The sequence below is a fragment of the Microchirus variegatus genome (assembly GCF_963457635.1).
Source record: "Microchirus variegatus genome assembly, chromosome: 10".
Taxonomy (NCBI): Eukaryota; Metazoa; Chordata; class Actinopteri; order Pleuronectiformes; family Soleidae; genus Microchirus; species Microchirus variegatus.
In genome coordinates this window covers 25,618,913-25,763,091 of record NC_139811.1, presented here as the reverse complement: position 1 = coordinate 25,763,091, position 144,179 = coordinate 25,618,913, and the positions used below count along the sequence as shown (strand labels likewise).

At 40.6% G+C, this 144,179-nt stretch overlaps 8 protein-coding genes across 13 annotated transcripts in view; 3 read left to right on the top strand and 5 right to left on the bottom strand.

The window, feature by feature from the left end:
- trip10a (thyroid hormone receptor interactor 10a) overlaps window positions 1–29,283 on the bottom strand; it is a 60,920-nt gene extending 31,637 nt beyond the window's left edge. For 2 of the 4 annotated variants that reach the window (XM_083896631.1, XM_083896632.1), the window contains exons 1-9: window positions 28,973–29,283; window positions 17,240–17,355; window positions 16,649–16,705; window positions 14,825–14,972; window positions 12,906–12,968; window positions 12,472–12,576; window positions 10,859–10,987; window positions 10,041–10,187; window positions 9,727–9,915 (exon numbers count right to left, since the gene is read on the bottom strand). In XM_083896631.1, coding sequence (XP_083752757.1) covers window positions 9,727–9,915; window positions 10,041–10,187; window positions 10,859–10,987; window positions 12,472–12,576; window positions 12,906–12,968; window positions 14,825–14,972; window positions 16,649–16,705; window positions 17,240–17,355; window positions 28,973–28,996 — 978 coding nt within the window. In that variant the 5' untranslated portion in view covers window positions 28,997–29,283. Of the gene's footprint in view, window positions 1–9,726; window positions 9,916–10,040; window positions 10,188–10,858; window positions 10,988–12,471; window positions 12,577–12,905; window positions 12,969–13,081; window positions 13,239–14,824; window positions 14,973–16,648; window positions 16,706–17,239; window positions 17,356–18,489; window positions 18,549–28,972 lie in introns of those variants that run through there. The other 2 variants (XM_083896633.1, XM_083896634.1) reach the window with 2 other exon arrangements.
- Window positions 29,284–33,194: 3,911 nt separating this feature from the next.
- Window positions 33,195–46,236, bottom strand: LOC310932572 (vascular cell adhesion protein 1; the record flags this gene model as incomplete). Its single annotated transcript, XM_083895898.1, has 10 exons — window positions 33,195–33,466; window positions 33,894–34,121; window positions 35,709–35,945; window positions 36,433–36,750; window positions 38,929–39,180; window positions 39,267–39,566; window positions 43,038–43,286; window positions 44,889–45,167; window positions 45,899–46,069; window positions 46,185–46,236. 10 exons carry the CDS (start codon window positions 46,234–46,236, stop codon window positions 33,195–33,197), a joined length of 2,358 nt encoding a protein of 785 aa, XP_083752024.1.
- A 246-nt stretch (window positions 46,237–46,482) lies between these two features.
- On the bottom strand, window positions 46,483–54,613 carry angptl6 (angiopoietin-like 6; the record flags this gene model as incomplete). Its single annotated transcript, XM_083896827.1, has 6 exons — window positions 46,483–46,667; window positions 48,397–48,667; window positions 48,851–49,044; window positions 52,092–52,302; window positions 52,396–52,536; window positions 54,134–54,613. The coding sequence occupies 6 exons, from the start codon at window positions 54,611–54,613 to the stop codon at window positions 46,483–46,485; spliced, it is 1,482 nt and encodes a 493-aa protein (XP_083752953.1).
- A 5,777-nt stretch (window positions 54,614–60,390) lies between these two features.
- Window positions 60,391–66,212, top strand: ppan (peter pan homolog). The gene is made up of 12 exons (XM_083895966.1): window positions 60,391–60,566; window positions 60,750–60,920; window positions 61,284–61,385; window positions 62,423–62,473; window positions 62,658–62,828; window positions 63,051–63,127; window positions 64,004–64,111; window positions 64,207–64,330; window positions 64,417–64,495; window positions 64,686–64,815; window positions 65,409–65,560; window positions 65,638–66,212. The coding sequence occupies exons 1-12, from the start codon at window positions 60,552–60,554 to the stop codon at window positions 66,051–66,053; spliced, it is 1,596 nt and encodes a 531-aa protein (XP_083752092.1). The 5' UTR covers window positions 60,391–60,551; the 3' UTR covers window positions 66,054–66,212.
- A 4,117-nt stretch (window positions 66,213–70,329) lies between these two features.
- p2ry11 (purinergic receptor P2Y11) lies at window positions 70,330–71,265 on the top strand (the record flags this gene model as incomplete). Its single annotated transcript, XM_083895967.1, has 1 exon — window positions 70,330–71,265. The coding sequence occupies one exon, from the start codon at window positions 70,330–70,332 to the stop codon at window positions 71,263–71,265; it is 936 nt and encodes a 311-aa protein (XP_083752093.1).
- Window positions 71,266–72,448: 1,183 nt separating this feature from the next.
- eif3g (eukaryotic translation initiation factor 3, subunit G) lies at window positions 72,449–79,341 on the top strand (the record flags this gene model as incomplete). Of its 3 annotated transcripts, none has more annotated exons than XM_083896821.1 (10): window positions 72,449–72,530; window positions 72,625–72,671; window positions 73,391–73,482; window positions 74,671–74,730; window positions 74,822–74,926; window positions 75,033–75,228; window positions 76,532–76,639; window positions 78,738–78,874; window positions 79,059–79,165; window positions 79,255–79,341. In XM_083896821.1, exons 1-10 carry the CDS (start codon window positions 72,508–72,510, stop codon window positions 79,268–79,270), a joined length of 891 nt encoding a protein of 296 aa, XP_083752947.1. In that variant the 5' UTR covers window positions 72,449–72,507. The 3 variants fall into 3 exon arrangements, with proteins under 3 accessions (XP_083752947.1, XP_083752946.1, XP_083752948.1); XM_083896820.1 differs by having other exon boundaries at window positions 76,532–76,645; XM_083896822.1 differs by lacking the exon at window positions 79,255–79,341 and having other exon boundaries at window positions 79,059–79,169.
- A 2,148-nt stretch (window positions 79,342–81,489) lies between these two features.
- dnmt1 (DNA (cytosine-5-)-methyltransferase 1) lies at window positions 81,490–100,986 on the bottom strand (the record flags this gene model as incomplete). Its single annotated transcript, XM_083896348.1, has 34 exons — window positions 100,903–100,986; window positions 100,452–100,488; window positions 99,307–99,414; window positions 98,971–99,211; window positions 98,783–98,855; window positions 98,354–98,441; window positions 98,229–98,269; window positions 98,086–98,140; window positions 96,788–96,871; window positions 96,587–96,696; window positions 96,378–96,496; window positions 92,981–93,073; window positions 92,731–92,882; window positions 90,566–90,753; window positions 88,193–88,373; window positions 87,988–88,085; window positions 87,465–87,612; window positions 87,256–87,371; window positions 86,973–87,174; window positions 86,306–86,439; window positions 86,036–86,215; window positions 85,727–85,951; window positions 85,454–85,646; window positions 85,245–85,335; window positions 84,541–84,681; window positions 84,163–84,445; window positions 83,926–84,067; window positions 83,038–83,204; window positions 82,780–82,957; window positions 82,326–82,521; window positions 82,078–82,241; window positions 81,881–81,997; window positions 81,609–81,699; window positions 81,490–81,527 (listed from the first exon to the last, which is right to left on the bottom strand). Exons 1-34 carry the CDS (start codon window positions 100,947–100,949, stop codon window positions 81,490–81,492), a joined length of 4,521 nt encoding a protein of 1,506 aa, XP_083752474.1. The 5' UTR covers window positions 100,950–100,986.
- Window positions 100,987–111,135: 10,149 nt separating this feature from the next.
- s1pr2 (sphingosine-1-phosphate receptor 2) lies at window positions 111,136–112,251 on the bottom strand (the record flags this gene model as incomplete). The annotated part of the gene is made up of 1 exon (XM_083895982.1): window positions 111,136–112,251. The coding sequence occupies one exon, from the start codon at window positions 112,249–112,251 to the stop codon at window positions 111,136–111,138; it is 1,116 nt and encodes a 371-aa protein (XP_083752108.1).
- Between the last annotated feature and the right edge of the window lie 31,928 nt (window positions 112,252–144,179).

Below are 144,179 nucleotides of genomic sequence, written 5' to 3'. Positions count from 1 at the left end.
AAGCTAAACTCCAAACAGGAAGTGGAACGCCAAAACAGGAAGTAGAATTTAACTTTGCCGTACGTTGCCCTATCTCCACGAAACATTATATGTGTGTCAAGGGAACTTCCCTGAACATGTTAATAGACACGCTCTGACCCAACAGGAAGTCAGCCATTTTAACAGGAAGTGCCCTCTAACTTTACTGTACATTGACCGCTCTGCATGGAACTTGGTATGTGAGGCCAGGGACCTATCCTGAACACGCAAACAATGTCCTCCCGACAGAAAGTGTAACGCACTTAACAGGAAATAATATATGACTTTACTCCACAGCCCAACATCCGCACGGACGGCGCCAATTAGAACTACGACAGCAAGCAGCGAATGAACGAGAGACGAGATCAGGGCGCAAGAGACGAGGTGGGCGCGGGTCGCGACGTAGCGTCAAGCTCGAACCCGTTACCACCGCTTGCGGTGCTAGTTATTATTGTAATCGTTAACACATTTCATCAACACACACACATACACACACACACACACACACAACACACAATTTTTTTGATATCTTATGCATATCAATATGCATTACAGAGACCCTTGTCCCACCTTAACCCTCACAGCTAATGCTGCTTTCCCCTACATGGTCCCAGAACAGCTCGACTCGCCTCGGCACGGCGCGACTCTACAAGGTTTGGTTGGTTTTGCATAACTATAGTACCTCCTCAAAGTGGGCGTGGTCATCAGCACGGCTGCATGAAACTGCTGTGAAAACAAACACTAGCGCCTTGTAAATCAGTTGTTCTTTTTGGTGTGACTGAATCATTAGAATCAGTTCATTAAAACGATTTGTTCACAGAATCATTTGTGGCCGAACGGGTTGGGATTCCGTGTCATGATCACTGGCTTTTGGCAGTGCTGTCGCTAAATACACCAGACGCCTCTGTTAAATATAGACATTTTAGACATTTCCTTTGCTAAATGTTGGAGATCAGCGCACGTTTTCAGAATATTTAAAGCTCCCATAGAACGGAAGACGAGAGAGCTTCAGTGAGGAGAGATTTCTATTGGCTCGTTTCCAGCAACTAGGAGGTTTTTGACCGTAAAAACAAGTTAAGGCCACATTATACTTCTCCGACTGCGTAATGCGTTACTCGACTGCGTAACCACGGAGACACCTCGAGCCTTCATACTTCTCTGTCGTGTGATGGATACGCACTGCAATTTCCCGCCCGATCAGTAGGGGTCGCAAGGTTGTTGTGCTTTTGGCTACAGTGAGCAATGGCATCCGAGAGAGAAAGACTGTTGTTGTTGACGTGACTGTGTCACGGAACGCAGTTTTAAGATGATGGTGATCAGCTCCACCTCTGTGGACACTCGGTGCGCACTGTGAGCCGGCACAGAGCAGCTTAGCTCGGCCTGTCCTGAGGACCAATCGCAGCTCTTGCCGTCTCCGTTGTCCCTTGACGGAGTGACGGACACTTAAAACATATTTCATGCAGTCGGAGGCAGAGGGCTCTGCGTAACCTACTTAGAGCACTTTACGCAGGAGTGTAAATTGGGCTTTATTGTATATAAATAGACCTCCATAACTCATATATGTGCGATAGGACCACTCTATGGGAGCTTTAAATCTTTTTATCTTTTTTTTCTTTTTACCAGGTACTACCACTAATGGAAAAGCCAAAAAAGCCAATGCGTTTTGAGTGGTGCTGGGACCATGTAGTGGAAAAGTAAATGCACAACCTTAACCAAGTCTTTTAACATTAACAGTTCTTTAAGGGTGTGACAGAATGTGACGAGCAGCCAAAACTGTCCTCACTTTCACTGGAGTTTTTTTGGTCCTCAATAAGACGCGTGTACACATACACAAACACACAAACACATAAAGTAAACAAACAAAAAAAACACATCACATAAACCAAGGTGAAAGAAACTGACCACGACTTCCAAACATCAGCCCAACATCTGCACTCGTCTTTTGTTTTTAAATCTTTTATATCACAAAACTTTAACGCTTTCGTATTTTTTACAAATTTCATTTATATTCTCCTCTAATACTACTTTTTTCACATTTTGTTGTATCTTTTTAGACATTTAATGTCCTTTACACTCTTTTTATGAACAATTATTACTGTCTGTTGTGTTGTGTTTATTACTGTTGATTTGTTACAGTTCTACAGTGTTTGTGTCTAAATGTCACCGGGGCTGAACAGAGTCACAGGAAGGGAGGATTTAACACAACGTCTGCTCTGAAGCAAGAAGAGTTAACACTTTTACATTACAGTACAGGAACAACCGCCTCATTTATTTTGGTAATACCAACTCATTTTTGGTGGAAAAATATCTGGTATTTATTTCTGTATAAATATCTGTATTGTATCACACCACTCGTTTTTATATATTTTATTTTTGCGTATGTATGCATGTAGTATTTATTTATTTATCCATTTATTATTATTATTATAATAATACTACATTTGCTTCTTTTACCGTTTGGCTTTTTATTCCTTTGTCCTCCTTTTTGACACTTTAATCTTCTTAATTTAATTCACACCATCTCTATTTTATTAACAATTTGTTATTGTTCGCTTCTGTATTGATTTTTCTTACTGTTTGGACGCTGTGATGTTGTTTTTCATTTGTTGTTTTGAATGTTTAATACATAAAACTGTCTTTATGTGACTTTTTTAAATAAATCTCAATGTGGCAATTTAATCTGGCTAATTTATGAATTACGATTTAATCAATCACTACTTTAACTTGCTTGTGTTTAAAAGTTTAAGAGGAATAAAATGTGGGCAAGCCAACAAATGCAATGATTTCTTAAAAAAAAAAATCATCATCAGCAATAAAGAAAAAACAAATATATATATATATATATATATATATATATATATATATATATATATATATATATATATATATATATATACACATATATATATATATATATATATATATATATATACACATATATACACATATATATATATACACATATATATATATATATATATATACACATATATATGTATATATATACACAAATATATATGTATATATATACATATACATATATGTATATGTATATATATATATATATATATATATATGTATATATGTATATATATATATATATATATATATATGTATATATGTATATATATATATATATATGTATATATGTATATATATATATATATATATATATATATATAAACTTTTTTTTTTTATTGTTTAATTTCCTTATTTTGCTTTATTATATTTTTTTCTTGTCCATCTCCTAATCTCTCTTTAAACAAAGTCTTATGGATTGTATTGTATTTATTGATTTCTTTCAGCTTAATCTAAATGTAATTTAATTTACATCCCTTAGTTTCATAGATTATATTACATTTTAGCATATAAGATAAGAAGATAAGGCAACTCAGTGTAAAGAACATCACTAAGTGGAAAACTTAAATGTCACATGTGTACTGTAAACATCACAATATTTAAGGTCAGGATTCACGTCACGCTTAGTTTTGAATAGCAACCGACTACAATAAACAGAGTCTGCATACAGGTACAGTGCCCTGTGCATTCACTGTGTAAAAAAACACAATAAATTATTTTTTAAAAAATTAAAAGTGACAACAACGGTGTAAGAAACAATATTTCAAAGTGTTTAATTTATTTATTAAGTGCCATAAATGGATTTTGCATTTGAAAAAATAATAATTATTGTGATTGGGATATTATATGTGATATTATTATTATACATTTTTTATGGTCATTATAAAAGAACACCTGTTTTATCAAGTTGAACAGGTGATTGACCTCGGCCTATTAGTGTAAATGTGTGTTTTGCATTAAAAATCAATACATATTTGACTCTATATTAAAGTGCACGGCCAACATGGTGTATTATGTTAATGTTAAGAACATAGTAAGAAAAAACACTTGAATAAATCGACAAATGAATGAATGGTTTATATCATTTTTAGTCAGAGCCTTGTTGACCATCAGAGCAGTTGTTATTAAACTGGCCCGTCTAATTAACAGAGCGGAACAGTGTGTATAGTTTCTTTTGCAGCTTAACTATGGCCCAGTGTGACCTTTTTGGAAAGAGGTTAAGTTGAAAACATGCTGGGAGTGAAGTAATGAGCTGTATGTCAGTGTGAAAAGTCTATTAGTTAAATTACAGAGGAAGCCGATACCTCCATGTCTGCTCTAGTCCGCTGTGAGTGTCTAAAACACACACACACACCCCGTGTAAATACAGCCAGTTGTAAGTGGAGCACTATTATTATGTGAACATCTACTGGGGTAGGTGCTAGTTTTCTGGAGAGTTACGAGGAGCTAAATACAGGAATGCGGCCGAGAGTGGAAATGTTTAAGGGCCAGACATAAACCAAAAAAAAAAAGCTAAAGTGGAGCCAATGTAGTCAGCAGCCTCCTATTCATACGACGAATACAGGCCTAACTGGGAGAGCATGACTGATGACACACACAGCAGTGTGTGCGTGTATGTGTTCAGTGTGTGTGCGTGCCACACACACACTGAACCAGGAAGAGAGCAAATCAGAGCAGCCAGAACGACATGCAGAGACGAGAACAAGCAAACACTGCGAGAAGGAGGAGAGGAGGAGGAACCATGAGCGGGTTAGTGGTCAGACTCACGTATAACCAGTGGTCATCTCTCTCCCTGGGTATTGAGGGCTGGGTATTGATTAATAGTGTTCTTTTTTTTATTTATTTATTTATTTATTTTTTTTAAATACCATTTTTATCAAATCCGTTTGAACAAAGGTACAAGTGGAGGTCAACCAATAAAGTTTTTTCTACAGTTGATGACGATTTGGACATTAAATAAATTTTTTAAAATGGCTTAACTACAGTATCCAGTTTTTGTCTCTCCAATGTACATTTTATATATGCACTGCAGTCTGTTTGCAATATATACAGTACTTTCATATATTCATACATTAATTAATTAATTAATTAATTAATTAATTAATTAATTAATTATCCATTCATTCATTCATTCATTCATACATTCATTCCTCTGCTACCACTTGAGGGTTGGGGGGGCGGGCACAGGGCCACACAGAGACAAACAACTGGCCACGTATTTTTCAATATAACAATAATATAATATATAATATAAACTAAATATAAAAAACATGAAACAACAAGGTCAACAAAAAAAAGGTTGTTTTTTTAAGTTTTAGTGACATTTCAAATTCCAACCTGGTTCTGTGATTATTGGTTGATTAATAAACAATAATAAACAAATGCTGTTAAGAAAAAAATAAAAAATAAAAAACTCTAGCTGGCCTAGTCGTCTTCTTGCAGTCAAAAAAAACAAAAATCTTCAGTCATTAAACTTGGACCAGCCTCCATCTCTCACACTCTCAATATGTACTACAGTAAAGACTTTAAATTCTGTCACTGTAAATTCACCAAATACATTTTAATTTGCGGGTTTCAAATTGTGTTAATGTTTTGTCTGGTGTGTTTGATATTTTGCTCTTCCCACCACCAGCACACACCCAAAAACCAGGCTCATAGCATTTTAAAAGTGGAAATACTGGACTATACTAAATCTAAAAAAAAGAATTGGTACCCCTCTCAAAAATGTCTCGAGAAGAGGAAACATGGTACTGTGACATTTTACTCTGGTACCCCACGGTTACAGCTGGTACGATACCTAATGGAAATGCAACAGAAATACCAGTATATACTAGGGATGTGAATCTTTGGGTGACTCACGATTCGATTCATACGATTCTGGATTCAAAAATTGAAACCATTCATAGTGTGTTAAGGCAAATTATTGTATCAAAACAATACGGTTTGTAAGATCATGTGATAATGTGATCACACAAAGGCAAACTTAAGAAAAAATTTAACACTTATTCATTCAAAACAAATAAAAACTTACTTACTGTACAAAAAATAACTTGCATAAATAAAAGCTTAGGCTGCTGCCTTTTTTTTCTCCCAGAAGTTACAACAATAAACTGTACACAAATAACACAAACTAGTGTTTTGTGTGGTTTTTCAAAATAGAAACTTAAAAAAAATAAAATATATATATACATATATATATACATATATATATACACATATATATACACATATATATATACATATATATATACACATATATATACACATATATATATACACATATATATACACATATATATATACACATATATATACACATATATATATACACATATATATACACATATATATATACATATATATATACATATATATACATATATATATACATATATATATACATATATATATACATATATATATACATATATATATACATATATATATACATACATATTGTTTTTTGGTTGTTTTTTTTAAATCAATTTTTGAAGTTTATGAATCGATTCAGAATCGTGGATGATTAGAATCGCGATTCCCATGTGAAGATTTCTCTCTAATAATACTGTTAAAAAATACAAAGTAATGATCAATCAGACTGGGATTTGTTCCCAAAGCATGCTGGGAAGTGTAGTTCTTCATGAGAAAAAGTTTTGTTCCAGTGGAAGGTAAGACAAGATTTTCGCTTGTATTTCTTGAAAGTTAGTTGTTGTTTTGCTCTTATTTTGGGGCTGTATCTGTGAATCTTGTGCTTAGAGTGATAAAAATGGTACCGGTAGAATCTGTGAATTCTCCGATGTTTACATAATCACGCTGATGCTCCAGTGCTGCTTTTCAATGTGTGCGCTGTAACGGGTTTTTTCCGCCCCTGGGGGTTTTAATCTATCGGTGTTTTAACTGTGTTTGGATTGAATGGTTAAGAATGCTCATATAAAGAATGGTTTATATGAGCTTTTAGCTGAGTTTCTGAGCTTTCTATGGGTATGCAGCATGTCTGTGTTTGTTAAAGTTAGACATGATTTAATGACGATTTTGTCGCTGCGTCTGACGCAGCCCCTGTAGCGGTGACATCGGTGAAGAAGAGATTAACGTGATTAAAAAACATAACGCGTTAATGATGACTGTAATTAATTAATCACAATTAAAGCGATAGTTTGACACCCCTAATAAAAATAAGTTTGGTAGCACTAACAGCTCATATCATGTGACTGACATGAAAAATAACTGGGAGTTAGAAAGGGCGTGTCACGATTCTGTTTTCTCACAAATCGCGACACAGGTTCGTGGCTCTGAGTATCGCGATTTCAATTTCGATACGCACATCGTTACAGCCCTAATACCGTACCAAACCATTCCACTCCACACATGTGGTCATGATTGACTCCTTAGGTCCTGAATATTGAGAACAAATGACAAATGACAACAGTCACAAAATGATATAAGCCCAGCCCTACCCTTAACTCAGGATGAAGAAAACAAAAAAAGTGTGGCCCTGTGTGTGTGTGGTACAGACATTTTATTGTTACGATGCTTGGTATAATGGAAGCCGTGTGTTTGTGATTTTCAGTGTTGTTTGGACACGCATGTGCTAATGGAAGCACAAGCACAGCAGAATGCCGACTGCCTGTTCGGAAACCACTTTGGACAGAGAGAGAGAGAGAGAGAGAGAGAGAGAGAGAGAGAGAGAGAGAGAGAGAGAGAGAGAGAGAGAGAGAGAGAGAGAGAGAGAGAGGAGGAGGAGGGAGGGGGGAGGGGGGAGGGGGGAGGGGGGAGGAGGGATATGAGGGGGGAGGGGCAGGTTTATTCACTCACAGCCAGGAACAGAGTGTCATGCAAAAGACCTTCTCTAGAAGTGCCCATGCTCTGGTGTGAACCAGTGTGACACACTGACAGAGCTTCATGCATTATTATACCAAGTTTTTGGAAGCGAGAGGAGTGTGTGTGTGTGAGTGTGTGTGAGTGTGTGTGTGTGTGTGTGTGTGTGTGTGTGTGTGTGTGTGTGTGTGTGTGTGTGTGTGTGTGTGTGTGTGTGTGTGTGTGTGTGTGTGTGTGTGTGTGTGTGTGTGTGTGTGTGTGTGTGTGTGTGTCCAGAACCACAGGTCCGTCATGAGTTCTCTGTGTGAAGGGGGTTTTCCTGAATCCGTGGCAGAAACAGTGACGCTGCCATGAAAGAAAGTCACCCACTAATCTGACTCGTCGTCTTGCAGACGTTGATCGTTGATCACCAAAGTCCTATACCTGATATAGATAGACCTGATATTCAAGATCAGATACAGACTATCTATACTATAGTAACAGTGGTTCTCTTGGAAATGTATTTCAGGATTCAACACTGCAGCATGTCAGAGGATGTCAGTGGAGGAGTCTTTAATGCAGTCACAGGACAGATGTAAGGCTACCTTCACATCTCCAGGCTCGTAAAGAGACTTGGAACCCGATTTTTTTTTCCATTCATCTGACTCAGATTTGACTTTTTCAGGTTTGTGGAGACAGAGAAATCTGATTCTCAATTCCAAGTTTCAAGAGAACGGCCACATTCATGCCTCTTTTTGTACTTTTAGTGTTGTCCAAAAAAGTCGCCCACAAATTTGCTGCCACAGCTACCATTTCTGAATATCCCACGTAAGAGCTAAATAGAAGTACATCTTATCGTTTCCATCTCCCACTTCTTACAAGACCCTCGCTGTGAGAGGGTGGTCGCCCTTTTCCTTCTCCTTCAAAAGGCGCTGCCTTTTGTAAGGCAGCAGTTGCAAGTTAGAATTTGTTCTTAATCTAGCCTGCTTGGTTACATAAAGGTAAAAGGCTTTTGTAGTTATGAATGTGAATCATCAAATCTGATCTGTAATTATTACGATTTGACTCGGTTTTGAACAAAACAGCTGTTAGTCTGAATGGAACCTAAACTACTGCGACCACATGTGTCCCTGAGAGACCACCTCTGATTGTGGTTTTGAGTGATTCACACCTGAATTCCATTTTCAGATGTTAATATCAGGTCTGAACAGCGTCTTAAGCAGGGGTGTCAAACATACAGCCCACGGGCCGTATCCGGCCCACCAGTGGCTCCAGTCCGGCCCGCCGAACCCCCAGGCCGGACTGGGTCGGTACTAGCGAGTATTTGCATGAAATCAAACGGTACCCAGAATCCATACTTGAACGCATCCTTGCGACATTATCTGAGTGGAAGCGATTTCCTAAGCTGACTTGAACGCAGCACTGCTCGCAAAGAGCGTGATGACGTAGTTTGTTAACGTCCGTCATTCATTGGCTGTGACGTTCGAGCGTCATGACGTCAATGTGCTGCGTTGCCGGCAGTTAGCTCCGTAGTGGCTAACAACAGCGCTAAGCAGTTTCAGTTCGTCTGACGTTCTCTGTGCGTTGCTGTTATTTTATCGGCATTGTTGTCCGGTCCATCATAGTTATATTAACTGTTGGTGTGTCTTCGCCGTTATTCATTTCCGTGCCCCGAAAAGAATGACGCCGTTAAACGGAACGTTAGATGGGCACACGGACACTTTTGAGCGAGAACTCAGTGATAGTGTTGTTGAAATTGCACACACTTTTCTTATAAATACTTAGGCTGTTCGTAATATATTTTGTAAAAGAATAATTAATTTAATACATAGAATTTTATAAAGCTTCTACTTTGCAGAAATTAATACAAAGAAAAAAGTGGACTTATTATTACTTCAATGTCATTTTGCGATGAGTTTACTGGTCCGGCCCCCTTGAGGTTGGATTAAACTGTATGCGGCCCCCGGACCAAAATGAGTTTGACACCCCTGGTCTAAAGCAAACTCGCACACTTCACACATGTGACGGCCGTGTCATCAGGATAAACTGTCCTACCTTACTCCTTTTGCTGAAGAGCCAAAAGTTCTTGCTCCTGTTCTTTCCCAGGAGGTCCATGGGACCTTTAGGTGTCCCCAGGCTACTGTCCGACGACGCGCGGTTGATGCCCTGACTGTAGTCCTCAAACTCCACATCTCCTGGACGCTCAAAGCCCGACTTGTTCTGCTCTATTACGACCATTGAGTCCTGAATAAAGGTGCATTTATGGGGACAAAACGATTAAAATTAAAAAAAAGGGTTATTTTCAAACACATAAAACCAAACGGGATGCGTAAAATTAATGTTCCACATTCTTTTGAGACCCGACTCACATTCTTCTCATTAACGTTAGTGCCGGCTTTAGTCATGCCTTCCAGGCACTTGCCAATGATGGGCATCACATGCTTCTCAATGTCGGAAAACAAAATGTAGCCTTGGGCCAACTTTCGTACTCGCCGCTCATCCAGCTCCTGCAGTTTCTAAGGGAGACACAGTGACAACAGATTAACACACAGCACATAAGACACTGTATTCTCCAATGTTAAGTTCATGATATGATCAGGTACAAGAACCCATTTCAGGCATACAAGGCAACATACAGTATACTGTAAAAATGTACCAATGATTATATTTTACTGTCTATTTTACAGCTGCAACAATTCATTGGTTTGTTTCTTTTAAGCAGTTTTGAAGGTTTGTCCTGTCATTTCAGCTTCTTCAATATTAATATTTTTGGTTTAATTGGCACTTTAACTAAACATCTTTGGCTTGTGGACATTTAAGAATGTCATCATTTTGGAAAATACTAATTATTTTTTATTGTAGCAACTGATCAGTGATTGGAGAAACCAACTGATGGAATAACCAATGAAAATGTTCAGATGGAAATCTAGTCAAAGCACATTCATGTCAAGATGGGGCATAAAATTAACCAAGGAGTTAATCAATCAGTGCTGCTTTTATTACTGTACAAAATTAATTTAGAACTTTATCTAAATTCAAACACAAATGTTAGTAACTTGCCAAGACATTCATCAAATAAGGATTTTGTATTAAAAACAATACCATTCATATCAATTAAAGAGAAACAAACTCCAGGAGGCAGGAGTATACAGTATATAGTGTAGTTTTAATATTCAGTTTTACTTACATTGAAAATAATTGGCATGTCATTAAAATAGAACTGGTTCTGCTCCTTGTTGTACTTCTGGAGCTGAGAGGCATAGTCGTTCTTACACTCCTCCGCGACGTGAGCTCTCATGTGGGCCTGTTGTTTGGCCTGTAACCACACAAACAGCACACAGACATCAATCAGCAGCCTGTGATTCCAATTTTTATACATTGATTTTAATGAAGTTACTGAACAGTGCCACCAAACTATTTCCCTATGTAAAGTACAGTGCAGATTTGTGCGAGGTTAACACACTGCTTTTATCAAAACACCTGTGTTAAAGTGGTTTGTTTGGGTCTACAGTTCCACACCTGTGGTGTGGCTGCTCTGCTGCGGTTTCACTCGCAGCATATTGTTTATGACGCGGTCTGTTTTACGTGATTGAAAATATTTTGATGTCAGACGTGTGAAACTTGTTTGCAAATAACTGTTGTTTGTGTCTAGTTTTCTGGGGAAACGCCAAAATATGTTCCATGTAGTTCTTTTTAGGGACCAACTCCTCCGTTTTGTTTTGATTGCTGGCCATGGCTTCACCTGCTACACTTTGAATCATCTAAAGCCTTTAGTTCACTATGACTGCGTCATCACCGTTTGTCTGGAGCGAGCATGAAGCGGACGAGCAAAACGTGTGATTTGGCTGAGCAAAACAAACGGATGCATCTGCACAAAAGCATCAATCAGGGTTCCCACGCCTTGGTTGACACAAATTCAAGGACTGAATGTGCTGAGTCAGCTTAAGATGGGAGGGTAACTTGTAAGAGCCGATTCTCAACATGGTGTCCACTTTTTATTGATTTGCAGCACGCTCTGCATCTGGACAAGTGATTGTGATCATAAAGGCCATATGACCTGTGTACTGTGTTTTATTTTGAAAGGGGGGCGGAAGTATCTGTGGAAGTGGGATTTCCACTGGGCGCGTTACAGCAGCGGAACGCCTGCAGTGTGGTAGCTGTTGCTGAATGCTTCCATTTTAATTAATGTGAGCATTTCCCCCGGACGTGATGCGACACGTCTCAGCAACGTCCCAGAAGCGGTTCGCAGCACAACGATAGGTAGCAGTTCTATTTTTGCCGTTGCCGTCCCTGAGTCGCGCAAAGCTCAACAGAGCAGATCGCACCAGACAGCAAGTCCGACACAGAATAAATGTAAAACACTTCCACACCCCTTTCAACATAAAACACAATACGCAGGTCATATACTATATATATATATATATACATACAACAGTTCTTCCACGTCGGAGAATGAAAGAAGCTGTGTTGTTGTTATAGTTTCCTATATATACACACAGTCCATCGCAGGATCTCGTGAACTCGCATCCGTTCAGGATTATCGCGTGATCTTCCGTGAATAACGCACCCGGTGGGGATTGACGCAAAACTGCGCCGCTGACGTTCCGCTGCTGTAAAGCGCCCGGTGGAAATCCGCCTTTACGAACCCCGAGTAATGTATTTAATCTCTGATCTCTCTGCCTTCAGATAATCAACACATTCCAATCCTTCATGATCTAAAACCATCACAACGCCCCGATGTAAAATGGTTCTTTTTGTAACTTCATCTTCCTCCAGTGTTCTTTTTTGTTTTTGTTTTACCTTTTCAACGTCGGCTTTGGTGGCATTGATGTCTTGATCGGTCTTCTCTGCGTACTGCGCCGCACGCTCCGCTTCCCTCCACTCTCTCTCAAAGCGCTTTTTACTCTGGTGTACAGAGAGACAAAAAAAAAAATGTAGGAAAATCCTGCGACAAGTGCAACCACATTGAAATGAAAAATATGTTGTATTTCTAAAAATAAAAAGATAGGATATCAGGCAGTGAGGTTTCCCAGTAATGACAAACTAGGTCTACTGATGATATAGAAGTAGAAAATGGGAGAAGTTTTCAAGATTATAGGCAAATGTTCTCAGTATATATAGTAAAGTCTGTAACAATTATGATGGCCGAAGATGACATACTGTAAAGCTCACCTTCTGATCCAGTCTCTGTGATTGACTGCAGTTGCAGTATAAAGTTGTTTTAATCTACTTACACTGTCAAGTTGTTTGTAGGTGCTTTCCAAACTCTGCTGGGACTTTTTGGCTTCCATCAGATACTGGAGACATTGGTAAAAATAGACAGGAGTGTGAGGAGGGTCAGATGACACAGAGGGAGAGTAAGAGAGATGGAGGGACACACACATAGGGCAGACACAGAGTAATAAACAACCTCCTAAATGCACGACATAACAAGTCAAGAAAAACAAATAACAGTGTGTCAGCTCAAAACAACACGTCTGCAGCGATGTGGATACAATGTTCTGCAAATCCGGCGACACAAAGAAAAAAGCATAACTCAAACAGAAATAGGAACACTGTCGCCCCGGTCCCCGCCTCCCCCTCGGGAGACACCGCGCAAAAGCTTCCTTCCTGCCACAACAGTGACATCACTCCTCCTTTAAACCTCCCTCTCCGTTACACTCCTCCACCTCTGCGGCACGAGCTGTACGCTCCAAATTAAAATCCCATCTGGCATCTGGTCGTCAGGCTGCTGTTGAACATGGTGCAGCAGGCGCATACCAGCAAGCTTGTGTGGATTAAATCTAGGGGTTACTGTTTTATTAACTGGTGAAGTTGCACGTTTTTTGTTAAAGAACCTATGAAGCATTCCGTCTGTCCAAAGTGGGCGACTGTAAATATACGTCATAAAGCTGACACTGCTCCTTATATCAATATTAAATATTACAAACCAATCCAACTTCATTTAAGAAGCAGCTGAAACAAGGCACTGTGTACATCAGGGATAAATATAATATATCAAACACAAGACCTAGAAACAAACAATAAAATAACTCGAGAAAAATACTAAAACAACAGACATTGTACAATAAAAACAAGGAGAAAAAGTGGGTTTTAAGATGGAAAACAATTCAAACGACTGGGATTGTACACATTAAAAAATTAAGTAAAAATGTATTATTTTAAATTTGTACGGGGGTGAAAGAAGACTAAGATTAAAATTGTACAAAAGTGGTTGGCAGGTTAAAGATGAGGAGGTTTAAAGGGTAACAGAATCCACTCTTCTGAGGCTAATTGATTTTGATGAAAATGCCAAATAGGTGGGCTGAGAGTGAGAGGCAGTGCAGGGGTGTGGTCTGGAAGTGAAAACTTTTTTTAATTCTTTTATGCCATAGATTAGTAGCAGCAGTGTTGTTCCTAGTTAATTTGGTTATATTCAGTTTTCATTAAGTGTTGTCTTGGTTTTATTTGGCGAGCAAAGAAATACTTGGACATGGTCGGCCGCTAAGGATCCACAAGACCTATCCCATGAAGCCAAGCTATCGCCGACCACATTCAAAAGTGTTGCCGAAGACTTGAAAATTGAAATGGGACAGCCTACGTTGCTACACTGACACTTTTTGACGACATCCTGTCACTAATCCACACTTTGTAGGATCCAGCCCCTTAAATGGGACAGAACAACAGAGTTGCAGCTGTGTGAGGGGCCAAAACTATAGCTCCAGCGTTTATAAAAAAAAGGGGGAGGAGCCTCGCACTGGTTGGACAAGAGGGTGTTGAAAGCGTGGACTAAAAAAAGGCAGTGGCAAATCAGCAGATGTATGGTGTAATTTCAATTCTTTACACCAGGGGTTTTCAAAGTTTTGATACCTCAGGGCCAATTTAGAAACCCAACATTGGACTGAGGGCCACTAAAGGAAAAAAAAGGAAAGAAATCCCATTTGTAATCATTTTAATGACCAGATTGCAGTTCTACAGTTTAGTGTTAAGTAATATAAGCGTTAATATAATGTAATTTAAGCATTAATATAATAACGCTTTATAATTTACTGGGTAATTACCCAGCATTTTGGCCATTGTTCTTACCTTCTAATTACAGGTTAATACCAAGTAACTTTAGGGGTTTATTTGCAATTGAAGGAGATCACATTTATGTGTATAATCACACACTCACCATCTTCCGTTCCTGCTTCAGCTCTTGTAAGTACTTGGTGAGATCGATGCAAATGTTCATCATCATATTCTCTGCAATTAGTTCCCGCTGCCCAGCGAAGTCGTTCATTTCATTCAGGATGTCCAAAAACGACTGGTAGCTGGACAATCTACCATTAAGCCGACGGGGAGAGGAAAGGGTGGAGACGTGAGGACACAGAGATGGAGGCAATAATATGATGATAAACACACACGTTTAAAGAGAAGTCATGATAAGAAGCTTTTACAGGCATTTAAACGGCTCCAGCACAGCATGTTCTTCACAAGAGAAACTAAATCTAAGGGTTTATCATGAGTACAGCTGTCAAATAATGCTGAAGCCAATATTACGTCACCCTCTTCATCCTCTCTGCAGGATATTTACGATCGTTTCCGTCATTGCACAACAACATGGCAATTAGCTCACACAGTCCGACGCACTTCTAGGCTGTATATCTCGAAGTCAAGCAGGTTCTTAAAGCGGACCTAGACCGGAAGTTCCAATTAATGCTGTTTTTATTGTGTATCTGCGTCATTACCTTGTTTACAAAGCCCTAAAGGTTCTAAACAAACAGTTCAGCCACTGCTGAGAACACTGTGTTTTATTGTAATCTCGGGCTCAGTGAGATCTCTGAAAAAACCGGTCCTCCTGAACAGTATATCCGGGCACTAGTCCGGGCACATCCGGTTGCATACATTGAACCGCAGAAGAAGAATAACGTCCGTTGTGGAGGTGTTTCACGAGCGACAGTGTCTTCTGACTCTGGGTCTGACTCTGGGTCAAAGTCATAAAAGGGACTGCGGCGGGGAGTCGTGACGAAGCTATTTTTAAACACTGTTAAAACAATGTTTTGATAATGAGTAGCAGTACATCCACCGTTCCAAAGGGGGGAGCTGCGCCTCTGAGAGCGGGTGTGCTGATTATGTCACTTCCAGGTATTGGCCAATCACAAGACAGTTGGGAAGGCTCTACGCTGGCTGGCCAATGACAACACATCCTGTCTTCTAGGGGTGAGATTTATGTCTGAAATATCACGGTTCAGCACAGCGTCAGAAAAGACAGATTTCAATCGGCTCGTTTACAGCAACTAGGAGGTTTTTGACCATAAAAACAAGTTAATGTATGCAAGTAGACCTCCATAATTAACATATATGTGCAACAGGACCACTCTATGTGAGCTTTAAGGATTTAGTTTCAACTTTTCGACTACAGTTTGAATTTTGGATAAAAACTAAATAGGCAGTGATACAAATGGATCAACAAGTTCTACCAGTTTTGGAGACGAAAAAGTGTTTTTTCTATGAGGAACGTAACGTAAAACTGCTTACTTTAACACAATCACCTAAACAGACAATCACATGCAAACAGCAAGGCATAAAATGCAAGAGGTGTATGAGCTTCAGTTCATTTTCATATGAAAGACAAAGCAGAGTAACCATATTGTATATCTACAATTATTCCAGATGCAATACAATGTCTAGTTTCCTTAGAATGATACAAAAAACATTAGAATGAATTAATCATTTTTCAAATTATCAATCAGTCAAGTTGTGAGAAATAATCAAACTAACATCTTTTTTTTATTAGTGGTACAGAATAGTTATTCATTTCTTCTCATCTTTGGCCAAAAATATCTGAACAAAGAGGCGATGCTTGCTATAAAGCCAAACCACAGCGTTGTGGTAATCTGTAATCTGAAGATTCATCACTTTATCACCACTATTGGTTCCATATTCATAAAGAAGTAGAAGTGATGAATTTAAGAAATAGAATAATAGAACATTTTTGCAGAGGACGACGTCTCACCTGCACTCGGGTTCATCTTTGCTGCTTCGTTTCAGGTTATATTTCTTCGAAAGGTTCCTGCATGAAAATAATGGGTCAACACTGAACAATAGTTTTGTTCTCACTGGGAACAGGCTGGAAAGATGAGATGAGAAAAGCTCACTTAACTATTATTATAAACCCAGCTGCTCCTTTCTTTTTTTAAAATGGAGGATTAAAAAAACTGTTTATAAACATATCAAAATAGCTTTTTCTTCCTTCTTTCACTCTCTCCCTCTGACCACATCCTGTCTATCATGTGCCAGTCTGCTCCCACTTCCTCTCCTCTCGTCTCCAGCAAAGCTCAGCACTGCAGCAGATGTGGGCCTGTGGACTGGGAGACAACTGGGAGAGCGAGTGAGCACAGCGGATGAGGAGAGAGAGCCGGGCGAGAGCGAGCAGCTGCAGAATGAGGCCAGTGTTTCAAAGACAAGTTGGATTCTGTCCCTGGACGTGATCATAAGACCCCACAGACATTTCATAAACATGCACCAACGCAAACACACACACACTCACACACACACACACACACACACAGTGACAGGAGAGAAGGACATGAAGGTTGACGCCTACCTCAGTTGTTTGGCATAGTTCTGCTCGATCTCCGTCCTCTCCTTCACAAACTTCACATACTTCTCCACCAGCTCCAGGCCCGACTGTGTGTGCTTCTCAATGATGTCATACTGGTCCTGGGGAACACAGCCGGAGAGACAAATAAGGAAAAGATATCAAGGCATCCCTCTGTGGGACACAAAACACGTGTTCACTTCTGGAGGAAATAACCGGGATGTTCCTCTGGTTGAGATTGAGGTCATGTTGAGGAATTGTGAACGGAAGACAATAAACTAAACACATCAAGGTTTTTTTTCTTCTTCTTTTGCTCCTGCCTGCTGGATTCCACGAATGCTCGGCACATGTGCGCCCAGCGCCCTCGACATCGGTCTCTTCACTTCCGCTCAGCTTTAAATCATGGGGCGACCATGTTGTTAGAGAGAGCGGGATCACAGCAAGGCAGGAGACAGACCGAGTCACATTTTTGTTCTAATTTTAATGTCTGTTTTCCATAAATTGATGGACTAAAAGTATGATTTAAAATGTTCATTAGAGAGTTAAGTAAGAAGTAATAAGTACATTTTCTGCCACATTTTCACTAGAAACAGAAAAATTGATGTACTTTGTGTTCAACCAATCATATCTGAATATTATATTTTCTTCACTAAGCAAGATAAATTAACGTAAATACTGTAAAATAATAGCTGTGGAGGGCGTCAGGAGGTAGATATTCAGCCCACTTTTGTATTCATTATTCATATTGGCAGACCTTGGTGTGTTTGGCAATATCCCATTTGGGCTCGCCGATAATACCATGAGGATATATCGCGATATAAGACGCACTCGACAGAACTTCAATAGCACTCCATGTTTTGACAGAGAAGAATGTGCATACCTACCGTTAACCGATTAGTACCACGTGAGATACCATAGAAATATTACAACATTTGTAAATGCTATACAGAGCTATATTTGGGACTTATCTACATCTGCTGCAACATGAATATGAAAAACATACGTTACCATACCACAGTATTGACACTGGCTCCCAGCCCAGCATGGCTACTACACATTAGACCTTATAAATCCATTACACAGTGAATACGAACCTGAAGATCGACAAAAATCTGCCCAAATCTCTCAGCCTTAACTGTTTAATAGAGAACAACTACATTAGGAAGTGTATTTGCTCCTTATTTGGTTAAAGAACTTTATGACAGCTACAAGCTTCGACAAGTCTGCTAATAGTGTGAGATGATATCTCCGTTTACCTTCCCTCGGAACAATTCCCTCAAGCTTTCTGCAACTGGGGGGTGTTCCTAACAAGTTGGGCCATGTCCTGCTTCTGTCCCCTTCCAGCGGTCCAGGCAAAACAAAAGAGACGAGGCCCAACTCAATGAGAGAATGCTTGGACTAATTATAGAACACGGTTTAAACGGCGGCCTGCAATCCATCACCATGATAACACCTAACCAATAGCCTGCGATTCAAAGTCATTAATTACAGTACAGATATATAACGATTGTCCGTAAAGCCAACTTACACCTATGGATTTTCCAATTTTCAAAGCTGCTCATGTTAAAAACAGTTTTCTTCCTCGTCGTCATCATCATGACAAATTATTTATTTAGGAATTCTTTCAACCCCAGCGGCTGAATCCAATTCAATCTCACCACAAGAACAGAACAGAAGACTGTGGCTGCAGTTGTCTATGCTGCCGACCGTGAAACACACTGGATTCATTACTGCACGGAGAGAAGTTGATGTGCTGCCACTCAAAAAAAACGTACTCAGCAATGTAAAAACACATAATAATAAGGCAGCACTGAAGACTGTGTGAAAGAAATTTCATTGGAGTCATCGGTGTTGGTTAAATCGTGTCTTTACTTCATGCATGAAGGAGAGAATCTGTCACCAAAGCTGGTCTAAATGTTCTCTGAAGTTGCTTCAGAGAGCTCAAACATATATACAGTCACATCAAAGCAAGTTACAACAAGACAACCCACTTTCTTTATGACCCACACGTCATCCTGTGCCCCTCATGCCGACCCCTGCTTTTACAATCCATTATTTGTTCACAGCTTGACTTTTGGTTAATTGTTATCTTTAACAACATGGAGAAAGCCTTACACTAAAACCATCCACGAGAACAGGAACACAATTTATTTCCCACAACTGCAGGAATCAAAATATAGTCGAGGAACAGACTGTGTGAGCAAGACAAACTCCTGGTTACACGTTGTCAAATGTATGACTAATACAAATGTGTGCATTGGATTATGGGAAGGCTGTGAGACCTGGCATGGAAAGTTACATATTTTCAAAGCTCTTTTGCAAATAAAAGTTTATGTTTGCATACTCGGCCTCTGAACTGCCTGCCAGCCTGTGGCCGTGTGCCAGGTCAGTTGCTGTGGGGAATGGAGATGGATGGCAAGGTCAGAAATGGCTGTCCGGGATGTGCTGTGTGTGTAGGCTGCTGTACAGCAGGTCAACAAAGCAGCACTGCTTTAAAGTATTTTACAACTAGTTTGTTTCAAAAGTTTGCACTTTAGTTTTGGCAGAAATCACTAGATTCAGGTGAGATATGATGAATAATAATAATATATAATAATAAATATATATATATATATAATAAACAATACCACGAGAATGAGCCCAGGACATCATATGACCACCATGTTATGTTGGCAGGAAAACCTGTATGAAAAAAGTTTCTGGCCGTCAGAGTTCAGTGCACACTTTAAATCTGCAGCGATCAGAACCTGACCTATGTCTGACCCCAACTTCCTGATAAACCTTCCCTCAAACCACTCCAGAGAACACCTACGCATTGCAATAAAAGTGAGTAAAATAAAAAGTTTTCAGGTAACTGGCATTGAATTCTGTACCCTATAATGAAGCGATTGCTACAAAAAAAGAATAAGGCTGGCTTTACACGGCAACGCTCCCGGGTGAAACCGACAAAATATTTTATCAGATGTGCCTTTCGTTTAGACGGCGACGGCGTTTTTGGGGCTTAAAAACGCAAAGAAATGAACCCACCCTCCAGAGTGGAAATCTTAAAAACGCTCCATTGTCAAGTTCCCGCATGCACGCGCCCCTGGTGTTGTTGTATGACAGTGCTTCACAGTGCCACCTAGCCACCTGGCATGCATACTACATCAAATTTCACACACTTTTGTGTCACCGTGTGCACGCAGATTTCCACACAAAGACGCTCGTCTAAACGCAAAATAAAAAATGGGAACGCAACGTCACTTTTGCGGTGTGTGTTCAGATCGTTGTCGTGTAAAGCCAGCCTAAGTTGCCTGTGGGTTCCCATCGCTCCCTCTTCATGAGATCTCATTCCAGCTTTTTAGATTTAGTGGTGGATACCAGTTCAGTATGCAGCCAGTTGTTAGCATGATGAGCACCAATCTGAGTCTTCCTACCATCCATTTATTTATTAAATATATTCTATAAGCTGACAGGGGATAAACTCCTGTCTGCTTGTCAGTCCAAAAAATGTACCAGTCAGAAGTTTTTGTCGTATTCTTCTGTATCCCCGAAGTGTATTAGCTGCGGTGAGAATTATGGAACGGTTCTGTTTGGTACACTATGGCACATGTTCTTTTGCCTTTCAATTCAGAATAGTACCAAAATAACCAGCCCCTACCGAGGAAAATGATACGGTATGGTCAGACTGAAGCTCGACTGGCTCCACTAACAAGAGTCAGCTGATTGGGCGAAAAAACATCACTCCCTTGTGATCGGTGTTTCTTCAACACCTGTAGTCTATTCTCAGTCTAAAAACGTGAAGTCTTGTTGACACAAATAGCCACAAAGTGAGCGATGGCCTCCATTGATGTCTGTTGGGTTGCGTTCAATGTCGTTGTTCGATGACGCTGCACCGCTATTACACCGCGCTACACATCTAGCTGCTACGAAGTATTGTTCTCAGTTGAAATGCAGGCCTGACCCAGGACTTTACCGTTCCAAACCATACCATACTGTACCAAACTGAACCATACCATGATGGAAACACAGCACAAGACCAGCATGAGTCCACCTCTGGTCTGACCGAATGTTTTTGTTTTTTTTAAGTCTGGTTTTAAAGGGGAAGTAAGTAGTTTATAGTGACATCTAGAGGAGAGGTTGAAATTTACAACAAAGACCTGCTGCTCTGCTCACCCCCTCCCTTCCCTGAGCGCTACGGTATCCTCAGCTGGTCAAATGTCGTCCTCGTCGTCTTTCTCTGTGTCAGCAGATGAGGTTCGTGAGGTGAGGGAGAGGGCGAGCTACCGCGGCCGTAGCAGACGAAGCGGAGAGAGTGGAGGCGGGACTTCTGCTACAAGTAAAGAGACGCTTGATTTGTTCTCTCGCGTTTGTCCTTACAGGCTCCGGCAGAAACATGGCGTCTCGCTGCTAACAGTGGCTATGCAACCGCGGCCCGCGACCATGTTATTTTAAATGACTTTTTGAAACACTACGAAAATGAAACAAAGAATATTATACAGCGACTAGACAATGCAGGAGCACATAATATGTATACAAAAGTGGATTTTGGGTTATATAAACCCATAAATACTACATATTGTCCCTTTAAACACAATAACTTGTTGTTATTGTTTTGTCATGTAAATGTAGAGTAATAGCTAATAACTGTCACACAGTACATTCAACGTAGTCTACTAACTAGACTAGACTACTAACTAACCTAATCCCGGAAAATATTCACATTGAAAAATGAGTGAACTTGTAAAGCTTTAAACACTCAAACTATATAATAATAATATTAATAATAATTAAAAGAGTTGACAATTTATTTCCTTAATCGTTGCAGCCTTAAGGAAGATTTCCACTGGTGCGTTACAGCCGCGCGGTTCTGCTTCGTCCTCTCCCCAGCGTCAATCCCCACCGGGCGCGTTAAAGCAGCAGCGCGGTGCCTTGGGAGCCAGCGGTATTCACGGAAGATCGCACGATAATCTTGAACGGACGCGAGTTCGCGAGATCCCACGATAGACTGTGTGTATAAAGGAAACAACAACAACAGCTTCTTTCATTCTCCGACGTGGAAGAACTGTTGATCTGGTGTCATAAATGATTTTATGTTTCTCCACTTCAACAATCAGTCTCTCGTACATTATGACTCTCTGAGACGCTCTGATTAATTGACTGTTGACCTGGTAGCACCGGTCACGACGTAATGTTGATGTGAAGTTGTGACAGGCTATATGACCTGCATATTGTGGTTTATTTTGAAAGGGGAGCGGCAACGGCAAAAATGGAACTGCTACCGATCGAGCCGCTTCTGGGACGCTGCTGAGACGTTGATTAGAATGGAAGCCATTTGCACTGACGTGCCACGGCTGTAACACGTCCAGTGGAAATCCGCCTTTACAGCTTATGCTCTTATATATATTATAAGAAGTTTATTAAGATGATCTGGCCACAGTATATAAAGTAAATATTCCCTTCAATAATAACAATGAATCAGATTAACCCATTAAGGCCTGAAGCGCCTGGAAAAAATGTCTCTAAAACCTGAGCTTCAATGTCTACTAAATGACTGATTTCTCAGCCTCTGTAGCAGATATAGGAACACAATTCAAAAAGTATTTGAGAGCTCACACCTGTGGCTTTCCTGTGAAATTTAGTTTATTTAGATACAAAAATGTAAAATTAAAGTGAATAACTATTATTAATTAAAAAACAGTAAGAAAATAAAGTAATATCAACTTGTGTCAGTGCCTTGATTTAGTCCTGATGGAGTGAAGAACAAGAACAGCATGTAATGACTGTAACAGTCTGCTTCGTCATCGAAGACGAAACTCCTCCTTCAGAAATCTCTCCGCTGTCAAAGTCCTCCATGTTCGCTCGAAGTTGAATTACAGTCAGCTTGGTCTAACAGTTGTGGACACTCTGGTATCGTACAAGATACTGTCAATCAGAAATGCATTTTTCCGGTTTTGGTGCAAAAAAAAGGCCAAAATCTGCAAACATAGTCAACGTCTCGTCAAATACAGTGTATGTCAGTCTGCTGCCATTTATCACCTTAAGAGTCCCTATAGACTGGGTTTATGCTGAACACTCGCACATGAACCTGCTGCACTTTTTGTTTCCAACAATGAATTCCATTATAAACTTCAGCCATGGAAATGAAGGAGCTTTAGCAGCATCACGAGCATCTTTCTCTCCTCCACAAATGTTGCAAGTGTTTTTGCTTTTATGGGCACAATAAAAATTTTACTTTTTCTGTGTAAACGATGCAACTTCTAACTAGCACAGCCATTACTTACTTTTTATGGCACACATTTAGGCAACGGGCTGCAATTAAAGGACTGGTGGGCTGCATTATGCCTCAAATACGGGGATTCAAAAGGTTGTGACTAAATCTAGACAGGAACATCAGATAAGGTGGTTGTTTTTATTCTGGAATAAGCGATTTTCTTATTTAACCCATTAAAGGTACAATATGTAGTATTTATGGGTTTATATAAGCCAAAATCCACTTTTTTATACATATTATGTGCTCCTGCATTGTCTAGTCGCTGTATAATAGTTTTTGTTTCATTTTCGTAGTGTTTCAAAAAGTCATGTTAAATAACATGACCGCGGACCGCGGTTGCATAGCCACTGTTAGCAGCGAGACGCCATGTTTCTGCCGGAGCCTGTAAGGACAAACGCGAGAGAACAAAACAAGTGTCTCTTTACTTGTAGCAGAAGTCCCGCCTCCTCTCTCTCCGCTTCGTCTGCTACTGCCGCGGTAGCTCGCCCTCTCCCTCGCCTCACGAACCTCATCTGCTGACACGGAGAAAGACGACGAGGACGACATTTGACCAGCTGCGGATACCGTAGCGCTCAGGGAAGGGAGGGGGTGAGCAGAGCAGCAGGTCTTTGTTGTAAATTTCAGCCTCTCCTCTAGATGGCACTATAAACTACTTATTTCCCCTTTAAGGCCTGAAGCGCCTGAAAAAAATGTCTCTAAAACCTGAGCTTCAATGTCTACTAAATGACTGATTTCTCAGCCTCTGTAGCAGATATAGGAACACAATTCAAAAAGTATTTGAGAGCTCACACCTGTTGCTTTCCTGTGAAATTTAGTTTATTTAGATACAAAAATTTAAAATTAAAGTGAATAACTATTTTCACACAAAGAACAGCATGTAATGACTGTAACAGTCTGCTTCACATGTGACGGTGATGATGTTTACAGCGCTGTGGCATCTGCAGGTAAATCCACTGTCAGCCCTGGTGCACGGTTGTAAACACTCCGTCGATTACGGTGGTATTTATCGTCATTATCGCCGACCTCGTCGTCTTCAAACATAATTATGTCTTAACCATTAATCCCGGTCGATTTGTTCAGCGCGTTCGAAGTTTGAAGCAAATCAGTCGAAACAGAAATTGAATACACAGTCCAACGAATAAAGTATGAATTCATCTTTCAATCCAGCTCAAAACACCAAAGAGAAAACTGGCACCACGAAAGAACCACCACCACATAACATTATGAGGAGTCATCCAGAAAGTCACCGACCTCTGAGGCTGAGGTGGATGTTTGTGCTCTGACTGAGCCTGAGCCTTATGACAATTAGGGGCCTGTCCTGCCAGAACTGCCAGATCTGCCACAGACAGTCACTCTTCTCAGGAGTGGCCTCACTATCACACAGCTAATGCCGGGACACTGATCTTCCACGCGGCAAACCTTAAAATAGCCTTTGGATTAACAACAATCAGGGGACAGATGCCATGGAGCTGAGTTGGCCCACGGGATGAAACATTAACTCAAGCACTTACGCCTGCAGGCCTTTGTTTAAGCCAACAGGTGAGGCTGCGACACATTCAGAACTATATTCCTACACAGAGAGCGTCATCTTTTGTGTGGAGAGATTCCTCTAAAAACCAGTGACGCAAAAAAACGCTGGGATAAACAGGAAAGACTTGTGTACAGAGAGACTGAGCCTCTGATTAATGCTGTGATGTTTCTCTGACTCAATCAAAGTAGGGCAAAACTAATTAGGCTGTTGCAAACCAACATGTGCGATGAAAAAAAAAAAAGGGACAGGGGAAGAGGCCTAGGGGGAGCACAGACTGTAATGAGGTCACAACCTCCCCGTCCTCATCCTCCCAGTGCTCCATTTTACATATTCAAGTTCCTCGAAAACGAGAATGTGTTTGCAAATGTGTGGCTTTGCCGTCAGGGTACAGTGCACCGGCACATAAACTGTGGCAGTCACCAAGGTAGCATGTTAACACAGTCAACAGGATTAGTTTAGATTCTAGACAGGGAACTGGGAAATGAAACCGTATCAGTGTCACATATTGCTTCAAGTGTTTGATACTGCAAGGGCTGGGTTTAGAGCTTCAACTAACTAACTTTCGTAATCGATGAATCTGTCGATTATTTTCTCGATTAATCGATGAATCGTTTAGTCCAGAAAATGTCAGAAAATGTTAAAAAACGTTGATCAGTGTTTGTCAAAGCTGGAAATGACGATGTTCTCGAACGTCTTGTTTTGTTTACAAACCAAAATGATTCAGTTTTAATGATTTCTTTGTTATGTGGAGCAAAGAAACCAAGAAAATATTCACATTTAAGAAGGTAAAACGATCAGAAATCTGGTTTTAATCATGAAAAAAGCTTCAAACTGATTATCGATTATCAAAATAGTTGGCGATTAATTTAGTAATCGATTAATAATCGATTCATCGTTTCAGCTCTAGCTGGGTTAAAAGAAAATGGATTCTCCAATTTGTATTGATTTTTATTTGGACGATCCAATAAAATCCTGAGACCAATCTTGAAATATATGCCATTTCCTGTATATTCTGGACAAATCTCGCAGAGCCTGCAGAGTTCTTCATCACTTTACCAGAAATACTTTGAATATTTTTGTTATTTAAGCCTCCAACCACTAGGTGGCCAGTTGGCAGCAGACTTTCAGGCATTATGCATGAAATATTGTGCATTTTACAAGAGTTTTTCCCTAAATGTGGCGATCTCGGAAGGGAAAGTGCAATATATCACTTTGCTTATAGTATCAAAATATAACGTGATATGTTGTACTGTTACATATCATATCACCCGATTATTGCTGATACACAGCCTGTAATTGTGTTAAATATAGCAAATTTAATGGGCTCAAACAACAACCAAATGAATTGCCATCAAAACAAAGATTTTCGATTATCTTATTTTACCTTCTAGAAAAAAACAATATATCTATGTACAAAACCATCAACAAATGAATTGATAATGGCAAGCATTAGTTAAGGACCTTCTGTTTTTGCATTGCACACATATATAATTGCTTTGAATGGTTTACCTCCCAATTTGTGAAACGTTTTAAAACACACAACCTATATATGTAACTGTTACTAAGGAGCAAAAATCCGTCATATAACCTGATCAATTTAGCAATATTGACCAATTTGATCACCAAATAAACATATTCTATTTAGCAGTGTTTCCCAAACTTTCAATACGGGAAGTACCACTATTTAACAATAAACTATTTACAGACTTTCTATTTTGAAAAAAACAACACAAAACACCAGTTTGTGTTATTTGTGTACGGTTTATTTTTGTAACTTCTAGGAGAAAAAGGCAGCTCGCCTAAGCTTTTATTTATGCAAATTTTTTTGTACAGGAAGTAAGTTTTTATTTGTTTTGAATGAATGAATGTTAACTTTTGTCTTAAGTTTGCCTTTGTGTGATCACATCATTGAAATCAGCTTATTTAAAAATCTCATTATCTCATACAAACTGTATTGTTTTGATGCCATAATTTGCCTTAACACACTATTTCATTGTTTCAATTTTTGAATCGAGAAGCGATTTTGAATCGAATCTTGACCCTTAGAATCGGAATCGAATCGAATTGTGAGACACTCAAAGATTCACATCCCTATTTAAAATAATATAACCCATCCCAGTGTTTGGGAATCACAGCTATATACTATTATTCTTCTTAACAACACTATTTGTTTAAATATCCCAGCAGGGACAGTTATATTATAACATACATCAGCCAAGTCTAATAAAAACATATCACTTTGACTCAGTCACACCTTATTGTAAAAATTAATTAGCCATGACATCTGAGCACTCTTTGAAGAGTAAACAATCATGATACAGCATCTGATGTTATCTCTATGGGAGCAATGTAAACAGTGAAGCATCCACACAACACAACAAAAGCTAAAAACATTAGTGTAGTGTATTTATATTTTGTGGAACTTTTCCTCGATTTTTTGGATTTCTTGCTCGGGTTTGGTTTTGTTTTGAGATATTTGTTTAGTTTTGTTTTGATGTTTCTTCCACAGGGTTGGTTGTTGCTGGTATGTGTTCCCTGCGAGATCCTGTATTTCAAGTATTTAAAATACATTTGCTAATTTGTTTCATTGTCAAATATCCAATCCAAATATGGATTAATTAGTCTGACATGTCACTTGTGACTTCCATAAGTGACTCATGTCTCAGGAGAACAGAGTCACTTTTACTTCATTAATTTTTGACTTTTTTGGTAATTCTCCAGGTTTGCCATCATTGGACACTGATGTTATCCAAATGTATAATGTTGTATCTTTGCTTTAAAAGTAAAGTGAACAAACAAAAGTGAAATGTCCCACAACTCTCTCCATCTTCTTGGAACCACTTGTTTCACATTGATTTTTTTTTTTCCTGACGGATATTGATATTAAAATCGGACTTTGATAGTATTTTTTTTTAAATAATGCATTAGTTTAATACATACAAAATATGAACTACTGCGTAAAGTGCTATGCGTAGGTTACGCAGAGACTCTGCGTCGACGCAGAGTCTGTCGAAGAGCGTCTGCGTCGTCTCCGACTGCACAAAATATTTTTTAAGTGTCCGTCACTCCGTCAAGGGACAACGGAGATGGCAAGAGCTGTGATTGGTCCTCAGGACAGGCCGAGCTACACGGCTCTGTGCCGGCTCACAGTGAGCACCGAGCGTCCACAGACGCGGAGCTGATCCCCGCCGATATAATGTGGCCTTTAGTCCGTTCGTTTGTGCTTCCGCACTTGCACTTGCCACTATGACCAGCAGAGGGCGTGAGAGGCTTGTTGTGTGAATGGAGTGAAGTCTGCAATCTCTTATTGCCTTAGTTGAATTTGCCATTGACACATTGGTGGATGACAAAGCGGTAGATAATGGATGGATGGATGGACATTGAATTGATTCGGATTTTGGTTTAAACCAAGGGAAAATAGCACATTTGTGTCTGTCCGAATGGAATGGAACATCCCTGAACGCACCGTCCTGCACAGCAGCTACTGAGAAGAACGCTTGCTTTTTTACAACCTACAACCCCTCCAGACATAATATTCCTCACATTCCACGATCACCATATTCAGCTATCAAACAACTACCTCAGTACAAGCTGTCCGAAAATGGAACCACGTCCCTGAACGATTGAACGATTGAACGATTTAACGATTGAACGCTTGAACGCTTGAACGCTTGAACGCTTGATGAGGGGTGGGGGGGGTCGGTCCGTGACATTTATTCCTCACATTACGTGACTTAAATTAAAAATACAGTTTTCTGCTTCCAAAACTACCAACCCAGTAAACTGTCCGAAAGTTGAACCACGTCCTTGAACGCATCGTTCTGCACAGTGGGGAGAAAGAAGAGGACATTTATTCCTCACTTCAGCACTTTCCAAAAAAAAAAAAAAAAAAACTATTCAGCGAACAGTGTTTGATGATGATTCCTGACAGAATGCTAAGAGAAGCAGGACTCACCCACAGCTCCGTGCCCCAGTCCATGTTCAGCTTGTCGGCCAACACAAGCTGTGCGACTGTGTCGAATACAAAAGAACTTCTCCAAAGTTTGTCCCAGCAGCAGCAGCAGCAGCAGCAGCAGCAGCGGCGGCAGCACCGAGGTGGAGGCGGCGGCGGAGGAGGAGGAGAAGGAAGGCGGCCCAGGCGAGTTTAATCCCCGGCCTGATAGGTCACTCACAACCGCTACACATTCCGGTTCTACTCCATTCAAAAGAATATGTAAACCCGCGTCATAGTTCGCTGATTAACGGACGCTGGCAGTGGCTGCTTGAGTTAGTCCAAATATTATTATTTTTTCATAACGAAGCACAGAGGGATAAAGTGACTCTCGTGTACGCGTCACTCCCAAATCCTCAACCTTAAAGGGGCAGAGCACTGAACTGAGCCACACATCAAACTGCACTGGACGTGGCCCACCTACGCCAGGTTTTCAAAATAAAGCACAAAAGGTGTACACTAGAGCTGCAACTAAGGATTATTTTCGTAATCGATTAATCTGTCGATTCTTTTCTCGATTAATCGTTTGGTCCATAATGTCAGAAAATGTGTTTGTCAAAGCTGAATTATGATGTTCTCGAAAGTCCTGTTTTGTCAACAAACAGCAAAAATGATTCAGTTTTAATGATTTCTTTGTTTATGTGGAGCAAAAAAATAACAAGAAAAAATTCACATTTAAGAATTAAACAATCAGGAATCTTGTTTTAATAATGAAAAAAGCTTCAAACCGATTATCGATTATCAAAATAGTTGACGATTAATTTAGTTATCGATGAATAATCGATTCATCGATTAATCGTTTCAGCTCTAGTGTACACATGTTGAATTGTTTCATTTTATCTGTGTCTGTGTGCATCCTGGTTTATAATTGTGTTGTACCTCCGGTAGGTGGAGTATAAGCCCCGCTCACCAATCAGAAAAAAATATTTCAGCAACAGAGGTTGTCCCCAAAGCTAGTCATCTGGCAACCATGGAACTGGCTGACACCCCGACTCCCCTGCCCAACAGACCTTTAAAATGATGAGCAGCTCGAACCCATCGTTTTCGACGGTGCTGTAACAGAACCTTCACCTGTGAGTCTGTGATATGCAACATGTGCGGAAGTATGCCAGTGCCAGTCTACAAACACCAAACCTTTTTAATTTTACAGCAATTATACACTTAAAATCAAGAAATGAGGGGAAACACATTCAGGAAATTAGTACTTTAGTATCAATGTTTACAAATTCCCATTTAAATTCCCAAGTTCCTGACCTTGCTAAGGCTGGCTTTACATGACAACGATCTGAACACAATACGCAAAAGTGGCGTTGCGTTCCAACTTTTTATTTCGCGTTTAGACGAGCGTCTTTGGGTGGAAATCTGCATGCAAACGGTGACGCAAAAGTGTGTGAAATTTGATGTAGTATGCATGCCAGGTGGCTAGGTGGCATACAACAACACCAGGAGCGTGCGCATGCGCTGAAACGTCCTTCTACTTCTCTCTAGTAGCGCTGAGTCGCCCACAGTCGAAAACCAAAACATTAACTCAGCGTAATTACTGAAATGACTCCTGGATAGGTATCAGAGCAGCTAAGGCAACTTGAATGTCCGACTGATGGATAATAATCCGACATGTTTGTTGTTGTTTGTCTGTACTGCACATGGATCTGACGTCAACGCGTACAGGAGGATAGCCAGCGTGAGCAGCTCAGAGAACACTTTTGAGTTTTCAACCCTGTAGACGGGAACGCGACGGCGGAGCGTTTTTAAGATTTCCACTCTGGAGGGTGGGTTCATTTTTTTGCGTTTTTAAGCCCCAAAAACGCAGTTGCCATCTAAACGAAAGGCACATCTGATAAAATATTTTGTCGGTTTCACCCGGGAGCGTTGCCGTGTGAAGCCAGCCTAAGTTCAACAGGGCAATCAGAGATGGCAGACTTCACTCCATTCACGCAACGAGCCTCTGGCGGCCTCTGCTGGTCATAATGGCAAGTGCAATTGTGGAAGCACAAACAGACAGACATGCAGAGCCACTAAAAACACTTCACTAAAAATACTTCACTCCCAAAGTGAGCTCAGGTCAACTCAGATTAAGAACCGCTCTAAATCTATTGAGTGCGTTTTGGTTCTACATTAAAACAACAACATTTTAAATTATATTTGAGACATTAAATCATTTCTTGTAGTGACAAAAACACAAACCTTTTCAACTGACTTGAATGTGGGATAAAGAAAATGTAATGCATAATTTGTGTATGAGCCTGATATTTTTCTTCTAACATGACATATGACCTACTTTTTTGCATAGTTTTTTTTTATGTATTTCAATACACCATATTTCCCCCGGGGTATTAATACACTGTTATCAGCCAGGAGGGGCTGTCTGCCTGCGAGCTGTGAGCATGAAGAGGTCCCCCGTCTCGACGTCATAAAGTGGTACAAAAGTGTTAATTATGTTTTTAAACATGTTTCACAGTGTCACCTTCCTGCTGAGGTACCCGCAAGCGAGATATTGAGCTGTGATCAGCTGTGACAGAGCGTCTGAAAACTCCCCAGCATGGAGTGGAGTGATGCTGCCAGATTTACCAGTTCACACTGAGTAATTCATTTCTCCAGTGACTCAGAATTAAGATGTGAAGCCTGTTTTGTTTCTGTGGCAAATCTCACGTTAACTGCCTTCAATGTGGAATTAAGATAACTTTTAAAGTGATGTTTATTTATTGTTATTGGTTTTTTTTGATGATTGTTTTGTCACATCCAATCAAGAGGAGATAGTCACGTCAGTATTGTGAAATCATACTGATGATAAACGTAGTCACACAGTCAGAGATGAAGAGATTCCCAATTTCAAGACATGGGTCTTAAAGTCAAATGACCTGGGGGCCACTGAGTAGTCTGGTCAATAACATAAATATTTATGTTGATATTTCACATAATTTCAAAATAAAAGTGTTTGTTTTGAAATGGAGCGATAACTAGTTTACAATATTAATGTATTTGTCCGATTAACAATGGGAACCTTGCTCGGGGTTTCTCTTTGTTTTTTTACTGTGCTCTGTGTTGTTTTTAAATGTTTTATGTTTTTTATCCCTTCCATTTTTTTATTCATATCATCCTGTACGGCACTTTGGTCAACCTCAGTTGTTTTTAGTACTAACTAAAAAAATGTGTTAAAGATGGACTAACACACCCATATCATGTGATTTGGAGTCAAAATACTGCAGAGTGTGTTCAGTGGAACTCACTGTTTACGAAACACCAAATACTAGCAAAAAGGTACACATTTCACTCAATAAATCTATCCCATGCTAGTGCGTGGATACTGGGAAAAGGACATGTTGAATGGAGAAGTGGAGTTTGACGTAAATCGAAACTTACTGAGTGACCGAGGCTGTAGTAAAACGTCAATGACATTTTCAAAAAGATGCTAATCTCACAAGTAAAACACAACAACAACAAAAAATGTATACAGTGACACGATAAACATGACTTGTACTTGGAAAATATTTTTGGTAATCTCCCAGAAGGCATTTCTACATCTATAGAGCAGGAACACTGAAACAGATTAGGTTAAGTAAGGCCCCAAACTGATATGAGGCCACCCGAGATTAGATAATTTATAGCAATGACAATTTTGTAAGATGCATCTTCAGCTATGTACAGAAAACTGCAGTGACACCATGGATGGAAACCCTGATGCCACAAGCTTGCTTTAGTTGGGTTTAATACAGGCCCCCCGTTTGGATTCCTTTTTCTAGGGGGGTGGCAAAGTTTCTTGAAACACCCCTGTAACACTGGAACAGTACCATTTAAAAAGAAAGAAATTAAAATACAGAAAATGCGTGTCGTTTTTTTTTTTTTTGTCCCAGTGCTGATTTAATCTTACCATAATCAGCAGATAGTAAATAATCCTAAACTTTGCTCCCTTCACACTGTGTCAAGGGAATATCTTTGTCGGAAATAAAGCTGTACTGTCCGTGTTTTTTCCAACATCTGCAGAGCATGAACAGGACAATGAAGAACAAGATGATGAAAAAGACGAGCAGTGGCCAGAGGATGAAAGACAATCTGCCTCCAGCCTGGCCTGTAAGACAAAGAAATAAGAAAATAAATAAAGTAAAACATCAAGTAAAAGTCTTTTAACTTCTGGAATATTTCTTATGTTGTATTTCAACATCTGCATTGCAACATGACGGAATCAATATCAGTGACCTTTCAGCAGCAGTGTGACCGATCTTGTCACAGTCCCAACTTCATTCGTGGCAACACAGATGTAAACACCAGCATTGGTAGACGTGGCTACTGTCACTCTAATGCTCCCGTGGCGCCCTCTAGTGGTCTGCATCACATTCGCAGCAGAGGTGTAATTCCACAGGACCTTAGGGTCAGGTTTTCCCTCAGCGTGGCAGTCAAAAGTCACATTCTCACCCGGGGTCAACTCCATACTGATGTTTGCCTCCTTAATCTCAGGAGCAACTGTGGATTTTAAGGGGTCAGATTTGAGAGAACAAAACAAGGCATAGAAAGAAAACATACACAAATGATGGATTTTGATTCATGCAAACAAAAATAAATAAAGAGCTGTGTACAGATGACCAATAAATCCACTCTTTATATTCAAAGATACTGACTTTTTAAGTCATTATGTTTAAAACACATGAGGGGACAGTCAATGTTATGGAAAATGAAAGATAAATGTAAAAATCATTGTCTGTTTAAAAATCTTGAAATATTCCAATACTAATATAATCTTTTCTCACTCAATATTCAGAAATGTCAGAATTTTGAGATTGAAATCAGAATTCTGTGGAAAAACAAATGTGGTCCTATATTTCCTCTAATAAATCACATCATCAAATCTTCTCAGAAAGTTACATTATTATCGCAGAGAATTCAAACTTACACAAAACATCCACAGACAGCGTGTGGTTGGCCGTTCCGTGCTGGTTCTCTGCTTTGAGGACGTAGCGTCCACTGTCGTGCTTCGTCCATTGCTGAGGTGGAACCGTCTCATTTCCGTCTTTAAACCACCTGATGGTGGGTGTGGGCACCCCGTCTGGGTCACACATCCCCTGGACTTTATCATTCTCTTTAACCTCATAGTGAGAGTCACAGGTGAACAAGGGACCCCCTGTGGACACAGTGTGAAAATAAAGACGCCATGAATAAACTACAACATTTCTTAGAAGATATTTTGAACATGTTCTTATTCATTTCCCGTAGGAAATGTTTGTGTTTGTTGTGATTTTTTTCACCATTAGTTACATAGAATGGTTAATAAAGACATATGGTTCGTTCCAGTTGTTAGAAATCGAAATTTCCATTAACAGTAAGTTACATCCCCTCAAGTCCCATTTCCAACTCAAAGTCGCTAAAAACCTCACTAACCCTGACATAGGATTCCAATTCGTACAAACACCTTTCCGTTTACAGTTAATTCCTCTTTTGTCTTCACTTCCAGTTCCGACTGTAAATGGAACGCATCAATAGCACTTAAGGCCACATTATATTTCTCCGACTGCGTAATGCGTTATCCGACTGCGTAACCACGGAGACCACTCGAGTCTTCATACTTCTGCGTCGTGGTGACGGATACGCACTGCAATTTCCCGCCCGATCAGTAGGGGTCGCTACGCAAGGTTGTTGTGCTTCTGGCTACAGTGAGCAATGGCATCCGAGAGAGAAATAGAGAGAAAGACTGTTGTTGAAACAGTGGCAGTTTCTCACTTTTCTGTGTCATGGAACGCAGTTTTAAGATAATTTGAGGCGAGAAATTGGCCTAAACATGTGGTTTCTGTATTAAGATATGACGTATCTGCTTTTTGGAACCTATGCTGTCTGTGTGTGTTGTGACTGTGATGGTGATTAAAACCTAGCATTGAATGCTAGGTGACTGCAATGACTGTCAACTTTTCTATGGACTTACTCGTGGACCTTACTGTACCATCAAAAGTTTTATCTGTGACGAAATGTATGACTGCAAATCCGGAGCATGAGAACATTTTTTTTTTTGAAATCTCGAGTTTCAAAGTCGAGATCTCGAGTTTCAAAGTCGAGATCTCGAGTTTCAAAGTCGAGATCTCGAGTTTCAAAGTCGAGATCTCGAGTTTCAAAGTCGAGATCTCGAGTTTCAAAGTCAAGATCCCGAGTTTCCCAAAACAATCTGAAAAAAAAAAAAAAATTTAATTTTTTTTTGTACTGCAAATGTTAAATGTTGAAGTTCTAAAAAAAAAAAAGATACGACGTATTTATAGTTTGGCAGCGACGTTGTTGGCGGTGATCAGCTCCGCCTCTGTGGACGCTCGGTGCTCACTGTGAGCCGGCACAGAGCAGCTTAGCTCGGCCTGTCCTGAGGACCAATCGCAGCTCTTGCCGTCTCCGTTGTCCCTTGACGGAGTGACGGACACTTTAATATATTTTAATATATTAAAATATTTTGTGCAGTCGGAGACGACGCAGAGGCTCCCCGACAGGCTCTCCGTCGAGGCAGAGGGCTCTGCGTAACCTACGCAGAGCACTTTACGCAGGAGTATAAATTGGGCTTTATGGTTTTCCACAAAGCTGTGGAATTAGTTTTGTATTGCATCAAGATTCTGGCGAAAAAGGGAACATGTAGAAGATTGAACATTGTTGACCAATCCGGGCAAAATCCAGTCAATGCTGGGCTAAAGTGATGCAGATGTGCAAATCTAGACCCAACCAGGAGTGATGTACTCACATTCAACTGTGATATCCACCAACGTGTTGCTCCTGAAGATGCTGTTGATAAGCTCTGCTGTGTATGTTCCCGAGTGACTCCTGGTGAGTGGCTCAGACGTATTGACCCGTTTTCCCCGATAGTACCAGTGAACGGTTGGCGGAGGATTGCCTTTAGCTTTGCACTGCAACGTGTCCAAGCTGAAGTTGCGCTCCAGACCAGAGAAACGGGCTGGACAGTGATGCATCGTTGGCTTATCTGCAGGTAAACAACAGCATAGGAAAACAGACCGACTGACATGTCTGTTCTGATGATTTAGATGGTGAAGAGAAGGAGGAGGAGGAGTTATGACCGATGTGTGCAAAGGAAGTGAAGGTTAATGTTTCAGGAGGCAGTAATGAAACATTACTGAAAACACATGACAGGATAGAACATAATGTATTAATCAGATGGACATTGAACGGTACAGAGAGACATGGATGGATGGAAGGAAGGAGGGAGGAAGGATGGATGATACAGAGAGCAAGAGTGGATAGATGGATGGATGAAAGGAAGGAAGGGGGATGGATGGTGGAGACATTGATAGATGAATGGTATAGAGAGAAATGAATGGATGGATGGAGATATAGAAGTATAGATCATTGAACTCCCACATACATAAAACAACTATAGAGGATAACATAAATAGAATAAGAAATGTGATTTTAAGAAAACTGAATACAAATGTTCAGTGCGTTAAACTCACAGTGAACCACAGCCGTGTACGGTTCTGAGTATGTCGGGGGAACAGTTTCTTGTCCGAGGTGCAGCTCAGCGCTGCATCTGTACTGCGCTCCATCGTCGTCTCTCACAGGAGTCACTCTCAGGTGGGAGGACTCGTTGACTGGAGTCGTCTGGTTGTATCTGAAAATCTCTGTGCTCACTGTTGTGTTTCCTCGGTACCAGGTCACTGTGAGATTGTGCAAAGGAGCCACGTTGATGACGTCACATGTGAGCAGGTGCTCTGTGTCCTCCACCATCGTACCATCGCCGGGCACAGACACTGACACGGTGTCTGGAGTCTCTGTGGATAAAGCAAAGGAACAGGAAGGTTATAATATTACTAATGTTGCATAGGAAGTACAAATACATTCACAACTATGAAGATGAAGAAGTATTAAAGTACTTTGCCAGAATAATCAATGAAGCCAATGCACAATAAGGGGAAGAAGAAGAACAGCAAATGCATTTCTCAACTGCAGGGGAAAGGCAACCCTACATGTCCTATAAAGAGTTTTGTCAAATATTTTCCATGATAATCCTGGTGAGCATTGTTGCCTCACAGCGAGGTTGCCACTTCAGATCCTGGTTTAACTACGTGCTTTCCTAGGGTGTGCACAGGTTTTCTGCGGGTTCTCCAGTTTCCTCCCACAGTCCCGAAACATTTAAGAAACAATCATCATTAAACCCATCTTTATTTGCAACATGCATATAATGTTGTAAATACTGTAGAATAATGACCTCATTAATACGTTTCCTTTTCTTAACTTTTTTTTTATAGCGCTCCACACAGATCTTGAGCATTGTCTCTTCATGTCAACATCAGTCCTTGAAACAACTTCTTGTGAAAAAATATTTAGATGCACACTCTTGGTTGAAAAACTTTTCTGTTTTTCATCTTAGCTGCAAATATTAAAATTATTATATTGTTATAAAATTTAGGACGATGTTGCAGGCCGGACAAAACTGGTTTGTGGGCCCAATCCGGCCCTAGGGCACATGTGTGTTCTACAGCCGTGTCCAGTTCAGTTCGGCACAGTATGGTTCTTATTTTTTTACGTTTCCATTGGGAATAGATTATAGTATTATAGAGTGTCCTCCAACGAAACTTAACTATGGGTCGCATGCAGGAATTACGACCCATAGGTAATATGGGTAATATTTTTAAAATAGGTGCCCCCTAGTGGAAGTATAAATAACAGCAATCTGGTACCTTGGCTGTGTCGTCATCAGTTAGCTTCAATGAGGTTTCAACTGGCAGTTTGCTTAATGGTTAAAGCGTGATCGGCACAGGTTTGTCTTTTACACACACTGTTGTTTTTTAGTTATTTTTTAGTTGTTTTGTAACCTTTTTTTTTAGCCCTTACCCTAACCTCACTACTTGTTCGTAGTTAAAGTAGACATATTATACCCAATTTACCAAAAAGTTAAACTAGTTCCCTGGTGTCCTAATGAACATGTCTGTGACATGCTTTGGTCAAAATACCATAAGGATGAAGCACCACAGCAGTTCAATCACCCTGCCAAAACAGCCTTGTTCAGAACGGTCATTTGCCATTGGCACATTGCCGTCATATAGAAAATGTATCCACTGGACACGTAAATCCTAAACAAACTTCCAGCCTCAGAGGATTTATCTGTCCAGTGGATACATGACGGCAATGTTCCTGCTAGAGCCTGCAAATGATCACTTTTCCGAATGCTAACTGCCGTTAGCTAGCCTCTATGGCTGATGTCATTTCCTGTCCCTTAAGTTTCGTTTTACTTATACTTTTTTTAAAGAGACACTACTAAACAGAACTGAACAGGGCTGTTTTGGCAGGGTGCTTGAACTGCTGTGGTGCTTCATCTTTTTGGTATTTTTACCAAATCGTGTCACAGACATGTTCATTAGAACACCAGGGAGCTCGTGTAACCTGGAGAAAAAGGGTTTAATATGGGACTTTTAAGTTGAAAAATACCAGTGCACTAAAAACATACCTATGGGTCATATTCAAGGGTTGACCAAAATGACCCATAGTTACGTTTCAGTTAGAAGTAAGTATAAAAATGGTAAGGTGCGGTCAGCAGATTGGGCAACAGAAAATTGTCACTCCCTTCGTGATCGCTGTGGATACATGTGGAGGTGGAGATAAAAACCCACAGTCTACTCTCATGCTGAGACAAACCGAGCAGGAAACAAAAGAGCAGCTGGATGTCCTCCACTGCTGTCTGTTGTGTCGCGTTAGATATGTTCATTTTATCTCCACCGGGCACGTCCCTCATCCTGCCTACCAAACGCAAGCCTGACCCAGGACTTCACCAATCCATGATAGAAACATGGCGTCATGGCAATGCAACAGCGGCCCGCGACCATGTTATTTTACATGGCTTTTTGTTATATGAACATTATTCCTGAGTCTCTGTGACATATTAGGAGGATTTTATAACCAGTTGCTTTAGATTAATTTCATAATGCACCTTTAAATCCCCTTGTACTCACTATAGACCGTGATGGCCGGCATTGCAGAACACCTGTAGTGATTCGTTAGAGTAACGTTGCATTGAGGTTTTATGTTCCAGTCCTCCACTTTCTTCAACTTCCAGGTGGCAGTTGGGGGTGTGTGAAACCTCAAGTGTCCATACTGATCCGACCAGGACATCTGATACACCCTTGCGGACGTGGTGCAGTCAATTGAAAGTGGGTCTCCAAACCTCACCACCACTTTATCAGGGGTCACTGTCAGGGGGCAAACTATAAAAAAAACACACAAAAAATGTCATCAGCATAAGTAAATATAAGATTTTTTTTTTTTTTCTATTCATGAAGAACAGAAATACCAATTCGGGGCACAGGTGGGGTCGTTGCAACAGCAGGCACTTCCATGACATCCTCTCTCACATACACATGTATGCGCTTGGTGGTTGTTCCCACATGGTTGGTAGCGGTGCACACGTAAGTCACGTTGGTGTTCACTTGACGAACGTTGACGTGGCTTTTGTTTTCCGTTATATTGACTCCGTCGCGCGTCCAGCGAAAATAAGGAGGAGGGTTTCCCTTAGCGTCACAGGCCAGAGTGACGTCATCACCCTCGACCACGTGGACATCTTCATCGGCCGTGCCATTGAGCTCAGGAGCATCTGAGGAGGAAAACAAAAAAAAAAGTCCAGACTTGCAGTTATAAATATTAAAATAGAAAATTCGGTCAAAGAAAATGTGCTAATTGAATTTATTCTTTAAAAACAGTATCAAGGATGTTTTTATTGCACCACGTGTTTTTAAGTTTCCACATCTCCAGTCATTTTATAAAAAGTGATTTCAAGCCACAGTCTGCATTTGGCACCACAGCAAGGCTGCTTCTTGACCTGCACCATTTTCAATACCAATATGAAATGAGCCTTAAACTGAAATGTATTAATTCTGAGAAAGCAAAGACTAGACGAGCCAGTCAAGACACAAGACCACGTGTTTACCAATTTCAGGGAGGAGATTCAAGGGATTTGGGATCTCACAGAAACACACATGATTAAACGTGCCTTCAGAATATATACTCAACAAAAATATACACGCACAAACTTGAATTGGTGAACAAAAATAGAATGTCATGACATTTGCTCAGATTCTTGATGCATTTGTTTATGGAAGGATTTGTTTTGCTCAAACCCAGTAGTCCAGTGTCACTTGGCCACTCCTATTGACTACAATCTCAGATTGAGTATTTCCACTCACCAGAGTCATGGAACATGGCAGAGTGGTGGTCAATATGCGTGACCAGTACACAGACCTTCCTTATGGTCTGGTCAATAAAAGGGCACACCAAAATGTGGACTTTTGTCACTTGTCAATATGCCACAGATGTGACAAATCATGAGGGAGTGTGCCATTGGCATGCTGAGTGCTGGGTTGAGCGTTACAGCTGTGGCAACACAACTGAATGTGCATCATTCCACTGTCAGCCGCCTGTGGACGGAGACTGGAACTTCAGTGAACTGGGTTCCAGTTCCCCAGAATGGCCGCCAACTTCAAGTGGCTCTGCAGGAGGAATGGGACAATATCCCCCAGGCCACGATTGACAACCTGGTGATGTCCATGCGTCGCCGGTGTACTGCTCTGCGTGAGGCTAATGGTGGACACACACGTTATTGAAGTTTGTGAACTTGGATCATCGATCCCTGTTCGGTTCAATACGCAACAGCAAACAATGGTATTTCGGTACCTTTCAGTCCATTCAAAATGTATTAAAATACACAATGTGGCGTGATTAGATCCTCTCAGGAGCAGAGATATGAGCGCAGCGCTGCTGCGTCAATCAGCGTGTGAACGAGACTCTGGAAAAAGGAAGTTTGAAGCGGCACCGTCTTCGTATAAGTCCGCTGTGTGAGATCATTTAGGATTCAGCGTAGACTACCATGAGAATGAGAAAATTAATGTCAACAAACAAACCATTGGACAGACACTCGCTCTACAGCGCCACCCAGAGCAAGCGTCATCACCCTTCTCTTTCACTTGGAGCATGGTGTATTTGTAGTTGTAGTTGCTGTGAGTGGGATAAAATATTGTTTATTTTTGTTGGATAGCACTAATCTTTATTTATTTTTAATTTGTGTGGTTTAATGTTTGCTGTTTCATTTGATCTGATAGTGCACTATTGTTTAAATAAAGTTTGTGGTGTGATTATATATGTGCTTTTAATTGTTTTTACAATGCAATATTGCCTTTGCTAGTCTTAGTAGTTTTATATTAAGATATCGAAACCGTACAGATACCATGGCCCCAAAACCGTGATACATACTGAACCGTGGGGAAACTGTACCGTTGCATCCCTAGTGAATAGACATGTAAGCGGACTGTCTGTGTCAAAAAAAACTTTGGATGAAGTCATGGCTCAGAAGACAGAATCATCTTCTTGGCTGGTACAATTACAGTTCTAAACAAACGCATTGCTCAAGCCTCTCTGATTGGATATTGCGGGGTAATCTTCTCATGGCCGCAATTGCTGTCCAGTAAATCGGGGGAAGACTCTGATCATTTGGCCGAATAATCCCTTTAAACCAGCCTCAAATTCGGAAGGTACATACGGTTGTCGGATCGGGACCGAAATATGGCAGATTATCCTCTACTGTGGGGTGGGGCTTTAAAGCTGACCTAGACCGGAAGTTCCAATTAACGCTGTTTTCGTCATTACCTTGTTTACGGAGCCCTGAAGGTTCAAAACAAACAGTTCAGCCTCTGCTGAGAACGCTGTGTTTTATTGTAATCTCGAGCTCAGCGAGATCTCCCTTCCGGTTACGTAAACAGCGGTTCTCCTGAACAGCAGATCCTCCTGCTCCAGGCACTAGTCCGGGCACATCCGGTTGCGTACATTGAACCACAGAAGAAGAATAACGTTCGTTGTGGAGGTGTTTCACGAGCGACAGTGTCTTCTGACTCTGGGTCTGACTCTGGGTCAAAGTCATAAAAGGGACTGTGGCGGGGAGTCGTGAAGAAGCTATTTTTAAACACTGTTAAAACAATGTTTTGATAATGAGTAGCAGTGCATCCACCGTTCCAGAGGGGGGAGCTGCGCTTCTGAGAGCAGGTGTACTGATTATGTCAGTTCCGGATATTGGCCAATCACAAGACAGTTGGGAAGGCTCTACGCTGGCTGGACAATCACAACACACTCTGTCTTCTGGGGGTGAGAGTTGAGTCTGAAATATCGCGGCTGAGGAACAGCATTAGAAAAGACAGATTTCTATCGGCTCGTTTACAGCAACTAGGAGGTTTTTGACCATAAAAACAAGTTAATATATGTAAGTAGACCTCAATAACTAACATATATGTGCAACAGGACCACTCTATGTGAGCTTTAACAGATCACGGTGAATTGTGTCATGTTTATGTACAATGGTAATCGGATTAAGCTCTATACAGATCCAGAAAGTAAAATTCGGTGTGGAAATATAAAATGCAGGTGACAAATGGTTTAAGCCTTGGTGGACTTCTCTTATGTTTGAATGTTAAAACCTTTCATTTTAGACATATTGAGCTTGCTTATCTCGTTTGGTTTGGCAGATTTGAGATATATTCTATAGTTGGAGAGGTTGGAATACAAAATTCACGTATCTGTACTTTGTAATTTGTAATTTCTTGCAACTTTTACTTTTACTGCACTACATTTCCTCTAACTATCTTTGTTACTCGTTACGATCAAATAAAATCAGAAGAAGAAGAAGAGTTGTTATTATGGTATGAAGGGCATATATAGACCAGCAGAGCCAGGAATTGAACCCCAACCTTCCAGTTGAAAGACAACTTGCCCGACCACTGACTCAAGCCTGACTCCTCACATTTTCAATACTTTTGCATCTAAAACTAGAATACATTTTATATCAGAAAATGACTTTTGATACTTAACTGCAGTAAATGTCATTTACTTAAAAACTTTTACTTCAGTAATATTATAAAAAGTTTCCCTTCTTTATAAAAGACTGCAATAAACCCAATGCTGCTCCCGAAAGAAATGAAAAAACAAGAGAATATTTACTCACAGTGCACGGAAATAACATGCGCCTCAGAAAGAACAGGTGGTGATATCGATCCATGTGGCCCAAAGTCCAGCTGAGCCTCACATCTGAACCGGGCTCCGTCGTCTCCTCTGCTGATGTTGAACGTGAAGGCTGACGACTTGTTCACAGGTGTTCTGATCGTGTTAGAGGGGAAGGACTCTGTGCTCACGACCTGATTGTCCTTGTACCATCGGACAGTAAGATTCTGGACGGGAGCCACATGGACGACGTCACACTGCAGATCGTACAGTGTGCCCTCCACAATGTCATTTACATACATTGTGGGGTACAGGGCGACCATGTCTGGATTCTCTGTCAGAGTGGAAACAAAAGCATGAACTCTGCAACTCTTCATTTATATATATATATATACATATACATGTGTATATATACACATACAGTATATATTATATATGTGTGGTAACACATGTTCACCATTAACTATGTGCTTATTAACATATATAAGCAGCATACTGGCCCTTTATTTGTAATTATGAAGCACGTATTATTAACACCTTATTCTACATGACCTTATTCTACCTCTGTTACAACATGAATTAGCATTTCTCCTAAATAAGGTGTTATTACATGCTGAATATTTACTAATAAAGGCCTAGTATGCTTCTTTTATGCATGTTAGTAAGCATCTAGTTCATGGTGAATATGTGTTGCTTAACATAAAGTGTTACCATATATATATACTGTATATCATGTATGCATACACACATTGTGTATGCAGATATGTGTGTGCACATTTATATTGTATATGTGTATATATACAGTATACTTATATTGTATCTGTGTATGTATGTATATAGTGTATTTACACTGTATGTGTGTATAAAGTATATTTATACTGTATCTATGTATGTGTGTGTTTTTGTGTGTGTATACTGCATTTTTTGTGTATACAATGTATTCATATTGTATATGTGTGTATATTAAGTGTATTTATATTGTATTTATTTTAATATGCAGTATATGTGGGTATACACAATATGGTTATAGCGTATGTGTGCATATAAGTGTGTATATATATTATATGTACTGTATGCATAGATATAGTATATTACATACATACATACATACATGTGTACAGTATGTTGTGATGTTATATGTACATTCATTTATAATTTTAATGGTACATTTATTTTAACAGGGAGGGACAGAATATCAAAAAGAAAATCCAGAAAATCACATAAAACAAAAGATTTAAATTATTTTGCAATTCATTGAGTGAACTTTTTGTATTCATTAATTTAAGTATTTGACCCCCGATCAAAACATTACTTATTACTTGGTGGAAAAACCCTTGTTGGCAAGTACAGAGGTCAGACGTTTCTTGTAGTTCTTCACCAGGTTTGTACACATCTCAGGAGGAATTCGGACCACTCCTCACTCCTCACTCCTCACTCCTCACTCCTCTCTCCTCTCCACTAACTCTTTGTTAGTGGATGATCTTACAAAATCAGTGAGGGAACAAATACTTATTTCCTCCACTGTATATTTATATTGTATATGTCCATATAGACAGTATAATATATTATACATATAGAAGTGTGTACATATAGTATACATGTTAATACACAGTGTATTCATATTGTATATGTGTGTCTATTCGAAATAATTATATTTTACACATGTATATTCATACAATATATTGTATTAACACAATATTGACATATATGTACATATGTTTATATGTTATTTTCAGTTTGTATTTAACTGTGTTGATTACGACCATGTTGAAATCCTCCTCTCTATAAATAAACGTATATATATATATACATATAGTCTTGACTGTTGTGTATATGCGTTACATACTTTTCTTTGTGTATATTGCATGGTTTGACAGTAATGATACAAAATTGTCGCCTCTGTGCTGTGTTTATATTTAGTTGAAGGTAAACTCACTGTATAGAGTGATTTTGAGGTCTTCGCTGCATTCAAACGATTCGTTGAGCTTCAGGATGCACTCCGTCGTTGCGTTCCAGTCGGACAGAGACAGTGTCCAGGAGGTTTCGTGCTCTGTCAAGTTGGACTTTCTGCTTCCGTGTTTCCAGTACATCCCACCACGGAGCTCATTGTCACTGGTGCAGCTCACTGACACCTCCCTGCCATATTCTTCTATCACCTCAGGTGGAACCAGGTTGAGCATGATGTTGTATACAGAACATGTGCTGTCCACGTCTGCTGATGGACAAAAAACAAAACGAAAAAAAACAGAAATAAGCCTTATTCATTCATTCGTTCTTCTCTGAAATCATCAATTCTACAGGTGTATAATATAGAATTCTATTTACCATAAGCAAATTTTATAATTTAAGTATAATATATATATATATATATATATATATATGCATATGCTATTATTATAATAATAATAATAATAATAGGTTATTAAAGACTGTAAATAACTAAATAAAGATAAGTTAATAATGGCTTTTACACGTTGATGCAGTCTCACGATTTGGCAAGAGCCTTTGTCTGGTAGCCCTTGACAATACTGCCTTCATATATGAGTCACAATTTGTATATAAATATTTTTTCCTTAATTTATATTTTCATTCATTTTTTTCTGCTTGCCAAATAGTGAGCTCCTATGTATCCATGGTCATTTGGTTACAACCATTTAAAATGGCATTGTTGTAAAAATATATAAATGCTAATCTTTAAGATTTGAAAATAATACAATTCATTTTTTAATTGTGAGAATAGCAATGGTGACATATTATAGGCATACTATCAATGTGTAAAAACTGCTATGAATTATTTACAAATAACCCATCCTAAATATGAATGTATAATAAAAGGGGAGCTTTATTGTAAGGTTGTTATTATTTTCAGTTTATTCCTACTACAACATGTAACACCTAACAGTCTTACACATAAGGTGCTGCACGTGAAGCATCAGTGTCACTCACCACCGAGAAAGAACACGAGCATGAGAAGATGCAGCATCCTGAGAGGCAGCGTGGTGTTGGCGGGAAGAAGGAGGAGGTGGATGGAGGAAGGGAAGTGCGTCTCAGGATAGTCCACAGGACGTCCAGCTCCAGGACCTGGACTTGGCAGATTCTGGCTCTGATAACACTGACCTGGTAGCAGACAGTTAGATGAGCTACAGGAGGGGGGAAAAACTGAGGAGGGAAGACAAGGGGAAGTTCAACGCCCCAGTTGACAGGAAACTGCCTTCAAAACGGAAATACTCACAACCACAACTCAGATGTGCAGCAACCGTTGGTGGTATTTTCCCTCCTCTCATTTTGAGTAATCACTCTGTGTCTTTTCTAACAAAACAAAAAACACTCTAAAAAAAATCTAATTTGGCACAGTTTTATTCAGAAAGTATTTGGCAAATTGGAAAATGTAGTCAGGAAATTGCAACACAAAGACGGAAACTTCACTCCTTCACAAATGTTAGTCATCAGCTATTGATTCAGTCAGTACTGTGGCACTGAGTGGCTTTCATTCAACATGTAAAGACACATTTTTATTAAACAGCTCTATCTTATACAGGTTTTATCATCATGGAAACTCGCTTCAGTGAGTACGACCCCCCGTGGAACTCGGCCCAGTAGACCCCGTCCTGGTAGCGGCTGCGATAGTGTCCGCCGCGGTACCACACACCGTTCAGATTGGAGTGAGCACACATGTGGTACCACCAGCCTCCCTTCTGGTAGTGAGCGCAGTTACCTGGCAACACAAGAGAAGATAACAAGCAGTGACACACAGGAACAGTCACCATGACAACAGAAGCTGTATTTACTGTGCACCTTATGGTGCAAGTGACCCAATTTCTATTTGTTGTTTTTTCCCTCCCATGCAGCACGAATCAGTTGTGGAAGGTGTGGAGGACATGGATTCAGATTTCATCAGATTGGTTTCAATGCTGCGCTCCATTTAATATCAGTTAACCACGTTCTGAAACATATGACGGAGTATTAGGGCCAAAATCTCATTATATTACAATTCTGATCAAATTATGACTTTAATCTCATTATATTAGGACTTTATTCTCATAATATAAACAACTTTATAATAATAATAATAATGCATTATATTTGGAGGTGGCTTTCATGACTCAAGGTCACCTTACAACAACAAAAAATATGCTCATTATATTACAACTTTATTCTCATAAGATTAAGACTTTATTATTATAAGATTGTAACATTATTCTCGTAAAATTATGTTTTATTCTCATAATATCACCACTTTATTCTCATTATATTACGACTTTATTCTCATAATATCACAACTTTATTCTCATAATATTATTACTTTTTACTTAAAGGGTTACTTTTAACCACCTACATCTACTTTACAATTATATAAAACACTAAATTATTTTGTTATATTAATTAATTAATATTAATTGTATTGTTTTTGCTGTCCAGCAGACGCTACATTAGGTGGTGATATATCACATACAATAGATGCAATTTATTATTATTGATAGCCATTACTGCACTCTTAGAATAAGATAAGGGTTCCAAAAGGGTCCTTCTACAAGGGCTGAGGTTCTATGTACAACCAGAGGGTTCTTGGTAACACTAATGGTTCCAGTAAGAACCATTTTGATCCAGAGAACCCTTAACCTCTTTCCTGAATAAAGGGTTTTAAAGGGGTTCTTGGTGGAACCCTCCAAAAGGGTTCCCAGTGGAACCTTTATAAAAAGGTTTTACCTGGAGCCAAAAAGGGTTCTCCTGTGAGGACAAGCCAAAGAACCTTATATGGTTCTACTTAGCACTTTTCTTTCTAAGAGTGTGCCTAACAGAGAAAAAAACCACATCGTCCTCAATTTCCCTAAAATGTGTTGCCAAAATCTACGTGCTCTGCCGAGCCAACACTTCCACTGACATCAGCCCGGGTGTTGTTTACACACTGACTGCAAGATGGCGGCAAATGCTTAGAATACGATCTTAGTAGATAAGTTGGTAGGTAAGTGTCGAATACGAATCAACCGCCGTGAGCGGGATACATATTGTACGCCACCTCGGTTTCATTGGGACCAGAAGTGGTTTGAGGCAGGTGTATGTGACCCCCCAGATATGTGTCAATCTGACTTTTCACAGGGGGCTAATAAGATAATTTGCTCTCTCATCCTCCTCCTCTTCCTCACATATACATCACTTCTAATTATTTTTATTTCATTTTAATATTATTTGTTTCATTTTCGACACACTCCGGTCAAAAATTCCTCCTCTCCACTCCGATCACACAGCCTGACATATAAACTAGAGCGGTGTTTCTGATTTTCCTCCATGTGCCACCAGAGGAAGCTTGCTTACCACCGGTGGTACACGTATCACAGCTTGAGAACCATCAATAGCAAACAGCATAGCAAACGCAGTGACGTTGCCTCAAGTACATGAGTTTGGAATGAAGACATTTTGCCAACAGCCAGAGAGACTGAGTAAACCTGTGTAGCTGTCCTTGTCTCGGTCTAGAGTGGTGAAGGCCTTGTTGTTGTGCCATGAGAGGGAGTCCCCCGCGTTGCCGTGGTACTGTCCCAGCCGCAGCCGGTACCAGTCGGTCTCCGGCTCCAGTTGGAAGCTGTCGTACTCGGCAAACACCTGCCGGCCCTGCCAGTCCTCCAGAGCCACACGCAGCTTATAGTGAGCCTGTTTGGTCAGCCAGTAGAGATGCTCCAGGCCCAGCCAGTACTCCCCATCCAGGTTTCCAAAGCCTTGCTGTAATACAGCGAGAAACCAGTGCATCGCAGGAACATGATTCATAAAATTTGTGGTAATTTTTTGGGAAATTTGAGACAGTGCCAAGTAGTGTGGTCCTTATGAGCCCAGCACCATGTTCTATTTTCTATTTTTCCCTTAATTGTAAAGGTGAAGTGTGTCATTCTTGATGGGGTAAATCACCTTGTACTGCTCCCACGTCCTGAAGAAGTTGACCGACCCATCCTGTCTCCTCTGGATGACCGTCCACCCTCCCTGAGCCTGACTCTGATCACACCAGGCCTGCATTAGACGGTTAGCGCTCTGTGGGCGGAGCAGGTAAATCCCACTGGTGGTCTCACCTGATTCCAGCACATGCTGGCAGTCCCGCCACGGTCCTGAGTCAGATATATACAGTTATGTAATATAATAATATACAGTTATAGGCAAGTAAATGTGTGTTTTGCTCAGTATCATTGCATGGACACCAATAATGTGATTATTTACATATGCCTTGCTCAGGGAATTTGAACTGCTGACCCTCCATTTGCAAGCCCTTCCACTTGACCATAGGCTGTGACTGGACTGAATATAATTGAAGCTTCGTCACTTTGACCTCAGAAAAAAAGTCTTTGGGTAATTTTGTTTATGTTAGAGTCAGGGAGATTCTCTTCATCACTGTGGCTTCAGTTTATCTGCTCAAGAATGTTTTCTCCACACATGTTTATTGTCTTGTGTCACAGTGAGAGTGATCCGTGGGGAGAAAATGTATACACAGAGGGGAGGGAATCTTGAGTGATAACCTCAGTGTCTGTTCCTAAAAGAGCGTGTGTGTGTGTGTGTGTGTGTGTGTGTGTGTGTGTGTGTGTGTGTGTGTGTGTGTGTGTGTGTGTGTGTGTGATTGGAGTCGCATAAAGATGTGGTAACACACGCGGCCTTTCATCAGAGCACTTCTGGGAGGCGTTGAGTCACACACTTCAGTCTTGTTATTACTATTTAAACGCTCTTCTTTGTCATGGCAGACATTCCAGTTGTGCAGGTTTGTATTTGCAGTGAAACAGATTCACACATAAACAGAGTGTTTATGTGTGTGTATGTTCATTATAAAGCCGCCTCTGCTCTGATAAGAGCTGTTCTTGACATTGTTTATACATTCCCCTGATAGGACGTCTGCCAGCAGGTCACTGACTCCATCAGCCTCTGCTGTTTATCAGAGCTGTGAAATAACTCCGACAGAAGATTTGCACATCGACTCTTGTCGTCTGTCAGCTCTGCAACCCTTCTCCTGTCTTCAAACTCTAGAGAAAAGCGCCATATTGGCGTTTTTTCCCACAGCACGACTCCACTCAGCATGCTTTCTTTGCTTTTCCATTAGTGATAGTACCTGGTACCTGGTGCTTTATTTGGGTATCTGCTCTGTGGAGGTTCCAAGTGAGCTGTGCTGGGATACTAAAACGTGATGTCGACAAACCGTAGAATGCCAAACTGTAGATTAGTTAAAAAGACTTAGATCTTAAGATTTCCTGAGCATTTTTACAGGATTTAAATGTGTGTTTTTATCGAAGGAAAGGAAAAATGCTCTAGGCAATGAAGAAAAAACAGAATTTGTCTTCACACCTGACCTCCTGACCTCATTCTTAACCAGGAAATGATTTTCCATCGCCCTCATTTCCTCATTTCTACAACATAAGTGGTTGCAAATGTCTGCCTCATTGGACATTTTACTTTTGTATGATTTGGACATTTTGTCGATTGTCTTTGGTCTTTCCTGATTAGCGATGAAGTTTCTAAGTCTGGTCCTATGTCCAAGTCAAGAAGCTCAGACGGTAACAGGAACAGGCTAGCATGTGTGTGTATCACTGCGTCATTGACTGTTTGATGATCTGTTTGCTGTTGAAACGTCAACTTGATTAGAAAAGATAAGCCACACGGTGTGCGAACGGTCGAAAAAATAAAGGGAACCACATTTAAGTAAAGTGAAAGCACCCGCAAAGAAGCAGGGATAATCTGATTGGTCAACACTAGCTGGCCTTCTATTGGTTGACAGCGTTGATGCACAAAAACTCAGAGAGCAGAGCAAAGACCAGTGAGCACAAGTTTTCTGAGTGCAAGAAGGATAGCTCAAGCTTGAGCACAGGGTTTAAATCTCGCTCAAATCTCACTCAAATTATTATAATATGCTCTTGTATTCAGATGGGAAACAACCCCCATATTTGACCAGGTGCTTCATCACGTTTGAGGTGTGCCCACCTTGCATTTTCAAATTTGGCACCAATTAAATAAAAATTAACCAATACTCGGTAATAACGACGCAAATCGGTACAAAAAGTACAAAAAGTACAGAGGAAGCATGTTGGAGCCATGGGTGAAGGAGATTCACGCTAAGTTTGTAGTAAGTTAATTTATCACTTATCCATCAACACAACTGGAGAAAACAGAAGGTATTTCTGTCCTCTATGTTTGTTTTTAAATTTGCCTGAAATCGTGCGTTTGTCCATCAAAACGGACACAAATTTGTCGAAAAAGACGACAATTAGCTGAATAAAGGTGTATAACGTGATGTGGAAACAAATTGTGTTTTTTTTTCTTCTTATCCGTTTGATAATCGAGTCATCAAAAAAATAATCGACAGATTCTTATCGATTATCAAAATAATCGTTAGTTGCAGGCCTAATCGTTTATACGTCCAATACATAGCTTTGGGAAAATGATAATGTCATAGCCGCTTAACACTTAAGCTGTGTTTCATTTCCATCAGAACTCATAAGTCAGGAACTCGAAGTGAAGTCATCCACCAAGTTCACCGTGTTACAGTCAGAAATACAAACATATCTCTGGCTAGTCATTGTTAGCCATTGTTAGCAATACCAGTCAATAATGTCTACATATTCTTTTGCACACACAAAAATGTCTACAGTTAAAAATTAAACAGCACTATGTGTACGACTGATTCACCATGAATTGAGTTCAAAGGAAAGTCCCATGACCCTGGATATTCCAAGTTCCAACTGCAAATGGAACGCACCATTAACCCCGCTGGCTTTGTGCACACGCTACTCGTTTTCTTCTTCATTTTTGTTATATTTCTGTGACAGCATTACAGCACCACACACAGGCCTGGAGTTCATACAGCGGCGTTCAGCTGAGTCATTTTTGGGCGACTGTGTGAAAGCAGACATTTCTTGAAACAACACTGTGTTTACAGAAAATTAAGTAAAAACAAAAAGTTCTGTTTCCGTGTGGATAAGGTTTCAGCCGTTCAGGGATCCCTTCATGTTTATTAGTTTCTGAGTTTCTGAGTCCTTTTCTCTCATTTGACCTCATAACTCTGTTTGCCTCCTGTTTCTGTTTTTTAACCAGTCCAGCTTTTGGATCTACCTTTTGTTATTTAATGACCCGCCTAATCGAGCAATTCTGAAAGAAGAAGTATTTGACAGAGACGTACCTGGAGACTTTGTGACAGGCAAACTAATGAAAGGGGGGTCAGTCGGAGTGTTGGCTGTAGTTCTGGGGATGGAATGAACTCTGCCTGTTGTTTCCTGCTGTTGTGGAGGAGCACTTTGGTCCCTTTGAACATCATTGGTCATTTCAGTGGCTTCGGAGCTGTAATTACGGTGCACGTTAGGCTGGAGGATTTTTGGAGGTTCAGTCACCACCTGTCCAAACGGACACAGAAACAACACACCATCTTCAACTCTTTTGTACAAAACCAGGAGACATTGTTTTTGAGTCTGCGGTTTGATCCCTACCACGGAGGACTGGTGGCTGGAATCCCTGCACTGGCACTGCTTCTCCAGACGAGTAATGAACTGGTTCTGGGAGCTCATCATGGATGTGAGGGCTCCATATTTCTTCTCCAATTCCCTGTAATTACTGGACACCTGCAGTGCCTGAGATGATCCAAGCAGAAGAGACATAGGGTGAGTTGATGAAGATGAGCTTTGCTGTGATATGAAAATGCGCTTTTGAAGACACTTTGGTAGTCCAAGGCAAAATGGAACTAGGGACTGGTTACCACCATGGACCACCATGTATTTACAGTTTTTTTTTGTTTTTATACTAAAATAAAGCAACATACACTACCAGTCAAAAGGTTGGACACACTGCAGAGTGAAGTCAAAAGGGCCAACACGTGCTCAGAATGTCTGGGAACTCCTTCAAGTCTTCAACAGTCTTGACTACTTCATGAAGCTCATGGAGAGAATGCCAAGAGTGTGCAAAGCAGTAATCAAAGCAAAGAATGGTTACTTTGAGGAATCTAAAAAACATTATTATTATTATCATCATTATTATTATCATTATTATCCACTGATGATACTCATACGTGAATGAGCTCAGCTCCTGACACAGCTGATGCTCCGGAAGACATAGAAGAATCTATGGTAAAAAAAAAAGAGTGCACTGCACACTTAACACACACTTAACTCTACAGAGGCGATTCTAGAGTCTGTAGGGGCCCTAGGCAAAAATTCCCAGGGGGCCCTTCCTTCAAACCAGTGTTCATCACCATTATGTTACAAATAATCTGACACCAAGGAAAAATATATGACTTCAAAATATTATTTTTTTTCAAAATGAATGAAATAACATGGAAAAACCTTGTAATTAAAAAGTGTGAATGTGAAAATATAAATGTAAAGAGCAATAAAATACTGTAAATAGCTTTTTAAAAACTATATAAAATTTGTAAAAAACAATACATTACAAAAGAAAGAACCCACATTATAAAACAATATAAATATATAGAACAATTAAATACTGTAAATAACTGAGAGAAAAAAAACATATATAAACTGAGTAAAAAAGATATGCATTACACTGCAAATAATAAGTGAGGTGGGCCCCCTATAGGGAGGTTTCCTACTGAGATGACTTTGCAAATTGGCCATTGTTTTTTAAGGGGGACGGGGAGGTGGCTGGTCACTGCACATTTCAGTAAAAACAGCCCTCAGGCTCCGAGTGTCAGGGGCCCCCTATCGGCTCGGGGCCCCAAGCAGTTGCCTGCCTTGCCTGTTCACAAGCTGTCCCTCTGGTTCTCTATGAACAAGTGGAATGGGCACTGAAGGGGCTCTCTCTGCCTTACTTACACTATGAATTAAAGGGAAACTGACAGATGTATGATCATATTTAAGCGAATAATGACTAATGACTCAAAAAAAAAAATAATAATAATAATTCATAAAAACTCCAAAATTATTTAGGGGGGCTTAAGAATACTTTAGGGGGCTTCAGATCTTTAAAAAAAGGCTATTGTTGCTGTAAAGTAGTGTAATCAGATGTTCCCACTCAGTTTAGGGTCATTTTCAGTCAGGCAGTTGGACACGACATGACCTCTGGACATGAATCAAATATCAGCAGGTCTCCCCTCAAAAGTAGGCAAAATGGGACACCCCAAAAATTGACCATAGGTATGAATGTGAGAGTGAATGGTTGTTTGTCTTCATGTATGGCCTTGTGATGGATGGATGGATGGAGGTCTCCACTCACCTGTGTGGAGGCATTCAACAGGAGGTTCTCCACCCTTCGCTGCTCCAGAGCCTGGTCCTTCTTATTGATGACTTCATTCAGCAGCTGTGCGTAGAGCTGAGTGATGCGAGAATTCATGGTGTTGCTCTCCTTGCGCAGGGCTCGTACCTCCATGGCGAGGGCCCCCTCCTGGTCCAGTTGACCCCGCAGTTTTTCGAGCAGTTCCTGCTGTCTCCTGAGCTCCGCCCGCAGCACTGCCACCTCAGACTGGTTGACGGCGTTCGCAGCAGCAGACTGTGTGTTGAGACACAGAGCTCCCGTCAGCTTCTGCTGTGGGACGATGAAGGTGTAGGAGCAACGGCCTCCATTTGTACTCGAGGAACGCAATGAACGTTTGTGACCGTTGTCCACGTCAGCTCCATCCTTCCATCCTCCAGCTGCTGGAAGGGTCACGCAGAGTGTGAGAATAAGAGTCAGACCTATGGTCAGTGTCTTCTCCATGAATGTGTGTGAAGACACCTTGGGTGTGGAGGAGAGGACACGGTTAGACTGCAAGAATGACAACACATTGTCACGTCTACCAAGGACGTTATGTTTTCACTGGTGTGTGTTCTCCAACTTCCTGTCTACAGTTTTTAACAGATCAATTAAAAAATGTTGTGATGGTCGGTGATCACCAAAGAATTTACCCACTGATGACGTCACAAAAATAAATATAAACATTTAAAGAAACACCCATCTCTTATCATGGGCGTCGCTGGCCCCTTAAGCACCCCTAAATTGAGACTCAGCACCCCTAAAATTTGGAGTAACAAATGTTGTTATTCTAAAATATTGGTTTGTCTTTGATGAGCTTAGATAATGTGCAAAACATACTCTGTAGTTTTTGGTTTAAAATGTATGTAATTTTTTTTTTTTACGAAAATGAAAACACCCCACATAACAAATGGTATCATCCTCACCTTTAAGTTATCTGTACCTGCACCATGGATGTATTATATGAACTGGATAGAGCACCGCCCCTTTGGCTCCGTTCATTCCTATGAAGCTGCTCACCATACATCCATGATGTATGGGTGGTGAGGCTCATTGGGTGCTCAGCACCCCTAAAGCTCTACCTAAAGACCCTAGAACCAGTGGGGCAAAACTATAAAAAGAACCAATCATCTTTCTGCTGCTACCAGCGAACGGGATGAGGCCAGGACGTTAACGAGGACTCATCATCCCCAAGTCTCTGACCACAACAGCCTTCGCTACCGGCTGCTACAAACCCAGTGATCCAGATGGATCCTGGCATTTAAACACTTTTTAATCTTTATTTTTTTGTTATTGTGTATGTTCCTGGTTTCCGTTTCTAGGTCTGGATCCCTCCCTAAGGTTTCTACCCTTTTTCCCCTGTTATAAGGGTTTTTTCCCTGGTAGTTTTTCCTTACCCTGGTCGAAGGTCTAAGGACAGAGGATGTTACCAGACCTGTGAAGTCCTGTGAGACAAACTGTGTTTTCTAATTGTGGGCTATATAAATACATTTGATTTGATTTGATTTGATTTGATTTGATTTGATTTGATTTGATTTGATTTGATTTGATTTGATTTGATTCGATTTGATTTGATTTGATTTGATTTGATCATATCTCTGTCAAAACTCATTCGAATTTGAATTTGAAGGAACATTTGAATATGCTTCCAGAATCAGACACAAGACTATTTAGGATTAAGGATAAGGCGGGAATTAAAATTTAACAAGTTCTCTTAGTGCTTTTGTTTTATAACAATATGACCTGATTTTATTGTTATTTATGTTTTTTATTTGACTGTGTAAAAGCAAGGCAGCTTTATTTATAAAGCTCTTTTTCATACACAAAGACAGATTCAATTTGTTGTACAGAAAAACTGAAAGAATGTTCAAAGGAAAAAATAAAATGCTGACTAAATTAAAAGAAATGTGTTACATGTCACAATTCAAAAGACTTATTAATGAAAGTGCTAACAGAGGTTACAGGAATACATTTAAGTGGTGTAAATAAGTAAATACATTATTCACACATCAATAATGATTATACAGTAATGTATGTATTATATTACAATGAAAAGATAAATATTTAAATTAAAATATTATGAAGTTTTTATAAAAGGATTTTCAGTTGAGTCAACAATAAATAATAATATTAAACAACATAATTAGATTAATATCAATGTTGTTTCATATTTATTATTTATTATGATGGTGATGATTATATAGATTATATATAAAAATGGGTTATCTGTTGTTTTTCGTTTTTTTATTATTACAAGTATTATTAAAATCATAAAACATTGAACCATAATAGTAGTAATAATAATAATAGTAGTAGTAGAGTGAGGTTCAGTTGTTTAGGAACATTTATGACACTTTTTTACAAAGACACACACTTTGGTGTGTGTGTGTGTGTGTGTGTGTGTGTGTGTGTGTGTGTGTGTGTGTGTGTGTGTGTGTGTGTGTGTGTGTGTGTGTGTGTGTGTGTGTGTGTGTGTGTGTGCGTTGTGGGTTCTTCACCAGATGTTTCCTCACATAGTCAGAGTACACACACACACACACATTTCCCCCATTAGCTGGCATTTATGAGCAGGTCAACAGTGATGGGTGAACAGTCAACACAATCCAGCCAGAATAAACATACACCTCCATCTCACAGTCAACAGAAGAGTCATCTCCACATCCAATCACATCCAACCACATCCAGCCATGGTCAACACCGTAAACATGAGTCCAAACAAGTCAACACCAACAAACATCTGCCATGTTCTCGCTGAAAAACCCTAGAAATCCACATTTTGAACGTCTTATTTTGAAACAACCTGCAGGAGAAGGTCACATGATTCCTGGAACCAACTGAATATAAACATTTATAGTATAATGACCGGTCCAGTTATATTTAAAGAGTACTTATTATATATAATTTATAAATTTATAAAGTGTTTCTATACTTAAAGGAGATGATATTGTAGAAAGATCATTCTTTACTCACCCTGGAGCCTGGAAAGCGTTTTGGACGTATTCGCGTTGAAGTAAAAAAAAAAAAAATCTTCCAGGACCCACAGATTTTAAAAATCACATCATTAAAAGCCACATTAATGAGCGTCTTCTTCCAAATGTTTGACCTTCTTTTAAAAGCAAATCAATTCAGGGTGTTACTTGATTTGAAGTAAAAACAGAATGGGGTTTTTTCTGTATCTATCTCCTCCTTTCCTTCTTCCTTGTCCCTGGGGAGTACGTTTGTCCCAGGATCTCTGAAGACGGAGACAACTAATTACTAACTGTCCAAATGGTGCCGCCTCCCAGCACTTGTTGTTTGACTGGGTGCAGGAATCCTCGGACATCTCCTCCCTTTGTCATTAACCTGATGCCCCAACACAAACTCAGCTGCTGTGGTTTACTACAACACAGTGCTTTCGTTAAATTGTCTAATTGAATCGTACTGTTCATGTTTTTTTTTTGCTAATGATAATGTTGATATTGTTACATTTGGTCATTAAAAATGGATCAGAAGAGGGAAAATACGCAACAAAGACTCTTAAATCACAACTCTGGAAGCACTGATTGATCTTCTGAAGGTCGTCCACTAAACACAGATACCCATTCAACACACACACATGTCCCTGAGAAATAGTTTATTGTACATAAATGTGTTAGTTTGAATTCAAATATCTACATCAAAATGCAGCAAATTCATATCTAACTCTTCAGTTAGTCACACAGAGAGCTTGAACATTTGACCTCATGAGTTTGCTGCACACAGACAGGCCTGCAGTGGTTTTCTTTTTTGAGTGTGTGTGTGATACCATGGCATCCATCCATTATCTACCGCTTTATCCTCCACAAGAGGGTCACGGGGGTGCTGTGCCTATCTCAGCTGACATTGGGCGATAGGCGGGTCACACCCTGGACAGTTCGCCAGTCCATCACAGGGCCACATATAGGGCCAATTCCAATTCCTATCTTAACCCTCAAGCTCAACCCTTATCTTAACTGGCACTCAAAACCAAGATTTTGTCACTTAGAAATGGGACACCCCTTAAATGCAGATACGTCTTCAGACTGTAGGGGGCAGAATAACGCGAAAGCTGCGTCCAGTCTGTCAACTCCAAAAAAGAAGAAGAACACATTTACGTCACGACTATTTATTTATTATTTTATTTCAGTCAAGTTATTAGTTTGTCAGTTAGTTATAAGATGATACTCATACAAATACCACAACCACGGACATATTCAGCTGACAGTTACCACACACCACGGCTTATTGAAAAGTAAACCATAGCAAACGATCGCGTGTGCGCACCGGCTGACTATTGACAAAAGATCATAAAATAATTTTCATTTTTATATCTCTATTAACAAAGAAAATACTTAATTTGTATCGCACTCGTTTCACTGCTTTCGACACCATCTTTCTTATGTGATAACACGCAATGCATTCTGGGTAGCCCTTGCTCCCAAGGGTGGTCTTGGAAAATCTCAATATTGAGGGCGATACAGCCCTTAAACTTGCCCCTCAACTTAATTTTTCTGAGAATCAGGACAGCACTTGCACTAGAGGGAGCGCACATTTTTGAGATTGAGGGTTAAGATTGAGGGTTAAGCAAGGAATTGGAATTCACCCATAGAGACAAACAACCATTCACTCACACTCAACACAGAGAAAACCCACACACACACAGGCAGAACATGCAAACTCCTTGCAGAAAGGCCCTCGTTCTGAAGTTGTTCCAAACGGGCCTCAAACCCAGGAACCCGGGTCTTCTTGCTGCAAAGGCAAGAGTGCTGACCACTACAGCAACCATGGGGTACTATGCCAACCACAACACATTTTTTTAAATGTGTTGCCTTTGTGGAAACGCCCAAACACGATTGGCAATAAATGTTTTTGTTTGTTCCGCCTGTGGTGAGGAGGAAGTTTTTCTGTGGTTTTACCACCAAAGTTGACTGATTGACATGACACAGTGTGTGAGCCAGACTTACAGCTCTGTGTGCACATAACTTTCCAGGATATGTTATTCCCTAATTCACTAACTTACTGGTGTTTGGAGAAATCAGCAGCGTGACTGCTTTTGTTGAAAACTGAGTTTTTTTGACGGCATCTTCCTGGATGCTACTGAGAGATTAGGTGTTTTTGTTGTCATCTGCTGGTCATAAAAAAGAACTACAACAACGACAATATTTTATTGGTGCATCGGTCCTCCTTTCTCTCCCCCCTTTCTGTCCTCACCTCTGCTCTGTCTCCCATTTTTCCTTTCACCTCGACCGGTCGAGGCAGATGGTTTGAGTCTGGTTCTGTCAGAGATCTCTTCTTCTGTTAAAAGGGAGTTTTTTCTCTCTCCACTGTTGCCTCTAGTGTTTGCTCATTGTGTGACCTGTTGGGTTTTCTCTTCTCCCTAATAATATTATTTGAAAGGTTTTTTTTTCAAACATCCCCCAAAGTTTGAGTAAATATTAATAGTGGTCATAACGCTGATATTTTGTGAGGAACACCCAGAGTGGTTGAATTTGCTTGTGGAAACGGTTAGTTCCCTTTTAACAACTGTCTGGATTTAGGTGGAATATTTTTAAAAACCCTCTTATATAATAATAATAATAATAATAATGCATTATATTTAAGGCACCTTTCAAGACACTCAAGGTCGCCATATGACCATAGTTACAATCTGGATTTATTTTGATTATATGGCTGTAGAATTGTCAAAAAATGTTCAGTGAGTGCTTCGGCCCCTTTTTCCAAGACATCTTCAACTTCCAGTAGCTATCTTGCAGTTCTTCAATATTAATGTGTATTTTGTGCAATAACCGTTTCAAGGAATAAAAGACAAAAAAAGAACACATTTGTATTTTTGAAGTTTATTACAAAAAAGGAACTATACAATGACACAAACAACAATTTCACCTTTTATTTATACGACGGCAGCTTTTTTATGGATTCTCAAAATACTTGACGATTTATGTCCTCGAGATATGCCACCACGTGGTGTTGCAGTTTCTCACTGTGACCACCTGAGGGCAACAGTCAATATTTTATGCACTCAGAACTTCTGCTTCGCTCATTTTCAATTTAGTATTTTTTTATTATATTTTTTGTAAAAAGAAAATCATGCATTTTTATTCCTTTATTTATGTTTTTTTTTTCTAATAAAGCAGTTTGTTACAAGTTCTCTAAATACTACTACGCATTTCCGGTATATCCGCCTGAGCTCGGAAACACTTCTAGAGCTGTTCTTGTGGAACACGGTGGTTGTTAGTGGTACACACATGGGCAGGCAGACGACACGTGTGGATGGTGTCGCGTTAGTCGCTTTTATTTAAACAAATGATTCACGCCATTATGAGCGCTACGTATTGTGCGTAGAAAATCCACAGCATCGCGTTTGATGCTACTTTTGTTTTCCACGCCATCTACGCCGTGTTGAATTATGGGGAAGTCGAAGGTAGGTGACTACGAACATGTTAGCATTAGCTGCTCGCTGTAAATTAAATATATATATATATATATATATATCGTGTGAAATTTGGCATTTATCGTGTTATATACCTGCAATTCGTGTTCGCGATGTGTCACATTTTATAGTGAAGTCTATTTGAAGTCTTATTGTTTTGTGTCGCGTTCGCAGACCAAGAACCAGAAGAAATCCCGAACATCAGCCAACCATTTGGCCGAGCAGACGTATGGAGCCGTCCCCCACTCCTTCGTATTTCACCGCGGTCCAATCGGGAAAAACGTGGCTCAGCTCATCCTGGACGTGAGGCGAGTCATGGCTCCTTTTACTGCAGAGTCTTTGAAGGTGAGTTTTCACGCTTTGTCGCGGTACAGTTGTAGCACGGCTCGACTATTTGTTGTTGCACTGAAAACAACTGGTCTGACCACAACTGGTTTGTGTCGCATATAAAACATCACATCAGTTTCGTGCTTCTGTGTTTGACGTCGGATTTGCGGTTTATCTCTGACATGTGGTCCAGTGAGGGTGATGAAAAGTGCTGGCAGCCATTTTAGTCGGGGGCTGGAGATGTTGCTCAGACTTCTGACAACAATTAGAACCACCATTATTCTTTTTCTTCTGTATGGCTGGGGGACGGCTTGCAACTTGATTTGCACGAGTTGTGACATGAAGGTTAACTTTAGTCATTTGTCTGTTATTGTTCAACAGGTGAGGAAGAAGAATGTGCTGAAAGACTTCGTCTCCATCGCGGGGCCACTGGGTGTGACGCACTTCATGATCTTCAGCAAAACCCAGACCACTGTCAACATGGTGAGATCACATCGTACATGCTAAACCAGGGGTCACCAAGGGCCCTTTTCCACTATGGTCCCGGATCGCCTCGGCATGGCACAACTTGGGTTGCATTTCCACTACAAAAAAGTACCTACTCAACGTGGGCAAAGTCATCACTGCACAGCTGTATAAAACTGTGGTGACTTCGTTTTAGCAGCAGTGTTTGTAATGTCAGTCGCAATCAGCTGTGCTGTTGCTAAATACACCAGTCTCCTATGTTAAATATTAAGATTTGAAACATTTCCCTGGTAATCATTGGAGATTAACCAATGTTTTCAGGATTAAGTTATTTTAAGTGATCTACAGTTTGGCATTGTTCAACTTGAGCTAGTGGAAACGCAACTTAAATGTGTCGGGGTTGGATGTATAAGTTTCAGGTGGGGTCTGCTGTTGCCAGTTTTTCTGCACACACTGACTCTAAGCTTTAAAGCCCAATTTATACTCCTGCGTAAATTGCTTTACGTAGGTTACACAGAGCCCTCTGCATCGGTGGAGAGTCTGTCGGAGAGCCTCTGCGACGACTCCGAGGCACACAATATTTTTTAAGTGTTCATCAAGGGACAAATCAGACGGCAAGAGCTGCGATTGGTCCCAGGGCCAGGCCGAGCTAACACTGCTTTGAGCCGACTACAGTGCGCACCGTGCGTCCACAGAGGCGGAGCAGATCGCCACCGACAACGTCGCCGCCAAACTATAAATGCGTCATATCTTAATGCACATGTTTAGACTCTAAATTGCTGATTTCTCACCTCAAATTATCTTAAAAGAAAAGTGGGAAACGGCCACTGTTTCAACAACAGTCTTTCTCTCTCGGACGCCAAAAGCACATCAATCTTGCGTAGCGGCCCCTACTGATCGGGCGGGAAATTGCAGTGCACCACGATGGAGAAGTATGAAGGCTCGAGGGGTCTCCGTGGTAACGCAGTCGGATAAGGCACTTGCAGTCGGAGAAGTATAATGTGGCCTTAATGTTCAGCCTGTCTATAAAGATGCATATCTTCCGTTTTTTTCAGAGACTTGCTCGACTCCCTAAAGGCCCCACACTTCATTTCCGAGTGCTCAAGGTAAATACTGTGTGAAAACACGGAAGAAAACGCATGGGCACAAATGATGACACACAATTCTTTGACTTTTGAATGATGTTTTTCAAAGTAAACTTACTGATTTGCCCATACTGCACAGTCATTTTTGACGGCAAAGCTCTCTTTTTTTCAGCTTGTATAAGATCTCATAATGTTTGTATTTCAGTACTCTCTCGTCAAAGATGTGGTTTCAACCCTGAAGAAGCACAGGATGCACGAGCAGCAGTTCACCCATCATCCACTGCTCGTCCTCAATAACTTTGGGTGCGATGGCATGCATGTGAAACTCATGGCCACCATGTTCCAAAACCTGTTCCCTTCCATCAACGTGCACAAAGTGAGCTTTGGGAAACTTAATCAGCTTCTTACTAATAAAAACCAATTTCATGAGCCTTGTTGACATGATGAAAGTATAGTCTTCTGAATTCACCTGAAGATTCTTCAAAAGTAAACGCTTTCTGACATTTTTAAAGGCTTAAAGTCTGATCAGGTCTCTTAAGATGGACAAGTCTGAACCCTTGTGATGAATGTTTTTTTTTATACTTTTGTTTGTTTATAGATTAGCCTCAACAACATCAAGAGGTGTGTGCTGGTGAATTACAACCCAGAGTCGGAGGAAATCGAATTCAGACACTAGTAAGTAAAACTGTTAACTGTCAGTGGTGAGATATCATTTTTAGCACCATGTCTTAAAGATAAATGTGTAAAGAATGTCTAAATGGAACAAGTCAAATGGCACAGCTTTAACCCTGTAAGACCCAAATATAGAAAAACCTAAAAAGAAAATTATTTGACTTTTCAGATGTTTTTCGGCCTAAATCCCCCCCTTAGTCAGTCGATGCGCGGGTATCGCCTGCGAACAAAAATTATTAAATACTTAAAGGTCCATTATGTAATAAATCTAAAGCAACTGGCCATAAAATCCTCCTAATATGTCACAGAGACTCAGGAATAATGTTCATATAACAAACTGAACTCACCACCAACAACAGTAAAGAAAAAATATTCGCATTAAAAAAATCTTTTACAGACTGCAAATCACACATTTGGCGCTACCTACGGCCATCTACCAATCATTGCAGTCAGAGTCTCAGCTGCTGAGCAACCATGGGTTGCCAGTTATGTCTGAGCTACGATGGCGGAGAAAACGTAAACGACCTTGGTATTTTGAATTTTTAGTAATGGTTGTTGGCCACATTTTTACATATGGTGCCTTTAATGTTCAGAAAACAAACTGAATTCTACAGTTTTTTTTTCAGCCAAAATGACTTGCAGAACAAAGGAAATTGTCTGTATAGCTGGATAGTGTTTTCATCCATGTGTAATTTTCACAGAAATTGATCTTGTATTGACTGTTTAGGGCTCAGATGATGATAAATCAGGACTTGACTGTTCAGTGATTTAAGTTCAAAGTAAACGCACTGATGAGCCCCTCTACACTATCATCACCATGTTTCTGCAGTTTATTAATCCGATTTCAAACTGACCAAAATGATCTGATTCTGACTGCAGCAGCCTGAAGGTGGTTCCTGTCGGCATGAGCCGTGGAGTGAAGAAGCTGATGCAGGAGCGATTCCCCAACATGAGCAAGCTTGAGGACATCAGCGAGCTGCTGATGAAGTAAGTTTGAGCTGCAACTTTGTCTGCGGCTGCATGCGTGTCCATTATGGTGTCGCGTTTCTTACAGATGTGTGTTTTGTTTGTCTGCTTCTCAGGGGCGCAAACCTGTCAGAGAGCGAAGCGGAACAAGATGGTGAGCACAATATCACCGAGCTGCCGCAGGTTTACTCCGGGAGAGGCAACATGGCGTCGCAGCAGAGCGCTGTCCGTTTGACTGAGGTCTGCAGAAGCATTTAAGTTATTCTTAGAAGTTGGATATTGATTGTTTTCTGAGGTGGAATCTAAATTCAGGTCTTTGTTCTCAGATTGGTCCTCGCATGACTCTGCAGCTGATGAAGATCCAAGAGGGCATGGGAGAAGGAGACGTCCTTTATCATTCTTTAAGTGAGTCGCTCAGTGAATTTTTCTTCTGCTTTTTCTTCAGGTGTGTATGATGACAAAATGAAGTATGAAATTCTTTATGATTTCTACTCTAAAAGTAAACGCTTACTGATACATCTAGGGATTATTTGGTTTCCTCTGCTCCTGGCGCAAACTTTTCTTAATTCAGAACTTTTCTGTTGTGGTTCTGCAGTTTCCAAGACTGAGGAGGAAATACAGGAGATCCTGAACAGGAAAGAGGCTCAGATGAAGGAGAAGGAGGTTCGGAAAAAGAGGCAGGCACAAAATGTCGCTCAGAAGAAAGAGAAACGAGACGAGAACAAGTAAGCTGAAGATCTGCTAACCACACAAGAGACTACCGTTTGTCTGTCTGTCCCTCTCATTCTTACAAACGCCATATCACAAGAATGTCTTCAAGGAGTACAGAATTTGATGTCAATTAAGATTTCGATGGTCAAACCTCAAGATGGCTGTTGGGAACTTACACATTCAGTGAACAGATTTACTAAAAAGGTCCAGTAAGAATTTGTGACATTTAGTGGAGTGGTCAAAGTGTAGGATTCCTCCCTTTTCCAAGTGCATCAATGAATTGGGGCACCCCCCCCATATCAAGTTTCAATTAATTCAAAATGATCCATAATTGTCAGTTTTCGATTTTTTTTATGAGCTATTTTAATAATTGTTACTTGGGAACGTTCATATCACACAAAACGCTTTCAAAAGAAGCGCCAACGGCTAAAAAAAAATTATTATTTTACATAGAACTGCTAGATAAGGGTCCAATTTAATGTGATATTTGCCAGAAGCTGCACGATTGTCGGAGAAATATGAATCACAGTTTTTGCATAGAATTGAGATCAAGATTCTCTGGCAGGATTTTTTTCACAAATTGAAATGTTGATTGCACTCATGACAGAAAGAAGAGTCTGGAGGGCATAAAGAAGAAAGAGGCTGAAGAGGACAGTGAGGTGGAGGATCCTGGGATGCAGGAGGCTCAAGCAGCTGCTGTTGAATCTGATGACGAGGCGGAATATTACAGACAGGCTGTCGGAGAGGAGCCAGATGAAGGTGAATAAAACAAAGTGTTTCATAAAATATGTGTCTTTATTTTGAACAAGTTACTAAAAAAAGTATCTTTTTTGCAGACATGTTCCCTGCTGCCAAGAAGAGGCGGAGCTCAGAGAAGCCACAAGGATTTGTGAAGAAGAGGAAAATGTCCAGAGATGGAGATGCCAGATCTCCAAAGAGAAATGGTCCAGGAGGACGATTTGGAGACAAACCAGGAAAAGGACGGAAGACCTCAGGGGACAGGGAGAAACCATTTGGAAGTAAAATGAAGCCTGGAGGAAAGCCATTCGGGGCTAGAAGACACGGTGATCGAGAAAATTCGTTTGGTGGGAAGAAGAAATTTGAGGGCAAAAAAACATTTGGTGGGAAGAAGAAATTTGAGGGCAAAAAAACATTTGGTGGGAATACAAACAAGGACGGACACTTCAGGCCTCAGAAGGGCAAGCAGGGCTTCAAGAAGAAAGGTTTCAAACAGAGGAAGGGAAAAGTTTGAATCTGCGCTTCTGTCTGGACTCGCCACCAGGTGGCAGCAAACATTCACTTCACCATCAATGCCATGAAGGCAACGCTTGATGGTTGTGTGTGTAAGACTCTTGTTAGCTGAAAATCAGCAGAGGAACCAATATGGAAAATAAAGAGCTACATTTTTCACAAGGTGTGAGTTAATACTGAAATTGTACTCGTTTTAATAAATTTTTAAAAATCACAGTGAATGAGAAATCAGAAAAAATGTTTGACTTGCTGAAAAAAAGTTGTTTTTTTGTAAAATATATATGTATAAATATCTTGGAGGAGGGTTATATCGTCTACAGTAATATGAATGACAAATTTTTATAATATATGTATTAAAATAAAATAGCTTGATGGGAATAAGTAACTTGTAATAGTTGATGCCAAGTAGGGCAAGGTTAAAAACTATCTATTCATACATTCTTTACACCGATCATCTACCACCACCAAGAGCTCAAGAACTGCAGACAGGAAGTTGCAAACAGAAGGACGAACTTAGATAAAACCACTGTGATAAACATTACATTTGGGGTTTGGACAAGACATTTGAGAATGTCACGGTTTGAGAAACACCAAAGAATTACTTTGATGAATCGAGAAAATAATCTACAGATTAATTGGTTATCAAAATAATTGTTAGTTGCAGCTCTGTATTTTTAGAATTGTACAGCACTTGGGTCAACTGCTGTTTATTAAATGTGCTTTAAAAATACATTTGATTGGATTATAAGTTTCAAATCATACACCTCAAACTGACAATGTGTACATAACAAAAAAGTTTAATTTTATTAAAAACAGGGAGCAACACTGAAAAAATATGATTTTCTAAAAGCCAGGTTAAATACGTTGTAAAAACATACGCCCCCCTGGCATCGCACCACACCCCCCCAGGGGGGGCCCACCCCACTGTTTGAGAAGGACTGTATTAGTGTATGAAGCAGTGTAGTAGACTCATGCTTTGATGATCTGTGACAGTGTTAGTGCTGCGGTGATGATAAAGCGGCTGTTGCAACACTTTTGTGGATGACATGTTTAACACATGAATGCACTCTTCAAATGAATCATGCTCTTCTACCATCATTTAAATGCCCTGTGGTTCACGGATGCACATGTGCAAACGGCACAGTTCTGCTTCTTTTGTCTTGCGACACTTTTTGCAAAGGGAGAAGAGGAACTGTTTTTTATTGACCGACGTCTCCATGTTTCACTCAAATGTCGTACAGACAGAAGAAGTTTTTGGGGGGTTTTGTAAGATATTTGACCACAGGATTTAACATTTAGATTCTTATATCATGCCTCAGTTCATGACATAAATCTGCTCATTGGTAAGTAAGAGTTAAACATTTTTAATTTGTGCTTTTCTCTTTTTTTTCGACACACACCGATCTGCCATTACATTATAACTGCATTTCTTTTTTTTACTGATGAGATTGTACATTTATTTTGTTTGTGCACTCATGTACAAATGTATGAATATGCTACAGGTACAAGGAAAGCTGAGAAATCACCACTACAAACACCCTGAAGTTGAAAATGTTGATAGAAAAAAAAGTCTTTATTTCACATCTTTACCTGACAAAAATGTATTTAGTGTTGTTTATGTATCAGACCTTGAGCTGGTCCTCTTCCACAGAGTCTGCCATGTTTGTACAGGAGCCCAGAATGGACAAACACTGGATCTATAGGATCAGCTTTACGTGTTTATGCTGCGTTTACTTAAAGGCACCATATGTAAGAGTGTGGCCAAAAACGGTTACTACAATCAAATTCAAAATACCAAGGTCTTTTAGGTTTCGTTTCATTTCCATTGTAGCTCAGACGTAACTGGAAACCCGTGGTTGCTCGGCAGCTGAGACTCTACTGACTGCCAGTGGTGGAATGTAACTAAGTTCAAATACTTCTTTACAAATACAAAGTAATACTTTTGTTCACATATCTGTACTTTACTTAACTACAATAAATAGTGCCTACTTTTTACTTTTACTTTGTTACATTTTGCAGCAATTATCGATACTTTCTACTCCGCTACAGTTCTACAATTCGTTTCATTATATTTTCTGATAAGTTCTGGACCCCAGACCCGTTTTTTTTTTTTGCTTTTTTAAACACTTTTATTGAATTTCAAGCAACAACAACATCAGGATACACCACATCTCCACATCACTTAAAAAACAACAAGTGATTCTGGTGGATGTTTGTCCCAACACGTAAAACACAGAGAGACGGACAGTCATTTTGTGATCCATGTAAGCGATATGCACAAAGTTGTTGAATATTTTGGTTGTACGCCCACTGCCATTGTGGCGAATACTGCTACGAATAACACGTTGAGTATAAACCAGGGGTTCTCAAAGTTTTGATACCCGAGGGCCAATTTAGGAACCCAACATTGGACTGAGGGCCGCCAAAGGAAAAAAAAAGGAAAAAAACCCAGAAAGAAATCCCATTTGTAATCATTTTAATGACCAGATTGCAGTTCTACAGTTTGGCGTTAAGTAATATAATAGTTAATATAATGTCATTTAAGCGTTAATATAATAACGCTTTATACTTTACTGGGTAATTACTCAGTATTTTGGCCATTGTTCTTACCTTCTAATTACAGGTTAATACCAAGTAACACATTTCTGTTACCATATATTTACTGGGTAAATAGCTAGTAATTGGGGGCTGTAGCTACCTGCTTATTACCAGCTTATAACCCAATAATACACTAAAATTCACCATATAGAAACCAGGTAAATACCCAGTATTTTTGTTTACACTTATTGGTTTGTATCCAGTAATGTCCAATAAACATTTAACAAGCAAAGTAGCTCCTGGATTAAAACTATCGACTTTAATTCATTCCGCCAGAAATGTTTCTGCGGGCCGCCATTGGCCCCTGGGCCGCACTTTGAGAAACAATGGTATAAACAAAACATAAACATGATTTTTTTTTTTAAATGTACTGTACTGTTGTTGTTGGTGAGTTCAGCTTGTTATATGAACATTATTCCTGAGTCTCTGTGACATATTAGGAGGATTTTATGGCCAGTTGCTTTAGATTTATTACATGATGCACCTAAATTTTCCCGAGTTGAGGGTGCATTTCTTCAACGGGAACACCTAAAACACAGACCTGGAATTCTAAAATGGCTGCCACAGCTACTTTTCTTGTTAATGGTCCATACACATAACTATTTTTAAGCTTAGCTTGTTAGAAAAAAACGTTTACATTGTTGTTAGCCCTGAGGGGATTCAACATGACCTAAAATGATATCGGGACAAAAGTGAAGCACTACTGAATTCTATAATTTGTCGTCGCCAAACACTCTTCTGCTGTCGACCGTGTAAAGCAAATGTCTCAAACTCGTGTGGCCCTGCGGGCCATGAGTTTCAGACCTTGAGGCCTTCTAGCATTTTGTTTGACTGGTATTGCAAACGACAGCTAGAGTGAAGTCGTCTGTGTTAGGTTTATGAACACAGCATAAAGTTCCAGTCTCTGACTTCCAATGTTTAAAGAGGACCTAGACCGGGAGTTCCAATTAACTCGTTTAAGAAGCCCTGAAGGTTCTAAACAAACATTTCAGCCATTGCTGAGAACGCTGTGTTTTATTGTAATCTCGGGCTCAGCGAGATCTCTGAAAAAACCCAGTCCGGTTACGTAAACAGCGGTTCTCCTGAACAGCGGATCGTCCTGCTCCGGGCACTAGTCCGGGCACATCCGGTTGCGTACATTGAACCGCAGAAGAAGAATAACGTCCGTTGTGGAGGTGTTTCACAAGCGACAGTGTCTTCTGACTCTGGGTCTGACTCCGGGTCAAAGTCATAAAAGGGACTGCGGCGGGGAGTCGTGAAGAAGCTATTTTTAAACATTGTTAAAACAATGTTTTGATAATGAGGAGCAGTGCATCCACCGTTCCAGAGGGGGGAGCTGCGCTTCTGAGAGCGGGTTTACTTCCCGGTACTGGCCAATCACAAGACTCTGTCTTCTGGGTGAGGGAGTTGAGTCTCAAATCTCGCGGCTGGGAAACACAGTCAGAAAAGAGGATTTCAATCGGCTCGTTTACAGCAACTAGGAGGTTTTTGACCATAAAAACAAGTTAATGTATGTAAGTAGACCTCCATAACTAACATATATGTGCAACAGGACCACTCTATGTGAGATTTAAAACCTTCTTGTGCTTCTTTGTGGCGCTTTGGTTCAAATCCTGCTGTTAATGTTCTCTTCTAATTACAGATACTGCTGGATAAAAACTTGCACGAGAGCAACCAAGATGGTGAACAATTTCTCAGAGTGTGAGAGGTTTCAGATTGCGCTGTTGCCCTCGGTGTACGGGATCGAGTTCATCGTGGCCCTGGCAGGAAACCTGTTTGCCCTGTGGCTCCTGGTGGTCAGGGAGAGGCGGAACTGGCACACCGGCGTCGTCCTGTCATGTAACCTGGCTGTCAGTGACCTGCTCTACGTCCTCACGCTGCCTCTGCTCATCGCCTACTATTCACTGGGGAAAAACTGGATGTTTGGTGGCGCCGCCTGCAAAATCGAGAGGTTCCTTTTCACATGCAACCTCTACGTGAGCATCTTCCTCATCACGGCAATAAGTGTGAACCGATGTGTGGCCCTCCTGTGGCCCTTCTTTGCCCGTTCCCACGTGAAGCCGGCCCACGCCAAAGCCGTCAGTGTCATCATCTGGATTGTCGTCGGTTGCATTTCCTGCCCTGTGTTGAAGTTTGCCTCCGTTTGCCAGAATGTCCGCACGAAGAAGAACCTGTGCGTTTCCTTTTGCGACCAGAATCCCGGAGATGAAGTCGCTCACTTCAAGTACAAAATGTTTCTGGCCGTGTTTGGTTGCCTCGTTCCCTTCGTGGTTACCTTCATTTCTTATTGCGTGGTGATCTGCGTGGTGTGCAAAAGTGTCGGCCTAACCAGGCTGGAGAAACGCAAGGTGGCGCTGTTGGTGCTGTCAGTGATTGCGCTCTATGCCGTTTCCTTCGTGCCCTACCATGTGTTTCAGACGTATCACTTGTATCTGAGGATCCGTGATCCGTCCATGCCCGTCTGCTGGGTTTATAACATGTACCAAGTGTCAAAGGGCCTGGCCACACTCAACATGTGCATCCACCCAGTCCTTTACATGGCCTTGTTTGACAGTATTAGAGTCGCTTGTTGTTGTAGTAAAACCTCGGAGGACAACATAGTGATGAGAAAGTAAAGCTGCACATCCTTTTTCAATAAAATGACACTTCATGTAAAATACTTTGATGATCATCATTTCTGTCTGACTCAAAATGTGTTTTAACTTATTAAGTTAGAGAAAAAAGAAAAAAAAATGTGAATTTGAAAAAAACAAAAACAGGCATATTACGATTGTTTTTCTTCATGTTTGTCAAGATTTCGGTAAAAGCTGCCAGTGAAAGACTATCAAAGACTTTTAATGTATATTTTACAATAGGAAATTGTAGATTTTTCTCAGTTTTTACAGTAAAATTTTGTGAGACGTGCCACAGTGACAGTGGGGAAGGGCAGGGTCAAGAAGCTCGGGTAAGTTTTTTTTTGGGATATGTATAATTTTTCTGCTGGAAATTCACACTTTTCTAGTGAGGAAGAAGTACTTTACAATATTTAATCAGCAGAAAAAACTGCCAAGATGCACACGATATAATAAATTAATAGACCCCCAAGAAATTTATTGTAGTTTAAAGGTGCCATATGTAAGAATGTGGCCAAAAACGGTTATTACATTCAAATTCAAAATACCAAGGTCTTTTAGGTTTCGTTTTCTGACGTAACTGGCAACCCGTGGTTGCTCGGCAGCTTGGACTCTACTGACTGCAATGATTGGTAGACGGCAGTAGGTGGCGCCACATGCCAAAACACAAACATGATTTACAGTCTGCAAAATATTTTTTTTAATGCAAATATTTTGTCTGTACTGTTGTTGTTGGTGAGTTCAGTTTGTTATATGAACATTATTCCTGAGTCTCTGTGACATATTAGGAGGATTTTATGGCCAGTTGCTTTAGCTTTATTACATACTGCACCTTTAATGTTTCTTTCTACTCAGTATACTGTATGTCATTTATTTTGTATGCTGTTTTCACTGCGCCTTGTTTGTACATTTAAATAAAAAAAGGGTCACAAAACAGGATCAATTTGAAAAAAAGGAAAAGAAAAAGAAAATGCCCACAAAAACACACTTTAAAAGTACTTTGAGGTTTGACAGCATGAATAATATATTTTCCATACACATCAATATGTATTATTATAAACGTGTTTGTGCAGTGAGGGGTAGCAGTTCAAACTCTCTGAATTCTATTTTAAACTGAATTTCACAAAAAGAAAATCACAAAATTTGAGCTTTTATCGTGAAGTGCGTAGACCGGAAAGCGTGTGGTGGCGCGTCGGCTGACGCTGGTCCGCTCTTTCCGGTCGTGGAGCTACGCTAGCCGAGAGGATGCCGTCGATCGAATACGACGAGTGCGTTTTATAAAGACACCAAACAATATAAAGTCACATTTGCTGTGTTATTTTATCGGTCTTTTGTTTCTCACTGTGCCTTTTTGTCCCACAGCTCGAAGCCCAGCTGGGCAGACCAAGTCGAGGAGGAGGGAGACGAAGGTAAAAAAAAGAGAAGCCAGTTAGCTTCTTTAGCAAACGCGAGCACCTCCGTCAGTTAGTTGTCTGGCAGGCCGGAAAGGCGGCTTCCACCTCCACGTGTTTACCGGGCGTCCCACCGGAGCTAAATACACCTAACATCATGAAATTTTAATTTGGAATAATTCAAATTCAGTAAAGTGACTGAAATTTATTAGCGATTTATTGATAAAAAGCCATCATGTGGACCGTGACGCAAGCTGTCAGTCTGCTAAGAGCTAGTTAGCCTGGTGCTAACAGGGTATATCATTAGAGGCTGTAACCCCCCAGAATCAGGTTTAAACTTAGCCAACTGTATTTGTATTTTTCCAAATACAAATAAACAACACATATATAAACAAGAGTATTATTTTTCGTAGAAGATATGAAAATATAAAACGTACACATTATTGGGAATATGAGAACAATGTGTGCAGTGCATGCATAATTGTTGATTTGAGAGACAGCTCCGGGAGGAGAAACTGCCTGGATTGATTTTGTAATAACGTCACATATGGCAAAGTTGTTATTGTAACGTATTTACATTCAACGTTTTTAATAAATGTGACGTCTAGCAAATTAACTCCGCACATGCACGTTAGAAACTGATTCATTTTCTACTGTTGGTTACATCAGACCAAATAAACAAAAGCACTTCATTTTGTCTGTGTAACATTTGACTGTAATGGCTTGTCTTCCTGCAGGGACACTACCTTCCCCCAAAGAAACGATCAAAGGAAACATCAAAACCATCACAGATTATAAACTAGACGAAGATGATGGAAAAAAGTACAGGGTAACGTGACTTTATTTTTATTATGTCACTTGTGTTGACGTTGATCATTACTTCACCCCATGGAGTGGGATTGAAGTATTGTTTTTGGTGGCTCTGTGTGTTTTTCTGTGCTTACGCACATGGGGAGAAGTCTGCCGTCTCTGATTGCCTTGTATACATGTCAACATCATGCATTACGACGTTTTGGTGTTTTTTTGCATAAATTAATTGGTCATTACCCTCAAACATGTCATGTGGTGCGACTGTCAATCATCTCAAAAATGTATTAATTGAATCAACATATTTAACCTTTTTTCACAAGTTCTTAGTAATATGATGTATCTAGAAACAAATTATTTGGATTTCTGTTGAATTGTAATACATACTGATATAATCCTCATTCCGATAAAGTCACGTTCACTGTTTTGCATGTAGTTTGCATTCTTATTTTTCCTCTGAAATGCATAAAAATTATGCAAATGTAAACAAAATGCCACTAACTTCAGCTTACCCCATCAGTGATTAAGTTTCTGCCACAGAAAGAAGGCATCACTTTTTTATTTTGCTACAGTTATTGCAATTTATTTCTCTTACAAATCAATAGAATAAGAGACAATCATATGCATGGAATATAATAGACAAGCAGACAAACAGATTTTATTCATCTGAATTTTAAAGACATTTTATTTAATTTCATATTTCATTCACAGCACATTAATTTTCATTAAAATGCTTTCGAAAATGGTACATTCATGTATATTTATGTAAACATTTCACAAATCGGTAAGGAACAAGATGAATTCAGACACATCAAACTGTTCATACTAGAACTTTTCAGCAGGAAACTGCAGTCATCAGAGCACATATTGATGTCATCAACGTACTATCTGTTATAGAAGTTTGTATCCACATGAGGTTACAAAACACTTTAGAAGTTATGCCAGATAGGGCAGAAAATAAATTTGAATAGATTTAGATACATTTTAAACAAATATCCAAAACTGGATGCATGCTACACATAGAGGACAGGAAGTAAATATATATGGCATATTTTAGTTTTGTAGAATATATTTTCAATAAGAAAAAATGCAGTTGGACAGTATATGTAGGCATCACGTCATTTGAAGTTGTATTTTTAAGGAATTAACATTGTTAAATCATTTGTTTTGCTTGTGCGAGGTAAAACATTTGCCTTTTTTTGTCTTACAGATTGTTCGGACTTTCAAGATCGAGACGAGAAAGGCCTCAAAAGCTGTGGCCAGGAGAAAGGTCTGTCTTAAATTCACCGTAGCTGTAGCTGCAGTTACGTTTAAATGATCAAACTCTAGTTAACGTTGATCTTTGTGTTCTCCCATTTCAGAACTGGAAGAAATTTGGAAACTCTGAGTTTGATCCACCAGGTCCTAATGTTGCCACCACCACAGTCAGTGACGACGTCAACATGACTATCATTTCCAGCAAAGAGGTGAAAGATCCGTTCTGAGCCCGTCCCCGTAACACACTAAATACACACACACACACGTGTGAATTCTGTTATCTGTGACTGACGACGGCATCGATATCCCTTGCAGGACCTGAACGCTCAAGACCAGGATGAGGATCCAATGAACAAACTGAAGGGGCAGAAGATTGTGTCGTGTCGTATTTGTAAAGGTGACCACTGGACCACCCGCTGTCCGTACAAGGACACGCTGGGCCCCATGCAGAAGGAGCTGGCCGAACAACTGGGGCTTTCCACTGGAGACAAGGACAAGCCTGCGGGATCTGGTAACATCAGCTCACCATTCACTTTAGGGTCTGACCAGTTATCAGCCTGGCTCATTATTAGAGGGCCAATATAAGGCATTTTTGTGTGTTATTTAACAATGATTAACATTTCAAATGGCTCTACTGCTTTTTCGTCCTTACTTTGTTTGCTCTCAAGACTCTGCTTCCCCTGACAACAACGTTAATTCTCTTACCAATTAGAGCCCGAGCCACAAATGGCAGGGGCCTGAAAATTTTCATGGACATCATGTCTGGCGAAAATGCAATATCGGCATAGTTCCCGGATCTTTGTTGCTCAAGGGCTCAATAACACCCCCTAAGGTGGCAACGGGCAAATTTGAGTTACACCGAAGTTATAAACCAAGACGAACAAACCAAGACGAACAAAACAGTTGACTGTAACCATTTTTTCAGGAAGTAGGTCATTTAGAATTTTGGTGTTTTGCCTACAATGGCAACGAGCAAACATGTTCAAGCACATTTATTGCACTGACATTATGGCTGGGCGATATGGCCTAAAAATAAAATCCGTGTTATTTATAAAAAAATTGATTTGCGATTTAAATCTGATTTTTTTTTTTAATTATTAAAGACAAAATAATTATTCATATGATGTACTATGTGTAAATGCATTATGTTTTACACACATACATAGTGTTTCAGTGTCGGTTAATTAAAATATTTAAATACGTCCTCCATGACCGTAGCACAGATTCCGTGTCTGTGTCACAGTCTCTGGACTAAAATACAGTGTTAAATATTGAGATTTTAGTCGTTCCCTGGTAATTGTCAGAGATTAACCCACATTTTTGAGGCCGTTTTTTATTTTTAAATGATCTACAGTTCGGCACTGTTCAGCTTGATCGTTGTGTCGGAGGTCTCCAGAGCATAGACTCAGTCTGATATACAGTCGCATGCAGCGATAGCATAAAACTCGAATTAATCGATAAAATCGATATATTGCCCAGGCTTAATCAACATAAAAAAACGTGCCAATTTCTTAGGACTGAAGACTGTTGAGTGAGGGGGTCGGTGATGTCAGGGAACTGCTGCAACGACCGACTTGCGTGGGGGACACTTGTGTGGGGCCCATCATGACTGCGAGCAGTCCAAGTTAGAATCAGTTACTGATTATCCATGTAAATAACGACAAATTAAGGTCGTTTTGTTATTTATTGCACTTTCTATGTTAATAATACGATAAGCATTAGTAATTTAAACAAAAGGTTTTGTGTTTGTAAAATTCAAAATGTTCCCTCTAAATACACGGAATATTGATTATTCTCTCTTTTCTCATAACCAGAACCTGAACCAGCGCAGCCTGCACAGAGCAAGACTGGGAAATACGTTCCTCCGAGCCTGCGGGACGGTAGCACTAGAAGGGGAGAGTCTATGCAGCCGAACCGCAGAGGTGAGTGTGAGTGTTTCACCTGCCTTTTTATTATCTACTCTACTTAATGACTCAGCAAGTTTACACCTGGAGGGCCAGTCTGTGAACATCAGTTTTCAGTCAGTCAGCGCTGTTCCACTAAATAACCCATATTTCAAGTTCAAGAATTCCATTCAACCGCCAGAAAATGTTGAAAGATTTATGTTGCTTTCAATTATTTCAAACAGAAAACACACATGCACACACACACACTAAAGACAAACACAAGAGACAAACAAAGAGACGCAGCTAAAAGCTCATACACCATTTTTATGTTCACAAAATATAGTTAAAACACCGATGGATTAAACCAGCAGGAGCGGAAAAATGTTACAGCGCACTCATTGAAAAGTGGCACCAGAGCGCCAGCATGATTATGTAAAAAAAAAACGTGTCGACTGGACAGCGGAGAATCCACAGATTCCAGCGGTAGCATTTTTATCACTCTAAGACCAAGATTCCCGGATCCAGCCCCAAAATAAGAGCAAAAAACAACAACTGACTTTTAAGAAATACAAGCAGAAATGTTGTATTACCTTTGCTGTTTATCAAAACAAGTTATTTCCACTGGAACAAAACCACTTCTAATGAAGAACTACACTTCCCAGCATGCTTTGGGAACAAATCCCGGTCTGATTGATCATTACAGAGCGACATTAGATCGTTCTGATTAGAGAGAGGCGAATGTCCGCACAAATGTGTCATATGAATTTCTGTCCTTTTGACTCACTAATGAATAGTGATTCACATGCATTTGAAGCCAGAGCTATAGCGCTGCGTAACTGAAGACGGTGCAGAGTCACAGAGTTAATACGCACCGCACAGGGAGCATCGATTTACAGCGAGGTATCATAATTTTTTCTCTTTAGACCAATAGTGACATGTAAATAAAATTAAATAGTTTTTAATAATTCAATGATTTTAATAATGGAGCCAAACTGTTCCAAAAGAGAGAACGCCTAGACATCTCTTTACTAAAACCTCTGTCATTTCACTCTGCTTAACTTAGGCAGCAGCATCAGACTTTGCACAGCTCATGTTGTTACATGACCTCCATGTGTTTACAGCTCCTCCTGCATATTTTAAAGGTGATATTTGCTTTAAAATGCAATATTTTTTTAGGCGAGAGAAAAAAATCCTTCAGTTATGCTGTGTTCCATGTACATTTACTCTGACACAGTGGCATCTACAGTGAAACTTACACCTCTGGTGGAATCTCACAAGTGTTACCTTTATGTTGATACCAAGATAATTCACATAGAGCTTGTAACTGCAGAGATTTACTCTATTTAGTTTGGGCATGTCATTTTCGAGCAGGGAAGAAGAGGTTAAAGGTACGCCGTAGTAACAGGAGATATAATCAATGTTTTTATTTTTAAAATCGTCCGGAACAAAAAACTTGAATGAATCGATAAAATCGATATATCGTTCAGGCCTAGTAGGTACATCATCAGTGCACAGTTGCACTAACAGACAAACTAGCGACTTGTAAAGCAGTTGTTTTCAGTGTAATTGAATCGTTAGAATCAGTTAATTCTCTTCCTGTGACGGCACTCAATCAGTGGCCGGCAGTATGGCAACGTCACACATAGTATCGCCTCATCCCGCTTGGAACCTCGCAAGAGCAGGTACTAAAAAATTATTTGTACTTCGTTACATTCCACCACTGGCAGTCAGTAGAGTCTCAGTTGCCGAGCAACCACGGGTTGCCAGTTACGTCTGAGCTACAATGGAAATGAAACGAAACCTAAAAGACCTCGGTATTTTGAATTTGATTGTAGTAACAGTTTTTGGCCACATTCTTACATATGGCGCCTTTAAAATATAGTATACAAGGCCCCTCACTCTCACTTCAACAACAACGACAATATAGAACATTTCAGTCTACATTTCAATCGATGTATTAAACGTAAAACATGTTGTTTAAGTCAATGAAAGTGACTGATAGTTCACGACAGGCTGTCCAAGTCCTTTTAAAACCAGCTGAGTCGCCACCTTGTGGCTATTGAATATATTTTCACTGCCAGAAATGGTCTGTTTTTTGTACACGGTACAAGCAAGCGTTTGTGTCTCCTGACAGCCGACGACAACGCCACCATCCGTGTGACCAACCTGTCGGAGGACACCCGCGAGACGGACCTGCAGGAGCTGTTCAGACCGTTTGGCTCCATCTCCAGGATCTATCTGGCCAAGGATAAGAACACTGGACAGTCCAAGGTCAGAGCTCACCAAGACCATCACGTTTCACATTTAATGTTTCAAATTATGTGTTAGAAATTGAAAAACAGGGATCATTTAAAACAGTACAGCATCATTTTTTCTGCTCGATGAACTTTTTTGGGTTTGTCCTACACTTGACATAAAACCAAACGTGGTCCAACTTGTCTTCTGCTGTCTTCAGGGCTTTGCATTCATCAGTTTCCATCGTCGCGAGGACGCGTCCAGAGCCATCCAGGGAGTGTCAGGATTTGGTTACGATCATCTTATTCTCAATGTTGAATGGGCCAAGTAAGTTTAATTTATTTTTTCACTTGTTACATCATTGCAGAAGTTAATTTGTTTATTTTTTTTACTCATGTTTTTCCTCATGTTTTCAGACCGTCAAACAACTGAAGAAATTCCAAGATGGCGCCACATTTGTCAGCGGTGGTTATCTAAACAAAATAAAGCAAATTGTTATCACACAGCTCTTGTTGAGGTGTTATCCTTTACATTTACAGACACATGTTATTCATGCATAAATGTTCAGTGTGTCCCATTTATGAGAGTTTAAAGTCATTAGTCCAAGCTTTAATATTCTACTCTTAAGTATGCTTGTATCAGTGTATAATTGCTTAAATTAAATTTGTTTGCTTTTCTTCTTCTTTTATACATACTTTAGGGACACTGCAAAACCAGCCCAACTAGAAACAAGCTAACTTTTAAATGTATTTAAATGTTCTTGTGTTAAGAAAACTACTCCATAGCAATGATGCTTGGCCAGAATACTGAGAGAATACAGAGCATCTGCTTTGTGCCCATGAAGAATTTGCCAAACAGCTTATTCTGCTATTACTGATGGAAAAACAAGGCTCATCATCCTTGGAGGGGAATCTTAATGCAGAGATATCAAGATGAGATTCTGCAACCAGTGTTAATCCAATATCTCCAGTCTATCTTCAAAGATGAGGGAGCGAGGTTTATCAGACACCATGGCTCCAGACCTATTGAGTGTAGAGGGTGGACTGACTTGCCTGCAATCCAGACCTCAACCGCACTGGACACTTGTGGGATCAGCTTGGACGTGCTGTTCGTGCCAGGGTGACGGACACTGGTTAAAGGAGGCGGAGCCCGGCTGTTGTGACTGTGTATGGTTCTTCAACTCATGACCCATCGAATGCAATTCTGCATTTTCCTTATTGTATTTATATATATATGTTTTAAGGAAATGAAAAGGCTTTCCAACAGTATTTAGATTTACTGCCAAGAAGCATCATGACAACAAAAGAAAACCTACTTTTTTGCCAAGTTTATTTTATAAATCTGTCTGCACTTCCAGACTAATGTGCCCTCAAATGAGGGGGAAAGCAGTAGACAAAATATATTAAATTCGTTCATTTAAAGAGTTCATTAAAGGGACACTGTAGTATTTATGGGTATATATAAGGACCACACGTATTTTACACTAAAATTGTGTAATTACAAATTATAAAAAAACATTCTTGAACCTGACAAACTTGAAGTTTGAAATGTGGAAAAGGTTCCCAACATTTAAAGGTGTCATATGTAAGAATGTGGCCAAAAAGAGTTACTACACTCAAATTTGAAATACCAAGGTCTTTTAGGTTCAGTTTTCTCCACCATTGTAGCTCAGGCATAACTGGCAACCCATATTTGCACGGCAGCTGAGACTCTACTGACTGCAATGATTGGTAGGTGGTGCCACAGGCCAAAACATGTGAATATTTTGGCTATACTGTTGGTGAGTTCAGTTTGTGATATGAATATTATTGCCGAGTCTCTGTGACATATTAAGATTCTATGGCCAGTTGCTTTAGATTTATTACATAATGCAACGTTAAGCAGTTAACGCTTTCTCAAGCATGAACTATAAAAAAAATCCAAATATTTAATTTCAGAGGTAAAAACATTAATGAAGTCAGTTTTTTTCCCCTTCTTTTTCAATTTCATAAATGCAACCATGTGAAACATTTATACACATCATTTTATGGATCAATAGGTTTTGCAGCTCCAGAGAAGAACAAAAATGACTCTTAATACATTTGCAGACCCCTGGTATAGCACTTCACCCGTTTATCTGTTGAAATGTCACCAAGATAAACAGGACTCCCCCTGTTTGATTTATATTCAGTTTGGTTAAAATTGGATGTTTTGACAGAATTTCCTTTACGTTACACACCATCAGTGAGTAGACTTCTAACAAAATGATCAATCAGGCACAGCCATTTCCTGGATTTAAGTCCTTTAAATACTTGTAGAATACCTTTTTTGTTGGGATTTAGTGCACATTTCTTAAAAAAAAGAAAGAAAAGAAATCCAGACCACTATTCTACAAACCCAGTCCCATGCCTTCAGTGAGCCAACTCACAGGTTGTCAAATTCATAAGAGCTTTATTTGAAATATTTCATATAAAAACAAACTACATACAATTCATTCCATATTAGGTGAACATTTTTCCAAACGACATGATTAAAAGCACATTTAAAACGACATGGAGCAACAACGCCACTGTTACTGTTAAAAAAAAAAATCCAACTCATTTAAAAAATTTTAAAAGGAGGATTCTCGCAACAGCATCAGGGTCTGTGGAACTGATTCATAACGATAACGACTAATCAGAGACCTCCATCTTCTCTTGTTTGATTTCGTCTGCGGGGGGACAAAGAAAAAATACATTTGTTTGACAATTTCTCTCAGCGCATTAAAACAAAATCTGAAGTGAAAAGTTACCTGATGATTCTTCCTTTATTCTCTCCAAGACACACTTCTTTATCTCCAGACCTATGGCCCTGGAGAGAGGAGGCGGCACTGCATTTCCAACCTGTGATCAGACAAGAAAAATAATCTGTTAACACATCATAACGCTGATGGAAGGGTTAGTCAAACTTGAAAATAGAAGTATTTCTTACAAATATTTGTAGCCACTGGCTAATTGTATTGTATACTGTGAAACCATCCAAATATTTAAAAAAAATACCACCCAGCGCTACTGGATTATGTACCTGTCTGTGTTTGTCCAGGATGTTCCCAAAGAAGCGGTAGGTGTCGGGGAAACCCTGAGAGCGAGCGCATTCCCTCACACTGACCACTCTGTGCTGCTCAGCGTGAAGGACACGGCCCTGGAACACAGTTGTCAGATATGTTAGGGGAGTGCATCGCTGGTTCAGAGACATAAAGAGGGTTCATGCTGTGGACGTACCTGTTTGCCCATGGGCTCGGGGTTGGTGACCGTCGTGCTGAAGAAACCGTCCCACTCCAGTCTGCCATAGAGTCCAGCCCAGTGATTGTGGCGGTTCCCGGTGTGAGGCAGACACCAGGGGATCAGCGTGTTAAACTGCCGGTCTGCAGGATCGCACGGCGTCCCTGGACAACACAAACGACTGTTACCGACTCCTTCACTCCAGAAACGTAGGGATTAATCACTTCACACATGCTGCCGCTTCGTACCTCCTGCACACGTGCAGACGCCGCGCAGGGCACCGGTGCTGCTGCGGCCGTTCTTTTTGTCCGGGTGTGTGTAGCGCAGTTTCTTAGTCATCGTGCCATCTTTCAGCCGGACCTCCATGTTGGGCAGGTCCCTCCAGTCTGAGCCTGGAGCCAGAGGAATGTGACGCATACGAGCTTCCACCAGAGCGCTCATGTCCTGAGGTCAAAGGTTACACCTCATTTAATACAAAGGCTAGGTTTTCTTAAAAGGACAACTACATCTTTTTATTAGCAGGGCCAGGTATATAAGGCTTATAGTTTGGTTTCTTTAGCTATTCTGCTCGGTTATAAAATAGATTTTCACAGAACTCCTGTTAACACTAGTATAAAATGTGGACCTCTCTAACCAACTGGATGTTAAAAACCAGGTCTGAATGGGGCCAGAGAGCACATGAGTGACAGAAGTCCATCTCACCTTGCAGATATGATCACGTAGAATGGGCTGATACTGCGTTCCTCTCAACTGCCTCTGGAACCAGGACTGAGGCTCACCGTTGTAAGAAATCTCCAGACCGGCCGCACCGTTGCGAATCTCTGGCAGGTCAGACATGGTGTCTCGGACGGTGATGGTTCTGTAGACTCCACCGTTTCCTCTGTGGTGAGATGGAACATTTAGTCTGATGTTGAGCTGCTGTTTTTTATGATATGGTAAAAAAATGTTTTTAAACATTACCGTGTGACATTGCTGACGTATTTCTTCTCATCCACGGCCACGCTCAGAGAACAAGCTCTGGGAGCGAACACGTGTAGAGGCTCGGGGTAACGAGGCAGCTTCTCTCCGGGAGCCGCAGCCAGGATGATCGCTCTGCGACGAGTCTGAGCGACGCCGTACTGACCGGCCTGAGGAGGAACAGAGTGTAGCTAATTTGACTCGAGTCATTATGTCAACACTGGCAGTTATGGCTAATTCTCTCCATGGGAATCACAGTGTAGTGAGAATGGTGATAAACGATCTATCCCAGATGTTACCCAGGCAGGGTCTCTGCCGGTTTCAACAAGTCAAATTTAAGACTTTTTAAGACCATAATGAATACAATTTAAGACCCATTTCAAATCCATACTGGCAAGAAAGTACAAAATACATGAAGAAAAATTGGAGCCACAAATTGTTGAACTTGCACTTACTCATCTTATGCAAGCAGTTCGGCTTAGCTGTGGGCTTCCATTACATTTTCTCCGCTGCTATGCTAAGCTATAACACACCACGGCGCACGCACAGCACACTAGCTAGTGGTGCTCGATAAATTGTCACCAGGCAGCACAGGTGGCCTACTTCAGTTCCGTGTTGTAGTTATGTTATCGCATCATTGAAAATAGAAACATTTCAAAGCGAGACTGAAGTTTACGCATGTTTTAAATAAAAGTAGCGTTAATAGATTTTTAAGACTTTTCAAAACTGTATTTGAGACCTTTTAGGAGATTTTAAGGCCTTAAATTCAAATGATTGGATTTAAGACTTTATAAGACCCCATGGATACCCTACCAGGGGACGTACAACTTGTGGAAACTGAAATTTCTGTTTAAATAAAAAAAAAAAAAATGTCAGTATGGTAAAACTCACCTGAAGGACTCCAAAAGTGCACTGGTAGCCCATGCGTACGAGACAGCGTAGAGTCAGCTTCAGGACCATGGACCGTTTGAAGGACACAAAGTTCCTCACGTTCTCAAGCAGGAAGAACTTGGGTCGGTAATAATCACAGTAACTGCAGCAACAGAAACAAATCATTTTATTTAAATGTGCATTCAAAGAACCGTCTATCGTCTACAGGAGGAGGAAATTAGTTGACGAGATACTGACCTGAGATAGGAGACCACAAGCGAGTTCTTGAATTTGGAGTAAGTGCGAGAGTTGAAGCGGTTCATCCCACTGAAACCTTGGCAGGGAGGTCCTCCACACAGCATCTCCACATCTCCCCTCTGAGGCAGCTTCTGGCCCAGCGAGTTGGTCTTCTCTCCGGACATGACCAGCTTCAGCAGGACGTTGCAGTCCTCTGTGAACACGGTGGTGCCAGGGTTGTTGAGTCTGAACGCCTGAGCTGCAGGCTCCCACATCTCGATGGCCCACAGAGTCTCAGAGATTCCTATAGTAGGAAAAAAAAAAAAGGCAGTTGCACTTTGACCAGCTGCAGACGTTTCAACACATGTCAACTTAGTAAGTTTGAGAATGAGGATTTACCAGCCTGGTGGAAGCCTTCAGAAAGTCCACCACATCCAGAGAAAACATCCAGTGTGCGATATTTAGGCACTTTAGGAGCCTGTGGTTCATTCTGAGGATCTTGTGCTTCCTGTGCAGTCGAGGCCTTTCCTTTGCCTTTACCTGGTAGAGAAAGATGAAAGAGTGAGTGGTTTAAGATTTTAGCAAAAGAAAAGGGTTTTGGTAGCAACAGCAACCGTTTTTCTTTAGCCACTTCCAAATTCTTAAATGTGAATATTTTTTCCTTTCTTTGCTCCTCCATGACAGTCGATAAGTCATTGGTTTGAGGACAAACCAAGACATTTGAGGACAAAGTCTTTGCAGTGGTCAACATTTTTCTGTTTGACATGATGACCAAACGACCAATTGATACGATTAAAAAAAAAACCTTTGGCACAAGGTCTGCTGGTTTGGTTCCAGTTCTCCCTTTGACCAATAACAATAGGTCCCCAACCTGTGGTCCAGCCTCTCCCCTCAGGGGGGCACCAGAGAGCACAGGAAGAGCTTTGTCTTGAGATAAAGTTTATCAGAATTATAGATTTGTGTATATTTAATAAAATATAATCCCAACAACACACCCTTCAAAGAAAAAAAAGGTTGGGAACCACTGCTGAAGAGGATAAAGTGGTCGAAAACAGAAAAATAAATCACTTTACTAAAGTTCCAGCCCTTGTTTGAATATTTACCTTTCCCTTTGCCCTTTCCTTTGCCTTTATTGACAGCCGAGCGAGCATGATTTGGAGGATCCTCGAAGCTTTTCGTTTTTGCACTATAAGCCTGTGTGAGAGAAATGAAGAAATTTTCAATATATTTTCACTTCTTTCAAATTTACATGAAGTTTTTTTATGTGCTACTTTCTTTGGATTTAAATCATCAACAGTGAGATGAACTGTACCTCCAGGAAATAGAAGCGGTCAGGTCCACCACTAGAATATTCTTGCACGGACTCGTACAAGTCTTCTGCGTACTCTACTTGACAGCGGCCGAGCACCTCACCCATGCTGACCGTCACTTCTTCGTCGCTCCAGTACAGCTGATTGATATCTGCGTGGTAACTGGCTTTAACACCTTTGTGCGTGTTCTCAGGCCTGGAAGAGGTTTAATAAGAAAAGTTAACAGCCTTGTGTTACAAACTTGGCCGCTTTAACTGGATTAACTCCTGTGATACCTGTAGAATTTGTAGAGTCGCAGTTTGACCTCCGATGTGTCAGATTTGCCATTGCTGCGTCTGTGACAGAAGATCTCCTTGATGCGTCCGATGCGGAAAGGCTCCGGAGCGTCCTGGTTTGAACCCTTGATGTAGTCTGAGGACTTCCTGTAATACTCTGGATACAGATCCTCATCCACATCTTCCTTCCGGTGGGAGCGCTTCACTGGACTAGCTGGCTTCACGCTGAGAGCAGGGAACAGAGGAGACTAGTCAAATAAATGTTTTATCCACATACAAAGTAAAAGGAAAACTACAAACTCTACTCACCAGAAATTAAAAGCTTCAGGAGGCAAGTAAACACCATCTCCCACTCTGAACTGGTCGCACTTAAAGCAGGCCAGAGCATACAGCGCCTTTGAGTCGTTGTCGTTCCTCTCCAGTGGCTCAAAGGCACGAGGAGTTTCCCGTTCCTCGCTCTCTTTAATCTTAAAACAGCTGGCGCAGAACCTGACAGCAAAGAGGAATACAACCAAAAAGTTAAACAGGGAGAAACAAGAAAATTAGAAATCAAATAATGAATTTGTGAATTGTGCTCACTTGTACTTGCAGTCCTCTGTTGGAGTGATTGTAGGTGGAGTCTCAAAGCGAGCAAAGTCCCTGTCGTACCAGAACTGATAAAAAAAACTCTTCCCATCATCTTCGATCACCTTGATTTCCTTGTCCATGCCTCCCTGAAACACAAAAAGGAGCAATGAAATTAAAAATATAGATTTAGGCAAGTAGACCGTGTTCTCAGTTCTGGATTTTGTACATGCAGAGTATGAAGCAGATCCCCGTTAAATTCACTTATTTTATGTTTTGTGGACAAAACAAAACACTAGAGAACATAATTCCAGGTAGTAGTAGAAAATAATTGTTGGCAGCAGCTCTATACAAGTGCAGTACACATTCAAAATATTTCAATGTTTGAAGCAAACCATTTGTCTGTTAATCACATATCTGTTCAACAAATGGAATATCCATTGGTGCGGTACAGTTTTTTGAGCAATTGAATACATTTCAACCAATAATCTTGCCTTTCTAATCCAAACCCCACCAATGTCAGCACTACAAACTGGTGGCGTTTGCAAGTCACCAGCCAAGTGAACAGTTTGACAGGTATGTGATTACAGATGGTGTTCTTTGCATTTATTGATACAGTTTGTCATCACTAGACGGAGGCAAATATTCACACATATTTAACCTGTGGTCCATGATAACTTACCTCCATGAACCAGTTGTTCGACGGGCGCTTATACGAGACGTTCACTTTGCCTTGGACGTAGTTGAGCTGCATGTCTTCACATTCGTCCACCATGACGAGCTCCAGTGGATCGGAGCTCTCTCCCAGCACGGTGTAAATCCCACGAAAGAACCAGTGGGCGTGGAACATCTTTCCACTGGAGTCCTCCCACAGTGATGTGATCCTGAAGAGGAGAATTTCTGTCAATAGATTCATGTAAAATAATTCATTAAAAAAAACCCTGCATCTTTGAATGATGACGAACCTTGCCAGATACAGAGGAGTGGATGGATCCTCTGATGAGACAGAGACACAGTCTCCCAACTCCAGCACTTCTTCATTCACAGACACCTTTGTGTAGAACTGCTTCTTTCCCTCAGTCTGATGGAGAGACAGAAAAAGAAATGTATAAATACTTGTACAGCTTACACCTTGTGATTGACAGGAGAAGGGGACAGGTGGTTGGACAAATACCTTAATGGGCTCTCCAATCCAGGTCAGTTTGATCTGGGTCTGTTTCTTCCTCTTTGCTTGAGAAACCCTCTTGCTCTTCACCACTGGAACATCTTCCTCTTCGACATGCTCATCATCCTCAGCCTCCTTCACTGCAAGGTTTGGGCATCTTAACGGAGGAAAGCATGTCAAATTAAAAAGTGGAACCAAGGACAGAACTAACCAAATGGACCAAAATAACATCCCTGTATATTTTGGCTGAAATCAAAAGACTAGAGCACAGGTTTTCAACTTCTGTGAGAAAGACCCACGTTCTGCAGTCCAATACATTTTTGTATTGACTGCAGAACTGAATTTGGAGTAAGTACTTCGGCAAGTTATGTGTTGTACATCTGTCTTAAAGCAGCATTATTGGTCAAGACTGCATCCTATAACAGCAGCCGTTATTGACAAGCAGAGGTTTAGGAAGCGTTTAGGAGAACTCTTCTTCGCTAGAAAGAAAGAAAAACAGTCAACTTTTGCACCTGGCGTGTTGACCTCTTACCTCCTCTGCTTGCAAGCTTGTTTACTTTTGCCACTTCCTCCAAATTTGATCATATCCTTGCAGGCTATACATTTGCCACAATCAGGAGACTGGCAAACCTGAAAAATGGAAATGGAGAAAACAAAGAAAGAAAAAATATGAATATAAAGATTCTGACTAATCTAATACAAAAGAAATGTTTAACTAGCGCCTCCGTTTCACTCACCTCACAAACCCCACAGCGCTGTCTCTTCAGTCCACCCTCTTTATCATTCTGCTCAATCTGATCAGAGAAGAAGGTATCAAAGATCTGGTAGACCAGTGTGGTAGTGGTGGCTTTGGTTGGCCCTTTATTGTCCTTCTCTATCTTCGTCGGGTGACGGATGCTCTGTCGTCTGGCTGCTCTCCTGTCAGAATAAGTTTGCTTTCAGGAGAGAAGTCCATGTGGTTTGGTACAAACACCTGATGGAATGTGGAGCGATGATTATGAAGCCACTGGCCTTCAACACACCACCACAGCATCAGGCCATGCAACGTGTGAAACAAGCAAACAGACAACATGTACGGTGCAGAGTTCCCGTTAGACGCAGTGAACATTCTTGACTGCAGAGAAAATGGAGACGATTAAAAGGTCATTTCCCCAAAGTCATCAATAAGCTTCCATGTTAGACCTCTGGAAATGTCTGTCACGAGTGATTCCAGGAACTTTAGAATAAGAACAAAAAGGAGGCGAAGTGTCAGCAAACTTTATAAAGGCTTCCTCGTCAGCTGGTTAGCCTGATTGGCTGTAGCAGTTTTAATGCGCACAATCCCCAACCGGTTATGATTTCACCACTGGATCAAAGGCATCCCAATAGATTGATAAGTCTAATACAACTAGTCTGATGCAATAATAACAATATGATCGAGCGGTTGACATAAAACCAAACCTCTGAAACCATAGAATCATTTGACAGGATAAATAAAATGGGTTGATGAAAATATATCTCACGATTGTCTGCAGAGGCAAATCTGGTCATAACCTTGTCCATTTATTCTGGATTGGTACAGTCAATTTCACAGGACTTAATTCATGCTCAAAGTGCAGATGAACAGGTCAGGATTTTGAGTTGACATCAAGATATTCACAATAAAATTTAAAACGAAAGTAAAGCTTTTCAAATGAGTTAAAATTTCGCCATCTTACCGACATTAGTGTTGACCAAGACAATATATATATAGTTAATTGAACTTGTGGACATTTGCAGCCAAAATAAACTACAATGTTAAGTGAAAAAAAGAAATGCATAAATACAGTTCTATCGTGAACTCTGTGCGGAGCATTTCGAGAGCTCCATGAACAAAAGCAACGCACCAAACACACCACCATACAAACTAAGAATGCATTCGTCACAACAAGGCCCACCTACCAGTACAGCAGCATGCTGCATTAGGAAATGTCAAAGGAATGTTAGACAACAGAGAAAACAAGTAGCAGAAAAACAGGAATAACGCAAAAAATAAATCCCCCTAGCCCAAATCTGAGGACAAAGCTAGTCTATTATAGCTTTACACAGTGCTTTAAGTGGGCCGGTACGGAGTACTTTTTACCACGTACCGGACTTCTCATGAGCTCATAGTACCCCGTCCTGTTCTATTTCTTTCCCTGGATTTCCACAGGGCACGTTAAGGCAGCGCAACGTCAGCGACGTGGTCGATGATCGATTCCATTCAAATTAATGTGAGCATTTCCACGGGCAGCGTCCCAGAAACGGCTCACAGTGCCGTCGATAGGTAGCAGTTCAGTTTTTTTAAACGCATCAAGCTCAACAGAGCAGATCGCACCAGACAGCAAGTCCGACACAGAATCAAAGTAAAACACTTCTGCCCCCCTTTCAAAATAAAACAATACGCAGGTCATAGCCTATCACAACTTATTATACTAAGTATATGAAGATGTTATTCATCAATAATATCAATGCTGTGGGGTCTCCTAAATCTGTGTATTTGCCCATTTAATTTACACTGCAATCAATTATATATTTAGGTCTAAAATGAGACAGTCATCGTCTACCGTTTTGTGATGATAGACAAACACAGGAGTATGTGATTTAATAAATTTACTTGTCAAGCAAATGGCTTCTCTAATTTTCTCCATGTCTGTTGTCCATCTCTTATCCATGGATGTCTTTGATGTGTCAATGGTAGGTGCCAGTTAGTTACCTTGTGCATCAGCCTGTATGCTACTTGAGACTGCCCCCCTGAAGACCTCCCTTGGGCCACATGCAAGTGAGCAAACATAATTTGTCTGAAAACTATTTTATTTTTTAAAAATCAGCATCGTGTTTTAGTATTTGAATACATCACTTAATGATCTACTGGAACCGACCGCCCACCGCCTAATTTACCCGACAACAGTTGTATGAGGGGAGTACCGGCACTTTTTCCACTTAAAGCACTGGCTTTACACGCACTTTAAAATGAAAAATCAGCCTTCCCCTCCCAGCCGTTAAGTTTATGCCATAACATCAGCTGAAATCACTGTGTACCACTTTCTTAAAGTTATAATTTCTCAAAAGTAACCAAACCATGTGGTAAAAAGGTCATCATTGATACATACCTCTTCCCAAGAGTGACTCCTGCCAGCTTGATCAGGTCTCTCATACAGGGAGTGACGATGATTGGTTGCTCATCAGTGTCACCGGCCTCATCGTAGCTCTCCACCTGCTCCACCACAAACTGGGCGTGACGCAGCAGTGTGTCCTCAGTGAAACAGTTGAAGTTGAGTCCAGCAGGGGGCACTGTTGTCTGAGGACAAGGAAAGAAAAAGCAAATTGTCAGACAGTAAATCTAGGAGAACCAATCCCAACCATTCGAAAGCCAAAAATGTTAAGGACAGGAAGTTATCCCCACCTCTGAAAAGAACAATCTATAACTTTTATTTAAAAAAATTGCATCCTAGGGACTTTTCCACTACAGTCCCAGCACTCAGTCAAGCACCCTCAATGAAAAGGCAATTATTATTCAACATTCGATTTACCATACAGTAGTTCAGATTACTCCGATTCCCTTTAAATGTAGGTCTTAATATATTTGACATAAGCGGACTGAAAACCAAAGGATGTTATGTCCCTTAAACAGATATTTGACAGTAATTCTGAAGAGCACATAGTCTCTTCAGTATAGGTTTGCTGCCGGTCAGTTATCCTCAGACGTCATGTTTAATTTCCCCCAGAAAAACCTGCTAAGCCCAGAGGTAGGGCCTCTCGTGTAGCCCACTGTTTTTTTTTTAATAAAATAAAATGTTAAGTTGACAGGAAATTTTAAAGTGTTGCTATTCTAAGACACCAACTATAGTCTTTTTTTAAAATAAATAATCAATTGTTTTCACTCAAGTTAAATCCTATTTAAGTATCGGACAGTGAATCCTTCAAACAAGCCATGCACTGCTGGTCATATTTAAAAGTAACATAAATCATCGTTAAAAGTGGTAGTGGCCCCTCATCTGGTGCAGACTTTTTTTCTGCGCAACGCCACTGCGCTGTACCGTTCTCCCTCTCCTGTTTAGCCCCACATCCAAATGATGATCTTTATAACGAGGATCGAATGTAATCGCGATGATGTGCAGGTGATCCAAGTAGAGATGTTCCGATACCTGTGCTGTGGGTATCGGCCGATACCGAGTACCGATGCCAATGTGTTATAATTTATTATTTTCTTTAAAAATAAAAACTCATACTACACCTGCATGACTGTAATATGATTATCATTGTGGTGAGACCTGGATCAAGTTAAACCCCATTAAAAACATGAATGAATACAGCAAATCTAGAAATAAATTCCTTTGATAAAAAAGCTGCTGCTAAAGTAGACATTATAGCCCATTTTTCCAAGTGCACCTAGTTCCCTGGTTTCCTAATGAACATGTCTGTAACATGTCTTTGGTCAAAATACCTTAAGAATGAAGCGCCACAGCAGTTCAATCACCCTGCCAAAACAGCCCTGTTCAGAACACTCGCATTCGAGTGCCTGTCTCTTTAGATGCAAATGAGACACAGGAAACTATGTCAGTGTCACTGATGCTGCAGTTGGTCCTTCTTTTCCTTTGTGTTCTTTAGCGTGACGTGGCTTCAAATGTTTGATTAAGTTGCTGGTGTTAAAATTTGCTACACTCCTGCCAAAACTGCCTCTATGCATATGTTGCCGTTTTATTGGTGGTGAATTTTTGGTGCATTCATAAATATAACATCTTTAATGACAAGAAAAACATAACCGTAATAATGTATTTGATAGTGTGACTTGGGTTTCAATCGGCACCTGGAAAAGGGGGCGTTTACTGATTACATGGGGGCGCAGTGCCCTTGTTCCCCGGTTTAAAAAAGCTCATAGCCAGCTAGACCATCAAGATGGGCCGAGAGGGACAAAACCGATTTCGTCACTTGCAGTCTCTCCGGTATAAGACTCGAGTTTGACATCGGGATGGAAACAAGCGCAAATATTGGTCAAAGTCGTCTTTTTCTAGAAGGCTGAAGTTGCCAACGTTAGACCCATAAACTGTAGCCTGTGGGTTGCTGCACATAAACCGATGAATGAAAAGCCGGTAAGGGACATCGTAGCAGCATAGTTTAATGTCAAAATGTGTATCTGCTATGCAAAATGCGTAGAGGTTGGCAGCTCTGAATTAGTTTACTTGGACCATAAAACAACCATTTCAGGTCAAACTTTGTAGAAATCCTAAGTTAAAAAAAAGAAAAGAAAAAATAATCCAATTACATGAACCCTCACCTCAATCTTGTTGAGAAGGTCCTCATAAGTAGCGTCGCGATTCTTCTGGAGGAATTCCACCACAATCTTGCTCATGTAGATCTTCTCTTGCATCAGAGCAAAGATGGGAGCATACTCCTCACTCGGATCCATTAGGATGTAATCAGCAAAAGCTGGAAGACAGATAAACTATAAGTACAGCATGCTCAAGAGGGTTTTCAAATTTAGATCTCATTGTAAAAAAAAAAGAAAAAGAAAGAATCTTTGCTACCTGTGGTGAAGCCAATTAAAGCCTTTTCTCCTCCATCAAACCCAGTGATCCACCAGGCATTGATGGGTCCAAGTTTCTTTGCAGGGACACCACCTGGACAAATAAAATCTCTGTATTTGTAGAGGATAACAAAAACCCAATATTCATTCCATTACAACACCGAGTATGGACTCCCCACAAGGGTGTGCGCTGAGCAAGCTCCTCTACACCACAGACTGCAGACCCGCCCACTCCAGTAACACCATCGTTCGCAGACGACAAAACGGTGATGCGACTGATAACGAGGAGTCTGCCTACAGGGACGAAGTCCTGAAACGGTCCAAGTGGTGTTCAGCAAACAACCGGTCTCTGAATACCACAAAGACCAAAGAAATCATCCTGGTCTTCAGGAAACACAGGACAGACCCATCTCCCCTCTACATACACGTGTGGGACTCATAGTAATGTTGGGAATATAAGCGGACACCCCCCATTCTTAGTTTGCATTAAGTGGGTTCTATATTCTGATTATGAGAGTATTCCTTTGTGCTCAAGTGTGCAACACATTGCGACTGTGTGGCGTCTACAAACACCTCAGCTGTCATCAAGAAGGTACAGCAGCGTCTGCACTTCCTGAGAGAGCTCAGGAAAAGTAACATCTGCAAGGAGCTGCTGGTGACTTTCTGCCGCTCTACTATTGAGAGCATCATGGTGTGGTTCCCCCACTGCTCCAAGGCAGATGGGGAAGGGGCTGGGTGATATGACCTAAAAATTAAATCAAATTTTTTTGCTACCAGATTCGATTTTAAATACAAAATAATTATTTATATGGGATATATTATAAATAATATTTATATATCGGAGTGGGTGGAGCTAGTGATGTTACAGATGCTCCGAAGCGCGTGTCGAGTAATGAAGGGGACGTTTCCGCGAAGCGCGTATCAAGGCTTGCTTCATAAATGATGACGTCCGAAGCTTCGCTGCCCGGCTGTACCACGTGATTGCGTCGGGAAGTGGTTCAGATTTTGCCGCAAGGTTTTACATCTATATAGACCCTTCAGGCTACATTCAAAATGTGGGTTTTTGGAGGAGAGTTGCGGCGAGTTTAGATAGTGTTTATCAGGGGTGTGATTTTTCCATTTATAAACAGAATTCTGTTTTTTTCGGCCTGAAAATTAGCCTCACATGAATCATGCATCGGGGTTAAAAGATTGTTAAAATTATTTTTTCGTGCCGCAGCACCGGAGTGTCGTTTAGCATTAGCCTAAAGTTGAACAGGAGCGGCCTATTTATTTAAAGGGATAGTTCGGAATTTTGAACACAAGACCCATTTACCAACTCAGCCAGTGTGATGGAAACGTTCAAGAAATTTCATTCAGTTCTTCTAGTTGCCGAGTTCGCTGGTGCTATGGCTAGCGCAAGTCAATGATACATGTTAGCATGGCATTAAAAACACTCATACCGACTCCACAGTGCACCCGAGGCAAATCGATTGTAACGGCAGACTATCGATGTACATATCTGTGTTGATAGAATATTTGAAACAAAACTAACGTCTCATGGATTTTCGAGGGACTACTTTCTCAGCACTATACTTCCGGCAGCGGAATCAGTCCGCCGCTGCCGGAAGTATGACGCGCTGCTGCTGTTGCTGAGACATAAATCCTTCAAATTGCAAGGTTGGTTTTATTTCAAACATTCTATCAACACAGATATGTACATCGATAGTCTGCCGTTACAATCGATTTGCCTCGGGTGCACTGTGGAGTCGGTATGTGTGTTTTTATGGCCATGCTAACTTGTATCATTGACTTGCGCTAGCCATAGCATCAGCGAACTCGGCAACTAGAAGAACTGAATTAAATTTCTTGAAAACATCTCCAGACGTCTCCATCACACCGGCTGAGTTGGAAAATAGGTCTTATGTCCAAAATTCCGAACTATCACTTTAAGAAAAAGAGCAGCATTACAAATAAACAGCGTACCCGAGTACTGCACACGTCTGCCTCGGTTTTTAAAGTTTAGCGTTACTTTAGAGACTCATTTTAACAATCGGGAGTTTTTTTTGTCTTTCTCTGCCATTAGCGTGTCGAAGCAGGTTTACAAAACTCTGGTCAAGCCGATTACAATCGTCATCGTTTCTCACTGGTTAAAAAAAACCAAAAAAAAAACATGTCTGATTTCCAGCTGGCGAAATGGAAGCACATGTATCAGTATGCACACAAAACAATTAACCATCTCTACGTTTTTGTGCAGTATGTAATTTTACATAAAGTAGTCACAGCAATGGTAGTCAGTGTTGCGCAGATTATGAAACTCCCCGCGACATTCACTTCACACCAGAGAACATTTCCTCTCTTTGAGCAGTTTACTAAAGAGATCAGCTCATCTGATGCATCCGTTTTTCCCTTTCGCTGCAGCACTAAATGGTCTTCTACACAAAGATTGAGCGAAAACAATTAAAAGTGTGCTCTGAGAGGTCTGTCACAATGTTTTACTAAGATCTACTCGGATCCCCTGCACTTCATCACGACAGTCCCCGATCCTCGTCATAAAGACATTTTTGGACATGAAGATAAAGCTACACGTAGCAAAATTAGCTAGTCCATGTTGCATACGGAGTGACACCACGCAGGAGAGGGAGAAGCACATCGCAGGGGCGGTGCGCAGAGAAAAAGGCCCGTCTATCTGCACCAGATGAGGGGCATGCATCCTATTGTCTGATATATTTAATGAGATCCTCCTAAATATTTTCATAAATTCTTAATTGATTATTCTTTGAAGCATTTTTATTTAATTATTGTATTGGTTTATTTATGTAATTAATGTATTGGTTTATTTAGGTTTTAAATTTTTACATTCAGCCTTTAAAAAAAATAATTAAATAATGATTCGACAGAAAAAAAAACTGTTTAATTTATAAATTAAACTGAAGTAGTAAGAACTAAATCAAAATGTAGTGAAATTTTTAAAGAAGTGTGTCTGGCAGCACTTTAGTGGGCCAAAACCAGGCAAGGATTGGTGCAACATCTGCAATTAATCGTTTCTATTGTATATATTTAAATGCTCATCATTTGTTCTAGCATAGATGTTAATAAATGTTTTGTTTTTGGTTAAATTGAGACATGCAACATTTGTTATCATTGTGTCATTTTTACCATGTAAATGGAGGGAGAAAAAGCAGTATAGGCTATTTATAAGGGGGGAGGAGAGGAATGGAGCAGAGGGGACGGGAGCTGAGAGCAGCACCCACCGCGCACATCCCCTGTTCAACCCATCAGGAGCTACAGGCGTATCAAAACCAGAACAAACAGACTTGAACTATGTTGGGTGAATAACTGGATGCTGCTAAAGTTCATTGTACACTGTACAATGACAATAAAAGGATTCTGATTGGTAAGATTGTGGTTGTTCATACCATCCAAGCAGGGGTTGTCATCATAGATGGGTTTGACCACACAGCTGAAGTAGAGCTCTACGTTCTTCTCAATTAGTCCAGAGTCGAATGGACAAAGGTGGCCGCGCTTATCGTACACACTGAAAGACAAAAGTTTTTATAACGGTGAGGCAATAAATTAAAAAAAAAAAAAAAAAAACTTTACCCCCACTAAATTCTGCAAAATTTACCTGAAGTTTGTGATCTTGTGTTGTGGCAGATCCTCATAACTCTCAAACCCATCCTCGTTTGAGTCGAACAAGGAGAGGCGCTCGTCTGTCAACATCTCTGGTTCGTCCAGCTGGAAACGCACAGGAGAATGACTTCAGGTTTCACATTCAAACAGTGAACACAGGTTGACTTTAAAATAAAAGAAATTTGACAGTTCTCACCGCGTTGTCAGGATCCCCTTGAAAAAATTTAAGATCCGAGTCATCCAAGTATTGTCTGCAGTCTGGACATTTTGGTGGTGGTGGCTATAAATAATTAAAATACAAAAAAGGTAAATTTTGCGGTGTTGGAAGGAACCTCAAGCTCCCACACTGAATATGTGGAGAACTCGGATGATGGAAATTGCTGCATGTGAAAAAATGTTGGGGAGATTAAACAGTGAAAATGATATGAAAAATGAACAGTGGAACAGTTTTGGTAAATATATATCTAGAGAAAACAGCTAAACCATGTATAGATACTCCCAATTGTTTTGTCTTCGTCATTGCGCATCTAAGCTTCCCTCTGCTTTGTTTTACGATGGGCGGAGCTCCGCACTGGCGTACACAGAAACAAACATGCGACCACAGCCAGACACAGAAGAGGACATCATGTCGCGTCAACCCAAAAACAGGTGAAACTATCCACGTTTATTGTTTTTTTAAGGGCACCCAAAGTGCGAGGCAAACGTTACATAGCGGAAACTGGCACTACTCTCTTCCCGGCCTCCCGATTTCTCACTGCATGCTACTCCCTTGTAAACAAACCCACATTGCAACTACTGAATGATTGGCTGTTTGCCCATTACTGGTGACGCCCAAGATATGATAAACCCGTTTCCGCACCCTGGGTCCACCGGTCTGTTCGCCAATTGGCCGTTTGTTTCTGCCGGCAAGAACGAACTCCATGAAGACGGCTCCGCTTCGACACGGTTTACAGTCACAAAGACAACACACTCACCATGGCAGAAGCACCGGGGCCTAGCCGCGAGTCTGCCACGGTGGCGTTAGTGGTTCCGCTAACTTTGCTCTGAAATCGAACTCCAAAAGTCACAGTTGGAACTATTTTGGCACAGATGGTAAAGCAATAGACAGCCACCCACTGTGCACTGTGATTATTTAATTTCAACCCTATACACTTCAACAACTTCATTTATTCGTTTTTTTTATTGCTTATATGCTTTTGTTCATGTACTCTTGTTGACCCAGTTTTGAACTAAAACCATTCAGTCTAATTCTTACTTCCCCAGTCTTATGTTCATCATGCACCAAACAACGTTACAAGGAATTAACAAGTATTTATAACTTAAACACATTGCAGTTCATAAAAAAGAATAAAAAAGGCTGCAGTATCGTGATACTACACATCCCGTGATACTTTGTCTGGTATCGTACCGTGGTTACTCATTTTGGTATCGTGACAACTCTTGTACATATGCGTTTAAAATGTGATATTTAAGCTTTAAGAGCTAATTTGTTACCTTTGCAGCTGAAACGGTCTTCGCAACATCAGTCTTTGATTCCTCTGGAGCAGCACTGCAGGAAAATAAAGTGTTTGTTTATTCCCATGAGTTCACCCAACTATGCATCATTAATGTTCAGATGGTGAGGAAATAGGACTTACGTTTCATCAGATTCCACTTTGAGACGTTTCTCCTCCCGAGACTACAACCAATTAAAACTGTGTCAGACAGAATGAAAGACCTCGACAATGGTAAAACCCACCAGTACAAAATGTAAGTGCTTCACCTCCTCAGCTTCCACTTCCTCCTCTTTCTTCAGCTCATTTTGTCCATTTGAAGATTCTACATTCAAGTCTTCAGACTTGCGCTTTTGACTGCAGGAAAGAAAACATTGAGTTATCGCCAACTATTGAGAATATTATAACTTCTCCATTAACAATCAGGTTTTTTACTCAGCTTCTAATTAACCTTTATTTTATTTTTTTTTAAAGAAGAAGCCACCAGAATTTGACCCATTTTGCTCTACATTTCACTAAAACAATTTCAAATTAGCACTTCAGTTTGACTTGATCAGACATGAGCCCAACAATAATTCATGAACTTTGGGGATCTTGATGTGCCGAGTGGTCTGGTATCCAGACTCCATGTTATATTTTGAAGAAAATGTTTTTCAATCTGCTAAAAGTATAAATGACAAAATAAAGCATATACGTACACTTTGGAGAACATTGACAAGATGGTTGGCTGTTTTCCACTGTTTCTTGTAACTCTGTTGCTGGCTGGAGACTCTTTAAAAATAAAAAATAAATAAAAACATGATATAGTAAATTAATCTTTTGTAAATCATTATAGCATCCCAGTTTTGCATGCATTCATGTGAAGTTAAACATATCTCAAACTTACTTTTAGTGTCAGAATTGGCCTTGCTCTTGCGCCCACCCTTCCCTTTAGGAGCAGTTGGTGACTTGACAGCCTCCTCTTCCTCCTGCACATCCATGGTTACCTCTACACCGTCCTCATCTTTGTGAGATCCGTTGGTGAAGCCATTCGTCTTTCCATTCTGTTCCACATCGTCACTGTGAGAGCCATTTTCAAGACTGAGCTCTTCACCCAGCAAAGCCTTCACTTTAGAGATGTACACCTCCTGAGAGAAGACACACAACATAAAAAGGTGAAATAATGAGTGGTTACGCTGTAGGAGGGGTGATTACGCCAACATCTGAAAGAGTCAACACTAACCATGGAGATCTCTGAACTTTTCATCTCTTTCTCCAGACTGCTCAACTGGTCCTGAGCGTCAATGTGAAGGAAGTCCTGCACCAACCGGAGCTTCTCTTTGATGTTATCCTGGAAAAAGAGTGAAAGAAAACATGTGAGACACAAAAACAAGTAGTCAAATCATTATTTTTTTTTAAAAGACAAAAAAAAAAAAAACCTACTACAGCTGGATTATTTTAACATTACGCCAACTACTGCTCTTTTGAGATGCTGCTTGTAGACAGAACAGTTATGAAATTGTCAATACTCCATTTCCTCACAGGAGCCGAGTGTTTTAATGTTTTTTTGAAAGAAAATCTGTATTATTGTAGTTTACATGATAAATTTTCAGCCATATATAGAGTTTTAATACAAGCTGTGGTATAGTTTAAGTTTAAAGTCAGAGGTACTAACTAAACCGAATTTAAAAAACATAATAATTTTGGCTCCAACATATATACTTCGATTTCAAAGATTGCTCGCATGGACTTTTTTGGGAACAAGCCGCACTCGAGTTAGACTACAATGACCAATTGATTACTAATTGACTCAACTATTTTGAGGTTTTTTGTGACAAAACAAAAAAACAAGCCCTCTGATTTTTAAGCTTCCAAGTGAAGATAGAGTTCTTTGCTCCATGTAAAAATAAAACTAATTTTAGTTTGTGGACAAAATAAGAAATTTCAGAACAACAATTTTGACATTTGGGAGACACCGACTAAATTTTATTCAACATTTTCTGGTATTTTGATTTGTAATATCAAATTGCGATTGGGGTATGATTCACGTTAGAGGAAACGTATGTCTTTATTCTCTTTCAAAAAACATGATCACTGAGTATATTTGTGCAGGAGACGTTCACTATAGTGTGTAGAATAAGATGTGTATAGACCAACACAATACTTAAAAATAAAATAAATATTTTCACACATTTTGGTTGCGAATTGAAAATCGTAGGCTGTATTGCGAGTTCAATCAACTTCCTATTAATTGTTCAACCCCAGAACCTTCCATGATGACCAATGGCAGCACCGAACATAACAATTAATATTGATTGAGCACCTGGCGAAACACCTGTGGAGAATACATGGAGACTTGGTGGACATACACACACACACTGAACTCACATCTTCTGAAACTCCATCCTCGTCCAGCACCTGCAGCCTGTGAACAAAGAACGAGCCCAAACAAAGCTGCGGTTAATATACATCTCACATGTCTAAACATACACGAACACACGGGGGGGGGGATACAGGCCGTGATAGTGGGGGAAAACAGAGAACACTCCGGGCAGTAAAACTTCCCGAGTGGCGCCAAATCTCACGCTGCTCCATCCATTGACAGGCTATGAAGCTAGCTGGCTAACGGTGTGTGTGCGGGGGCGGGCTAACGCCGCTGTCCTGTGACAACAAGCTACCCGCTTGTTGCAAGTGCCAACATTAAACAAACGGTACACGACAACTGGGACAAGCGAGAGGCGGCGGGTTTCACTGCCCGGACTGACAGCCAACATGCAGCATCCATGCTAAACAGACTGTTATTAGCACCGTAGCACCGGGTTAGTGGTGTTACTGTTACCTTCTCTTGACATCCTCGGGCAGAGACACGGAGGTCCTGGCTGGCATGGTTCAACAGCTTCGCTGTACGTTGGGGAAAAACAATGGAGACTAAAAACTAAGAATTAAAACCTCCTTAAAACCGGCTGACAGCACGGCTAAACTGTCACTCCCTCTTGTCTCGTGCAGCAGCTCGCGACGAATGCAATATAAGAGCGATTCGGGCGCGCGGGCCGTCTTTTCGCGCGGAAACCCGGGCGTTGTGGAATGTACCACTTCACCGATCTTTGGGGGAGACGCTGTCACTCTGCGGCTTAAAATGTCCAAAATAAAGGCCTCATTCGACATCTCTAAACACACATTACAACCAATTATCGTATATACAGATCGACACTGATAAAATATACTTTTATTCACAAAATGTGATCTTACAATAAAAATCGACCAGGCCGACGCGCCCCTGCTGTTTGCCAGATGTTGTAGACGCCTGACCAAGCGGAAGTGATACGAGCGTTGTTTACTAATGAGCAATATTAGAGAAACATTTGCACATTTGTGCCTAATTATCGTGGATGTGTTATAAGAACTGGATAGATCACCGTCCCCTCTGCCTGGAAGACCCTTTTGTTATGGTGGCCACTCTTGTTACCGAAAATGTTCGTTTTTCGTTTACATATTTTAAAATATTACGACAATGCAGGAATAGTTGTTTATTCGTCGCTCCATATCATTTTCAAACGTATCATCGTTGTCTTAACGAGCTGCTGTGTGGATTCATTGAGGAGAGGAGACTGGCATGCTGAGAATGTGATGCACTGAGACCTGCGGTCACTTCACGACGGGGAGGCTGCTTGACCAGTGGTCAATGGGAAAATTACTTTTTGGGCCCCGTGAGCATTTTTTGTAGCAGTACCACGAGTGGCCACCATGACAACATTGTCTTCAAGGTAGAGGGGGCTCGGCTCTTTCCAGTTCTTATAATAATCGTTGGTTCTCAAAGTGCGGCGCAATGAATTACAGTTGATAGTTTTAATCCAGGAGCTACTAAGCTTGTTAAATGTTTACTGGACATTACTGAATACTAGGGATGTGAATCTTTGGGTGGCTCACGATTGGATTTGATTCGAAATCTTAGGGTCACTATTCGATTCATACGATTCTCGATTCAAAAATTGATACAATGCATAGTGTGTGAAGGCAAATTATAGCATCAAAACAATAGCGTTTGATTAAGGTAATGTGATAATGTGATCATACAAAGGCAAACTTAAGACAAAAGTTAACATTTATTAATTCAAAACAAATAAAAACTTACTTACTGTACCAAAAAATAACTTGCATGAATAAAAGCTTAGGCTAGCTGCCTTTTTCTCCCAGAAGTTACAACAATAATTTTCCCCCACCCCTACTGGATAGAGACCAATTAGTGTAAAGTGTAGAACTGCAATCTGGTCATTTAAGTTATTACAAATGGGATTTATTTCTGTTTTATTTTCTTGTTTTTTTTTTTTCATTTGGCAGCCCTCAGTCCAATGTTGGGTTCCTAAATTGGCCCTCGGGTATCAAAACTTTGAGAACCCCTGTTATAATACATCCATAATTAAAATAATAATGAGCCGCAGATTTGAATGAAGTAGTTTATATTAGCAGTCATGTTATTGTCGTGGCTGTTGTATATGACTCATTCACAGTGTCCCTGGAATGTGTATTATTATGATTGTTGGCTGATATCTTCCTCATACGTAGACGAGAGCTGAACTATTTTTGATCAACACAGCCACTATATCCAATATTTTCAGGTTTCAGCTTTATCTGGTAAAAAATTTCCTTCTGATTTAGATACGAAAATAATGAATATTGTGTTTTCAGAGTGTGCATAAATAAAGTCACGTTTGAGTTGTTTTAATTCAATAATTGTATTATTTAATCTCACCCATTTTTGTCATTTTCGAAAGTTTTTAAATCATGAAAATAATAAAAATAATAATTTGCATTCCCCTTACATAGATAGTTAGTATATACTATCTTAAGTTATAGCAACTGGGAATATAATATTATTACTACTATAATTACTACTAATAAAAAAATAATTTATTGATATAGCACCATTAAAAACTGTTTTATAATTGCATTGACTCAGGATAGAAACAAGACAGCACAATGTCAAAATAAATAACAATAAAAACATAAAAAGGGGTTACATAAAGCACCTTTCACAAAACCCAAGGTCGCTGTACAAGTAGAAAAATAGAATACATACAGATCAAAACAGCAACACTAACAATCAGGTGGCAAAAAAGTATAGCTTCAATAGTGATTTAAAAAACTCCAGAGTTGGTGCCTGGCGAATAGCCAGAGGGAGTGAGTTCCAGAGGGTTGAAGCAGCGACGCTGAAAGCCCTGTTGTCAAAGTTTTTCCTGCAGGTGCGGGGGATGGAGAGGAGACCGAGGTCAACAGACCGTAGGTTTCGGGAGGAACGGTGCACACGGAGGAGGTCGGAGATAATGTGGAGCAAATGAATGGAGTCACCTGTAGCAGAGGAGGAAAAGCTTGACGGGGAGCCAGTGCAGTTGTTTCAGCATGGGGGTGATGTGTTGCCAAGGTTTGGTGGAGTGGTGGAGTTTTAGGTGGAGTGAGAACCCTGGCAGCAGAGTTCTGGACGTGTTGGAGCATATCCAGGGTTAATTGGGGACCCCAAGACAGAAAAATAATAGTAATAATTAGTAATAAAAACAACACCAAAACCTGGGATAAGGTTCCTAAATACATCGTGTACATTTACTCCTCTACATTGTCTCTAACTATCTTTGTTACTTACTCAGAAGAAGAAGAATAGTTGGTATTATGGCCTGTATTTATATAGAGCTTTTCTATGCTTGATGAATTGCTTCACACTACAGTTTTGTCCATTCACACATCTTTCATACCCATTCACACACTGCACTATGGGTTAAGTGCCTTGCTCAAGGACACCTGTAGACTAGCAGGCCCATGAACGTAACCCACAAACTTCCTTCTTTAAGTACATTCTATATCAGAAAATTACTTTTTGATACTGAAGTACAGTGAATGGCATATACTTTAAAACTTTAACTTAAGTCATATGATAAAAAGTGACTTCAACTTCTACCAAAATCATTTTCTGATAAGACTTTTACGCAAGTATCCTTTTTAGGTGTTTTATACAAGACTGGTATAAAAACCACTGGGCTCGGGTTTCAAACAAACTGGTGATGCTGGTAGTCCCAAATCAAATTCTGCTTAGAGGCTTGGGCCAGCACCGGATTGTCCTCTATGTAGGTAAAAGTTCAGTATATGAAGGAACATCCTTGATGTATTTATGTACAGTCGGGTCCATAAATATTGGGACATCGACACAATTCTCTTCTTTTTGGTTCATTACAAAACTACAATGGATTTGAAATGAACACACGGTGTAACCCTAACCTAACACAGCTTTAATTTGAGGGTATTTACATCCAAATCAAGTGAACGGTGTAGGAATTACAACACTTTCTATATGTGCCTCCCATTTTTAGGGGACCAAAAGTAATGGGACAACTGACTGAAAAGCTATTTCATGGACAGGTGTGGGCTATTCCCTGGTTATGGCATCTCATCATGTATGGCTGCCGATGGAACCGGTTCCATTAGGAACCTTGTATTTACCAAACTGAAGGGAAAATGCCCCAAGAACAAGCAGGAACTGAAGACCGTTGCGGTAGAGGCCTCACAGAGCATCACCAGGGATGAAACCCAGCGTCTGGTGATGTCTATGCCTTCCGGACTTCAGGCTGGAATTGACTGCAAAGATTTGTAACCAAGTATTAAACAATGAAAGTTTGATTTATGATTGTTTAGTTTGTCCCATTACTTTTGGTCCCCTAAAAAATGGGAGGCACATATAGAAAGGGTTGTAATTCCTACAACGTTCACTTGATTTGGATGTAAATGCCCTCAAATTAAAGCTGAAAGTGTGCAGTTAAAGCACATCTTGTTCGTTTCATTTCAAATCCATTGTAGTGGTGTAAAAATAAATAAAGAGAACTGTGTTGATGTCCCAATATTTATGGACCTGACTGTATATATGAATATATATATACATGGCTGCTGTGTGCTTATTGTACCACAAGGCGGCACTGTAACATAGATAATTTAATAAAGAGGATGTAGGGGGATTTTTCAGATGAACAAATCCTGGCTATGAATCTTTATGTTGATAATTCTTTAACTACTCACATAACACCGAGGACAAAAGGTCAGTGGCTAAAGTTGAGGATGAGTTCAGGTCATAAAATTGATCTACAAGTAAAAGTATTTTTGTGAGGATTGCGAGTGTGTGCGTGTGTCTTTACATATTACACAACCGAGACATGATTCACGTGTGCTGTTTTGTTGTCCACGCTCAGCATCGTCATCTGTTTTGCGGGGATGAGCGCGCACGCACGCACGCACGCACAAACACACACACACACACACACACACACACACACACACACACACACACACACACACACACACACACACACACACACACTTGAAAGATATTTTTGTGGGTTCAGCTTCACCTTTGGGCCGCTGGAGTCTGATGTCACATCCTGCAGGGCAATGGAAAGACTTGGCCCACGTCCCAGCAGCAACACACCCTCCTGGGGCTGATTCAGCCAGAGTTCCCACCCAGGAATCCTGGACGTTTGACAGGAAACAGGCCCAACTCTCTCAAGGCCGCTATAAGTCAGCCTCCCCCACCCCCCTCACCCGAAAAACCTCTCCCAGGCCCAGTCTTTATGCTTTTCTCAGACAAACTATCTTACAAATAGACATTCTTTTTGAACAGACAAATACCACATTTACAGCCTCCCTGCCCTCTGCCCAGCTTCCCATCACTGCCTGCTTGATTCAGCCTTGAAGCAATTTCAAAACATTATTAGGAAACACAGGCTGAGAGGGAGAGGGAGAGAAAGGTGATTAATGACTGAACAGTGTTTGCATGCATAATTCTGCACGTTCATGACTCTGCTGTGACCTTGTTGGAGCATGTTTTGGATTAAATGCCTGCTAAAATATGGACGGGACGACGAGTGCAGAAACAGAAGAGCAACAACAAGGGCAGCGAGTGTAGCAACTGTACTGACTTGTAATGTTTTTGTTGTTTGATTTCGTAACAATGCCAATTATTATTTTGTAACACAGTGCTTGACATATACCACCTGTCGTAAAATGAGAAAATATTATATATATTTTTTAGTAATCTTTCAAAAACCTTTGAAATTTCTTCTAAGTTCTGGTGTATTGAAACACAAGAATGATTTTGATAATTACCAATGCTGTTCATTTAGGGCATCGGGGGCTTTGGTGGTAATACATTTGTTAAGCACTATATGTGTTATTATGTATAATTTTACATTTTAATCATTTAATTGCCATACGTGGCTGCAGCTTCTTCATTACGTGTTTTCATCTGCGTGGGTTTATCTCTATGTTTGTCCTTCTGTTAGCGACTTCCTGTCTACACTCTCACCTCAGATCAATCTGACATTTCTTCTTGGTGACGAGTACGTGATTAACCAAGCGTGTTATCGGGAAATTGTGGTAAGAATCTACCGACTGACAGAAAAGACAATCAGATGTGGTGTATATGGTGTGTGCAGGATTTTCTCACACTTATGTAAGGCGGTAATAGCTATACGCAGTTAAAGGTCTGTAAAGATAGACAAAGATATATAATTACAATTAAATCAGTTAACAACCAAGGTCTTAAGTCAACAACTTCTTCTTCTTTATTTTATTTTTTCTTTAAATATATATTTTGATATTGGTAGGCAGTTACAGAAGTTACATACCAAGTGTATATTTGAGGTGGGATTAAAGAAGAAGATGGGTAAAATAAAAAATAAAATGGTGTGCATACATTCAATTGAGATGAGGTGAGGGAGTTAGGAGCTTATCTTTAATATAGGATCTGGCTTGATTGTCAATTGGAAGATGTCTGCCAGAGTTTTGAACATGGAATTGTTCAATTGTTGTAGTGGACAAGCTAGGACAATGCCAGAATGAGAATGCTAAGGTTACAGGTAGGGTCTGGAAATATTCTGGAGAGTTTAACTTTTGAGAAGTGAAGGTGATCTAACATCTTAAACTGAATTACTCCAAACTGTGCACATATTGAGAACAACACAAACTTTTGAGGCTGCTACATCCAAATATACATCTGAGTTTGCATTTTTAGAGGTTTATATACAGTAAGTATATATATATATATTATATATACACACTGAAAATGTTTATGATCTGTACTAAATACTTAAACACAGTTGCTACCTTTGATTTTAGATGACGATCAGGTGTATTTCTATAGTTTTTCTAAGTTGATGATATTTACAATGAGCTTGTCTGAAATTGCCTTAAAAATCTTTTTTTTAATACAAATAATTTGATTTAAAAACAAGGAGGAGTTTGCTACTCACTTTTCCTATTTTCAATGGTACATTGATTTGACTAAATGCCTCAGTCACAAATGCTAAAAATATCCAAAATCAATGACAATATTACAACTTACATTAAAATATTGACATATTATTGATACACTGCCCCGTTTTGTAGCAGCTGTGACTACATTAGTTCACAGCTGACGTAAAATCACTGTGCGAAATACAGGGGGGTGTGGGGGGGGGGGCTAGACCCCCCTGATTAACTTTCAAGACCCCCTGAAAGCCTCAAATGCTAAATTTGAGGGGGATCTAACCATGTTACAGTGTAATTGGAAAACGTGTTCTTTTTTCCTAAAGATTTTTGTAATTTCCGTTTGACATATAATCTACATACTTAATGCACTTTGCATGCTTTCTTATCCTTTATAACCAGACAACATGTCAATTATTTTATTGGTCATTTCCACATTGTGTTGTGGAAAAGGCACCACACAAGCCCACAACTGTCAGGATAGATAGCCAATACTGCAGGGTGGCACCTGGGGTGGTGTCACAGTATTGTGCAACAATTGGGAGATGGGACCCCCTGATTATTAATGGGTATTTCGCACATTGCGTAAAATAGTCCTTCAGTTGTCCTGCAGTCGCGACGTGACACCACACACTGGATTATTTCGGTATTTCATTTATTTTATAAAAAAAAAGGGAATGCAATTACAAAACTTTGATGTACCAACAAACATTAGTGTTTCAGATTGTACCGGTTTAACACAGGCAGCGTGCTAATGGACACACAAGGCTATTGCACACGAGACATTTCATACGACACAAATTATACATACTGTACAAAGATACATACATACATACGTACATACTTACATGGTTTTTCATATATTTGTCATTTTTAAAATGAACTCAATGAAGTGATAGTTACAAAGATTCAAACTATTCTGCGTCTGAAACAACAACAACAACAACAACAACAACAACAACAACAACAACAACAACAACAGGGGGAAGCAAACATCACTGAAGCTGCCAAAGTGCTTTTCACTGTTTAAACTTGGCCCAAAATGTAAAACAAAAGAAAAGAATTTAAACGTGTGTACAGGAAGAAGGTTAGTGTAACCCTGAACAACAGGACTTCCTGTCATCAGAGGAAGTCGTCAGGAAAATGAGGATGATAAGGCCTCTTTCTCCACACCCTCCCTCTCCTCTCCTCTTCCCCGAAGAACAACTTCTTTTATTTTGAAAGGCACCTTTGAGTTACACGCAGCGTATGGTGAGCAAATGAAACCAGGAGGTTCACAACTATTTTAGATTTTGTTCATGGTGCCGTCTGAGAATTCACAGTGAGAGTGACCCACACTTTTTTTTTTTTATCCCACTCTCTGATCGTCAGTGACAAAAAAAAAAAAAAAATAATACTGTCAAAATAATGGAGCGCCTGCCCCAAACACTTCATACATACATTCAGCCTATGAATCCCACAGGAGGAAGGCACAGTCAGAGTAACAGCACAACGCTGCTACGTTGCTACAACACTGTCAGGACGTTGGTCCCATTTTCATTATTATTATTATTATTATTATTATTATTATTATTACGACTATCTTTAGTAGTGGTAGCTGCTGGACAGCTGTCAAAGTAATCATCAGTGCCGACTCACTTCAGGAAAACGTGCTTTCTGATTGGGCTTTCCTCCACGGAAACGGTTCAAATACAAGAGACAACAGTAAAAGCGGGGCGGGAGGGACAGAGAGTGAGGACAAATGGAGTATATCATACACGTTAGTGCTCATGAATGAGTTCATGCAGTAAATGTAAGCAGATTTAACAGATGGTTAAAGCAAGGTTATATAGGGGATATATATAGCCCTGGTTATTATCATTATTATTATTTTTCATCTTCTGAGTATGGTCTCTGTTCTGCTGCGGTGTAGTAATGATGAGCCAGTGGTGTTTGTCTACATCATACGCACATATACGCTGTACAACCATGACGAAAGGACCAGGATTTTACGTATAATCCACTTAAAAATGCACAAGAATACACAGAACTTGCACTCAAGTGATTTTTTTTTCCCTTGCAAATAAAAGGTGAGGATGTCAACAATCGTGATAACAAGTACACTCACTACATTAGACCACACTATACCATTGGAACGATACCAGCACTTGATACTCAGTGTTGGTATCAGTCCGATATTGACCAACATCACTGTACGCGTATATAAATGAAACCTATATATACATGAGTACAGTTCTTATGCTGTAAATAAAGATGTCAAATGTCACCAAAACGGTGTATGGCTTATACTGCGTTTACTCCAGAACACAATGCAGTTTTTTCGCGTGACGGGTTTACTCACAAATTCAATGCACTGGACGCGAGAAGACATACATTTTGTGTCGGCCGGGCCGCATGGCGTGAATTGTGCGAACAGCACGATATGACGTGCCAATTCGCTCCATAGTTTGAGCTGAAAATGATGAACAAAGGCGACGCGGTCTTGCTCAAAATGGACAAACTAATGTGGATTTCTGTTGCGTGGGCACCCACAGCTCTACGACAGAAGTTGCTTTAAGTACCGGAACAAAACCAAAACAAGGAGGGATTGAAACATCTAGTGAACCCATGGTGTGAACGCAGCATAAGTTGGAAGGAGATCAGCACCAATGTCATATTCAGGGCTGGTTATCAAACGTCACATGCTTTCATGGAATCAAATAATGAAAAAAAATTGCATGTCATTCTTGAGAGTAGAAAACACGCATGCGTGTGTCTGTGTTTTAAGCAGCTGGTTAGTGCAGAGAATAAATACGAGAGCAGGAAATTAACCTGACTGCAAGAAGACAATTGGACCAGCTAAAACTTTATGTGTCTTCTGTTTAATTCATTAAAATGGTATTTAAAATGTTAAGTCTGACTATTATGTTCAATACTGTCTTGAAAATGTTTACCCAAAATGTTGAGTAGATTAAAAGAAGTAAATGAACCCTGATATCAGTATTTAGTGAGTGACTGGCAGTGACTGGTATCAGACACAAAAAATGGTATGGTATGATCTGTAGACTGTAGTTGATTACTGAATCACTCTCGGCCTGTTTACATAGACTGTAAAAACAAAATGGTTGACAAACTTGGGGACACTGAAATGAATAAAGTTAATTGAAACTGGATTTACGAATTTTTTTTTAAAGTCTGTCAACCATTTTATTTATTCTTTGTATACCGGACAAGGAGAGTCGTGTGGCTAAAACCTCACAAAAGGACAACAATCGCTGACATAATCCACAAAGTGCAACTGTGCAGGCTTTGCACTGATGCACTTCCTGAAAGCCTCCATGTTACTCACCACATCTGCAATGTTATACAGGCTATATTTCCTTTTTTTTTGGCTCTTAATACGGATTAACATGTGTACAGAGAGAAGTACAAAAACAACACGACAGGCATATACATAAACAATGGTATGCAACTCCATATTAAGTCATGGGAGAACCCATAATAAAAAAAAAGCTATTTTTGTTTTTCACATTTCAGAAAGTTCTCACCGTTTTTTGAAAAAGATTTCCCTCTCTGGATACGACGTGTTTCATGTTGAATTGTTTCAATGCTGATTGTGACTTCACACAGATTTGATTGTAGAGACAACATGTCAGAACACTGCAGAGCCCCGTGCCCCGGCCTCGACAGGCCTCTCAGTCCATGGAATGCTTGCTTCTTCTGTTTTAAACACCTCTCTGTTTCATCACACACACACTTTGCAGTCATACACACACACACACACACACACTCTCTCTGAAGTGTCCGCACCATGTTAGACACAGGTGGTACAGTCCTGCATGATGGGTGTGCTCTGGTGTTCGTATTTGTGCGTGCACTGATCCAACGAGCTGGAGCTCTTTAGCGGGACCAGGCAGCGGTCAGTGGGACGCCCGCTCTGCAGCACGCCCCAGCAGCACAACACGCGCAGGAACTCCTTCCTCATGTCCTTGCTGCGCAGCGTGTAGATGACCGGGTTGAGCGCCGAATTCAGAGTGGCAAAGCCAAAAAAGATGTCTGCCTTGGAGAGGATGTGGCAGAACTGTATGCCACAGGAGGAGTCCAGCAGGAGAATGATGAACGCGGGCAGCCAGCACATGATGAAGACACCCAGCACGATTGTGACCGTTTTCAGGAGCGCGTAGGCCTGCGAGTTGGTTGCCTCCTGGTGGCTGGAGCGCACGATCAAGTAGATCTTCACGTAGAGGATGACGATGGAGAGCAGGATGAGGCTGAAGATGGTGACGACGAAGACGATGTACCTCTTGGCGTAGAGCGGCAGCACGGCCGAGCACTCGGCCAGGTCGTTGATGCAGTTCCAGCCGATGATGGGGAGACCTCCGAGCAGGATGGAGGTGACCCAGCAGGCTCCGATGAGGAGGAACATGCGACATGTCTTGGTGGAGCCGTACACCTTCACCTTGGTGATGGCGATGTAGCGCTCGATCGCTATCGCCAGCAGACTGAGGATAGAAGCCGCCAGCGCGATGAACGCTGTGCCCTCCCGGATGAACCACTGCACGGGCACCAGCTTGAAAGTGTTTGACCCCGATAGGAAAATGTTGGCGATGTAGGCTGAGCCTGCCAGCAGGTCCGAGAACGCCAGGTTGCCGATGAAGAAGAACATGGCAGAGTGGAACTTCTTGTTGCGGCACACGGCGATGAGGACCAGCAGATTCTCCAGGATGATGATGGTGCAGAGGACCACGATGACAATGTTGAGGGTGGTGAGCTGCCGTTTGTTCTCGATGAGCTTGTCCAGCTCCTGCGTGGTCATGTTCTTAGCAAAGGCATAGTAGGAGTGGAGCAGAGTCTGATTGTAGTACTGGGAATACTTGCTCCTCATGGTGACGGGCTGGCAGAGCACAGTGGCTTTACGGCAAAGATTCATTCACACAGCAGAGTCGTGGAGAGCGCCTGCGCTGACAATCATCGCCACTAAGGGCAGAAGGCAGGTGGTGCAGGCTGGGAGGTAGACGGCCTGTCCCACAGTCACGTCTCAGCAGCTCTTTGTGGGTCACCTGCAGACACAGGGAAAGAAAGGAGAAAGGCCTGAGTTACACACTTTTTTTTTTCTGTCACTAATGAAACTAGAAAAGCACTCGGAGAGCACAGACCTCCGCCAAGGTAGCTCAGTGCCTACAAAATAGCGTTAAAAATAATGACAGCATCTACGGATCATGCCCAAATTTTAATGACTTCGATCCAAATCGGTCTATGACTTTTCGACTAATGTTGCTAACAGACAGACAAAAAAAACTCAGGCGTAAACATATACCTCCTTGGCGGAGGTCAATAAACAAACATACATTTTTTTAGAAAAGCAACACACATGCCGAAGCCAAACAGAGCATCTCGCCAACAACCTGGGCCTCAAACTGATGACTGTATTCTTCAGTTTACAGAGCGGACTTTATATTCTCCCAAAACAAAGTCAAAGTAGAAGTCAGTTTGGCTCGAAATATTCACTATAAAGAGTTTTTGTTTTAAATGAGAGTAAAAAACAAACAATAAAATGAAGATGAATTTTGAATGAAGAACATTTCAAAGCCAGTGATGGACTGACCCTGCCTATCGCCCTGTGTCAGCTGAGATAGGCACAGCTCTACCGTGGTAGAGTTCCATATACACATAAACACATACACTGCAATATAATTCAGATTTGATGGCATTAATGATTTTTGCATCCTAAACATAGGTCTCACAAATATATATTAAAATCATGATGATTTGACATTTTTTGGCATATTTTTTCCATCAAAAGAGCAGGATTCTTGGGCCAGTGATTTCTTGCAGCACCTCACTTTTTCACAATAATGTTGTTTTGTCATTTTTGACAGTTTTGACATATTTTAACTTAAAACTGCTTCAAATCTTTCGATTTGGATATCACACTTTGCCTTACTGCCATTGACATTATTTTGGGATTAATTGAGCAGCTCTATTACAAACATACACTGTGAATAATACAAAGGATTTTGGAGTTTTTTTGTGGAAACTTGGTGAATCATTTCCGTGTTAACGTTTTATTAATGTCATTTATGTATTATGTATATATCTGAGAGCATCTTTTTGCATATTATTTTTCTGTGGGATCATTTATGTATTGACATCTGCATGTGTGTAAGTGTAGGCTACGCAGTGCCACTTTCTTGTTTTTCCATTTAAGATTTAATGGAAAAAATGAGGTGAAATTGTGTGTTTCTTATCTCTGTTTGATTTTATGACTTTTGAGCATTCTTTAAAAGCACTATATTTAAAACAAAGTCTTATTCTTATAATACGGACACCTTCTTGAGTTCATATCTAAAAAGCAGTTTTCACATGAACTGCTCTTGTCGTTGGACAGAAAAAATTATGATAAAGAAAATGAATACAATGAGAAATGATAATAAAACAGATAAATTATTATTAAATGTTTTTTTTGTGGGTGGACACATGAAAAGCATAAATTAAACTGAAACAAATGTGAAAACCCAAACTGGGAACAGTTACAGTGAAAAACAGATGGAATGTAATAATCCAGGTGTTTACGGGGGAGTTGGATGTCTTTTTTTTTTGATGAATGAACTTTTGCAAGGTGAGCAGTCAGAGGTCACCCTCAGGTGGAAGAATAAACGCTCTGTGTGCTGTCGCCGTGACTTTCTGGCGCTCAGACAAAGAGCTGCACTTTCAGTCTGTCGGGGAAACATTCCAGCAACCCAGTCCGAGCACTCTGCTGTCAACACACGGCATTGTTGTGGGGAGCGATCCATTCCACTCCAGTGAGCCACCTCTTGAAAAACCTCAGCATAGCTCGTGGATCAGGCAGATCTCTTGGTCCTGACTCCGCCCCCCCCCCCCCCCCCCCCACACACTTTTCTGACAAAGCGAAGAGACGCTGACAGCAAATCAAACAAGGCACTCGAGAAGAGAGGGAGGGGAATTCACTGATTACTACAAGACTCTGACACTTGGACAGGTTGACTTTTTTTTTTATACACAAACAAACACACACTACGTCTGCCTGTGCCTGATATGCACCCGGAGGCACCATCTCACATATTTATTTAAATTGACGTTGACTGGGTCATTTGCCAATTAATCAACTTGATTTTATTCCTGGAAGAATCACATATTCACATTTCGTCCATTAAAACACTCAGTCAAGTAAGAAAGCGATTAAAACATTGTAATGAATGTACTCAATTTTGGCCTATTTGTTCATATTATTATTGTTTTTCTCAAAAAACCTGAATTGCATTGTTGGTATTTTGTTAATAAAGTCATTAAAATAGAAAGAAACTGATTTGTTTTTGCTGTAAAGGCCACATTATACTTCTCCGACTGCGTAATGCATTATCTGACTGCGTAACCATGGAGACCCCTTGAGCCTTCATACTTCTGCGTCATGGACTGTCCGTCCAGGGAGTGGATCCCTCACCTGTGGTTCTCCCTAAAGTTTCTACCCTTTTCCCTGTTAAGGTTTTTTTTTTCCCTGGTAGTTTTTCCTTACCCTGGTCCAACCCTGTGAAGTCCCGTGAGACAAACTATGTTTTGTAAACTGTGGGCTATACAAATAAAGATTGATTGATTGATACACACTGCAATTTCTCCCCCGATCAGTAGGGGTCGATGCGCAAGGTTGTTGTGCTTCTGGCTACAGTGAGCAATGGCGTCTGAGAGAGAAAGAGAGAGAAAGACTGTTGTTGTTGAAACAGTGGCCGTTTCTCACTTTTCTGTGTCCCGGAACGCAGTTTTAAGATAATTTGAGGTACGAAATTGGCCATTTAGAGTGTAAACATGTGCTGTGCGTGTTAAGATATGACGTATTTATAGTTTTGCAGCGACGTTGTCGGCGGTGATCAGCTCCTCCTCTGTGGACGCTCGGTGCTCACTGTGAGTCGCCACAGAGCAGCTTAGCTCGGCCTGTCCTGAGGACCAATCGCAGCTCTTGCCGTCTCTGTTGTCCCTTGGCGGAGTCACGGGAAACAATTTATATCGTGCATTCGGAGATGACGCAGAGGGCTCTGCGTAACCTATGCAGAGCACTTTACGCAGGAGTATAAATTGGGCTTGACGCATGCACGGTGGCTGGAGCCTGCGCAGAGCCAATCGTGCTTCCGGGCGCAGCTTAGGCACTGACATTGTCATCCTTACGTTAAAGGTACAGTGTGTAAACTTCATCGATCATATGTGGATATGCTGTATACATGTGACATAGTGAGTTAGCAAGAGCGTCGCTTAAAAGACGCTGAGGGCTGTGATGAATTGAACAAAACGAGTGGATTTCCAGCAGACTGACAGTCATTTGAAAAGCTTAAGTGTTGGAGTTGTGGTAGGGAGCAGTAGAGGACATCAGACCAAGTGACACAATATGTTGTTGCAGCTCAGGACACGGCATCTCTTACGCCATAGTGTCTGGTTTGAACCAGTCTTAATACATGTAGGCCTGGGAAGATGTTAAATGCTTGGATCAAGATTTAGGTCAACTGACCAAAACAATTTGGATTAATGACTGAAAAATTTGATTTAATAGGATTTTTCCACAGGATTTTCAAGTGACATACGTTGAATATTGATGTTTTTCTTCATTTGCGATTAACACGGTGACAGAAATTCACCATGATTAACTGATTGTAAGTGTTTTTATTCCCGATAATATGTATATGTGTATGTGTATTTAATTTTTGCATGTAGATATGTGCCCCAAACTTGGTAGCAGTGATTAAACCCCTCCTTAAAAAAGCGACCCTTGACCCAGATGTTTTCCCTAATTACCGACCTCAGATCTTCACTTCATTTCCAAAATCTTAGAAAAGGCAGTTGCCAATCAATTATGTGAATATTTGACATTAATGGCCTATTTAAAGATTTTCAGTCAGGCTTTAGATGACATCATAGCACAGAAAAAGCACCAGTTAAAGTTAGTAACAACCTTATCTTGGCCTCAGATAATGGTCTAGTCTCTTTACTTGTCCCGTTAGAGCTTAGCTCATTAGATTTGCCTCGGGTGCACTGTGGAGTCGGTATGAGTGTTTCTAATGCCATGCTAGCAGTTACCATTGACTTGAGCTAGCCATAGCACCTGCGAACTCGGCAACTAGAAGAACTGAATGAAATTTCTTGAAAACGTCTCCAGACGTCTCCATCACACCGGCTGAGTTGGAAAATAGGTCTTATGTCCAAAATTCCAAACTATCACTTTAAATAAACCAACAAAATAAATAATACCTGACAGAGAAATCGGCAAGTCATAGGATAAATCATAAATCAGATATGTGCTGTGTAAATACAGTGGTTTTCAATTTGAAAACCATTAGTCATTGAATCCTGATGTAAGGTTTTACAGCGCTGTTTCCAAAAGAAATCAGATTAAACCTTGTGAATACGGTGGTTCCCTTTTTTAAACACCGATAAACCAAAATAAAAATAAACTGTGCTGCAGCTTCAGGGCTGAAGACAAAAGTTAGAGGCTCTGGAAATCTAATTAGAGGTGGAGCTGATGCCTTAAACCTGTCTGAAGTAACAGGATCCCTCTGCACACCAGTTCCAGAGGTAATTCAACACTGGCCTGTTTGGCTGCTGCAACATCAAAACTGGAAAACCTTCAGTGGAAACTTGTGGGGGCTGGAGACCTCGTCGACATTAAAGCTGCAGTGTGAAACTTATTCTGCCTCTGTTTGGTCTTCATGAACAAAAATGATAACCTTATTACCTCCAGAAGGAGGTTTTGAATCTAGAATCTACCCAGTGATGACGTCACAATCAAATTTTCAAGAAATCCCACTCTCTTGTAACGGGAAAAATTACTACATGCAAAGAAATATCTCTGTCAAAACAGATCAGATTTGACCAAAATGTGGTTTGTGAATGCAGGGTCAGACACTCTACCATCAGATTAAGATCAGATTCCAATTGATCAGGATGAATTGTAAAATGCAGTTCAATGTAAATGAACCAGAATTAGGGACGACGACTATTCCAAAAAATCCTATATATATACACACAGTATCGCATGCTTCACTATGCACAGGCGGTAAAAATGTAAATAAAAATCAGCAAAAAGGCATTTTGGCGAACAATGTTTGGTACACAATTGAAGAATTATGTCTTTGTTTATTAGGGCCAAAAAATACTTCTGTGTGACTCTGTCTTCGAAAAAACAGACTTTCTTTCTGAAGTATTTCTTTATTTGTGACTTCACAGAAACGCTCCATGTTTCTCATCTCATATCATCTGATCATCTGAAATTTTGCTTTATTCTCCTAATATTACGACTTTATTCTCGAAATATATATATTTTTTTCAGTTTGGCTCTAATACGCATGAATATTGTATATAAAAGCCAGTAAGTAACAATAAATAATACTTAACGTAAATTCAGACAGTAAAAGAATGAGATTTCTATTTGTTTTGGTCCAATAAGTCTTGAAAATGAGATCATTTTTCTGTGACGTCATCAGCGGTTAGACACTCAAATCACTCAAACACACAAATCAGATGGATAGATTGATGAAAAACTGCATGAATCTGTTCCAAGTTTAAGTTTAAAATGACACACTACAGCTTTACAGTCCAAAACCTGAGCGGCCGATAGATGGACAGATGGGGGACAAAGCGGCACAGAAAGAGCATGCATGTGGAACGGCATCTGGACACAAAGGCAGGAATCTGAGACGTCACTGTGATGAGGACATTAGACACAAGCGGGCACACACACACACACACACACACACACACACACACACACACACACACACACACACACACACACACACACACACACACACACACACACACACACACACACACACACACAGACACCAAACTTTACACAAGCCACCTATTGTGACAGAGGTGGAACGAGCGAAGGCGCCGCTTCATCCCTCTTCATACAGATGCCACTGGCTGCAAGCAATAACCAGTGCACTGTTTCCTCAAGCAGGAACAAAGAACAATAGTCTGGTTCAACATGTGAAGAGCGCTGCCCTTCAGCCTTCATTGTGATGACAGCACACGTCCATTTAAAGGCTGCATCTCTCTGCGTCAGAGCAGACGTCCACCGTATTTTTTTTTACGGTCCAGAGCTGTCCCGGCAGAACGGGAGGGCTTGTCTCACTGCTGTCCGTTTTAGCTCCATTATTAGACACAAATGGGGAACTTGAGCCTGCGCACATGTGCCAGCTGCACCGGTGTAATTATGTTAGGTTAAATTATAGAAGCCTATTTTACTTTAATGGAAAACCCAGCCGATACAGACCAGGGTCTGCACCTCCGCAGCCTCGAGCCAGCTGAGAGAAAAACACATTTTATTTTTTCTTTGTTACCAACCACAAGAGCTGATGCATGCATGATGTCACTGTGACAAATATACATATATATACATATATGATATATATGTATATATGTATATATACCGTGATCTGAATGCCAGTAGCTGTGTAACTCAGCCCAAGTAGAAAGGAAACTTGGATTAGGTTCGCAACCCTCACTCCTATAGGAACGTTTCTAGGAAGTAGTCTAAGGGGATTAATACAAGTTTTAGAAAGAAAAGGTAGATGAGAAAGAAGGCCTAAAATTGGACAAAACTCCAGGGTCAAGATATATATATATATGCCTTCACCCTGGAGTTTATATATATATATATATGTATATGTATGTATAAAAACTAAGCACGAGATTTAGTAAGAGGTGTGAAATCTTAACACCGCTACACAAACACATGGGTTAATGTTTTTTTTGTTTGTTGATGTGTCCCTTTTCGTTTGTTTGTGCGCCCTGTGTTTATGAGGTTTTTATGAGGCCTCTTCTCTTGGGCAGGGAGGTCATCATTGAAAGCGGGAATTTGTTCTCAGTTGACTTCTCTGCTTAAATAAATAAAGGTTAAAAAAAACAACAACAAAAAAACATTGCATCATAAAAGGTCAAATGAGCAGAAGTCATTGGGGCTCTGAGACACACGTTAAATACAGTTAAATCAACTGATAAGTTAAATCAAGCTTTCCTCTTCCATGTTGTACCAAGATTGATTTGGCTGCAATATGCAACTTCACCCCAAGATGCCACTAAATCATACGCACTGGTCACACTATTGGATAATATTTAAGAACTGAAACTGACTCAAAAAAAACCACAATAACCTTCTTTCCTCGCTGACAGGATTTGACCTGCACACTTTCTTATTACCGTAACTCCTAGACAATTTGTGACATCTAGAAAGTGCCAAAACTACCGGAAAGCAGAGAAACAGGGCTTTGCACTGTCCAATGATGTCCGGTGATGTCAGCTTTCCTGTGCCGGCTCACAGTGAGCACCGAGCGTCCACAGAGGAGGAGCTGATCACCGCCGACAACGTCGCTGCCAAACTATAAATACGTCATATCTTAACACACACAGCACGTTTAGACTCTAAATGGCTTTGAAAGTTGAAGTCATCTTGGAAAAAAAGTGGGGCAGAAACACTCACTGATCATTTTTGACAATTCTACAGCCATAAATGTCTAAATAAATCCAGGCGGCCTGAATATCATTAGGGTTGTAAGAGGGTGAAAAGAGTCTGGCAGGTTTTTTTATGTGTCTGTGAAAGACAAAGATGCAGCAAAAATAAAAAATAAATTACAGGTGTGGGCTGAAAATAAAGGGTTGGGTGTGTCTGCACCCATGTAATCACGGGGTAATGACTTGTTAGCACTCACAGGGCCAGAACATTATCAGGGCGTTGGGTGTCGGGACCGGGTGTCATTCCACTGTGAACTCTGGTTTCATCCTGTCACTTTCACTTGGCCCTGCCCTCTTTGTGTCGAGACAGCTCTCTCACTCGCCCTCACTCTTTTCCACTTGTTGTGTAGACAACACTCAGGACACATGGCGGAGTCCTGTCATCTGGGGATTTCACTGAGTGAGAGGGAAACCTGACGGGCTGGTTTGCCTACAGCGATGTCTCGTCTCGCCACCCCCGCCCCCCTCCACCTGTTGTCGGCGCACGCCGCTGTGCATGATGTGCCGTGCAATGTCAGAGCTGTGCCCGACGTATAATATGTGTCACTGTCACACTTCAGGGTGGTGGGGGGTGCTGCCACACAACCATAACCAACACAATGGTGAAACAAGATCAGTGTGTCAACAGAATAAATTACAACCACTGTGACTGCGATTTTGCAGTTCATACATGTTTGCACTTCTGATACATTTCCATAACTAAAACATAACTTTGAGTTTATTTTTTTTATAGTAATGTGACTGTATGAGGTATAGGGTGAATTCCAATTCCTTGCTTAACCCTCAATCTTAACCCTCAATCTCAAAAATGTGCGCTCCCTCTAGTGCAAGTGCTGTCCCGATTCTCAGAAAAATTAAAGCGGAACTAGACCGGAAGTTCCTATTATCGCTGTTTTTTTGGTGTGTATCTGCGTCATTACCTTGTTTATGAAGCCTGACGGTTCGAAACAAACAGTTCAGCCATTGCTGAGAACGTTGTGTTTTATTGTAATCTCGGGGCTCAACGAGATCACTGAAAATCCCGTTATAGTTACGTAAGCAGCAGTTCTCCTGAACAACCGATTGTCCTGCTCCGGGCGGTAGTCCGGGCACATCCGGTTGCGTACATTGAACCGCAGAAGAAGAATAACGTCCGTTGTGGAGGTGTTTCACGAGCAACAGTGTCTTCTGACTCTGGGTCTGACTCCGGTTTAAAGTCATAAAGGGACTCCTGGAAATAGCGCGACTGACAAGCGCTTCGAAAAGGACAGATTTCAATCGGCTCGTTTACATCAACTAGGAGGATTTTGACCATAAAAACAACTTAATATATGTAAGTAGACCTCCATAACTCACATATATGTGCAACAGGGCCACTCTATGTGACCTTTAAGTTGAGGGCCAAGTTTAAGGGCTGTATCGCCCTCAATATTGAGATTTTCTGAGACCACCCTTGGGAGCAAGGGCTACCCAGAATGCATTGCGTGTTTTCACATAAGAAAGACGGCGTCGAAAGCAGCGAAGCGAGTGCGATACAAATTAAGCATTTTCTTTGTTAATAGAGATATAAAAATGATAAAAAAACCATTGTATTATCTTAGTTTAGGCCCATATTATGGATTACTGACGTCATTGTTGCGTAACATTTATTTTTATTTTACGATCTTTTGTCAATAGCCGGTCGGTGCGGACAAGCGATCGTTTGCTATGGTTTACCCTTCAATAAGCCGTGGTGTGTGGTAACTGTCAGCTGAATATGTCTGTGGTTGTGGTATTTGTATGAGTATCATCTTATAACTAACTGACAACCTAATAACTTGACTGAAATAAAATAATAAATAAATAATCGTGACTAAATGTGTTCTTCTTCTTCTTTTTTGGAGTTGACAGACTGGACGCAGCTTCCGCGTTACTCTGCCCCCTACAGTCTGAAGACGTATCTGCATTTAAGTGTGTCCCATTTCTAAGTGACAAAATAACCCTCAACACTTGGTTTTGAGGGCCAGTTAAGATTAAGGGTTGAGCTTGAGGGTTAAGATTGAGGGTTAAGATAGGAATTAGAATTGGCCCATGCAGTCGTAGCAAGTCCAGGAAATACAGATTTTAACCATTTCACAACAGTTGCACCTCATAAAATGTACTCTACACGCATTTTCTACCATCCAAAGTATATGTTTGCTACTATATCTCACTGTTAGACAGACTTGTTAACTTAGTTAAATCCAAATGAAGGATTTCAAGCAGCAAAGTCACAAAACAACACATTTGAACAAACTAATAGAGGCAGCAGTGGATACATGACTGTTACAGTTTTCTTCTGTAAAAGGCTATCTTAAAGCGAGATAAAGCAGCAAAAACACATTCCTATGATAGCGTCTACTTAAGCTGGCGCGGATTTTATGACGACTAAAATCTGTTTTTCCTCATGTTTTCAGCGTCTGGTTCAAGGTGAAGAGGGAAAGCACAATCACTTTAAACTGTTGAAGTGGTTTGATTATTACTTAATTTAAACAGATATTGGAAAAAATAAGAATAATTATAGTGAATTTCTATATTATATTATTTACTTCAAAAAAAAGATCACTTCTTGACTGCCAATTTGAGCTGCACAGACAAATGTCAAAGTGTGTAGGTGTAGGCAAACAGCACTGTGACGCGAAAGACATGCAGTGAGACAAGGTGATGAAAGAACGGACAGATGAGACAAAAACCAGAGCCGCGAAGAGACCAAGGAACCAAACAAAAGACAGGAAATCCCTGAAGAACGTGTACTCGATCACTATCATCAAACACGATCTTCCGTCCAGCCTAAAAAAGTGATGATGCAGAAATGCTCTTTTAATGCACGTTTACATGTCGACAGGATGAGACAGCAGTCACACTGCTATTGATTTATCTGGCTTATTATTAATTTTTTGGACTGAATAATGTTGTTTTTATTGCAATTTTGTTGCTTAGATAATGAGAATTAATCATCAACAACTATCGATCATCTATCAACTATCAACTATCGACAAATCAGTTTCATTGTTTTTTTTCCCCAAGCTTATTCCATGGGAATATATAAATATATATATATATATATATATTTCTCCATTTCACAAAGAAATCATTAAAACTGAATGTTTTTTTGATTGTGGACAAAATAAGACGTTCATCATCATCATCAAATCATCATTTCCAGGTTTTGGGAAAGACATATCAACATTTTACAACATTTTATGACATTTTAGGGACCAAACAAGCACTCAATTAATCAAGAAAATAATTGTTAGTTGCAGTTAATTACTACCTCGTTAGTTATTATTTTTACTGTTATTCATTTATTAACTTTTCTACTGCTATATCGTCCACCTAAAGGTCACAGAGAGGCTGGACCCAAAAGGTGAGGTTACACCCTGGACAGGTCACAAGTCCATAACAGGGACAACATACGGAGACGAACATCCATTCAGAACTATGGTCAATTTAGAGTCCAGTTGGACAATTAATTTGTTTTAATCCTATTAATTGTTTGGTCCATAAAATGTCATAAAACGTTGATCAGTGTTTGTCAAACCTGGAAATGACTATGTTCTCAAATGTCTTGTTTTGTCCGCAAACCAAAATGATTGAGTTTAAATGATTTCTTTGTTATCTGGAGCAAAGAAACAAAGAAAATATTCACATTCAAGAAGCTAAAACAACAGAAACAGAAATCTTGTTTTAATCATGAAAAAAAGCGTCAAACTGATTAATCGATTATCAAAATAGTTTGATTTAGTAATCGGTTAATAATCAATTCACCAGATCTAAACTGGTGGCCCTTCTCTTCAGTCCGATACTGAGTGTAAATACTATCAGGTTTGTGACAAAGAAAATCATTAAAACTGAAAGATTTTAGTGTGTGAACAAAACAAGACATCTGAAAACATTTTCCACACTGATTTTCTGACATAGAAATAATAAGAAAACAATCTACAGATAAATAGATTATGAAAACAAAGGTTAGTTGCAGCTCTACACATGTTAAATATATTTGGTGTATACAGCTTCAAATGGACTAGTAGAGCATTCTTTCTGAAAAAGGATTGAAAGGTGACTCTTTCTCCTAATCCCCAAAAAGCTGATGTTCACCTCTTCATCACAGACCTGGCAGATGCACAAAAGCCTCAGGTGGTTTTTTTCTTCTCCCCTCCATCACAAACACCTGATAAGCTCCAATTAGCAGACCATCTGCTCACCAAAGACCGTGGCAACACTGTCCCATTACATCGCCAGTCATTACCCGTCAACACTGTTAACACTGAACACTCAACACACTGGACCTAAACCTGGACAGAGACTTGATTTGATACGGACAACGTGCCATCATCATTTCCCATAAACATTTTTGCTTTGAGGTGAGAGCGGTGGCCGACCTTGAAAACATTTGTGAGCTTATCTCGTTTCCACTGAAACACGTTGACTCAGTGTCGCTGAGCTGTTTGTGGTCTGAAACATCCTGTGACATGTCGTTCACCATCTGTCCCTCACCTGCACATACAAGACGCTATGTATTCACAACAAAACTACATCTGAAGAGTTTGGATTAAAAAAAACAACAAAAAAACGATTATAACTCTTACACATTTTCCATTTGAAGTTAAGTTTAATGACTTCCTCCCTCCTTTGACACAGGACACTGGGCCTTTTCTTCCATGATGAGGAATTCATCTGCTCGGACTTAAGAAACGCTCTACAAAGTAATCCATCACAAAAAGCCTGTGCTGGCTGTGATTTGCTCTTTCCTGTGTCGCACACGGCAATTAACGCGTCGTTAACGGTGAGCAGGATGAGTCACAAACTGCTTTCAGACGTCCACTTAAGTTTTAAAAGGGGCTGGGTAAAAAGAAATAGAATAAAACAAACACAAAAACAGACTTTATGATTCATATTAATCTGCGTTTGAAAGAGCCAAGAGAAAAAAACCTTACATCAATTTATAATATGATCCATTTCTTGTATCCTCTGCACAAATCTGGAAAGTCTCACGTGACTATGCAAATTAGTTTGTTACGTCGTTATGTAGTTTTCATACAGATTAGATTGTTTGTGTCTTTCATTGTCACTGCAAAACAAACATGGATGTATAATATGAACTGGATAGAGCTCCACCCCCTCTGCCTTGAAGACAATTTTTACATGGTGGCCACTATGGGTACTGCAACAGAAAACCCCATGGAGCACAAAAGCAATTTTCCCATTGACCGCAATAGTAAAAGAGACGCCTGTAAAAGTGTCCACAGGACACCTCGAGACATGGACACGGGCTTTTATAGATCTTTATATGGTAGTGACACTACTGCGCATGCTCTATGGGCCCCAAAACCCGGAAATAAACGAGTAAGTCAAAAACTTTTTTGGCATATGCGCTGGGTGAGCAGCTTCATAGGAATGAACGGAAGCAAAGGGGCGGTGCTCTATCCAGTTCATAAAATACATCCATGAAAACAACACATTTGCTGTTTTCTTCTGAAGAAAAGAGGGCATAGATTCAGGCCAAGCTGCATTCACAGTGCCCTCTGCTTGACAACTGTGTAATTACTTCAAACTGTCTGTTGCACTTGTATAATCTGACCTCAATCTGACAATCCTGCAACACGATAGACACGATTGGCATGGAGCGGTGTGTGAACACGGCATAAGGCTTTTAAAGCTGTGTTTTTCATCGAGTGGAACAGTTTGGTTTGGTACGTATTTTATTTTGTGTTTCCTCAATTTCGTTGTTCATTGTCATCACACTGGTGCGACATCGCCCTACGTTTCCCCCTGGCCCACACCCTGCCTAACAAGTAAAAGTACTGCTTTTCATTCAACATTTGCTGCATTTGCCTCTGCAGCAGATAACATTTGAACTGAATGTCACTTTTTTCCCCTGCTTATTGGCATATTGGTGCATATCTGCAAAATAAATGCCCCTGTGAGGAGTTATTAAGGAGTCAAACTGGACCAAAATCTCCTCTGAGGCCTTTTATTCTAGATTACAATATGAATTTTTGGCAGCAGTAAATCAAAAATAACTTCTGAGGGACTGGGTGGTGATGATGATGATGACTCAGCCTCGTCTCAACCATAGCAGAAAAACACTCAACCGTTTAAACTGTTCCTTTCCTGCAGCTACACATGAACGACACTGTAACAACCACTGACTTTCCTTCTACCTTATTCCTGTTTTTCTATATTTCTTCCTCCCTGGGCCACAGACGGCCTGAGGAGTCCCGACAGGGGCTTGTAAACAAAATATATTAGTTTTACAACTTGTTTTTAAAGAAGTGCAAGCATTTCTCAAGGGAAATAATGACAGAGAAGTCGGAAAAATTCCATGCGGAAAAAGTGCAGCATTGTAGTCAGAAAAGCTAACCCCCTAAGTCAAGTGTTGACACGTCGTCCACACGGGAGAAAACACCGCTCAACTATTATCACCAGAGTATTTCACCACTGCTGCCACAGCAGCTTCAGTTCTCAGGAAATGACTGAAACGAAACATGTGGAACTGTTTCACACCCACAACTGTTTCTCAAGCCCTTTTTTCAGCAGAGTCTGACTCTACGTCCTGGTGTCGGACACTGACACTGAGAGCTGTGACAGTGGACTCTGTCTCTGCACACACGAGCCTGGGTTTTTTTACCCTCCTTTTCGCAGCTTCGTGCTGTGTCAGCACAGAAAACACAGCGGTGGACTGTGTCTGCTGGCAGGTGGTGGCAGCGTGTCCCTCTGCCGCTCTGGCCACCGGTCTCTGTGACACCGCTAAATTAAATGTAAATATTTCCCTGTTTCTTTGCGCCATATAACATCAATAAATAATTCAACTGAATCGTTTTTTGGTTTGTGGAAATTTGAGAATCAACATTTTCTGACATATTACGGGCAAAAAAGTACTCAATTAATCAAGAAAATGATGGACTCGAGTTGCAGCCCGTGACAATGACATGACAAATATTAGCTAGTGTTGTTAACAGCTTCATACGTTCATAAATGAGTCTATCATAAATGACTGTATGAGACTAATATCGGTATCGTATCAGACAGAAAAAAGTGGTATCACCCTGCCATCCTGAGTAAAAACAGGAATCAAGAAAATACATAGAATTTAAATTCTTAAAACTTAAAACTTCCTTTCTGATAAAGCTCATAGTTAGAGCGGGCTCACCCGGATCATCTCTTCAGTTATGCTGCTATAGACCTAGACTGCAGGGGGGAATTCCTGTGGTGCACTCACACTCACTCTCTCACACTCGGGGTATGAATATGACTTCACTGTCATTAACCTTGTTCTTTCTCTCCCTAGTTTGTGTCCTCTCTCTCTCTGTGTCATCATCTTGCAGGTTACAGCATCCAGATCCAGTTACGAGGCTACTACTACTACTATTATTATTATTATCATACATGTCATCATCAAGGCCCTGCAATGGACTGGCGAACTGTCCTGGGTGTACCCCGTCTATCGCCAAATTTCAGCTAAGATAGGCACAGCACCCCCCTTGATGAAGCTAGGTTTGTAGTCGCCGTAGTATGCTGAGCGGACGCCAGAAATGAGGTCACGTCCTGTGTCATGCTGGTCGTGTGAGCTCCAAAAGGCTCTCCTCTGTCCCCGATTTTTCCTTTCTCCCCAACCTGTCGAGGCAGATGCTGCACATCTTTAAGTCCGGTTCTGTCAGAGATTTCTTCTTCTGTTAAAAGAGAGTTTTTTCTCTCCACTGACGCCGTGTGTTTTCTCATTGTGTGAATTGTTGGGTTTCTCTGCTCTGCATGATATTGTCTATGTACAGTGCCTTGAGATGATGTAAGTTATGATTTGGCACTGTACAAATAAAACTGAATTGAAGTGAATTTAATTAAATTAAGAAAAAACATTTTTGCATCTGTGCCACAGGTGCACTCTTGGTAAATTGAATAATACACAACTACATCCAGGGTGTGTGTCTTTACAGGTCACATCTTCAGGCTTTTACAAAATGTGTTTTTTGTCATCTTCTTATGTGTTGTTGAGTCAAAGTTATGATTATTTTGCATTGCATAAGTAGTGTTTATTGTGTAACAATTTTTTACTCAGGTGTGTTTATATAGTTCGTGAAAATGAAAAAAATATATACATAATTTCATCAGATTGCTACGGGACCCCTAAAGGGACATGGAGAAAAAAACAACAAAAGAACATTTCGAGTGCTCACGTGATTGTTTCGCGTGCTCACCAGATACTTTCTTGTGCTCACCAGATACTTTTGTGTGCTCACCAGATACTTTTGCGTGCTCATGTGATCTTTCACGTGCTCACCAGATACTTTTGCGTGATCACCAGATACTTTCTCGTGCTCACCAGATACTTTCTTGTGCTCACCAGATACTTTCGCGTGCTCACCAGATACTTTCTCGTGCTCACCAGATACTTTCTTGTGCTCACGTGATAGTTTCTTGTGCTCACCAGATACGTTCTCGTGCTCACCAGATACTTTCGAGTGCTCACGTGATCGTTTCTTGTGCTCACCAGATACTTTCGCATGCTCATGTGATCGTTTCGCGCAGCGAGAGACTGTCACGCTTCATACTGTTGCTTGGTTACGTTCTCCCCTTTACAAGAGAGTCTCATTGTACCCAGAGAGGCTGTGCATCACCCTGCAGTAATGAAATAAAGTGCTGTGTTCAACGCAGACGGAGTCCCGTAGTTGTTGTGTTGTTCCCGAACGAGCTAACCCAAGCAAAGGAGTTAGCGGTGCTTTTACTGCGCTTTGGGGAACTGCCGGATTGGCGTTTTTAACAATACTTTCTCGTGCTCATCAGAAAGTAATTGCATGCGGGCATGATGTCCGTGAGATCATCCACTGCAGTCATTTCGGTTTGTGTTCTGTGTGAAAATGACAGTAGCTACAGGAGTTAGTTCGGCTATATTTTAGCCTGGGACTCTACTTTCAGCTAGCTCACAGTCAGGTTGCGTATTTTGAAGCCTTTGGAGTCTGTTTCGGCGCAAGGGAAACATCACTTTGGATCGTGTTGTTAATTTCATTCATGAACAGTTACAAACGCCAGCCGCTCCTACATTTCCTGTGCGCCTTTTCTGCCAACACTATGGCAAATGCTTTGAGACAACTGGGAAAATCAGCGCGTTGGATTGCTTACTGCAGCGTGTCACAGGCACGGACACACATAGTTGGTTAGCTTAGCTTAGCCTCTAACAGTATCTAGTGAGCACGTGAAAGTGTCTGGTGAGCACTCGAAACGTTTCTTTTTTCTTTTTTTTTTCTTTAGGGGCTCCGTAGATTGCCTATAGAGTTGTGCTGAAAAAGGGGAGATAAGCTCATTCTATATTGCACATTATATTATTATAGCTTCGTTATATAGGTTTTAACATATGGCGTGTTTCCCCCAGCTCAACACACCTTGCTTCGGCACAGCATGATTAAGTTGTGTTTCCACTAGCATACTTTTTTTAGAACCTGCTCTGGCGAGGTTCCAAGCTTGCAGAGGTGAGGGTTAATGAATCAAAACGTTTAATTAACTGATTCTAATGATTCAGTTTCACTGAAAACAACTGCTTTACAAGTCACTAGTCAATAGTTTGTGGGTGTCGCCTGCAAAACAAAGTCACGGCAGTTTCATGCAGCCGTGCAGTGATCAGCCCACGATGAGTAGGTACTATTTTGTAGTGGAAAACCAACCTAATCGTGCTGTGCTGTGCCAAGGCAAGTCGAGTGGAGCTGGGACCATAGGTGGAAAATATCATTCTGCCTGTGAAGACAAGCCTGCAGCAAGCTGCTCCAAGCTGTGTGAGCACAGAAAACACAGCCATGAACTGTCTGCTGGCAGGTAATGGCAGCGTGTCCGTCCCTCTGCCACGATGGCTGTCTCCAAGCCCCGCGGCTATGTGTGTGAAATCTGTTTCACACAAAGCACAGCAACACCATTGATTGTCCACCCTCACTTTCCAGGACAAAAGCGTTCATGTTTCCAGTATCACTGTAGCAGAGGAGGAGGAGCTGCATCGCCCCCCGCTCCTTCAAAATGACCTCGGCACAGACTAAACACTGCATGCACCATTGACGCTCCTATTCGGTGGAGCAAAATAAAAACAAGGGCAACTCTTGCATCCTCAGTTATGACTCACTCAGCTTATCTTTTGGGCTCTTCACTGCTCTTATCTCTTGTTCCACGCAACAATGGCAACAAGATTGGCGATAAAGCCTGTGCCAAAAACATGAGACGATAAGGAGGTACAGCTGTCACATGTTTAACATTTAAGTGGCACTAAACCCTTAAAGCTCACATAGAGTGGTCCTGTTGCACATATATGTTAGTTATGGAGGTCTACTTACATACATTAACTTGTTTTTATGGTCAAAAACCTCCTAGTTGCTGTAAACGAGCCGAAATAAATCCTCTTTTCTGATGCTGTTTCCCAGCCACGAGATTTGAGACTCAAATCTCTCAACCCAGAAGTGACATATCAGCACACCCGCTCCCCCCTCTGGAACGGTGGATGCACTGCTCCTCATTATCAAAACATTGTTTTAACAGTGTTTAAAAATAGCTTCTTCACGACTCCCCGCCGCAGTCCCTTTTATGACCTTTGACCCAGAGTCAGACCCAGAGACAGAAGACACTGTCGCTCGTGAAACACCTCCACAACGGACGCTATTCTAGAACCAGTGTTTACGTAACCGGACCGGGTTTTTTCAGAGATCTCACTGAGCCCGAGATTACAATAAAACACATCGTTCTCAGCAGTGGCTGAACTGTTTGTTTAGGACCTTCAAGGCTTCTTAAACAAGGTAATGACGCAGATACACACAAAAAAACAGCGTTAATTGGAACTTCCGGTCTAGTTCCGCTTTAAAGAAACACTTTTCCCTGATGTAAACTGGTGTATGTGTGCATCTAGTTAAGTGTATTTGTTGATCCAGGTGCAAAAAAAGTATTGAAATTATACAATAAAAATCAGTGTGTCTACTGCCCTCTCTAGTTAAACACCAGCTACTGCATTCAAATTATCTTTGCCCACGCCTGACGCTTGTTATAGCAGACTCCTCCCCCATTTATAAATAACTCCTTGTCGCCCCCTAGTTGTTATTATGCTTCAGAACTGATTAATCGGCTGATTATTTTCTCGATTAATAGATTAACTGCTTCCGCTGCAGAAAAAGGTGTAAAATCTTTAAATAAATTAAATAAAGCCGGACGATTATTCAACAAAAGCCGAATATCAAGGGTTCAATATGTAGTAATATGATGTTTATTATATGTCGGGGAAATTCTTAGTCAGTCTGACTCTACAACAGAAGAATTGTTCTGCTGCCCGAAGAGAAAAATGTCCAGCATCACATGTTCTAATCTGACCCACTTTTCAACTTCTCCTTATGAATAGTGGGTTTTTTATTTATCATATTAGCTGAGGATCTCATGACCCGCTCACACTAGACATGTGACTGCTGATCACCACTTTCAATAATGTTTGAGGGATCTGGGGGTTAGGGTTAATTCATCTGTTTTTGATATTAATAGATATATTTTTGCATCATTACTGTGTTTTTTACACTTTTAAATTCTGTGAGATATCATCAAGATGAGTATCTAACTTGCGATATCATGGAGGAATATTAGTCATTTGAGTTTGAAGCCACTGCTCTGCGGTTCGAAAATTAAACAATACTGTGAGACAATTATTCAGAAAATAAAAGTGTTTGTTTGGAGTAATCCCAAAGTTCCCGTGTTGGAAATCCAAAGTTCAGGGGGCTGTTCCTGACACTGTAACCATTCACTGCAAAATGGTTCAGACGTCAATAAATAACAAAAACATAAAGTAAAATGATATAAAATAAGCAATTTTAAGCAAAAATAGTACTAGGAAAAACTAGAAAGAAGAAAACAAAGCAGAAATATAAAAGTATAGTGCATTTTTGGTTAAAATACAGCAGCTGCCGTGATTATTCCATTCATAGGTTATTAATCAATAACTAAATGAATCATCAACTATTTTGAGAATTGAGTTATTAGTTTGAGTCCTTTTTCAGCTTCTTACATGTAAGTGTTTTCTGGTTTCCATATAACAAAGGAATCATCTTTCAATATTTAAGAAGCATCATTATTTTGAGGGTTTTGGAAACACTGTTGAAGGATTTCCCCCTCATCACGGAAAAATCAAAGTGTTGAAATGGAGGCGAGACAGACAGACAGAGACAGACAGACAGACTGACACTTTCTGGTCCTCATTTCACACTAACTACAAAACCAGCGTGGGCTGAGACAACATAGACGAGCCATGTGTGTGTGTGTGTGTGTTGTTTTCCTACGCAATCACCAGACAAAAGGGGAAAAAACTTGTTTTTTTAAGAGGAAACGCAAGTGAGAAAGAGAAAAGGCGCCTTTTATCGGCGTCGCTTCTGTGTTTCAGAGTCTTGCGCGCATGACAGATGGATAGAATTGAGATGAGGAGGTCTGCAACATCTCACAGAGAGGAGAGAGAGGAACTCCACTTGGGGGGGGAGAAGTTTAAAAAGGGATAAAAAAATAAAAAAACATTTTTAAACATCATTGCAGAGGGACATCTGTAGTTTGTCAAACTATGCCGCGAACACATCCTTTTTTTGTGTGAAAAAAAAACCCAGAAGTGTTTCATTCCAAGTTTGTGTCACAGTCATGATAACCTGCATCAGATGAGTGGAGAAAGAGAAGAAGAAGAACCACACTGTTCCTCTTTGGTGGCAGATGAAACGCTTCCTTCTTGTGTTTTCACTGGGTTTAAACAGGTTTAATATCAGCCTCCCTGTCTCTGTGTCTGTTGTTATTGTTGTTATTGTTATGCTAACACACTCAAAACATAAGCTGCTCCATATTAAGGGAAGTGGGTGAACATAATACACGGGTGTTCATCACATAACTGGAGGATTATTATTTTCTGACAGTTTAGATTCAACAGGGTTTAGTCTAAACTTACTGGAGGTCAAACAAGAGGAGATTTTTTTTAGAAATCAGGGCTGATTATTGTTGCCAATTTTGTTTCGGTGGTTTGTATATTTAGCTGATTTTAATTTTTTTCTCTCCATCTGGTAAAATATAGCAGTTTAATGGTAACAAGTCATACAATAATTTGTGTCTTTCCAATCTACACTTTATGTCTTCACTGCAGTTCAATAATTTCAACTGAACTGCAGTCAGGCCACTGATTGGTCACAGAGTGTCGTCACTCTTTAAAAAATCCCTGACAACTTGCATTAATCTCCAATATCTAGCAAAGGAAGTGTCAAAAATATTTAACAGAGGAGTCTGGTGTACTTAGCGACAGCACTGCTGAAAGCCGGCGATCATGAGCCGATTCACAACCCGTTCAGTGGTATTTCAGTTCAGTCTGTGCTCCAGTCAGATTCTCACTCACTCATCTTCTACCGCTTTATCCACCACGTGGGGGTCGCTGGTGCAAATCTCAGCTGAAAGACCAGGCGAAAGGCAAGGTACACTGTGGAGGGGTCACCAGTCCACCACAGGGACACAGAGACAAACAACCATCCACCCTCAAGGTCAATTCAGGTTGTCCAAATGACCTAATCCCCAAAGCTGCACATTTTTGGACTGTGTGAGTAAAACGGAGAACACCAATGCAAACACGGGGAGAACATACAAACTCCATGCAGAAAGACCCTTGTTCTGACTGGGTCGTGAAGCTGGGTCTTCTTGCTGCAAAGGCAAGAGTGCTAACCACTGATGGTGATTCACTTGCACCAAAAACAACTGCTCTGCCCGTCACTAGTTTGTGTGTTTGTGCAGTTTTGTGCAGCCGTGCCATGACGACATCATCTAGAAAACGACGTGACAAACCCTGGAGTCACGTAGATCTAGAACTGTATGGAGGAAAGCGCCAAAAGTGACTTTCTGGAAAAGTTAGGGTTAAATAGATAAAATACACATCTTACGTTTATGTTTTAATAGATTGTGTTTATTTATAGCAGCTACTCACATGATGTGCGGCTCTTACAGTGGCAGTGGGACAAAGGGGGACATGATACAACCTCAGGAGTCACATGACCGGCAGACGCCACCCTCCCCCCGTTGTATGGGGGGGTCTCAAATGGTGGCGCCTAGGAGGTAATTAGTGTAATACCTTCACCCTTGTACCCGTCCTGTCAAGTGAAATCACTGGTTTTGAAAATATTCATGTTCTTATATTGCTGCATTTTGCATCTTCCTTATTTTCTCCTCACAATCATGCTGCAGAGCCACATTCTCCTCTCTCTCTCTCTCTCTCTCTCTCTCTCACACACACACACACTACACACCACTTCCTCGTATATATATTTAAAGCTTCGCCGCAGAGATCAAAAGACGAGGCCACAGAGAGCTGATTAAACGCACATCAAGGCAGTTTTATTTAGCATAACATCTGGAAGAGACACACTCTTACAGCCCCCTCTCCATTAAAGACTTCATTACAGCTCGTACAGTACAATCAGCTCTCACCGTCAAGAAACACTGCATAACATACGAGGAACATAAGATTAATATACCAACACTATGAATTTTCTTTACTCGGCACAGGAAACCGTGCAGTAAAAAGAAATGTTGACATCATTGTCACGTCTGCCACACAGTTGAGCCATTTTTGAAAAAAATGGTTGGTTATTATAATAATAATAATACGTTATGTTTAATGTGTTAATGCTCCATCTTGTTTTACATAATTTACAATAACATATTTCAAATGATTACGGTGTGATATTAGTTCAGATTTGTTTGTCTTTTCTTCAGTCTGTAGCGTATGATGTGAGTAGGTCAGGACAAAATCTATCTATAAAGCAAGTTGCGCCTCTGTGTCTGTAACAGGCATATCTCGCTGACCATTAGTCAGATTGCCCTAAGATTTGGGCTTTGGGTTGAGCATGGCCCGATGGCGTGCATCCTTGAGTTTAATTTTTTGGAGGAATTTTAATTTTCTCTGCTTTATCATGCTGCACTTTCGATGATTTATCACGCTACACCAGGCAGGCAGCGGCTCATCAGCAGCGGCTGCGCTGTTTGGAGCGGGGAGGTGGGAGTGAAGAGGCTGTCCTCACGGTGGGTGAGACGCGTTTCAACGTAGAACATGGTGTTGTACTGGAACGACGAGGTTCACCAATACGCGAGCACATACGCGGCTAACTTGGCGAACCTGTTTCCAAGGGTAAGCTAATGCTAATTTTCGATTAGCATCAGCGTAGCTCGCTGTTGTGACTGTCAGCCCCGCGACTCTCACGGGGTGGAGGATAAAGCGGCAGATAATGGCTGGATGATAATTTGACACACGTGGGCCTCCAGTTGTTCAGGCTTATTTAAATCCATAACACAGTAAATATTCAAGGCCTGATTTACTAAGATTCCAAACAGAGATCGCTACATTTTGTGCGCAAGCTTAAAGATCGCGCCTGCTGCTGGTTTGCGTTTTGCAGGTGACCTACTTAGATTGCGGCTGCAATTGACTACAGGCGCAGAGGTGGTTAATCCCGCCCTATTTAAATGAGGATTTTGCACTTGTCAGGGGTTGTCAGCGTGGCTAAAGAGAAAGCGCAGACTCAACGGAAGCGCAGAATGACATTTGAAGCCACTGAACAGAAAGTACAGCTGACGTTCTGCGATGAGCAGATAACTGAGATCGAGGCATATATGACATCCTTGAAGGGGCCGTACCTATGTTCCCCGCTTCCATAGGACATCCTGCGTCAGTATGATGGACAGCTCCATCATTACCTGACGTATCAAACAAAGAAAACTGTCTGAGAGCTGCAAGGGAGCGAGTTCTGCTGTTTCTCTCAAGATTACACATAAGTCTATTTTCAATAGATGTGTGACATGTCCTCAACACTTCTTGTCAATCAGTAAATAAATAAATAAAGCGGATCATCACATTTTTAGTCCCAGTCCGTCCCTGGTTCCATCTGTGTTCATTCAGTCAGGCTGAGTTTCCATTACGTGTGCCAACAGCCTTTGATCTGACGTCAGAGGCGACGGGACAATCGATATAGATATAGATATCAATCTATGCGCTGATTCAGATAGTTACATTAAATAGTGATTGTTGTGATTATTTATTGTATTTAAATGTGCCTGAAACTGTGGAAACTTGCCTGTGAGGTTTGGGTGACGTGTGCGCTGCACTGTGCACCGCTCAGCCAAACTACCACTGCGCCGCCTGCACTTTGACATGCACCGAGAGTAGACCAGGTTGGAGTTGGACCCGTTGAGGAAAAACGGGGGGAACATATAACCGTTTTTTTTAAAAAAGGGGGACACAGGAACACAAGTACGATCCCCTCCTTGAACCACAAACTGCAGACCAAGGTAAGCCCATACCAGTACAAACACGCATTTCTCCTCTGGATATATATATTTAATTTATTCAGATATACATGATAAGAAATGAATGTGTGTCATCTGTGAACGCGGAGTTGAACATGCTCTGGAAAAGCGTAATTTCCTGATAAATAATAAAAAAGTATTTTTGTTTATGGATTTCTCAGAGGATTATGCTTCAGCAGGGCTGCAGAAGTATGTGCGTAACTGCAGCCATTTGTGCGCACCGCTGTGCCAGTTAAGACCTGCCTTTCAAACGTGCTAATTATAGAAGCAAAAATAAGCACCACAATCAGTTTCAAGATTGATAAATCACTCCCCCCCCCACATTGTATATGCATTAAAGCTCACATAGAGTGGTCCTGTTGCACATATATGTTAGTTATGGAGGTCTACTTACATACATTAACTTGTTTTTATGGTCAAAAACCTCCTAGTTGCTGTAAACGAGCCGATAGAAATCCTCTTTTCTGACGCTGTTCCCCAGCGGCGATATTTCAGACTCAACTCTCACACTCAGAAGACAGACTGTCTTGTGATTGGCCAGTACCCGGAAGTGACATATTCAGCACCCGCTCTCAGAAGCACAGCTCCCCCCTCTGGAACGTTGGATGCACTGCTCCTCATTATCAAAACATTGTTTTAACAATGTTTAAAAATAGCTTCTTCACGACTCCCCGCCGCAGTCCCTTTTATGACTTTGACCCGGAGTCAGACCCAGAGTCAGAAGACACCGTCGCTCGTGAAACACCTCCACAACGGACGTTATTCTTCTTCTGCGGTTCAATGAACGCAACCGGATGTGCCCGGGCTAGTGCCCGGAGCAGGACGATCTGCTGTTCAGGAGAACCGCTGTTTACGTAACCAGACCGGGTTTTTTCAGAGATCTCGCTGAGCCCGAGATTACAATAAAACACAGCGTTCTCAGCAGTGGCTGAACTGTTTGTTTTGAACCTTCAGGGCTTCTTAAACAAGGTAATGATATAGGCATATACACACACTAAAAAACAGCGTTAATTGGAACTTCCAGTCTAGGTCCGCTTTAAGGCAAGACCCCTAAATGGGTTGCGAGTGCTATTTTGCCCATCTGAGAGACGAAATCCTTGTTGCGCCCTGTTAGTAGATCAGCTTCAACGCAAGTTTGCGTTTACGTTTTTGCATGCGCAAAGCTTTAGTAAATCAGGGCCTTAGTATAGGTCCAATACATAGCTGACTCATGATAAGGGCTGCAACAACTAATTGATTACAATCGATTATTTAAATAGTTGGCAACTAATTTAATAATCAATTAGTTTAGTCTACATTATTACACGTACAGTTGCTACCCTCTAATGTGGGGCAGTAAGCCAACCAAAGCCGTGGCAGTAAGTGCCATTAAGATGGATGCCGACCGCCGTAAAAAAAGAAGAAGAGAACCAATGCCAAGTCTTGTGTAGCTCCCGTGACGTGATTCTCAAAGAAGCGCACACAGGTGGACGCAGCAGAGAACAACATTAGCAGAGAGAAAAATATACGACCCAAGTCGTCAAAAGTATGGGAGCACTTTACATTAACACGTTCAAAGAACAGCATTAGGTGCAAAATGTGCATAGCTGATCTCGCACGGCATGGCGTTCATTGAAAAAATAATCGACAGATGAATCGATTATCGAAATAAAAGTTTTTTCATCACTTGTCATGATGTCCACTGCTTATTTCTTCTTTATGGGAAACAGAATATGTGTGACACGGTAGGACAATGGTGTCTTTGAAACAGCTTGAAATGGCTGTAGGTGGTAAATTAAACAGCATCAGAGTTTAAAAGGTGTAAAATGACTGATACTCGCGGTTGGTATCTGACACAAAACAGTGACAAGTCGCTATTCCGATTAAGAGCTCAGTTGTTTAATCCTTCTGTTACCATAGCATGGTACTTCTCGTTACTGTAACTCCTAGAACATTTGCGATATCTGGAAAATGATAAAACTGCGACCTGTCCAGGGTGTGACCCCGCCTCCCTGACATCAGATTCTCAGTACCATAATTCCTAAACGGTTGAATAACTGCCAGATATAAAAAGTGAACGTTATCTTGGGAAAAGGGGTCAGAAGTACTCACTCACTAAACATTTTATGGACAATTCTACAGCCATAAAATCTAAATAAACCCATGTGGCCTGAATATCATGATGGTCATAAGAGGATTAAAATAGGTCAAAGATTGTATTGAGCTGATAACAGTGGAAGTTCAAGGTTATAGTATCTATAGCAGACACAAAAAGTGTTTTAGGACTTGATTATCTCTGATTCTCCTCCTCATCAATTTCTCTGGAGGTCACGAGTACGCTGTTTGTTCTCCAGCTTGTATCTATGTACTGAGTTAAACACAGAGTTGAAGTCTCACTGGGGTAAACCACACAAACAAACACTCAGGTGTGAATTTGTCTAATATGCATGTGCAAAAAAGTAAAGTAAACCACAAGGCGCCTTCTCTGAACACGTATGACATGTGCACACTGGTGGAGAGGCGTCAGTGAGCTCGGGCTGTGGCTGCTCTGCATCTGCAGAAACCTCAGAAGCTCTGAAAGCGGAGGCGACGCAGCTGAGATTCAGGTTTTAGCCGCTTCTCCGGCCCTTCTCACACCTTACACTGTTCTTGTCTTCACAATGAGGTCTCCCTTTAATGAATGGCTTTGAACCCTCTGTTAAATCTCCTTTGTCCTGGATCCCGGCTTCTATTCTCCTCCGCTGATAGACCTTGAACTCCACCCCTTCTCATGTTCTCTCACCTCGTTGGGAAACCGAAGCAGTTGCCGTGACAAAAGTTGGTGATTATATTCGTAGCATGGCATGCCAGAGAACCCGAGACACAGCAACATATGGTGCATATATACTTATATATATACACACATATATATATATATATATACATATATATGTGGTCTTAATCCTGGAAAGGGGCACCACAAATGTACAGGACCTTTCCAGGGTTAAGACCTGGTTTTAGGCTTAGGCACTTAGTTTTGCTGGTTAAGGTTTGGGTAAGGGGCTTAGGGAATGCATTAAGTCTATGATATGTCCTGACTAAGATATAAAAAACAAGTTGGTGTGTGTATGTGTGTGTGTTTTGGTAAGGGGGATCAAAGAAACAGTGAGGGACAATGTGCTAGCCACATAGCAACGCACAGCACATAAAGGGAAAAAAAACCCAAAACACATGATACCATCTAACCAGGGCTGACACACAAAGCCACCCTGATTGCTTCTGCCTATTGCCCACTGATAACATGATAAATTGATGGAGGACCTCCATCACTCCTCATGGTCCGGCGTAGGAAAACAACTCCAGACTCTGCTGGCAAACACAGATCCATTAAACACAGCACCATTGTCGGAATAAAAACATGGTTGCCTGGAGAGGGAACATTGTTGTGTCCACACAGCACTTGATACAATTTCAGAAATGTCTCGAAAAACCTCTCGCTCGTGTCGACATCATTTACCGTCTCTGATATTTCTGCATCTTAAACATTCACAGTTTAAAGTCTGTGCAGAAAAAAAGAGACTTGACGTGATTTAAAATAACACAACGCTGGACGGACGAAACTGAATGTTTCTTCTGTTTTATTTCCTGGCAACATTGCACCAGTAAAAAAAAAAAAGGAAAGGCACCACAGTAAATAACGTATGCAGCCGAACTCTAATTCAGCCTTGTGCAAGTTCCAGGGAGAGCAGATTACCAAGGGATATTTTTCAAAAAACATCAAACGGGTCAGACAGAGCTGTAAAGAGCCGTAAAGAAGCCACAGTAAGAGGCGACAGCTACTTGACTCTGACTCAGACGAGGCTCATCTCTGACAGACGCGTCGTTGCAGTTGTCACATTATTTTTCAAGTGAGCGGCGTCCACTTCCACTCCATCTGTCAGTTAAACTGGAGCGGTCTGGCCTCTGTCATGACCCGGCTTGTTTTTTAGCTGGAGGTTAATTTCCATCATGTCTATAAGGCTGGAGGAACTGAAGCTCTGGCCTTTGCAGGATAAACAGTCCTAATAGCTCCTCCTAACACAAGTTTTAGTTAGTCAGGGGGAGAAGCCAAACAAACAGAATTAATGGCTTCACCAGCCTCAAAAAAACCCCAAGAAGTCCATCTCCAGCATGCTCCTGGATTCAGGGAGGTAGGTTTTTGGAGTAATCCTGTTGGGATTTCCAGCTGCACAAACAAAGCTGACTGGGTAACAAAGGCTTCCAAGTGGGAACAGGAAAATTGGAGGGGGAGGAGTTTCTTTTTTTTCCCCCAAAACCACAGTATCTTCATGTGTACCTGCTCCAGAACGAGCGAGCACACTCTGAGAATGACCAGAAATGGGGAAACCACAACATGACCACACTGATTAAGGCTGCCGCAAGAGCAGACAGCGTGAGGCTGCTTCTTCCATCCACTCCATAAATCACACTGTGAGGCTGAAAAGCAAGCGGTGATGCCCATCCACTCCAAAGCCAAGTCAGTGGCGCATTGAAACTTATCATTGCCTCTAGAGCTGAAACAATTAATCGATTAATCGATTATTAATCGATAACTAAGTTAATCGTCAACTATTTTGATAATCAATAATCGGTTTGAAGCTTTTTTCATGATTAAAACAGGATTTCTGATTGTTTTAGTTTCTTAAATGTGAATATTTTCTTTGTTTCTTTGCTCCACATAACAAAGAAATCATTTAAACTGAATCATTTTGGTTTGTGAACAAAACAAGACGTTCAAGAACATCATTTCCAGGTTTGACAAACACTGATCAATGTTTTTTTTAACCTTTTTCTGACATTTTATGACCAAACAATTCATCGATTCATCGAGAAAATAATCGACAGATTAATCGATTACGAAAATAATCGTTAGTTGCAGCTCTAATTGCCTCAAGAGGTATAATGTTCCTGTCTGTGCAGAAGTCAGAGAAACACTTTCTGCATGGCCTCCAACTGAGTGACAGCATTTTGGAACATGGATTGACCAAAGCTTGACAGCAGAATGGTTTTTATCCTCTCCCCAGGAAGCACCAGGAAATCCTGGCGTGCTGCTACAAGCATCCGAGCCCGGTCATCATGGGGGGTCTTAAAAGTTTGTAACCCCCGGGTGGAAAAAGGAATGTAACAGGAGCCTTTAAAGCTAATGGATTATTTCACTGAGTTCCTAAAATAGTCCGATCGGCCTCTTCCTCCCATTCTTATGTAAATGTTTATGTAATAATCAGAGCAGCAGTGACAGCGTCCTCCTACATCGGGGGGGTTTGTTTGAAAAAAGGAGACAGATAAGGCGAGGACATGCAGACGTGTATATGTCTCTACCTGCCAGGGAAGAAAAAAAAATGCTATTTTTTTCGTCATGTTTACAAAACGGTTAAATATCAGAGGACGCCATATTAACGCCTCTGATCTGAGACACGCCCAGCTCTTGGCCGTGAATCAGAACGCTGCACGCTGTCAGACGCTGTGTGTTGTGACTTGCGCTGCGGCAGCCTGTGAAACAGAAGGCGTTTATATCATTTTTTTTTTTTTTCCCTCTCCAGCTGCCACACCCATGGAAAGTGTTTTTCAGGCAAAAGAACCCAGGTGCTTCAGTCAGAACGCTGTTAATATTGCAGAGGGTTTGGCTTTGACCTTTGCCTGGTTTCATTTAACCTGAAAGAAGCCACGTTGCCCGTGGCAGCAGCAGCAGCAGCAGAACCATCCTCTGATCCTGTCGCGTGGTTCCTCTTTCTGTGTGTGACTGGATAAAGTGGTTGAAGGTAGAGGCAACAAAAGATATGAACAAAAAACCCATGTCTCTGCTTCCTGTTAGCGGATCACTCCCAAGCCTGAGCTGAAACATGAGCATCCTTCAGGGACGTCGACACAGCCTATACACCACCCACCCATCTCCACCCCCCATACATTACATACACACACTAATCCAGTTCCCACCGTTCAATTACCATTACTTTATTTATCCATCCAAGCACTCATACTGTATGTCTATTTATTTATGCTGCTCATCTTATTTCAGAGCTGAAACGATTAATCGATTATTAATCGATTACTAAATAAATCGCCAACTATTTTGATAATCAGTTTGAAGCTTTTTTCAAGATTAAAACAAGATTTCTGATTGTTCTTAAATGTGAATATTTTCTTAGTCTTTGCTCCACATAACAAAGAAATCATTATAACAGAATCATTTTGGTTTGTGAACAAAACAAGACGTTCGAGAACATCATCATTTCCAGGTTTGACAAACACTGATCCATTTTTTTTTTTAACATTTTCTGACATTTTATGAACCAAACAATTCATCGAGAAAATAATAAACAGATTAATCGATTACGAAAATAATCGTTAGTTGCAGCTATATCTTATTTGTCTCCATTTCTCACGCCACCAGGAGTGGGTCTGTAACACACAGTTCATCGACTCATGATGTCATGATGTTGGACTGAGGCTTCACACAAACACACACGCACGCATGCACACACCCACACACCCACACACGATTTGATTTTGTTCAAACTAAAAAATGCGTACATTGTGCTGTGAATACATGGCATTAGATTTGTGTCAATATTGTCAAACAACACATTGTAACAAGCAAACACCACAAGCTCCATACTTGTTCTTTGTGCTCCCTGGTCATGGGGCAGGGCCTTAAGATGCTGCCTGCTGATTGGCTACTGAGTTTTGGAGCAACAGCTCAATGGACCGGAAGTAGACGCAGGCTTGGAGTCACTTTGGGGGGGGGGGGGGGGGTTCTTCGATCACTATAAACAATTTGTGTATTTTCAAACATATAAAATACAGTAATTTTGAATGATTAAAACAATATTTTGTTTTCAATTTGTGTATTTTGATTTTGTGGTTCATTTTATGTTTGCTCAATGCATGAAGTTTTGTTTGCTTCTTAAAAAGTGTTACACACAAATCTACTTCTACAGGACTGTCTGGCGTGTACAATTCACTGAAAACACTGACCTGGTTTCCCTCGCAGTTTAAAAACCTCTGCATTAAGTGTTTTAGTGTCGATAGAAACAGAAAAAATCTGAGACTATTCTACGATCAGATGTCCTTGCACTTACTTACAGTTACTATTCGTGGTTCTTTTTGATGTGAATGTGTACCTGAATGTCAGGTTGTCTACGGTATAAATATCTAAATGTGATTTTTCAAGACTTAAATTGCGATTACTCGAAGAATCACCGTATGAGATATAGAGTAAGAATTGTTCCTAACATTTATTTCTTGCAAATATTGGCACAGAATGTGGAACGACGTTTGGATATAGTATTTAGAAGCTGCTCAGGTGAGCCAGTGAGAAACCAGGGAGCTGCTCAGGTGATTTTCTAGTTGCTGTAGAATAACTGTATTAATTAATTAATTAATTAATTAATTAATTAATTAATTAATTAATTCACACAAAAAGATGATTAGTGCCTGCTTTGTAGCACAATGAAGGGAGTGTCTATTCTGTCTCTTCTGAGCACTTCAAGAAGCTGTTGTGACAAAAGATTGCAAAAAAAAAGACAGAAATGTGGTTGAGACTTAGAAAAAAAGATTTTTTCATTTAAATCAATTTTTTGTTCACTACAATTATATATATTTTTTACACAATCACAATTTAAACTTCCTTTACAACCTTTTCAGCTTTTATATTGGGTGTAGAGTGATGACATCACTGCCTGACGTCCATGAAAGTTAGCGCAAAAAATCTTTTCCTGCCCTCAGTTTCCAATTGTACTTAAAGTTCCTCTGTAATAAGACTAACAGCCGCGTGTGTCTGAGGTTTCTCACGCTGAGGCCAAGCTTGGTGGATTGTGTGAAGAAACCCGAGAGTGGTCAGGCCTGGTGCGGCGGCAGCAGCAGCGGCTGCAGCTCTTGTTCTGGTGTAATGAGCCGTGTGGTCACATGCTGCAAACGCAGACGGCCGCGTCTGCCGGGCCCCCGTCTCCGGCCCTTCCAAGGCATGCTGGGAGAAGCACCTGGTTCCGCAAATGTCCGCGTGCACATCCCCAAACAAAACAAAAAGCA

What these genes read in the sequence shown, in the direction of transcription:
- ppan (XM_083895966.1), top strand. An exon ending in GAAATCGAATTCAGACACTA is followed by an intron (nt 63,128 to 64,003) that starts GTAAGTAAAACT and finishes TTCTGACTGCAG; the next exon opens with CAGCCTGAAGGTGGTTCCTG. An exon ending in ATCAGCGAGCTGCTGATGAA is followed by an intron (nt 64,112 to 64,206) that starts GTAAGTTTGAGC and finishes TCTGCTTCTCAG; the next exon opens with GGGCGCAAACCTGTCAGAGA.